At 48.5% G+C, this 103,460-nt stretch overlaps 5 protein-coding genes across 23 annotated transcripts; 3 read left to right on the top strand and 2 right to left on the bottom strand.

The window, feature by feature from the left end:
- Window positions 1-6,296: 6,296 nt before the first annotated feature.
- Window positions 6,297-46,693, bottom strand: MFSD11 (major facilitator superfamily domain containing 11). 7 transcript variants are annotated; one of them, XM_074888989.1, is made up of 16 exons: window positions 46,492-46,693; window positions 44,715-44,799; window positions 43,940-44,099; window positions 43,543-43,714; window positions 41,945-42,000; window positions 40,903-41,010; window positions 40,389-40,468; window positions 40,195-40,291; window positions 37,469-37,527; window positions 35,150-35,291; window positions 34,272-34,312; window positions 33,069-33,134; window positions 30,969-31,094; window positions 29,804-29,978; window positions 6,873-6,959; window positions 6,297-6,330 (listed from the first exon to the last, which is right to left on the bottom strand). In XM_074888989.1, the coding sequence occupies exons 4-16, from the start codon at window positions 43,636-43,638 to the stop codon at window positions 6,312-6,314; spliced, it is 1,152 nt and encodes a 383-aa protein (XP_074745090.1). In that variant the 5' UTR covers window positions 43,639-43,714; window positions 43,940-44,099; window positions 44,715-44,799; window positions 46,492-46,693; the 3' UTR covers window positions 6,297-6,311. The 7 variants fall into 7 exon arrangements, with proteins under 7 accessions (XP_074745090.1, XP_074745084.1, XP_074745085.1 ...); XM_074888983.1 differs by lacking the exons at window positions 6,297-6,330; window positions 6,873-6,959 and adding exons at window positions 22,534-27,484; window positions 28,771-28,906 and having other exon boundaries at window positions 46,492-46,683; XM_074888984.1 differs by lacking the exons at window positions 6,297-6,330; window positions 6,873-6,959 and adding exons at window positions 22,534-27,484; window positions 28,771-28,906 and having other exon boundaries at window positions 44,715-44,796; window positions 46,492-46,683.
- A 66-nt stretch (window positions 46,694-46,759) lies between these two features.
- On the top strand, window positions 46,760-50,276 carry SRSF2 (serine and arginine rich splicing factor 2). Of its 8 annotated transcripts, none has more exons than XR_012631525.1 (4): window positions 46,820-47,473; window positions 47,857-48,606; window positions 49,262-49,373; window positions 49,849-50,276. XR_012631525.1 is itself a non-coding variant. In XM_074888992.1 (3 exons), the coding sequence occupies exons 2-3, from the start codon at window positions 47,112-47,114 to the stop codon at window positions 48,158-48,160; spliced, it is 666 nt and encodes a 221-aa protein (XP_074745093.1). In that variant the 5' UTR covers window positions 46,760-46,893; window positions 47,080-47,111; the 3' UTR covers window positions 48,161-50,276. The 8 variants fall into 8 exon arrangements, 3 of the variants coding, with proteins under 3 accessions (XP_074745093.1, XP_074745095.1, XP_074745094.1); XR_012631522.1 differs by having other exon boundaries at window positions 46,821-47,473; window positions 47,857-48,167; window positions 48,503-48,606; window positions 49,262-50,276; XR_012631524.1 differs by having other exon boundaries at window positions 46,824-47,473; window positions 47,857-48,167.
- An 802-nt stretch (window positions 50,277-51,078) lies between these two features.
- METTL23 (methyltransferase 23, arginine) lies at window positions 51,079-53,209 on the bottom strand. The gene is made up of 5 exons (XM_074888991.1): window positions 52,698-53,209; window positions 52,489-52,593; window positions 52,153-52,390; window positions 51,725-51,809; window positions 51,079-51,423 (listed from the first exon to the last, which is right to left on the bottom strand). Exons 1-5 carry the CDS (start codon window positions 52,776-52,778, stop codon window positions 51,255-51,257), a joined length of 678 nt encoding a protein of 225 aa, XP_074745092.1. The 5' UTR covers window positions 52,779-53,209; the 3' UTR covers window positions 51,079-51,254.
- Window positions 53,210-53,317: 108 nt separating this feature from the next.
- On the top strand, window positions 53,318-71,288 carry JMJD6 (jumonji domain containing 6, arginine demethylase and lysine hydroxylase). Of its 4 annotated transcripts, none has more exons than XM_074888978.1 (7): window positions 53,318-53,590; window positions 54,342-54,730; window positions 57,562-57,848; window positions 59,174-59,309; window positions 59,428-59,566; window positions 60,217-60,344; window positions 62,426-65,917. In XM_074888978.1, the coding sequence occupies exons 1-7, from the start codon at window positions 53,420-53,422 to the stop codon at window positions 62,640-62,642; spliced, it is 1,467 nt and encodes a 488-aa protein (XP_074745079.1). In that variant the 5' UTR covers window positions 53,318-53,419; the 3' UTR covers window positions 62,643-65,917. The 4 variants fall into 4 exon arrangements, with proteins under 4 accessions (XP_074745079.1, XP_074745081.1, XP_074745082.1 ...); XM_074888980.1 differs by lacking the exon at window positions 62,426-65,917 and adding an exon at window positions 66,762-71,288 and having other exon boundaries at window positions 53,319-53,590; XM_074888981.1 differs by lacking the exon at window positions 62,426-65,917 and adding an exon at window positions 61,972-62,205 and having other exon boundaries at window positions 53,320-53,590.
- Window positions 71,289-72,262: 974 nt separating this feature from the next.
- On the top strand, window positions 72,263-102,135 carry MXRA7 (matrix remodeling associated 7). Of its 3 annotated transcripts, XM_074888890.1 has the most exons (6): window positions 72,265-72,778; window positions 80,091-80,186; window positions 82,526-82,586; window positions 86,649-86,748; window positions 89,291-89,371; window positions 96,329-98,024. In XM_074888890.1, the coding sequence occupies exons 1-5, from the start codon at window positions 72,362-72,364 to the stop codon at window positions 89,322-89,324; spliced, it is 708 nt and encodes a 235-aa protein (XP_074744991.1). In that variant the 5' UTR covers window positions 72,265-72,361; the 3' UTR covers window positions 89,325-89,371; window positions 96,329-98,024. The 3 variants fall into 3 exon arrangements, with proteins under 3 accessions (XP_074744989.1, XP_074744991.1, XP_074744990.1); XM_074888888.1 differs by lacking the exons at window positions 89,291-89,371; window positions 96,329-98,024 and adding an exon at window positions 101,123-102,135 and having other exon boundaries at window positions 72,263-72,778; XM_074888889.1 differs by lacking the exon at window positions 89,291-89,371 and having other exon boundaries at window positions 72,267-72,778.
- Window positions 102,136-103,460: the final 1,325 nt, after the last annotated feature.

The raw sequence follows: 103,460 nt of genomic DNA, 5'->3' as shown, positions 1-103,460 counted from the left end.
AAAAAATAATGATCACAGAGGAGAAGAATCACAGCAAACCACTGAGTTGTAATGTGCTACAACAAGCTACTTTCTCAAGTTCTCCCTGCACACAATTTTGCCCTTGAGATAAGACATATCATTTGATTGCAGGAGCTGCAATGCCCAAATGCTTTGGGCATAAGATCACTTAGTCACAGTAACTTCTCCGTCCCCCTCAAGCAACATTGCTGGGTACAAGGCACTCTTTATTGATATAAAATAACTTAGCTCCATCACTGGCTCAGCCTCAATTACTGCCTTCACGCCTCTGTCCATCTCTGTAGCAACAAGGCAGAAAGGCTTCGAGGCTGGCACTGATCTCCTGCGCCAGTATCACCAGCCGCCCCGCCAGCACGCAGCTGCCTGCCAGCACCGCGATGAGCTCTCGCTGTACCGGGGGGTCCCATAAAGGCAGCCCCACTCCTCCCCTTCAGTGCATCGAGGCTTTCTGCCTATTCCCAGAAGTGGCAAAAACAGCCCTGACTTCGCTCCTATGTCAGCATTTGGAGAGGGCACTGGGCGAAGAGCAGGGAGGGGATGGCAGTGTCCCAAAGTCACCTTTGCATCCCCACTTACAGAGAGTCCAGGAGCCACACGTGTCCCCAAGACTGCTGAAGGGGACCAAGAGAAACTGGGAGGGACCGTGGCTGATGGGACATCCCCCAGAGCAAGCAGCACGGGTGGCCTTGCTGCTGCGGAGCACTGAACCCATGGGGTGTAGAAGACTCACCCGCTGTCTTATGATTGCAGCCTCCAGAGGATGCAGCATTTTCCTGTAAAGCTTGAAATCCCCAAGTGCTGCTCAGCTGAAGGGCAGCTGTGAGAGGGCACCTGACATGACCCCGGAGGGTGTTTTACCCATCGCGAGGGTCCCAGGGGCTGTCCTCTGGTCCCTGGGGCTCTCTGCATGGCTGGGTCTTGGTGGGATGCAATGTAACCCCAGGCAGACACTGTTCTCTGCCCCCTCCTTCCCTAGGACAGCAGCTGGGAGCCCGGCAGTGACGTACAGCACCTCTGCACAGCTGAAAGGTCAGAGCCAGCAGCATCCCCTGGGGATGGATCGGGCAGGGGAAGAAGCTGGTTGCAGTCTTCAGCAGCTGGGCCAGGCCCTCGGCTGCAGCCCACGGTGCTGGTAGCACAGCGCAGGACACACAGTGCTGGTGCTCGGGTACCTGCTGGTGGGGCACGGCCAGGTCAGGTGTAAAACATGGGATTCTACAGCGCCTGTCAGCACAGGGCAGCGTCAGCACAGCCTTGCATGGGGAATTCAGGAAGCTCCTTCCTTTGCAAGCGTGTCAGCACTGTGAATCCTTCACTTCCATTAGCTGCTAATTCACTTACAGCAAAGGAAAATAATAGAGGTAAGGATCACTCCTCAGCTCCCAGTAGGATTATATGTTTTGAGAGCAGAAGGGAAGCTGTGAATTTCCCTTTCTCTTCTTGAAGAAAGAAATTAGTGCATTTTTCTTTCAATGTTAATTAAAACCAGCAATGACCCTGGCTTCACCAAGAAGAAAATGCAAATGGTAAAAGGAAAGACTGAACCAGCTTTATTGGTCAGAAAGGTTTCCTGACTGCCCTGCTGCAAAGGGAGATGCCCAGAGGAAACAAGAGCAGCAATTAAAAATTAAAGAGAGAAGGAGAGCTGTACAGCAGATCACCGAGATGTATTCGTATCGCTGCAGTGCATGAAGAGGGCTGCAGTTCCCCTGGGGGAACTCCTGACACCCTCGGGAGCTCAGCTGCCTGCCGCGGGCAGCTCTGCCCAGCTCAAGTCCAGGCAGGGAAGAGGAAACAAAGAAGGGACCAAGCCGGGGGTAAATGAGAGCAGCAGGGCAGGGTGGGAGATGCTGAACCACAGCTCCCAAGGGGAGGAGAGCATCCTCCCTTTGGGTGAGGTGATTTGAGGCTAAACCCCCCCGAGAGCCCCCACCAGGAAGACAACAAGGCAGCGTGTTCTCAGCTGGATCCAGGCACCCCCAAAAAAAAGTCATACCCGAGGGCTGGATCAGTCCCTTTTCTGGGCAGCGTTCTCCGAGCTGCCAGTTCAGGTTTGCCTCCTCCTCTGCCTGCTGTCACACTCAGCTGAGCAGCATTTTCCAGCCCGGTGCAGTCCCGGGAGGACACTCCGTTGCTCAGCCATTGAATTAGCATCGAAAGGACATCGCACAGGGGAGGCCGCAAGAAAAATAAGCTGGAGGAGCCTCCCAGGCTTATTAGCACATTATACTGAGCTCCTGCAGCAAGTGCTGCCTCCCCAGTCAGAGGGGTCCAGGGGCCATCGGTGCCCCCTCAGCCATCCCACAGGATGGATTTTATATCCCCCAGGGCTCCAGGGCTCAGCCAAATGAGCTCGCTGACCTGGTGGCATCAACACGTGCAATTTGGAGAAATGTTGGAGCTCAAGAAAGAAGGAGGATGCAAAATGGTGCCACCACGGGGCTGGGAAGAAGTGAAAGCTTATAACCCCCCACAACAGCCTCCCACATGTGCATGGACTTATGCAGCGGCCCAGGGTTCATATCAACAACCCAAAGTGAGCCTGGGGAGCCTGGGCAGGACACTTCCACCCCCTGCAACGCATCTGGGGAGCGCCAGAGCTGGGAGCTGCTGCAGTTAGCAACAGGCTGCTGGAAGGCTTGCACCAGCATTAGCCAAATTAAGAGGGACAAGGTATGCCGAGCTTCAGCTGTAATTAAAGCAAATAAAGTCTGAGGTTAGGAGAGCAAGAACTCTTCAGCCTTCTAATTACTGCAGGAGAGTCACAGGTGCTGAAGGGAGCTCGCAGCCCTCCCTGCTGGGGTTTGTACGGAGTTTGCTGCCTCTGCCCCACGTACACCGTGTCCCTGAGCCCAGCTGCCACAGTCCGAGCACCCAACGGGGAGCTGAAGGCGTGTGTGTCCCCCCCCCCCAATCCCTTGCAGCCCATCAGAGGGGAGAGAAGTGCCGTTGTCTCAGTCAAGGCAGCCCCAAAGCTCCCCTCAAACGCTGGCACACCCCAGGCAAAGCGCTTCTCCTGCTGACATACAAGCGCAGTTCTGCAGCCGGGCAGCGAGCGCATCTCTCCGCGATGGCAGCCATACCTCCTCATTTCACATCTCATAAACCCGTCCCGCTCCCTCACTTATTCCTTGACTAGCGGAGCCCCAGCTCTCCTCCAGAGCTGCCTCGGCTGCCACATCCCAGGCAGGCTGGGGGGACACAACGCTGGGATGCCCCACAGCAGCTCCCATCCCTCTCACCCTGGCTGTCCCCAGGGGGGGAGCCAGGGAGGGTATAGACCCCACAGCGTTATAACTGGGGAGGTGACACAGCCCCGCCGGCAGCCAGGGCTCCACAGGCTCCTGCGTTGCTTATTAATGCACGTTCATTATCCACGAAGAGAGCATTCACGCATGGCATCTCTGCAACACTGTCCCCAGCATCTCACTCCCCTTACCTCACATTTCTCACAGATAATGGGGAAAAGGGCCCAGCTGTTGCTGCTGTTGGTCTCTGGGGGCTGGCAGGAGGAGATGGGGAGACGACAGTCTGCCCATGCCAGAGCCGAGCAGGAATGCCAGTGCTTCGCTCCAGTAACAAGCTGAGCTTCATCTCACTGGGAGAGCTGCATTTTGGGGACACTTGGGGCACCTCTGTGCTGGGGACTGGGCATGGCAGGATCAGGCCCCAAACAGGGCCCTCCGCTGTCCTGTTTTGGACACAGCCAGGAGAAGAGCAGGAGAGCTCAGCACAGGCCAGGGCTCCCTGGGGTGTCCTCACTGCAGCGAGGATATCAGGAGCCTCCAGCTGGGTTTGGGGGTTCCCTACCTCCTGCTGGGCTTTCCGTCCAGTCACCCCGTCAGTAACCGGAGGGACAGAGCCCCTGCCATGTGCTGGATGCTATCCAGGCCCATCTCTCACAGGGTTCAGCTGAGCTACTGCACCCCAACAGCCCCAAAACACAGAGCAAGCACAGCCACGCTGGGCACCTACCGCAGCAGCAGGATTGCACCAAGCAAACCAAGCACACCAGCCCAGTGCTGATGGAGACAGATGCAGATACTGAGCACAGGTAGCTTTTGTTGTCAAGCCTCTGTCTTAACACAAAGCACCTGGTAGACCCTGGGAGCCACGAGCACCTTCCTCATCCTCCCAGCCCCGTCCAGCAAGGTCAGCTCCAGGCACAGGGCACAGTCCCAGGAGCTGGTGGTGCTGGGGATTATCCAAGCACGGAGCAACTGGGGCCTGAGGAGGGGCCACCAACCCACAGACCTCTCCAGCCAGCACTGGGGGGATGCTCAAGGTGATTTCTTTGAATGCCCGCCAGCCCTAGCTATGCTGCATAGCAACCTGCTGGGAGGCAGAAACTGAGAGAAGTTTCATTTTGCATCCCCATCTCTGCCAAAAGTCTTCAAAAATCACCCAGAAATCATATATTGTCCTGACTTATTCAAATTCATGAAGCAGCAATTGGAAAGCCCCCAGCTATGGGCTGAGATCATGCAATTAGACCATTAAAAAATAAACCTCTGAAACCCTCAGACATTTAAACCTGATAGGCCATATGAAGAAAAATGTTCACTTTTCATATACAATGAGTGGAAATCATTTTAGATTTTTATTATTATTATTTTAGAAAGGAAATAAGCATATTTCAATCCAGTCAAGAGTGAAATTGAGTTTAACAACAAAGCAATTTCTATTAGTGGAGACCCAGGGAAAAAAAAGTATGGATGAATAGAAAACTCACGGAGAAATGTGTCAGACAATGGTGGAATTAGGAATTAAAAGCGACTTTGCTTTACTGCTGATAATATAAGCACATAATGATCTACCTCTTCGCTAATGCGCTCCCTTCCCATATAAACACTGTAAAATCACAACAGCAGAAAAGATCGGGATTGAATTCTACTCCCCTTCCAGCAGGGAAGGGAAAGGGGTGCTGTGCTTTGCCAGCCCCCGTTAAGGGCTGGTCCACCTTCTCCTGGAGAGCGCCTGGAGCAGGATCCAGGCCTTCACATCCGCAGCAGGATGCTTTAGTCTGGGCTGAAAATGGGGTGGCTTTCACCCCCGCTGAATGCCTGGGGTTGCCCTTCACTGCGGGCAGAAACACAGGCAGCAGCCTGGCAGGGCTCGCGTTTCCCAGAGGCAGCTGCTGGTGGGGAAGGATATCCAATCCCCCAGGACATTTCCCGCTGTGCCTCTGCGCCTGCCACCCAAGGGGACCAGTGTCCGGGAGCTGGGGCTGAGCTTCCCACGAGGGACGTGGAGCCATTGCACCCCTCTCCTCCAGCTCCCAGCCCCAGCGATCTCCTTGGTGAATAATAACCTGTAATTAGCTGCTTCAATCGCTTTGCTTTGGTGTGTGGCTTGCTTTCAGGATGGCCTCCTGCCCCTTCACCTCAGCGGGGACAACAGAGAAGGGAGAAAGGTATTTCTGCCTCCTCCAGCCTCGATGCCCTGGAGTGGATCTGACGGTCACCGATGGAGGCTGTGAGGAGTGCGGGGGGTGCGAACCTGGGGGTGCTCAGCAGCAGCAGATGCACAGGGCAATGGGTGGGCAGCATCTCTGCTCGGGAGAGAGGCAAAGGAGAGCTCCCGAAGCCAGGCAGAGCTGCGTCACAGCCACAGCCAAAACCCACCCTCATGAACACCAGCTCCTGGCCAAATCCTGCCCTACCATGCAGGTTGTGCTTTCTCCTTCACTTCCCCCTATATTCTTTCCCATCCTACTCTTCTTCACCTTCTCTACTCACTGCTCATGCTTTTGGGGACAGGCAGCAGCCAGCTCTCAGGTGTCCCCCACCACCACTGAGCCGTGAGTGACCCCAAGGTGCCACATCCCAGAGCACACAGCATCACCATGGGTTCTCTCCAGGATGCCAAGGTGTCATTGCTCCTCATTTTGAGTCATCTTCATTGCCAAGGATCTAGGTCGTTGGGTTAAAAATTGGAAGTTTGAATAGTCTAAAGTACCAAATCTTAAAGCAATTACACTGTCCTAAATCTTTATTGGCTTTAAAGATTAACTTCTCGTCTCCAACGAGGCAGCTCCACTTGTTTCCCCTCAGCAGAATCCACAATTTGAATATGGAGACAAAGGAATATTGATCACACTGTATAGTACTAAATGGAATTTTTTGCACCATTTTCTTTCATTTTTCTTTCTATTGTTCTTCTCCTGTAGACGAACCGGTGAAGGTGAACTACTGCAGGAGCTGGAGATGGGGTCACCAGGCGCTTTGTCACGGAGGCTGAGAGGAATGCAAAACTCAATTTCAAGCAAGTTCTGTTCCCTTTGAAGTCAATTAAGCAGCTCCCGAGGACCTTGGTTGAAAGGAGACGGACAGAAGCAATCAGGGGGAGAAGCAGTTGAGTAAGAGAGCAGTAAAAGCACAGAATGGTTCCCTAAAATGCTGATGATCCATCAGCTAAGAGGGTCTGGGAAGGAAGACAGGATCTCAACACCTGATTTTATACCAGTCCTCCATCCCCAGCCCAGCAGAGCATGGCTTGGGTTACACTGCCAAAGCCACCCCGGCCCCTAGTACGGTGGGACAGCCGTGACACAGCCCATGGTGGGTTTTCCCTGGGGTCAGATCCAGCCATGGGTTAGGGATCAGGAGTGTCCGTTAGGGACGAGACCTCAGTCAGCCCCCAAGGGCACTTCTCTCCATCCTGGGGAGATTCCCCTTGCTTCAGGTTCAGGAGCCTCCTGGCACGATGGGCGTTCAGAAAGGGGCACCACGAGGAACACGTGGAGGCATTCGTGGGAGCCAGAGGGGCCCTGGCATGGATGGAAAGCTGACTGAGAACAGACAGTCCCTCAGGGCATCATGGTTTTGGTTTTTCCCCTTACATTTACTTACACACAAGGGAAGCGTGCACTGCTGGCAGAGCGTGTTCCCACATTTACCCACGTCAAAGCTGTCTCAGAGCCCATCTCTTCTGAATTTCTGAAACCAAGAGGAGAAAATCGGAATCAGCAAAACGAGGAGCAATTGGAGCTGTGCTTGGCATTCCTGAGGATTGATAAATCTCCTCCAACACCAGTAAATAACCAGACTTTTCTTCTTGCTCGGAGGAAGGAGCATCCCCCCTCCAAACACCTGCAATAAGACATTTGCAATTACTGCTTTGTCTCCTGGAAACTAGTAAATAATTCAAACAAACCCCTTTTTTTCCTTTTGTTTTTCATTTTAATTAATCCACATAGAATTTTGTCCTCCAAACACAATCACAGCAGCACAGGAACAGCAGGTAGAGAATCTCATTACCCAGCTTAGCAGCCAGATCCTAGAGCCATTATTAATAGAGACTTCACTGCGTGAGGAATTAATAAAACCCAACGGCGAGGGGGAAGGGAATCGCTCCTTCTGGAGTGCATCACCCTCTCCGTCTTGTCCCCAGGATGTCTGACAGTTGGAGGTGCTGGGGGGTTGCCGTGCTTTAAGGACAGGCAGCACCTTGCCTCCTGCAGCACCCCGTTGCTTGGCCCTGCGGCCAAGTGCCACCTTCCCCTGTCAGTGCACGTGGTCCGGGAGGAGCTGCTGGGTTCAAAGCAGAGCGAGGAGATCAGGAAAGCTGCCTCAGCGTGTCCAGGTCATCGCACAGACTCTTGCTCAGCCGCTGGCAGGAGGCAGAGTCTAAACGCTCATCTTCAGGGTGCTACGTTAATCCTTCCTTTCTCTCTCGCTACACCAGTTACACCAGTACCAGCCGCAGCTGCAGAGCACTGCCTCGGCACCAGGAATTGCTCTCGTCTGGCAGAGGCATTAGAGAGATGCAAACGCCCAGGCCCTCCCAGGTACCTGTGCTGGGAGGACAGAGCAGGACCATGTCGCCCAGCACCCCAGCTGTAGGGGCAGACCCCCGTGCCCAGCTGCTTTTGGGGGTTTGGACCCTGCCCCGACGCTCATGCCCTCAAGCCCCCTGTGCTCATGGCTCCTGCAGTGAGCACCCAGCCGTCCATCCATTCCTGGGTGCCAGGTCGCACTTTCTGGGTGCTGGGACCATTTTCTGGTCCCCCACAGGGAGGGTGTTTCTTTAAGTGCCTCCACACCTCCTCCTTGGAGCACCCACTGTACCGATGGATTTTTTCCTGACATGAGGCAATCCCGATGGGGCAGCACTGAATATAGGCTGGCACACGAGGGACACTGTTCTCCTGAGGGATAGTGCGTGCAGTCGTGGAACAACTGCCAGAGAGAAGAATGCCAGTATTACCTTGAGCTCCTTGCGTGGCCATGGCTGGCTGGCAGCACACGCTTGCTCTACACTTTCTTTCCTACCTGGCTGCTTTTCTCCTTGCTCCCCCAGACCCGAGAAGCACCATGTTGGGCGTGCAGGCTGCTGCACCGCGAGGCAGGGAGCTGCGATTCACTTAGGCTCATGGCTTCTCTGTCTTGATCAGCTGCACTTAGACAAACAGCAGTACATCAATAAGCAGCTCTAATTAGAGGTGTTAATAGTGCTGGGAGCTGGGGGAAAGCGCATTGAGGCAGGAGGGAGAACAGTTTGCAATCTAAGGAGAGTAACGGGAGGAGCTGGGAGACCTGGGATGCTCAGGATCTTCCCTTTCTGCTGCACACACAGCGGGTGGGACAATCAAGCTCCAGGAGCCCACGTGAAATTGCCGGGGAAATATCCCCCGTGCTGATTATCTTGAATAATTTATGCAGATGTTATCATGCATTTGTATTTTATGGAAGTGTTGCAAAGCCATGATCACGGTTATTCACAATCATTTGCTCCCTTCCAGAAGTCTCCATCAGTGGTGGGCGCAGGAAGGAAGCTGCTGTGCAGGTTGCACCTTGGGGACCTCGGCTCCCCGCAACACCAGGGACAGGGCACGGAGCAGCATCAGGGCAGCCACATTCCCAGGGCACCAGCACGGACTGGGTTTTACCCCTCCATCCCAGTATCCATCCCCCCAGTACCTCCAGGGGACAGGTGCCCCAGGGCAGAGGGGACACTGACGGTCACAGTCACAGCACAGCAGCACCACTCCCACCACAACGAGCTCCTGCACCCGCCGCCTCGTAGCCCTCTCCAGCCCTGGTCCTGCAAAGCAGAGAGGCTGTACAGCCCCAAGGAGCGACCCAGGAAAGGGTCAGTTCCCGCAGCACCATCCCCTCTGCCCAGGAAGCTGTCACACAGCGATGCTGAGCAGGACTAACTGACGGGAGCTGCTCCTGGGGGAGCGGGTCCCTCTGTCCCCCAATGGGTGGGATACAGGCTGGGGTGGAGGGGAACTGTGGGGCACCCACTACCTGATGCTGAGTTGTGCAATTCTGACAGCTCCAGAACTTCCACTGCTTTCCCAGCATCTGTCTCCCTGGAAACTGGAGCCAGTGCAGAGGTGGGAGGTGGGAAGGGGCATCGCTTTCCTTTAGGAAAGGCAGGTGGATGAGCTGCGCAGCAATTCCTTCCAGCAAGGGGGGTGGACGAAAGGCCATGGCTTCTCTGCCACCCGGCTTGAGGTGTGGCAGGCAGGACCCTTCCCACCCGGGGCTCCTCCAGGCTGTGGAGGGCCATGAGCCATCCCCACATCTCCCCCTTGTCCACATCTCCATCTGCTTTGGGGTCAGGAATACTCAGTGCCTTGACTCAAGGCCAGGTGGGGGGGTGATGGTCGCTGCAGGAGAGGCAAAGGACTTTGTGGGGAGCCGAGAGGGAGCAGGAGGAAGAAGGGGCAGGTGGTGGATGGGGTAGAGGAGAAAAGATGGGAGTAAGGGGAAAATTTGAGGAACCCAAGAAGAAGTCCGCAGACCATGCTGGAGGAGGATGTGGCCGCAGGGAAGCCTGCCAATACACAACAGAGCAGAAAGTCAATGATATTAAAGCAAAGACGCTGGATATTTTAATTCCCTTCAGCTTCTGCTCCTCAGAGGACAGCAACAATGTCTGAAATGCAAACAGAAATTAAACAAGAAGCATCTCAGTATGATTGCTCAACCCTCTAAAAGGTCTGGGGAGCAACAGATCAGAGAGGTGCAGAAAGAACCAGCACGTGCCCCCAGCCAGCCCCTGTGTCACAGATCCCCAGGAGGTGCCACCAGCACTGCCTCCCCACCGTCACACTCTGGGTTGTACTGGTTTTTCTTCCCCTCTGAGGACACCCCAGGATGCCTTTGCTCAAGCTGGGCTGCCTCTGCCTGCAGCAGCTCCCATCTATTTCAATTAAAGAACCTTCCCCAAGAAGGGGGCCAGAAACCTCAACTCCTGCAAGGCAGAGCAGAGGGATGCAGACAAACAGCCTCTGCCCCGCTTGGGGCTGCTGCTCAGAGCATCATTTATCATCTACCAACAACAGGGCCGTGCCCAGCCTCCCCCGCAGCAGGCAGGGGATGAGCAGCACCCCATCACCAGCCAGGGTTAATCACGTTTGGCCTCTGCTCACAGCATCTCGAAGCTCAGGGAAGGAACTCGTTGCATCTCCAAGGGCAAGCAGGAGCCTGGGGACTCACTCAGAGCTGAATTTCCTCCAGGAGCTCGCATCAAGCTCAGAACACTAGTGATTTATCAGGGGAAGTACTCCTTGGAGCAGCTGCGAGCAGTAAGGCTGTAGTACAGGCATCTGCTTCACCAGGGAGGGATCACGAACAACATGGGGTGGTTTATGGGACAAAAGTTGTTTAGCACAGGGTGTGCAAGCACAGGCCCCCTTGGGGGCTGGCTGGGGCAGGAGAGCTGCCACCAAGCCCAAAGTGTCCCTGGGTGAGGAGCCGTGGGTGGCAGTGCTCAGGGACAGGGACACCCCCACCGCCCCACAGCCCAGCCGGCAGCACGATGCAAAGCAGGCTACGTGCCCTGCTGCCGGCAAGTCGAGAAACAGAGGAAGCAGGGAGACCACGTCTCAGCTCCAAACCCACAAACGAGCCTTTTTTATCTTTTCTAGGGAAACGGCTTCTCCAGTTTTTGTCTGGAGCAGCCAATCAAATGCAAAGAGTTGCATCCGACTGCGAGGGGAAAAAGAAGAAATCCAGGTCTATTAAAAATGATGAAAGACACCTTGACAGTGTCCTTTTAATGTAATTAAAAACCTATTTAAAGGCATGCCAAATGTTTACTAATTAAATGAGCGCTTCATTCTGTAGCCATAATGAAAAAAGTAATTGTGATACTTTTAGCAAATCCCAGGTTTTTTAAGAAATAATTACTTTATAGCAAATCAGCTACTAAATGAAACCATTCTTTACCCACTGTTATTTTTGCTCTTTTGCTCATTTTGTGCAGCAAGTTGAATCCTGAAATTACCTGGGACAGATTTTTATTCTGAATAATGAATATTTCAAAGGAAATAGGAATAGAGAAAGATGAAAAGTAGGAACCGTTAGTGGGTCCCCAAACCTTAATATGTGGCTGATGGGAAAAGCGTGATGTGGTTGGAACAGATGGAAACGTGTCCACGTGGCTGCACACCTGGTGCACTGATGACATCCCCAGCAAACCATCCCACTACTGCTCCATCACTACCACTGAGGTAAGGGAGGGCCATCAACAGAGGTAAAGCCTCTGCAGCCTGGGCACAAGGGGTCATAGAATCGTAGAATAGTTTGGGTTGGAAGGGACCTTTTAAAGGTCATCTAGTCCAAGCCCCCTGCAATGAGCAAGGACATCGTCAACTAGAGCAGCCCTCTGAGCGAGATTGTCATGCTGTTCATGGATCAGCCATAGACTATGCTGATCACCTGAGGATGAGAGAGGTGGTGGCTTCCATCCTTGGAGACATCCAGAGGCAATTGGACAGAGTCCTGGGCAACCTGCTGTGTGTGGCCCTGCTTGAGCAGGGGATTGGACCAGATGACCTCCAGAGGTCACAGAATCATCAAGGTTGGAAAAGACCTTGAAGATCATCCAGTCCAACCATTAACCTCACACTGACCATTCTCAACTCCACCAGATCCCTCAGTGCTGGGTCAACCTGGACTCTTAAACCCCTCCAGGGATGGGGACTCCACCCCTGCCCTGGGCAGCCCATTCCAATGCCCAACAACCCCTTCTGTGAAGAAATGCTTCCTAATAGCCAGTCTAAACCTCTCCTGGCACATCTTGAGGCCATTCCCTCTTGTCCTATCGCTTGTTACTTCGTTAAAGAGACTCATCCCCATCTCTCTGCACCCTCCTTTCAGGGAGTTGTAGAGGGCGATGAGGTCTCCCTTCAGCCTCCCCTTCGCTAGACTAAACTTTTCCAAGCTTAGGCAGTCTGGGATTCTCTGATGACCATCCCAAGGAGCAGGAGGGCAGCAAGGATGGTCCTGTAGGAAAGGTGACGCTGCACGCCACAGCCCTGTCTGCAAATCTCAGCTCTGTGCTCAGATGCCATTGAGAAGTCATATAACACCTTTGTGCCCCACCTGCAAAATAAGGTCCTCAGCTTAGACCACCAGTTCCTCCGAGGCAGGATTATCCCCTTGGTGAGCATCTACAGCGAACTGACATGGAGCTGCATGCCCCACGGCTCCTGGACACTGCCAGGCTGCCAGCGCTCCCCTCTGAGCAGGTCTGAGCTCAAACATGGAGAGAGAGGGAAAGGAAACAAAGCACTCCCAACCATGTCACTAATAAATACCCATGACAAGAGTTTCTGTCTGTCTCCTCCTTCTGCAGACACCCTCAGAAGCAATCCTGGCCAAGAGAGGGCTCTTATTTCTGTACCAGAGCACACAGCACTAAATTGAACATGGCTCCATAAACCACCCGGCACTTGTTTTTCAGCCAAGGTGCATGCATGTGCTTCAGCCCGCCAGCTCTACCTGGCTCCTTCCGAGAGGAGACACAGACTTTGAACACAAGCCCACTAATCTAAGATGACACTAGGCTGAATCTAGAGAGCAGCAGGGAAGGCGCGGCGGTGACCAAGCATCTGTGCAGGCAGGCAGCGGATGGCTGGCTCCCAGTTGACGGGTTGCAGGGGCCTTTGATAGCAGATGGAGAGTCTGATTGCATTTGCTGATAATGGATTAGGAGGCTTATCTTTGATCTCGACTTTCTCCTGGTTAGCCGATTTCTTGAGGGGCTCTGCAGGGAGGTGTTACAACAGATTTATTAACAAGATGAACTGCAATGCCAGGAAAGGTACTTTGCAAAATGCACTTTCCCTCTCACATACGGACAAGCTTAAACCCGCCCCGTTTGAATGCACTCAGCATCTTTCCTCCTCAGGGGACTCGAGCAGTGGGCTGGCAGTTTCATCAATGCAAGGGGAAGCTGCTCCAGTCCTTACCCAGCCATCCAACAGCCTCCAAAATGTCCTTATTTGCCAACAGCAAATGTAAGCACCTTCGAAGTTAGGCACCCAGAGCAGAAGAAACTGCAGGTAGAGGAGGCTTGTCCCCAGTGTCCCCAGCACCATCACAGCCTTTCCCCAGGGCCAAACTCCTCTTGGCTGCTCTTGCAACAGGGTGCAGGAGCCCTGCTCTTCCCAGGGCCAGGGAACAGGCAATACCCCATAAGGTGAAGGACTGGTTTTAACATCCATGGGTTTTCAGGAGCTGGGTCTGACTGGCACACCAGCCTCTTGGCTCAGCTTCTGCAGAAAAGGCACATGCTCCCCATTTACCTTATGCAGCCTCCAAAAATAACCAAGCACTTCCAGCAGCATCACCTGCTCCCCACTGCCCCTCAAACAGCAGGGAAGTAGCAGACACACAGTCTCCTCCTGGGTGCAAGGCAGCTTATTTGCGCCACCTGAAGGCAGGTATCACATCTGGAAACCCTGCCTGCCCCGCAGTGTGCCCAGCCACAGCCCTGAAGCAAGGCTGTTCCTGCAGGGATTGCTCCCAGCCCGGAGAAGAGCTAGCCTTGTTACTGGCCAGCAAGTCTGAATAATTAATTTTCCTTGTTTTTCCTTGAACCTGACCCACCAAGGATGCCTCATGCTGCCCCAGAAGTGGGATGTTTTAGCAACAGTCCCATCCCACAGGTGAGGAAGCCAAGACCTGCTTCAAGGCACCTGTCTAAGGTCAGCAAAGGGGCCAAGATTAGAAATTCAGAGCTCAAAGCTCAGCTCACCAGACTGCCTCATCTGTACCACACAGGGACACAGCACGAGGTGACACCGCTGAACCTCTGAGAAAGATGTGACCACATCTACCTCCCAAGCAGTAGGGAGGAAGGAGCAAGGAAAGAGAGATAAGGTGATGGGGGAGGCAGACAAGAAGCAGAGAAAGTAAAGAAGAGAGGAAAGCAGGAAGGTAACCTGTACATTCATCACCCTGAGTCCACTGTGGAAGTTTTTGCTTGTTTTTTTTCTACAGGCACAAGTCTTTACTGCTGCTCTCTGCTGCTAGGGAACAGGGTTGCCCCAGTGGTACTGGTGGTACTGGTGTTGCACTCAAGCAGAGTGGTGCAGCCACACATGACCTGAGCTGCCAGCCAGGCTAGAGCCTGACCTTGGGCTGGACTGTTCACGGCATTCCAGGGAGTATTTGGCTTTGGGGACAAAAAGCAGGCCAAAACAAGCCCTAGTCTTTCTGCTAGATCTCAGAATCTCCCAGACCTCCTCCTGGAGCAGCAGCAGGAAGAGGGAGGTAGTGCTGGCTAAGCACTGCTCTGCTTCAGAGCCATGTCCTGAGCTGCCCGCTACCACCAGTGTGTCCCATTCTGGGCAGCACAGTTCACCCCTACTCCCTTCCAAACCAAACACGAGTGAAAATAAAGCAAACACAGCACCTGGATGGATTTTGGATTTTCTTTGCCAGCAATTCTCATCAGCTGCTGTTTCTCTGTGCTTTTGGAGCTTGCTGCTGATCCTTGGCTAGTGAGAGAGCAGTACTCTCCCATCTGCACAGTCCACGAACACCTCTGAGTGATGCAAAGCTAAAGCACGCATTAATTTTCCCCAACAAAACCACCCACTGATCCACAGCACCGCTCTGCACAACAGGACATGCCATTTCACATTAACATAATTACTTGTATTGCAACAGCATTCAGAAAGCCAGGGCCCAGGTTGTACGGACACCGCTCCAAAGAATCAGCAATTCAACTCAACAGTCATTTATTCAGCAGCAGCCGGCCCAGGAGAAGGGTTTCGCAGTTGACCCCGATGGCAGCGGTGAGGATTCGACCAGAACCTGAATTCCTATGAAAGGATGCAATAAGGGAGCACAGGCATACAGGAGCAGGAGTCTCCCTTAAACAGTAAGCAGCCTGCTGCACATTTAGTCTTACGCTTGACTACAAGTTAAATAAATTTGCTTTTTCTGAAACAATAGCCATGGTACACAGCATCACTGTGCCTGGGAGCCCGACAGCATCTCAGAACCAACATCCAGGGTGAGCTGTCGAGATTAACCAAACCCCAGGTCAGATCAGAGCAGTTGTGTTGCCGATTAGCAGCCTGCTTGCTCTCTAAGAATTAATCCCTTATCTTGTAACCTTATCTCCCTGGGGAGCAGTGTTGGGACTGTCTGGTCACCAAATGCCATTGAAGAAACCCGAGCACAAGTAACCCTCAGGGATACAGACCAACAAGCCTTGGTCTTTCTCCATCAGTGGATGGGATACTTGCAACAAAGGAGGCCCCAGGCAGAGGAGGGGTGTGGTGAGCGTGCAGCTCAGACTGCACAGGAGCTATTCCTGTGTCTGCCTTCAGATCCAAGGATGAAAAATGAATTCAGCAACCAAGCCACAATTCATCTCAGCCGCCTAAGGTCTGCCTCCGCAGCCGGGATCCAAGCACAGACACCACTTAGCCCGGCCAATTTCCTGTGTTGATGCTTCACCCAAGACCCTGGTGGGAGAAAGTCATTAATTACTGAGGCTGGGATTGTCTCTCCACTAGATAAGGGGGAAGCCAAGTGCAGGTCAGCAGCTGTACGTGCCCAACAGAACAATAAATTCTGCCACCAATTGCTGCTACAAACCAGCCCTCACAGGGGATCACAGGAGTGCTGCGTGCTCAGCTAACCCCGGCTGCAGGCTGCCCCAGCTCCAGGTCCGGCTTGGTGGGTGGAAAAATGATCCCTTGGGGAGGAGAGATACTGCCACGTTCAGAACTTTATTGCCAGCTGTAGCCAGCTAGAAAAGGCTTCCTCCGCTCCCCTCGGGCGCTCTGCACCTGCTTATTTCCACCCACTCGTCTGCAGGTGCTTTGTGAAGGAGGTCAGGAGCTCTGCGGAGGCTCCGCGCCCCACGGTCAGCCAGCAACCCCAGGGACAGGACCGATTCCTGCTGTGCAGCCGTGACACATCCACGCCCCGAGGCAGAGCAGGAAGGTGGGACCTCGCCTCCGGCATCCGAGGCACAGCACAGACCACGGAACATCGCTGAGCGAGGCTGGCTGCTTCTGCAGTCACGCTGGGAGGGTGAAGGTGCTATCGAGGTCACACACAACCCCGCCTCAGCCAGGCTTCTGATGAATCACTCAAATGCAAAAATATCACAAAGTGCCTCCCATTCCACACAATATCCTCAGAGGATAATACTCGGAGGCTCTTACTCACCTCCCTGAACCAACAGGATGAAGCTGCCACCCCACAAAGAGCAGGGGAAGTTTCCAGGATCCAGACCACCATCCTGTCCACCAGTCCCTTACCAGCTGGCCATGAATTTCCCACCAGTGCCACAACATCTCCCTATTCCTTCCTGTGTTCTTACACTCCCTCTCTCCAGACCTCCACAACTAGAAGGATTTTCTCCAAAATCCAGTCCTTCCCAGTGAGGAGGTGGTCAGCCCCTCACCCCTCCCTGTTCCTGCCTCAGTTTCCCACCTGAGCTGACCCCAAACCCAGGGCCTGCAGCCTCCACCACCATTCAAGCAGGGACAGCGGCAGGGACTTGCTGAATCTAGCTAGAGCAAGGAGTTACCTGGTGCTGATGAAACTGAACTTGCCAGTTTGCTCATCATAGCAGGCCCAGCTCCTCTCCCACCCCATCAGCGATTCCTGGTTTATGCCCTGTGACAGCAGGAGAATGGAGCTGCTCCCGTCCAGTGCCTCAAAGCAAACTTCACTCCTTTCCTTTTGCTCTGTACAAAATATGTCACAGAGACCTAAGTTATAAAACTAAAACCACATCTTCCACCTGTGCTGTACAGCACCGAACACCGTATTAATGGAGGACAATTATTGACACAGAGGTAAATGCAGAAACGCCATCAGAAGAGCTCATAACTGAGAGCAGCTGTCTCCCACACCCTGAACCACAGAGCATCATGTTCCGGCTGCTTCAGAAGGCTGCAGGAAACCCTTTGCAAACACATGGGACAACCTGCTGTCACTCAAGTCTCTTCCTTGTTTCTATTACTTAAAAATTGGCTTAAATCCCCCAGCACAAGGTCTAAGAGCCCTTCTGCTACTTCTGTGGTCATTAATTATGACAACTGGGTCTATCAGGTTTTACATGCTGGCAGTGATGCAGGTACAACGAATTAACATTATGCACACCCTATCACCTCTTGGTCCCTGCAACCTCCCATCCAAGACACAGCTCTGCAGAAAGAGTTGATACAGAGAAGGAAGGGGGAGAAAAAAGAAGAAAAAAAAAAAAAAGAAAATTATCTTGGCTCCCAGCCCAAACCTTTCTCTTTTTAAGATGCATTTCAAGAATCTGCTGGCTGGTAACCTCCTCGAGTTACAAGGGAGGCTGCTTGTCAAAAGCTGACCTGAGCTGGATTTAATTGAAAGCCAGTTGCCGGCGATGGGAGATGGGAAAGGGCACCTTGGGGAGGCTCACACAGAGCGTCCAGGGGGACGGGAGCAGTCGGGGTGGAGGGGAGCCATGCGAGCAGAGAGCACCCTCTGCAGCTACGCCAAGGAGAGCCAGACCCTGGGTTTGGAGAGCCAGGGTTGGGGAGCCCTGGGTGCTTGCCTCAGCCCCTGCCTGTGAGATCAGATCCAGCCTGCTTGCTTTGCAGTCAGCACACACCCAGCCTTCTGCAGGGCACGTCAGAGGGCAACGTACAGCTCACGTCCAGACCCGGCACGGAGAGCCCGTGTCAGGGCAGCAAGACCCCAAGGTCTGACTCACAGCACCTGGACGCAGAAGCCCATTTCAAGGTGTTTCTCCGCAGAGGTTTTCCCACAGCACTGTCAAACACAGAGCAGACACAGTGCATTTCTCCCCGCTCCCCCAAACCACCCAGCCTCCTCCGCTCAGGCCGAGCGCCCACCCTTTTCATCAGCAGTCAGGCCAGCAAAACCCGGGCAAGAGCCAGCCAGGGACCAGCCAGTGTCTTCCCCCCGGCGCCGCTGCAGCTCCTCCAACAGCTTCACAAACCAGCAAGTCCTTCGAGCACTCACAACCTGTTTATCATCCCATAAAGCTGTAACTCTTCTACCTCCCAACCCTCAGGGAGGAAGGCTTGTGGTAAGTTTTTGGACAGTATTTTACATCCGGGGCAGGGGGGGAAGAGCGGTTTACAGCTATAAGCAGCTCCCAGGATGGCAGTGCTGTCTGGGGATTTGCAAACTGGATTAGCTGGGAGCAACCAACTGCTAATCCCAGCTCCATCACTGAGGATGCCTGTCGCTTTAGGCATGCCACTTGACTTTCCGTTTCAAAATTCTCCTGTTTTGCAATATTTATCTCCTGAATGAAGTTTTTGGGGGGAGGAATTTATTAGCAGAGGAAAAACAAATCAAGTATTTCACAGCAGTACTTTGCAGTAGAAAATATTGAGCAGTCTCCACATCCAAGTATTATCAATATCCTAAGCCTTTAATTCCACCAGAGACAAAACAAGTTCATTTGAGAGTTTCAGTCAATGACCCAGGAACATTGTAATTCCTGCTAAATATAGCCTCTCATGAAAATATTGACCATCAAACTGCACTTTCAGCAGCTTAGAATTTACCAGGGTATTGCCACTCCTTTTCTCTGCAGCCTAAGCCCCTGCCACTGTAAGACTTCATCACCAGCTAAAAAGAAGTTTAATTTTTAAATGGTGCAACATGACCCTTCATTCCTCTCAAAATAAAGGGAAACACACACACACACAGAGTAAAACCGAACCACACCACAGCATGCTGAGCTGAAAAGCCAGTGGAGATGGATGCAGAGAGCTGCTCCTGGGCCCTGCACAAGCCTGGCCCACAGGACAATCTTCACAGACAATCAGATCTGAGCTTTGCTGACCCCTTGTTATCATTGCTTATCAACTTATTTCATAACTCCCAGTTGCCTAAATATGAAAAACAATCCCCTTGTTTTTCTTCTACGTATTTAAGCACTCATCTCTGCTTCTCGTTTGGCTTGTTACCAACCTCGCCTGGCCAGGTAGCTACAGCCTTTGGCTCCCTCACAGGCCGAAACCTTTTGCTTTGATCCTGCTGTGAATCCATACCCACGGTGGGGCTGAGCTGGTTTTGGAAAGCAGAATAAGACCTTTTTTTTTTTTCTTCTCTGTTAAAAATATGGACCAGGGTGTGTAAAACTGCCTAAGCAGAACCAGTTTATGCCCCTGGAAGCCTTTCCCCAGCCCAGTCATGAATGCCAAGCAATACTTCACTTGCCTGGTGAAAAATAATGCTCACGGTGGGTAAAAAAAGCAAGGTGTGATTGTCCATAGTCTCACGTTAGCCCCAGGATGCATCCATCAACCCAGAGCTCCATCCATAGGGGCTCCCCCGGGTTCCCCAAGCACACACAGTTACCAAGGCAGGTTGAGCTGCTCCACACAGAGGAGCAGCAGAAGCAAGAACTCTGCAAGCAAAGGCAAGAGTGTGTCATCACCAGCAAGGGCACAGTACCCAAACTGGGTCCAGCAATAGCGGCCAGGGTTAGCCACAGCCCCTGATTGCTAGGCAAGGCAGGCCCGAGGTTGAGTCACATCAGTAAGATCTGGTCAGGGTCAACAAGAGGCCAGGCATGGATGTGCACCTACTTCATAGCTTAAACAAGGACTAACGGCAGCAAACGGAGCTCACACACGGCTCCGGAGGGGAGCAGAGGGTCAGAGCAAGGTGGGCAAGGGGGCTGTGGAACTGGGGAAAGGGCCACGGGCAAACGTGCTGGGAGCTAGCCCACTGGGCAAGAGTCCCTGTGAACATCTCAGGGCTACGACAGCCTCTGGCCCTTCTCCACAGAGTCTGAGGGGCATTTTCTGTAACAAACAGCATGACACAACGTGCCTGGATCTCCCTCAGTACAATGCAGGAAGCATGTCTTGACCACGAAGCTTCCAATGTTGCAGCATTTCAAGTCATTCTCCGCTCCCAATCCCTGGGACTGGTGGTTTATTTGTTTGCTGCAGAACATCATAAATATTTTTACCAGCTAGAAAACTTTTAAATCCAATTGCTTTCTGCATGAAATGAAACCCAGTGTGCATAATGCCCTTTCCTCTCCCTACAGTCATTTTTTATGTGTATATCAAATCACAGCAGCGCTAGCATGAAAGCACAAAGCGTAGGCAAGCGCTGCTCCACGCTGATCCCGATGAACACCCGCAGGGGCGCCGAGCACTGTCCTCTGCCACTGACTGCGAAAGGGCAGCACTTCGTGTCTTACCGACACGTCTGAGAATTTGCAGAATTAAGCTCTTGCAAAGTATAATTATTATAATTATTCATAAATGTCATTGAGATCTGCCTGTGATTGCTGCTCGATTTCGCTCTGCAGCGAGGTAAGGATGGCATATGAATGTGAACGCTGGAACACCCGCTTTTCAGACTCATGCCATATTTTCACCAAAATCTCCAATTAACAGCACAAGTAATTGTAACTTCCAATTACAGCACAAGATTCACCCTTGGACTGGTGAATCTAGCGCTGCCCAGTGTCTACCCACTGCACGCCCTAACAGGCCACTGGGGAGCCATCAGCCTGCTGCCTCTGCAGCAGAGGAGGAATCCCAGCCCCGTGGGGAGGAAGAGCAGCTACTTTCATCATCACGCTGCAAGGCTGGGTCACCTACAGAGAAAACACCTGAATGGAAGCGCCAGCTGATGAATGTGGTGGTTTTACCCTGTGTCAAGCTGAGCATAAGATATGACAGTGGTCATTTATAGCCTACATAAATATTTTATAGGAATATGTATAATGGAAAGAAAAGTAGTTTAGAAATTTAGCCTGCAAATTTGAGATGAGCATTTGGAGAAGTTTCAGCAAGGGAAAAGGCTGAGCACTCCCCACTAACCTCCACCTGTGTTTTTCTCCATCAGCCATGCTGCTTGAACAGGACAGGGGCACTCTGGCAGCCTGTGATTCTGTCCGCTGCCCCCACCTTCAGCACCACACACTCAGTCCCACAGCAAAGCTGAGCATCCTCCGCTGCTTTACTGCTACAGAGGAAACACTTCCTTGCACAATCATTCAGCACTGGAGCTCTTAAATGCTCTGTATCACAGTTATACTTCTGCGAGCATGAAACAAATAATGATGTATGATGGTGAGGCTCTTTTAAAGAGGTTATTATCTGTGTAATTGGGGTTTTTTTAACAAAGATTAATAATCATAACAGACTCTGCAGGTCAGGCATTACCACAAGATGAGTGGCTCTGACAATAAGCAATCACCACTGCATTTAGTAAGGATGTTTAATTGAAGCTAATTTAACTAAGTGACCTTAACAAATAGCAATTTCCCTCTAATATGACAGAATGAATGATTCTTTTTCATTTAAAGCACAAACCTTCTATTTTTTCCCCCCTTCATGATCTAACTTTGAAGTGCAAACTCCTAAGTGTCCTTTTATCCAAAGATTCAAAGGGCTGTGCATAGCAAAAGCTAACCTGCCAGGTTCCTATTTGTTCACATAAAGGCTTTTACAGTCCGCTACTGAATACAGATTTTCTCCCAGAAATAAGAATAGCAAGGCCATCCAGAGATCACACTAGTGGAACAACAGTGGATTTTGATGAATCTGCAAATTACTGAATCTCAAGGGAAAAATGCAGCAGGCAAAACTCGTCTGCACTGGCCTCCTTGCATGAGGCACTTGTTACCTTCCCTCAGCATCCTCATCTCTGCAGTCATATTCTTTCACACACAGCTCAGCCAAATGAGAGCCAGCAAAGCTGTTCCCTGCTGCTCCCTCCACCTCCTTTAATTGCAATATGAAACCAGGACTGAATGCCTTTCAGCCACACAGTTTCTGACTGAACAATAGCCCTCCACATCTACATTGAATTTTAGATAAACAGCAAGCTATAATCCACAATTCTGATGAATTTTGTAGTCTGAGACACACAAGACTTAAGCTATGAGAAAAACATCCAAAGTCATGGGAAAGGATACTGAAAGAGGAACCCACAAAAAAAAAAAAAAAGGCATTAGACATCCTCCTTGGGACAAGGGGGTCAGTTTTCAGGAGATGAGCTCTCACACAGGTCAGGGCAAGCAAACAGGCCAGGACTGAAGCAGCCACCCTGATTTCCCAAAGACATTTCACTAGCTGATGCCACAACTAGAATGAAACAACTCAAAAAGGGCTGTTTAGCACTAAACCAAACATTTTCATTTTCCTAAGCAGGCCCTTACAGGTGCCACAAAGCACTTCCAAGGTCCATCAGTTAAGGCTGTGTGTCCCTTTTACAAAGCCCCTGGCATGACAAGAGCAATTCTGACAACTTAACAAGCATATTAACAGAAACACTGTGATTCACTTTTATTTGCATGGCTGTGACCATGAAAAGAAATATAGTAAAGAGTCAGGTACACTCACTTGAAATCAACATTTTCATTAGGATAATCACTGTGTGAGCCTGTTCTCCATTATCACCAATTCTAACCAAAGACATCTTTTATTAAGGTAAAATAGTTTCAATCATTTAAATTAGCACAGTGTCAAAATGTAAACAAGAGAAAGGATAGCTTGAAGGAAGACATGTCAACAGCTGAAATAACCAAGATAGCAGAGACAGTATGCAACAAATAGAAATTGAGTCAGTGCCAGCAGCAGCTAAATGCCCAAACTCAATTGAACAAAGCACCCCCTTCACGTGCCTGCTGAGAATTACCCTCAGTTCCAGATGTGCTCTCTATTGCACTTTAAGGATTTTTTTTTTTTTCTCCATTCATTAGTGCTTCTCTGTGGTACTTAAATCACCTCTGAAGTTAAAAGTATCAAAGCATCATTTGGAATTTATCCATGAAAACTACAACAAACAGTGCCAACCCTGCTTCTGAACTAGTGTGATCATATCAGAATGGCAAGTTTCCTGTTAAGCAACTAACTTCTCAACTTCATCATCTTTAAATTCTCCCATTTTTTAATATTTTCTGCCAGCATGTTAGAAGACCTACCAAGGAACAAGGAAAACATGGTATTAACTACTGCTGCCATTCAGTGGGGCTACAAGACTTCCAAGGAAAATAGCAGTGTGGATAAAGTCTTCAAAAATGCATTTCACTAGAAAAAATAATGGTCATGATTGTAAGTTAAGTCTTAACGAACATATTTGCACAATTCAAGTCAAAGTTGAGTATTGTCTACTGGCATGATGCTGAACATAGTGGTTCCTATTTATACTGACAGCAAACAATTAATCATTGCCCTAGAAGACAATCTTTGAGGTTCTCCTCATACACACCTACACTTCTGAGGCAACCTCTGTAACATTAATTACTGGCACTTAGGCTGGTGTCCAGGGAACCACATTCCCCAGCTGAAGTAAACTTGTAGAATTCAAAGAAAGTCAAGTGGAGCTTTGTGTCTGGTTAACTGACACAGTCCTGAATTTATGGTTTTCTACACTTATTTTTCCATAAAATAAGTGTATTTTCCAGCAAACTTCACCAGGAAGTTCAAGTTTAAAATGGTCACAAAAATTAAAGAACTATACCAGCAGAAGATTTCTTCTTTTTAATAGCTGTACCACAGGAGGGTTTTCTGCTAAGATAGGGACCTCAGTAAAGGTTATGGGGTTTGTTTTGGTTTGGATTTTTTTTGTAGTTTTTTTATATCCCTTATGAGTTTAGCTGTATCTGCAGAGATTTATAGAATTATAAAGAACATTTTATAAATGGTTCTCTTCCTTACCTCAACTTCCTAACATAGATTGTACCTAATGAAAATAACACAGAGAAGTAAAAGCACATCACTTAATTATGAACAAGGTCTACAGTTGTAGAAATTTTCTCTTTCCATACATTCATATATCAAAAACCAATTGGCAAGGCAAAAATATAGATATCCTTATGTGATATGCATTAAATACTAATTTGTAGCAGCTTCTTTGGCACTCAAACGACGAGATCATCAGTTTTCATTTCCTCTTTAGAATTTGTTTGAAAAACTTGGGGATATGTCAAGATATTAAACAAGATATAAGATATTAACAACCTAAAAGGATGAGAAAAAAAAACAAAGACTTCTCAATAAACCCAAGCAACTTAATGTGTAATTTCCCTTATAAAGATAAAATCCCCAATATAAAATAAACCCACGATATCACAAATACAGCAAAAGCCTTTTTTCAAATCCCACTTAATTTAACAGTAAGGTCCCAATTCAGATTAACATGAAATCGTTCAAAGGCCAAGGTGGTGAAATGAATGGGGTGCAGTCTCAGGGCTGGTAAATGCTGATAAAAGATTAAGAGATGGAATCATAAATGGATGTCAGCATTACTACTCTTGATATTGCTATACCAAAAATTTTGATCAAGCTAATGATTGTGTATAGCTGGGTGAATTTTTCACCTCCTGACAAGCCAAAGAAATATGAGTAAGTGAAAAGCAATCATGTTTCATCATCAGCTTGAATAACTGAGAACTGTCTCTTAAGATCAAATGTCAAAAGCAATACTTACATAGTTAATAGTAAAAAAAAATGGCTATCCATGACACAGTTTTGAGAATTTCATGATTTCTTGTAAAACTTGTCACAGAGCAATAATACTTCACTGTAACAACCCAATAAATAGTTCTGAACAGCCTTCTAAAGTTACCTGATATGGAGTCAGACCAAGCAGAACAGAAAAAAGAAATGCATGAGATTCAAAGGTACTGAAACTCTGCAAGTCCTAGTTCATTAGTATCCCTGACAGTTGGTCTCAAAATGCTTTTTTAAACTAAACTTAGCAATTTAGTTTCTAATAAAATATTTGATATAATTCTTATATGGCAGATGAACGACACAGAAGTTCATCATTAAAAGGGATCAATTTAAAAAGCAACCTCATGAGAGCCATAACCTAGCTACAATTAAATGGCATTGTTTTAAAAGCATTTACAAGTTACTCATCACCACAAGACCCGAGAATCCCTTTTTCCCCCCCTACATACTGTAAGACAAAATTCTTCCTGTGAACTTTCGAGTTTTTCTTCTCTTGTTGATACATAGGGGAAAAACAGGTCCCAGGAGGAGTTCAGAGACAAAAGTAACTCCCTATCTTAAAAAAAGCTCTTTATCCTTTTTGGTACTTGGGAGAAAATACAGATGTGTAGCAACAAGAGAATTCTAACCACTGACAGAATCCCATCGTCTACATCTTTTACAAGTGCTCAGTATATAAAAATAGTATGCTTCAAATTACAGGGTAACAGGAGTGGGTAAGAGAGGCATTAGAGTGTTGCTAGTCACGTTAATCACATATGTATTGATTGAACGTTGAATGCTTTTTCAGTTTGTCTGACAAATTGGAATGGCTTCGGTAACCCCTCGCTCAAGTGTGTGTTCTATCTCATTCTCTTTTACATCGTTCATTGAATCTCCTGGGAATACACAAAGGCTTTCTCTCCTGGCAGTCCTCACAGATTTCGTGGCTTGCCAAATGTTCAGGTGCCCTCTCATCCTCCCATTAACACCTTACTCATCTCACAGCAAAAACCTGCAGTGAATTTTAAAATCCTTTTCTATACATCTGTAAAATAATCCCTCTCTGCTGTTTTACTGTGCATGAAGAGAGCTGTGCTTCATGGGAGTTGTGCGTTACATGCCCTGGGAGAGCAAAAGTGACAACAAATGTCACAGGAGATACTCTACTCCCTCACCAAGCTTAACCTTGGGTGCACCTACATAGTTATGACATGCAGGAGCTACCGACACATAGCAAGTCGACTTTTTTTTTTACTTGTCTTTAAAGATAAGACATCCTGACTGTGCGTAAAAGGTTGGCAAATGGTACTTTTCTAAAAATAGCTACATGGAGTGTTTAAAAACACCTTCTCAGTGTTCCATACCTGTTTTCAGTTGCATCTTGTTTGCCTGCTAGACAGAAACATAACTGCAAGTACTACAGAGTCATGTAGACAGATAAAAATCAAGATGAGTTGCATTTGCTGCCTGTATTGCATCTATAACAGTTCTGGATTAAAACTTAGTTTACTATGCTAGTATCCTTGTTTTCACATTTGGCAGAAGAAGACTACAGTACAGTCTTCCCAAAATATACTGAAACAACTTACATCAAGTGTTCCAGGTATTTTTAGACTATGCAGTAGAATAAACACTGCAAGATTATTCTTACAGTTCACATTCCGAGTCTATTTGTACTTTAAAAAGTTATCTTAGACAATGCTCCCATCACAGATTATGATGAAAATTTCATTGAACTCAAAAGAACTATTTGGGAGTCTGGGAGGATCTTATGGTCCTTCATACATCATTACCCTGAGAAAGATTCAGCAGCTATCCCAACACAGTTCAATTCTGAGATGCTGAAACCAAGAGACTGATTTCAATTATCAATACTTCACAGATCTCAGGATCACATCCTTAAGATGGCCACGGATAACTTCTTCAAATTCTTGTAAAATCTTTCATGTCACACTACAACCTGATTCACCTCCTTCAAACAAACCCATGCATCTGATAAAATCTAAGCACATGAAATAGATTCATAAACACATGGTTATGAAAAATGAAACTGTGTGATACAGAATAAGGCAGCAACATTTCCCACAGAAATACCTCTACATATCTAATTGTTGAAAAAGTCAAAGACAAATTGATCTCTCAGTTTGTGCAGACACACTCTGTGATATAGTGTACCTTAAATTCTTGTATGATATTTTTGTAAGTGTTTACGGAATTAGAATATAAAAAAAATAATTTCAGGGGAAAAATGCAACTGTAATTCTGTAGTGCATGGTAGAGTCAAATTAGGCAATTACATTCTGAAAGGTATGTCTCAGAACAGAGTTGTTCAATACATAGACCCCTACATTTCCTTCCATTTCTAATACTGGATTGTTAAGAACATGCATACCATGCTCAGTTGATTAAAGCAAGAAAAAAGCCTTTCAAATTTGGCATTTTTTTTCTCTCCCATGTTTCACATTCATTTAGACTGACGGTGATTTAGTAGTAGCTTCCTCCATCTTAACCTCTGCAGCAGCTTGATCTTTTCGCCTTCTCGCATCACCTCACAATAAATGTGCTTGTGTTTTTCCTTATGTTGGACTAGGCATGGTATCTAGATCAAATGCTGCTGTAGTCCGAGCCACGGGCAACAAGAGCTGCTGCTGCTTCCCACTCCACTGTAAAGAAGGTAATTGTTCCAAAGAAGCCCACAACCACCATGATCAGGAGCTGCCACTGCAGAAGGAAGTAGTTGCTGTAGAAATATGCAACTGCAGCACAGATGGACTGAGAGAAAAAACACAATGTAAAAGGATTAATCAGTGGAGATATCCAGGCTAGTATTACTATACAAGGATTATCAATTTGACATACACACAGTTTAATATGCAACTCTAGTAGTATGCTTCTGCAGAAGATATATAATCTTAAAACTTCATTATACTTCAACATATGTCTTAATATGATGTACAACAGATGTAGTTTTTACTTGTTATTTAAACAGTGTTCACTGCAGAAAGTGAACACAAAACTCAGAGTGTTTGCAGCATTGCAAGTGCAGGTTTGGTGCCTGAAAACCAAGGCTTTAAGACAAAATCCAGAAAACTATCTCCAGTTTTACAGCATCACAAACTATTCTATATCAAAATAGCTAGAGGCTTTGACAAGCAGTGTTGCTTACTTGCAATCTGTCCTTTTTAAAGGTAAAGAAGAGTTCATATAAAGAATCTTTATATTCCGTGCCTATCTCAAATTCTTACATATCACTGAGTATGATACAAAAATGGAGCTGTGCACAAGGAAAAATAAGTATCTTTTTGAAGCAAGCAGCTGTCATCTTTTAAACTAGACATACCCTGACCTCTGCTCCCAGCACCAGCTTGCTGTTGGTGCGACCATGCATGAACAGTTTCAATGCTCTGCACCCCTGTTTTTCTACCCGTACCTCTGATCACAGATCGTGACCTGGAAAGTTCAGTACCAAACAAGATTAATGCCTGTGAGCTAAGTGATCTATCCAAAACACAGCAGCACAGCACACTGTATGAAGATTTTTCATCAAGTCTCCAGCTAGCATAGATGCATTTATTTTGGTATTCTGACAACTTAGGGACAGACAAACATTACTTAATTCTTTTGTCTGCATACCCACCTGATTAACTCCCAGTGATATGGTACAGCATCCACAAACTCTTCAACTACTATTTACAGAATTGTTTCCTTTTAACTCACACCCCTCTGCCAAAGACTTCGAGTAAGTAAATTCAGTAAATGATTATTTAAATAAAACCCAAGTCTGGTTAACCCTACTAGCCTTTTGACTTCAAACTACAATTCCCAACACTAACTTCCCTCAAAACTTGTAAGTAATAGCAGTTTGATTACATAATCACACCAAGCTATGCTACCAAGCTACTCCTACCTAAAAACTTTCTCTCCTGTGAAAGACAGAAAACCCAGGCTGAAATCCTTTGCAGAAACAACATGTTTTTCTCAGCTCATTAAAAATCCCAGTCCAGTATTTCAATAACATTCCAACAATCATACTTCCAAAAGGCTGTGGCATGTAATACCTGAACAAACTTAAAAATGGCAAAGGCAGGAGCACTGTCTTCTGAATACAGGAATCCTAAAATACTGAGGAGCTGGGTGTTAAAGCAGCTGTCCCCCAGGCCCAACAGAAAGCTGCAGAATATGGCCACCTCTTTGCTGAAGGAGAAAGTAAATCAAATTTGAAAGCCGTTCATTCAAAAAGCTTACATATCTTTAAACTATTTTTGGCAGGCTTATTTGGAAACCGAGCGGAAGAAAGTTATCAAACTTTAAATTTCACTGAAAAAGAACTGGGAACGCTTGGCTTGGCAAAAAAAATAGTTTAATCAGATTTTAATTTCTTGAATTATAAGACTTTTGTTATTGTTACCTGCAGTCAAACCTACACTGAATTAGAACTGTTAGAAGAACTCATTTTGGTGCCTGGAGCCACAAAACCCACACGGCAGTGATTAAAAGCTGAGACACGCATGGTGAGTTCATAAAAACTGCAGGAATATTAGAGAAATATCAATTCGTTTTGCAGAAAAATACCCCAGTTAAATAAAGACTAGTCACCAGCAAAGGCACAAATGCTTGTAATCACAAGTCAGCAGCTGTGCCTGCACAGACAACACTGTATTTTCACAAAGAAGCAAAAATACAGCCCAAAAGAAAGTTGCAATGATGAGGTAAGCAAGCTCCCTATATTCTTCCCCTACAGCTCTCTGCTGTAGTAAAACTGAGCCCAGCACTGTTCAAAAATCAACCGAATTCATGACATCTAGTACAATAGTTGCTGGTCTCACTCCTCTAATAGATCTCAGGAATGTCAGTTCTCAATGTCAAAATTGCTGCCAAATAGCCTCATGCTTTTTATTCTTATGCCATTTAAATTCCTAAATTGGGCACACACTGGTAGAATATCTACCTTTAATAAAAACAGAATTCCTAAAAGCCTTTTCTGTGGAGTTAGTCACTACATAGAAAAGCAGCTTCAAGGAATTTTGTTACAGGGACAAGTTCTTTATATACATCTTGAGTTACACCAGCCAAAGGAAAAAATTCACATACCTTGGAATCATATAAGCAACATCATCTGTTCCTTCCATAGGAGCAATAGGGGCATCATTTGGCATGTTGAAAAAAATTAAATAAAAGGCTATAAAATGGACAATAATGCCTAGCATCACAACAGGGTTCCTGCCAAAACGATTATTCTTGCTCAGTAAACCGAAGAGACCTCCACCTGTACGAGTGGAAAAGATTGGATAATTAAATCAGAACTGAAGATCTAAAAAACAGAACCAAACTTAAAATGCTAGAAAAAAAACGCTGAAAACTTAGATTATAAACTTCCCCATATTGGATAACAAAGATTGAGAGACATGAAAACAGCCTCAAGAGTTTGCCAGATCTGCCAGCCCAACTGGCAGATGACATAACCTTTGGGTTGCTAGAGATGTCTGGGAAATGCAGAAAGGAGATTTATCAGTGACTGCCAATGAAGACACAACCTTTTTGCAAGAATTTTCCCAGTAGCTGCTGCTTCCTCCAGTATTGCAACATACTAATGTGAAAATGCAAGGCCTTGTGCTTAGCTCTTAATTGCAAAAAACCACACATCTGTATGGATCCAAGTTGCTAGTGAATAGTGGAGGTTTTGTTGTGGGTTTTTTCTTTTTTTTTTTTTTTTTAAACACTGCAGTACTTGAGTTTAAGCCAAAAAAATTTACTTAATGAAATTAATTACCTGAATTCAAATTTATTCAAATACCAGATCTCATGTAACACAAGCTAACATTTTTAAGGAAAAAAAAACCTTCAGTGTAATACTTAAATAAATTTAAAATAGTTACGACACCACTTAAGAAATAAAAATGTAAACAGAATACTACTTAAAAACAGACTATCAAAATGCTAAAAATTCCTCAATAACATTGTAGCCTAGTGTTCCTCATTCTAAGTCTTATGTATTTCTTTGCACTAACCCAAAAAGAATGCAAAATTTCAGTAATCAGTAATTCACATCCTAGTCCACATTCACAGTACATGGTGTAATGTATAATTCACAGTGCAATAAGGAACCACACTGACAATTTTATTTCTAATATTTCATTCTTTGTTTACATAATCATTGCTGGAAGCTTGAAAGACACTATTCAGTTGAAGACAAAAAAGCATTTGTAGTAACTACATCTTAATCCTTTTTTGTCTATATGGTAGTAAATTTACTCACCTAAAATTTCTCCAACACCAGTAAAAATACCAGAGAGACCAATAAGACTTTTCTCTTCACTGCCAAACCTATTCACAGCACCAATACATGTTCCATATACTCCAGAAAAGAATGTTAATACCAAACCTTTGAAAGAAACCAAACAAAATTGACAGATGAACTATTATGAAAGTTATTAAAAAATTCTTTTTATGTCTAAAGGCTGTTTTTCCCTAAAGTATCTTTCAAATACATATATTTAAATGAAGTATGTGTAATAGAAGCCATTAGGGAATTTTAAACTATGTAATTACGATATTCTCCTATGCCAGTTTACAAAAACTGTATTAGAAAAAGCAGTCACATGCACTTAGGTTCAGTACTGCTTCTGTTGACTACAGAATTTCTATATATGGTTTATATTTCTGCTTTTCAATAACTCTGGAATTTCACACATCAGGTTTTTTCCCCTCAAGTTATGGCATTCCTGAAAAAGACTACCTGCACCTCCAAATCCCAAAAGAGCTAAGATTCCTAAAATGGACTGCTACTTTTCTATACATAATGAACGAAAACTGGGAAAGAACAACTGCTATTTGTTTAAAGGTCCTTCTTTCTACTGCCATTACTGTGAGGAAAGGTAACATAGCTGAGTAACTAGCATGACCATAAGCAACCATCAGTATAAAAATACCAGTTCCTTAATAGAAAGTATATTTAAAACCATGCAAAGTGTTATGCCTAAACAACAAAAAATAGTTCAAAAATAGAACTGTTTTTAATTTATGTCCTTTGCCTTTTGCTACTGCAAAAATATTGCACACCATATCCTGGCCTACATGTAGCAGGCTACCCAGCACGGTATATGAACTGCATAGCCTCAAAAAGGGGTGAACTTTGAGCAGTCTTAGTCACCCAACCGCCAACTTTAGAAATAAAAGCTTTGCTGTCCTTACGGGATTTTGTATTTTCCTACAAAAAGTGACGATATTCACCAAGAGCCACCAGATGGCAGCAGCTATTTTTTCAAACTGGATTATTTTCCTGCTACCCATAAAACCAAATTTCAGATTAATCAGGCAAAACCTGACTGACTCCCTTCCCTTGTTATCTCGTTTCACATTCCCAATGCACTAAACGTCTAGGAGGAATTCACATTACTTAATTGCAGTTAACACAACACAGGAGATGCTGTGAAGTAACTTGTAACTCACATTAGTAGCTCGTGCAACCTGACCTCATAGCTACTATTGCTATTTCTCTACCAGAAGCTGACTGCAAACTTCAGCAGATGTTATGGCACTGTTTATAGTCTGTTCGCATCTAAGTCTTTCTTTTCATCTACAAGAGCTAACAACAATTTTTCACGGTGACTCAGAGCTGAGATTCTGAAAATGCATCTATTCTTCCTCAAACTTAATTTGATCATGAACAGAACTACATCTGAAGTCAAGTAAGAAGCAAGAAACCCCCCCCAAAATCCATTAAAGGATCACAGTAACACATTTTATATTTTTTTTGGTGGAAGAATCACTTTAGTATATGGCAAAAATAAATGTATTTTTATTTTACAACTCATACCTTGGTCTAACAATGACAGACTGGGTTTAACTAAAGTTGCTAAAAAAAAAAAAAAAGAGAGCTTTTGCCACAGCAAATACTAGTGACAAGAAATAGTTGAAAATGGAAAAACTTTTTCCCAATAGAACTAAGACTAAAATGAAGACTTAGTAATCTCCCACACTTCAATGGAGTGGACACTGAAAGCATATTGTACAAAAATAATTTTAATGCAATGCAATTGCATTAAACAAACTGCAACCTATTGATAGTGTAATGCCAAATCACATAAAAGTCAGCTATGTAAATTCTGCCTGACCCAGAACTGTACTGAACCAAGCATTACTACATCCGTCAGTATTTGCAGATTTAGGCACAGCCCTCCTCCCACACAGAAACACTTCCCAGAACACAGAAATGTCATAAGTAACTCATTCAAAGTTAACTGGAATATTCAAGTTATATTTGCAGAGATATGGAATTGCAATCCTGCTCTGGGGTTCAAATGCCAGACAATGCCCTGACGCTGCTACACGATTACACCCTCCGCTTGCTTCATACCCGTGTAGGCGGTTGTAACACTGAGAAGCAGAATCTCTTTGGTGAAGCTCAGCTTTATAGATTTCTCTGTAAAGACATAATAATAGAAATTAATAACACTATTAAGCACTTCCTTTTGCTCTTTGCAAAAATAGGTTAAAATTATGCAAACTGTGACTATTATAGTAAACAGAGTCCTAAACAAACCAAGCCTGACTTGCCCTTTGAAAGAAATGCTGTTATCTGAAATCCTTTTTTGTAAGAAATGCAAGGGGGGAAATATTAAAGAGGAGATACACAGTTTTCTATTAGCAGACAATTTTCTGCTCATTGTATTTTTGTACTCTCAGTTCATGGCAATTGTCTTCTAAAAGGATAAATAAGTTCTTAGTAAAGATCCCAACTCTCAAAACAAACTTAACAGTCACAGGCAGACCACATCAAACTTCAACGGAAACTCCAGATGCTCCAGTTCAAAATTGTTGGTTTTAACTGGTATCATCTGATGACAAAATAAACCAACATGTAACTTCTTTATCTTGTTATGTCAGTGAATTTTATTATTTTTAAAAGAAAAAACAAACAGTTTTCATGCACTAGCTTTCACAGGTGGTGACCTGCTCTTTTTGAGCTCACCTATATAAGGAAGCTGTTGTAAAGTAACTTGGATCTAAAACTACATCAAGGAAGTATCCCTCCAAATTTCTCCTGGACTATACTAGTATGTAATTGAAGTGAAGTCTACTTCACTTTCTTTGCTTGCAGTCAAGCTCTGTTTGTATGGTATCATCACCTGACAGAAACACTTCTGTAGCACAGCCAGCCAGCTCACACCAATTCCACACTAACAGTAATTTGCCCACAATTTAGTTCAGTGGTTCCCAAGCTTTTCCAGTTGCAAGCCCCATTTTGGCTAGGCTCAAAAATCACAGATGCTCACATATGCAACTGAATTCCTAACAGGCTCAAAACTCATCAGTCCTGTGTCCCTGTGTGAACCGTCATCTCTGGCCTGAAAACCACTGCCATCTGGCAGTCATTTTTCCAAGCAGGACATCCCTGAAGGTCTATATTCGAAGTGAAATAACTGAAATGCATTCTCAAAACCTTACCTGTTCACAAATTTTTGATTTGTACATGATCACATTATCAGCAGAATCATGGAGAGCTGGAAAGGATATATCAGTATTTTTTGAAGCAACTTTTACGTGAAACAGTACTTACTGAAGGCAGCCACTGCTCTCGTCATTTTGTTTTGTGCAGACCTGGATAAATAAATGACTTAGTCAAAATGGAAAAAGAATAACCACACTGTATCACTATGTTGGAAGGCAGCCTAATTTTTCAGATTTTTTGTACATCTTCTAGCCCAGCACTATATACTGGAATATGCTAATACATTATTAAAAGTTTCTAAGAATCTAAACTACTAACCCGAAAACTTACTTGCTTTCTGTGCTGGTGAATGCCATTCAAAATTTAACCTGCTTATTAGAATCTTTCTTCTGAGCATTTTTAGGTTTGAACATTTTTTCACTGGCATACTTACTGATGTTTTTCTAACATTTTCATTGTTCTTTAAATAAAGTAAAAATATTTAAACTGATGCCTCGGGCAAAACAGTACTGAATCGATCTGTGTACCGACACATTTCTAATGTATTTATCAGGGGCACATATATGTAGAGAAGATATGAAAAACATGTTTCAGTATGTAAAATATAACCTATAAAAAGTGAGTCATTTCTGCTTATTCCAGCCTTTAAACTGGGCTGATGAGGGCAAGACAGACTATGAAAGGCAGATACACATTTAATAATAATCAGTGGAAAAAAAGAGGTAAAAGGTATCTTTTTAAAGGCACTTATCAATGGAAAAACTTAATGTGTAGTACTGCACTCAACCCTTGAAAATATGTCATATAAAGAACATTAATTCTCACTTGTTAAAGTACAGACCTTTTCTATTAAATCTGTAAATTCTACAGGTTGTTCATAACATTTGTGTTTCCAGTGTAGAGGGAAAAGTGAATGCATGATGTTCCACTGAAGAATAGGAGCACAAACAAGTATGTGACAACATGTTATTGCCATAAGCACTTACGAGCTGTCCCCCAGGATTTCATTAGCAGAATCTTCCTCCCCTGGAGTTTTTGTGTCCTCTTGTTTCCTAATCAGAAAGAACAGAACTGTGCCCACAAGACTGATAACAGTCAGAGCAATGAAGACAGTTCTGCGATCACTCTCTGTGGAAAAACAAAGAAAAGTCATAACTAGATGTGCAGAAGCAATTTCAAACCAATTCAAATACCTACAAAGAACTAATATATACCACATAACAGTGTTTAAAATGCATACCAATTTTCTAACTTACCTTTCACATGGAGCAAAAGGTACCCAGCTGCTGGCAAATTCCTGTCTGTTTTATGGTTCTAATAAAATACCGGCATATTAAACAGTGTCACTCACATTTTCTGCCATGCAAAGGCTATGACCAAGGAGGAGCCAATTAACAAAGGAAGTGCATAAATTATTAGCAGAAGAATGGACATCTTTCAAGACTTATTCAAAGCAGACATAGTTAAGTAGCCCAAAACCCTTCAGATTTCTAAAAAAAAAAAAACCAAACCCAAAACCCTCTTAACCAGCATCAGAAATATTAGCACTGTAATGTCATAAACTGGTAGGCTTGTAAACTACAAAGGCCTTAAAACCACTGAAATCTAACTGACAGAGCACACAATGTGCAGCTGGAGGAAGGTCATCACTACCCTAAGCACCAGCTCTGCTGCACTAACCAACTTGTTTGGCACGGGGAAGTCTGTAATACAGAAGTCGTCCCCATTCACAAATATGAAGCAGAAAAAAGCCAAGAAACAGCTAATAGTTGTGATTGAACTAGTATACGATTCTGAAGAGATTGCCTACATTTGTATTTACCTCCCCTTTAGCTTAAAGGTAAACATCAAATTGTTCTACATCAATTATAAACAACATGTGTAACTACAGATCAAAAGGAGAGTATGTGCTTCACCTTGAAATGTCTGTAAAATTTTTGGTTAGGTAGTAAAAGGAAAGAGGAATTGATTTTTAAACACTGTCAGATCTTCTGATACCAACATTTTTTTAATAAAAAGGAATCTCAAGACATTTAGACAGGAGGAAATGTAACAGCAGAACTCCCTCATAGTTAATTGCTCTATTCTGTGGTTAGAAAGAGCAATGAAATTCACAATGCACAGAATTTCAGGCCCACGAGATCCAAAACGTCTCCAATACTTTCAATAACATTTCAGCCTTTGTGTTAAAGATGAGGGAATGTGGGAGCTGACCTTTAAAAATTAACCTGTGTTGCGCTACCACGCCCATGTCTGTGGGGAACCTGAAGAGACATGAAGTGGACTATTCATCTCAACACGGCAGTATTTCTGAAGCCTGATAATTATCATTTAAAAATCAACATCTTATTCCTGATTGACTACAGCAGAAATATCCTCATCTTTTAAATGTTAAAAGAAGTGACCATTCTAGTAGATATTTTAACACTACAATAAAGTCTCACAGTCATTATAGAACAGGACAATTAACCCTATTTACAAAATGTTGGTTTTCCAGTGATACTCAGGTTTTATAATTAAAATCTTACATTTTGCTCTGTTTTCACCATTGCTCTTTTTGTAGCTGATACTCCCCCCCACCTTGCCTTGCTCAAGTAGAAATCTCTGCTTGAAAACCAGTAAGTATCAACCACTATCCAGTTTCTTCAGAGTATTAAATTTACTTTTCTCTCTCCTGCTCTTTACCAGTCTAGCACAACGTCAAACAAAAAACCCCATAGTATTAAATACCATCCCATTAGGAAGTCAGTCTTCATAAACTATGCCAAGAAAGGAGGACCAAGTTCTTCACACACTCAACTGTGCCAGCACAATGAAATGAACGGGGATGATTTTCCTTTAGTTCATAAGTTAATCAGTCTCCAATCCGTTTTGGAAGGACATTTTACACTAGGAACTTACTTTGGAACAGGACAGCATGTATATTAAACATACAGCCATTCCAGAATACCTTTCCCCACAAAAAAATGCGTATTTTGGCATTAGTGTGTCTGCACAGGGAAAATCCCAGAGTAGCTGTTATGGAAAAATAAATTCTGAAGACTTTCATAGACAGTATCCTAAAAGAAGGTACTCAAAGTGCATTGCATGCAGGAAAACAACATACATAATACAGGGGCCATAAGTACCATGGAACACTGAATCAAAATGTGCTCCATAAATAGAGTCTATCTAACAATAAATTGGAAAAAAATTTGTCTGCTATTGTATAAGTTTATTGCCAATTTTCAGTTCATTATTTCATTTGTTTATTCATGCTACCATATTTTAAAGGATAGCCTCCCATACAAACAAGCAATACCCACCTGATATGTGAGTTTTTCCTTGCCAAGCGAAGTATATATATAGGTTTCCAAAAAACAAGCTGTAAACAAAAAGGACAACAAAGGTGAACAGCACTTTTTTACAGCAAGATTAAGGTTGTAGCATTACAGCAATGCTAGTCTCTGCAGAAAATAGTACTGTGCAATTCTGAAAGAAATAAAGATGCTAGTCACTCTCCATGCAAACTGCTTACTCTATATAAAACTTCAAACACAGTAGAGGATTCTTCCCCATAATGTTGGTTATTCATTTTCAGCAATCAAGGCACAAGGTGGTAGCAAAAATGAGGACATCTGCATCTAAATTGCCTGTCTCTAATTTTGTAAGGGTATAGGTTAGAAAGCCAACATAATTGTGTCATATTATGGAGATAATTTTGTAATGCTTCCTGAGAAGAGTCACGTGTCTTGTCTGAAGCACTGTCCCAGCAATGCTAAATTGGTTGTTAACAGGTCAAGGGAAATTCTGTGTTCCTACCTCCAGTTTCCTGAAATACAGTAATTCTGAAAGAACAGCAATTCAAAACAGCCTTACAAGTTTCCTCACATAAAGCCATGCATTTTACTCGTTGTAGAACACATGATTAGTTGGGTTTGTGGAAATTGCTACTCTGATAACATACTGATATGTTAATTCTGGAACCTGAAACTTCAGGAACACAAGAAGTATGCCACTGGTTCACAACAATGTTCTACCAATCCAGTGTTCTGTCCCCACAACATCAGCAATGCCATCTAGTGCAGGCTTGCCAGCCCAAGCACTTCCTGCAATTCATTCCCCTCATCTCCCAATATCCAGAATTCACAGAATGGTTTGGGTTGGAAGGGACCTTAAAGATTATCTAACTAACACCCCTGCCACAGGCAAGGACACCTTCCACTAGATCAGGTGTATTAATTTAAAATAATAGAATTAATTTAGAATTGCTATATTATGAGTGGTAAAAAGTATCTCTCTTCAGGAACCATTGGTGGACCTGTTACCAAGGAATTTGATTCCTTTTTATCTTGCAGATACCAGCCAACTCTACAGCCTCCTGTGGCAGCAAGCTCCAGAAGTTTAATTGCCCACTGTGTAAAGAAACACTTTATCCATTTCAAACCAATTCTCTTCCAGTCTCACCAAGTGACTTGAGTTCTAGTACAGCAGCATTTGGTGAGCAACACTTCTACATTCAGCTCACCTGCTACCTTCGTGTTTTAGTAACCCATCAGTATAATCCTCCTCAGATGCTTTTTCTCCAAAGGAAAGAGTCCCAGCCTTTTTAATCTCTCTTCAAGTCAGCAGCTCTATCTTCTTGCACAGCTTTGTTATTTTTCCCTATACCTTATTACATTACACTCTCCCAAGAGACATAAACCATATCTGCACAAAATACTCAATGGCAGCAACTCAGCATCCACTGCCTCGTTGTCACTACCATTCTTCATGATGAGATTTTTGTTGACTTTTTTTGGTTGAAGCAGCACTCAAAGCTTAGTATCTGAGAACTATCAACAATAAGATCTCTCTTCTGACTGTCAAGTCCAACTTTAGTATCTTCAACTTGTCAGCGAGCAGCAAGGTCCAGCTGCCCCCTTGGGGAAGGAGGGCTAAGAGGGGATGACACAGCCAGCAGAGAAGGTGCCTCACCAGCTAGAGCCCAGCCCCACAGTACTGGAGCAAGGCAAGCAGGGCAGACCCAAAGACTGTAGGCAGGGTCAAACAAGAGTCCAGACTATCACACAAATTTATGAGTGTGGTGGTTTAGCCCCTGCCGGGGTCTGAGACCACGTGGCCGCTGCCCCTCCCCCACAAAGGGACTGAAATACAAAGCCCCAAGACTGAAATAAGGAAAGGTTTAATACAACAGTGCAATAGCAACACAACCAACAACAACAATAACAATAACAGTAATAGTGATAGCAATGAACAGAGCAAAATAGCTACCAAATACAGCAGTGGGAAGCACGATGTACAAAACCACGAGTGCACCGCGCTCCCGCGCCAGGAAAATGTGACCTGCCAGGATGTGACGTCCGCATGGTATCTGAATAACCCGGCTAGAGCTCCCCCCCACTGCTGGGGAAACTTAACCGAGGCAGGTCTGAGGTCAAGCTAGGAAGTCAGTCCACAGGCCAGAGTCAGGTCTGGTGATTGCAATATAGGTCCACAGCAAGAGGGCAGAACAAAGCCAAGATGGGAAGTCACTCTGCGGCCTGGGATCTAGACCACCAGAATCCATAGCAGGGCACATGCATAGCTGTGGCTAAGCTGGAGACCAGTGCTCCTCCAATGCAGCTCCAGAGGAACAGAAAGCCCAGGGCTGAGTTTAAATAGGGCTCCTGGGCCCACGGGCAGAGGGAAACGGTGTGGGAGAGGTCCCAGGTGAGGTTGTTCAGGTCCATTAGGGCTTATTAGTGCACTCAGGATCCTGACACAAATTAGCACAGCCCTCCACAATCAACAAGATTTCTGTTACATACGTCAACTGCTCCCCTAACAGAAATGTGTCTTTCTGGCATGTGGAGAGCAGAGGCCTGCAATATGTAACTTTCATTCATTGTTCTATAATGCAAAATAGCAATAGAAATGTTGCTTCCAGCCCTCCCTCCCACTTCACTAACTGCAAGGTACTAGTGGAGTACTTTTTGATGCAGTCTCTCCCACTTAACAAAAGGTGTAGAATGTGTACACAACCAAAAAAAGATTAACAAATAAAGCTTACCTGGACTGTAAGAGCGCCCAAAATACTCCACTGTTCCTTCCAATGGTGTTTTCATTAGAATTTACAGTCAAGCAATTTCCCTGTGCTGTCCAGAGTACTGAAATATACAGAATATATGGCTCAGGAAATAAAATATTTTAGAGGTATATTCAAATATAGCAAAGAATAGTAAGCAGAATAAGAACAATGCTTACCAGCAGCTGCAATGCCAATAAAAACAGAAGCAGTATAAAAAGCCCACGTAGCAGGTTGGATAAAAACTGCAATGTACAGGCTAAAATAGAACAGATCAGTTTATTGAATATAGACTTAAAGTGGACAATGCTCTTTAACAATCATGTACCTCACTTAGCTTCTTCTAAATCAGCTACTCTCTCCTAAGTGACAGTGGAAAATATCTTAGGTTGTACATGAAAAAAAGGTAATCTTTCTACTCCCCTAATCACGTAGAATTTTTTTTTATATAGTCATTAATCTGAAACCACAACCTGAACTCCACAGTCAGCAAAGTCTGGAAATGCTGTGGAAAAAATACACTCTGTTTCCAGTAGGCTGGAGTACTCTGCAGTTACACATCTACTAATACAGACAGTATCTCTGCAAGATGCCTTCCTCAGTACAATTTCATGTATAGCATGGTAGCCTTAGGTGTGAAAAAATGAAGGAGATTTCAAAGGAAGCAGACAAAAATTCAAAATTAATACTTACCTATAAAATATGCCACTAACAACCATGGAGAGTTGAGGTCCTACTATTGCAACTACTGAAGGTGATACAAGATTCAATGCAGAGAATACTCCATAAATAATGGACATGCTACATAAATAAACAACAAAGATGATTAAGTACTTAAAATGTAGGGTATAAGTGCAACTGATTTAAGAATGTTCAGTCGATTCAAAAATATCAAATTAAGTACATTCATAACTTAAGTAACTGCATAACTTTTATGGTCAAACATTTCCTTTCTTCCGTTACCTTCACCTGTTGCACTCCACATGGGAATACAGGGGTGCACAGTGTTTCTTGGATTGCTGAGTAGAGTCCCAAACTACTACAGGTAATCATGTCTTGTAATTTACAACACGCATTGGTCTAACTGTGCCTTAACAATAGTTACTGTAGTTTGTGCCCAGTACTTCTAGAGGAGAATGTTTTAGAACTCATTTGTCTATCAGTGAGGTTTTCATTTTCTGTCAAATACACCACAGAAGATTTATAGATATATTTTGTTAATTTGACATACAAAAGGTCCCTGCTCATGCTTGCCGAGTTTGGCTATGCCAGTGCAATAAACAGAACGTTTTTTTGTGGCTTTGCTTCTCATCTTTCTGACTGCTCCTTTCACATTTATGTCGCAGTATTTCCTGGAAGTTGATCCACACCACCTGTCCTACACAAACACACAGAGGTGTACAAGGGCAAACAACCAAGACCTTAGTTAGCAGTTTTATTTATTTTAAAACTTTCACATTCTTCATCTCCTAATAAATGCTAAGAATATGATGACTGTATTTTTTCTCCCTACAAAGAAAACATACAAAACAGATATGTAGTTCTACTAGAAATAATTCGAAGTAGAACTAGAGTGAATGTGAGAAGCCTATGTTTTGAACTGCTTTAAGTATGCTATTAAATTGTGAAGTCAGCAGAACACTACAATCTCTTGAGAGTATATCTCTACCAGATGGAATTATAACCAGCTCCACCCTGCAAAGAGCAAAGTAATAAGAAGATCTGTGTAAATTACCTCGTGTAGCCACTGCCATGAAAATCGGTGTTGTTTAAATTTGTGATAACAGTTTGCTGTGAGGAGGAAATCACACATTGTAATATGTTAGAATATATCTTGTAGTTTGAGAACACTTGCGTCAGTTTGAAGTCAATATCAGACACTAGAATTAGTCATTAATAGACTCTACAAAGTACTTAAAATAATTTAAAGTATTAATTACAACTCACAACACCTCCACAATGAAGGTGAAGGAGATACCTGGCAGGGAAACATCTACGTTTGAAGCAGTAATTAGTACTTCAGGATTGTATCATTATTTCATCAGAGACCTTAAAATATTTCACAAAACTTTTGTTTCACTAAGCACCTCTCTTAGGTAGGTACGTATGACTAACTTAATTCAAAAAATGGGAAAAAAAGGAGAGGTTTCAAAATACTCTTAACTTGACCTAACTATGAGGTGCTGGTAAGAGTTTCCATTCTTTTCGGCTTCCTGTTATTTCCCTGTTCCTTTTTTTTTTTCCCTTGAATCAGCTTTAGTGATCATGACACCATGTAATTAGTTGGTTGGCGGGCAGATCTGATTGAAAGTCACTTGTAATGACTTTAATGACAATAAATTACATGATCACTAGATCCAATTCAGTGAGGAGCTGTGGTTGCATTGCAGAAGTTCTAAGATCACCGGGCTGTACTTATGTACGCCTGCACAGTATCATGCTGCACTTTTTATCCTAAGCAGTTATTTCTGTAATGCAGTGAAGGACATTTACATGTCTGAACCCAGAAAGCACTCTTCTTGCATGCAAGAAAAGAGAAGCTGTAAGTCCTGTAGGCTCCAGAGGTATGTTGAAATCTAACTGCCCTTCAGGCATATAACTAATACTGAAAGCAATGTCAACAACTCAGTAAGTTAGAGGATCTGGGCTAAGTATGTCAGTAGCAGGATTGTAAAAATTTAAGTTAAAAATTAAAGAGTGCAATCTGCTGTTAACAGTAAATTTGGATTACGCTAAACTCAATTTTGCTTCGGCGCACAGAGATAGGTGTTACTAAAGCAGTTAATTACTTATTCAGATGAAAGGTGACTTGGCAGTTCTAGCAATTGTGGAAGTATGACTACTTGTCAGATGTTATCCTCATACTCCCCCTCAACGTTGAGTTTGTTAGAACAGAAAAATATGTTAGATTAGGAAAACCACTCTAGGAAAAACTACGGACATGGTTAATAATAACTTAGGCAAATATTTTGAAAGGGACTATATAGAATAATCAGAAATATGGAAGGTCCAATGTAATTCAATTGTTAAATATTAGGTGTCAAAACAGACACTATTTTAAAGATCAAACATTTTATAAGATTAATTTTCTACTTTCTAAGCAATCTGGCACAGTTACATACGTAGCTATGCTATCTTAAAGAAATAAACTGCTTAATTATCCACTTAACCAACTTAATCTAGTTAACACTAAACCAAAAGAGGCAAAATGTCAAGGTGTCTTGCACATTAAAAAATACAAAATAAAGCAACTCTTACATTAGAGCACACAAAAGACAAGAAAGGATGAATTAGGGTGACAGATATGTGGCATGTTTTGAAATTCACACCTACCGCAATATTTCCACATGTTTGGAAAGCAGTGAATATAAACATAAATGAGATTCCCAAAATAATTATGTTGAAAAGTTTTTTTGATTCAGGAGACATTTTGTGTTTTCTCGCCAAGTCCTCAGTCCTCAGTCCGGAAAAACTCTATTTCCTTTTAAAAGTTTCCTCTTAACCTCTGTCAAAAACAAGCAAAAAGAATAAAACAAAACAACAAAAAAAAGAGAAAGCTTCAAAAATTATGATTACTAGCTGCTAGGACATAACCATCAGCTAATCAAGAAATCTGGTAACTCTTTTAAATAATGTACAGCAAAATCAGTAACTTGAAAAAAAAAAAAAAAAACAAAACACAAACAAACAAAGGTCTAGTACAAAAGCTAAAGACCAAGATTCTCTCTACCTTCTCCCATGAAGTTAACAGAGCAGACTGCAGTATGCTACTTCTTCATGACATCACTTTCCCCCAAACGAAGCAGTTTTCCAACTATCGAGCTAGTTAATCAGCTCAGTTTCTTGCCATTGTTCTAAATCAGAATTCTGGTCCACAGCCCTTAAATCACCTGACGAAGGAAAGATGAGACATTCGTACACACGAGTCATTTCCATGCATGTTGGACAGGAAATAAGGAACATTTCACAATCTAGATCAGCTGATCCAGCCTAGAAAGCCCTTGTGCACTATGGGAAATGCAGTTTTATGAAAGTACACTTTTTCTACTTGAAAGGGTGGAAATTTAATCCTTAAAATAAAAAGATTTATACTAGTTCTTCATAATTATTATCTCTAGGCACTAAAGAATACCTGGCACGATTAAAAAAAAAAAAAAAAAAAAAAGTCTTAGAAAGCCATCTAAGAAAACTGCTTCATTAGCTGATTTCAAACACACAAATAGTCATTCCAAAGGAAAAATTATTGCCCCTTCCGAGAAACTACGCAGCTCAATACCACCAACACATGTGCTCTGTACAGTGCTCTGCGTTGTTTCAGTGACTCGGGTGAGGAGTCTTCATAATCTTTCACTCCTTTGTCTCCAGGAACAACATTCAGTTTTAGTCATTACATATCCTTAATATTTTACTTCACAGTATTTCTAAATAATAAATTTAAGATCAACTGATCTTTAGGTTTTGAAGATCTCTGTTAAAACATCAGCAAAATTGAAAGAGGATCATGCCTCATGTATTCTGAATGGCTGCTTTTTACTATCTTCTGTCCAAGTCAGGATTGGAGCATTCAGCTAAATCAACTCCACTTAACTACTGGCCAAAGAGAAAGAGAATATGATCCAGAACTGACTGCAGTAAATGACAAATCACCAAATTTTACCTCTGCTATCTACAGTCAAGGAATTAAAATCTGCATCCCAGCTATTGTTACACATTTAATACTTTTAATTCCTGAGTTGTATTTTCAAAAAAATGTAGTTTTTTCAAAACAGTATTTATTTTTTTACTTGTGGAAGAAAGTCAGTATGATTATTCAGAGGCTGCTTTACAAAGTCCTAATTAGAACATCAAGGTGTTTTAACACAAGCAAAGCTCGCTTCTTCCTTTTTTTATGTTATGAATTTAATGTAACAAATTTTTAAGATCCTCTAGGCACCGTGTCCCACTCATGCCTTCTTCCACCTGTGCCAGCACAAGCATTCATGTAACTGCACAGCAAGGCGGGCTGGTGTGCTGGACCAATTAATTCTCTTGGCAACAGCAGCAGCTTGTATTGAAGTGAGTGAAACTAGGGAGGAAGGGACACAGGAAACCCTCTGTCATTTCAGAGAAACCATCAGATAAACTTCAAATTTCTCCTTAGAGAAAGGGTTTCTGCAGATGAATGGGAAAATTTTTAATCAAAATTCTCAGGGGAAAAAAGAGCAAACAATATAACACAAAGCAATACCAAATGTGCAGTACTAGTTTATTTCACTTCTTCCAATCTTTTGTATCAGGAAAAGAACTGTTGCTTCTGGGTTTGTATTGATGTCATTGCTTATTTTTATACTTCAGTGCAAAAAATACTAAACACAATTGCAGTTAGAATAAAGATTTAAATTCTAATACAGAATTTACTTTCTCACATCAATATTGTCATTGGGTTAAATCAGTAGAGAATTGCCTCTTCTGTTTTGTTTTTTTTTAGCATAGTATTATGAAATAGATGGGTAGAAACACTCATCACTGTTATAAGATAAGAACTAGGTATTACTGTTTACGTTTGGAGCTTGGCCATTTTATTCAGCGCCTGAAGTGACAGAGCAACAACTTGGGGGGGGGGGGGGGGGGGGGGGGGCAGCTTTCTCTAGAATTCCCTAGACAAAACTTGGGGAATCTGCTTGTCATCCTTACACAAGGGCTGCGCTGATCTTCTCCCTTGTTCCAATTTTCCCGTGCACGCTACCAAAACATGAACTGGCACAGAGCACTGCGGGTGTAAGAGGATTTGTAACGTTTCCCACCTCGGCTCAGCTCCCTCACAAGCACCCGTGCGGCCGGTGGAGATCGCCCCGCAGCAGCGACCGGGCAGAGGCTCTGCCACCGCACCACAGCGCACATCCATCGCGGGGACTCCGGGGCTGCACGGACCGAGGCGGCTTCACCAGACACCGCTACCGGCGGGAGGGCAGGTAGAGCCCGGGGAGCGGCCGCGCCGGCCTGCCAGGCCCCCTCGCAGCGGCGACCGGAGCGCACACCCGGCTACGGCGGCAGCAGGACAGGCACCGAACTCCCACAGCAGTTGCCCCGGGAGAAACACCCTCACAGCAGCCCGAGCCGAGGGCCCCAAACCACCTTCCCTCACAACGCTTGCCCCTCCGCGTCCGCCATTTTAAATCGTCACCTCCCCGCCCGCGCGAGAGGCGATTCCCTTCGTTAAAGCTTTTTTTTTCACGCTGCGAGGGTTTCCGACCCCTCCTCCCCCTGGCAGGGACAGGCCTCGCCTTATTTCCGTTTTTTTACCGTTTTCGGCACACATTGTTCAAAATTTCCCCGCCTCCGCCGAGTCCTTCCGGGTCACGGCGGAGCCGCCTCAACGGTCATTTTCAACGGCGAGCGAGTTATTAATTTAGAGGACGGTTTTCCGTGCGCCCTCCAAGACCACCTCGGGGATCCGCGGCCAGGAAGGAGAAAAAAGAAAGACAAGGCCGCGCTCTAGGAGGCGGCCGCCGGGCGCGGGGCGGGCGGGGCAGCGCGCGCCGGGTGGCGCTTTCACTTCCGGGTGGCCGTCGGCCATTTTGTGGCGTTAAGTAGGCGCGCGCGGGCGGCGCCCCGCTCATTTCCTCGCGGCAGCGGGCCGGGGTGGTGTTGCTGGCGCTTCGCCTCCACTCCGGCCTTAGGCCGCCTTCCCCCCGGACCCCAGAGGTGGGTGCTTGCTCCTTCCTCTCCGCAGAGGACCTCGCGGCGTTCCCCTATGCCCTGTAGCTCCCCTCCTTTCTGGACTCTGCTGGGCCGCCCCTTAGGCGCCCCCCCTCCGGTGTGAGGCGCTTCCCCCTCAGGGCCGCGCCGCCTCCTGCCTCGCCCCCCTTCACTTGGGTTTCTTCTCCTCAGCCGCCGCCGCCCCTCGGGGGCTATTGCCCGCCATGAGCTACGGGCGCCCTCCGCCGGACGTGGAGGGCATGACTTCCCTCAAGGTGGACAACCTGACCTACCGTACGTCCCCGGACACGCTCCGGAGGGTCTTCGAGAAGTATGGCCGCGTAGGCGATGTCTACATCCCCCGGGACCGCTACACCAAGGAGAGCCGCGGCTTCGCCTTCGTCCGTTTCCACGACAAACGTGATGCCGAGGACGCGATGGACGCCATGGACGGGGCTGTGCTGGATGGCCGCGAGCTCCGCGTGCAGATGGCCCGTTACGGCCGCCCACCCGACTCGCACCACAGCCGCCGCGGCCCGCCGCCGCGCCGCTACGGGAGCAGTGGCTACGGCCGCCGCAGCCGCAGGTGAGCGCCTGGAACGGGGCAGGGGGGCCGCGGAGTTTCACTGATAAGGCGGACAGACGGGGCTTAGGCGTGCGCCTGGACAGTGGGGGCCGCTTGGTTTCGTTTCCTTTTCCGAGTGAGTGCCGTGGCGGGATTGAGAGCGGGGAGTGAGGCTTTAGTAGCAAAGGCACGTGGAGTTCACTTAGAGCGGAAGGGTTTCACCGTGTAGTAGATCTAGCCCCCGGCCACTCACTCTGAACAATGGCGCCCTCTTAACGTTCACTTTCTTGCCCACGTGGGTCCCGTTCCGCCCTCCCTGGCCCGAAGTAGTCGCTGAAATCTGTTGCGCTGCCCGTGTTCAACTTCTAACACTTCTTTTTTTTATTCTTCCTGGTATGTTTTAGCCCTAGAAGGCGCCGTCGCAGCCGATCTAGAAGCAGGAGCCGCTCTAGATCCCGCAGTCGGTCCCGCTACAGTAGATCCAAATCTCGGTCACGCACACGCTCTCGGTCTCGCTCCACCTCGAAGTCCAGATCTGCCAGGAGATCCAAGTCAAAGTCCTCGTCTGTCTCCAGATCCCGGTCCAGGTCAAGATCCCGGTCCAGATCTAGAAGCCCTCCCCCTGCCTCAAAGAGGGAATCCAACTCTAGATCCAGGTCTAAGAGCCCTCCCAAGTCTCCGGAAGAAGAAGGAGCTGTATCCTCCTAGGAACATGGTAATGTACCTCGGGATCAGCACATGTTGCATGTTACTTTATTATAGCACTTAGATGGGGTGTTGGGTAGTTCTTAGAGTATTAATAGCCTGAACCAAGTGAATCCTAATGGGGCACATTGTTAGTTTTTTTTTTCTTGAGCAGTGCTTTTTGGTTATCGGTTTAGGTAAATTAATACCGAAGGGCTTTCTACGCAGAAATTTTTTTACAGAGAAAATGTTTTGTTGAGAGATTAATGGCTTGGTTTTAATAAAATATTGTATGAGACGCAACCTATGATGAAAATGACTATTTCTTACTGTATTTATCCAACATCTGCATTTTCCCCTTTAAAGCTGCGGTCTCCTGTTTGCTAAAAGAATATTGGCCAGTATTGCAGATTTTAACTGATTTGGCTGATCCTCCAGGGACCAGTTTCTGTGGGCGTGTATTGGAGCAGGTTTGTCTTTAAATGTTAAAGATACACTATCCTTTTATAATGGAAGATCGGTTCAGTGGCCGTTATACTGACTGGAGGTAATAACTGTTCTAGAAAAGTGGCAAATTCCTTGCAACAAGAAAACCATGGAAACTAGTTTTTCCTCAAGTCGACATCTTGAAGAGGCATCTAAGGATACACCGGGTGGGGAAAGGATAGTGTGTCTTTAACCCTTCAAACTGTTTGGTCCTATTTTTAAAAGGAAAGGGCCTAAGCTAGCTCTGAAGTTAGATAATTGTAGCAAAATTAGTCACACTTTCTGTTTTCATTGCTAATTAGAGTTTAGTTAAGTCTTTATGAAGAAGTATTAGTTTTATAACTTTTATGTAACTTTTAATAATCTATTGTTGAACAGGCTGAATTGAAGTTAATGGTGGCTTGATCTACAGCCTGATGCTTATTATTCTTTGTAACTAAATATTTTGACAGAACCTTACATTTGGCCTCTGAAGTAAAGCAACACACGGGGGGAGGTGGAACACTGTAGAAATTCCTAAAACTTAATTAAATTAGGCAAAGCCAGTTGAAACACAACTAGAAATATACCTGAAGTCATCCACACAATCAAAAGAGACAAGGTAGAAACCTGGCTGAACTTTTCTTTCTTCAAACCTAGATGCATCAGATAAATGAGAATCTACATAAAGGACGCCTTTGGGGGGAAAAGATCGCTTGAGTCTTCAGCCCATTGGAGAGACCCCTGGCACGAGCAACCAGCTGTTGAAAAGGTTATTTTGTAACATTTTGTCTAACTTTTTACTTGTTTAAGTTGCGCCTCAAGTGGCAGATTTTACATTTTATGTGCCATTTTGTTGCTGTTATTCAAATTTCTTGTAATTTAGTGAAGTGAACGACTACCGATTTCATTATTGGCTTGGATATTTGAGGTAAAACTTCATTTTTGTTTATATAGTGCTGACTTTCATTTGAAATTAAAACTGATGGTAACTTGCTGCCTCCAGTTTCATACTGAGAAAACATGCAGCCAGTATATGCTGAGTAGCTAACTCTGTCAAAAAGTATTCTCAATTTTGTCTTCATTCCTTAAATAAACTTACTGTAAATGCTTTTTTTACTTTGAATTCAAATAGTATCTTCAAATTCAAATTGGTAGAAATCTTTTCAGGTGACAGTTGATATTTGAAAGGATTGTTTTATCAGACTCAATTCTAATCTCTTCTCTTATGTATTTTTGTGCACTAGGCGCAGTTGTGTAGCAGTTGAGTAATGCTGGTTAGCTGTTAAGGTGGCGTGTTGCAGTGCAGAGTGCTTGGCTGTTTCCTGTTTTCTCCTGATTGCTCCTGTGTAACGATGCCTTGTCGTGCAGAAACAAATGGCTGTCCAGTTAATTAAAATGCCTGACAACTGCACTTCCAGTCACCCGGGCCTTGCGTAAAAATAATGGAGCATACAGTGAGCACATCTAGCTGATGATATACACACCTTATTTTTTCCAGAATGATAAAACATACCAACCTACATATATGAACTTGCATATGAGAAATGTAATGTTAAGAAAAGAAATTCCTTTGTAAGTACTGATTGGTGTATCTTTTGCTTAAGACATTCTGTACTATACCCACTGTCTCTGTAGTTAATATTAAACATTTTTCTGTGTTAACTTTTCTCAACTTAATGTCTGAGTCAGCTTATTTTTAGCTTGAAAAGATTTCTGCAATTATACTGTCAATGTTTAACTTCTCTATAGTAACCGAATGCATTCTACTGCTTATAAATTTTATCCACTGGGGTTGCTTTTAAATTACTATGGGCAAACTTAACTAGTATTGTGACTAACCCAAACATTGTATAAACTATCTAAACGAGACTATAAACACAGGTCTGATAGACGTTGTTACCAAGATACACACTGAGCAGTACTAATTGCATTTGCTGTGTGCTTGCCCTGACAACAGGCTGCTGCTTGATGGTAGCTAATCTTACCGTGATTTTTCTTCTTGATTTGGATACCAGATGAGTTGTAACTTCAACCATCATGTGTCAAGGGTTATTGTAATGCCTTGTTAACTTTATGCATGTATGTTAAATGGGAATGGAAACATCTGAATACTTGGTCTGGCTTGATTGGGGATTAAAAGTACTTTTCTACAATCTGAGGAGTTTGTATCTTCCAGGACTGCATGGCTAGTGGCAGTCTACACAGGTTCATTTAAAAACAATGGGGCTGGCTTTTGTATCCATAAATCTTTGGGAAAGAGCTTCAGTCCTGGGAAACAGATCTTAAGGGGATATTTTTTTATCTTGAAAGAGTGCAGTTAACTTTTCATCATGGCTGAAGTTGTGAAATTAAATTAGATCTTGCAGATTTTGTCAGGTTAAGCTATTTTGTGTAGTGGCTTAGATAATGGAATTGAGTCTTTGAACTATTACATGGTCTTTGGGGAGGAGCACAAATTTCTCAAAAGCCATAGCTGAAAAATTGAACAGCTTTATTTTTACAATGCATGTTTTAAGAATTACTGCTAAGGGGATCTGCTTCCCAAAAAGTACACATGAGGGTTGCTGTAAACAGGACTGTTTTCTGCAGATCTGTGATACAGTGAACAGTTAAGTATCATCTTGTATTGGAACCAACAAGTGGAATAAACTTAAGTTCCATCTGATTGTGCTAGTGAGATGATCATCATTTCAATTGTATGTCTTCCTGGTAGAGAAGAGCTGGCCAGGTGCTCTTTGTCTGCACTGAACGAATGCAGGGGAATGTGGATAGTCTTCAGCTTCCACTTGCAGAGCAAAGCTTCAATAGACCAGTCGGCACTGAGGGGAGGAAATACCAGTGTGTGAACACATCATCCCAGTTTATAATTTTGGTAGTAATTACAGAAGACTGTCACCAGACATAAAACAGTTCACAAAACTGTGTTAAGTTTTCTAGTCAACAGTAAATTGGTGGTTCTTGGATTATTTTCTGTTTGGCTGCTACCAGCCTGATCCAGTATCTGTGAGGAGCTTCTCTGGAATCAGTGTGGTGGTGTCTCTAAGAAATTAACACTTTTAAGAGCTAAAACCAGGGAGACAGGAATTAAGATTTGCATCTTAAATATGCAAAAGAGTTTACCTTCGGACTTGGTAAGTAGTCCAGAATTGAGCATGTGGATTCTTTTCCAGCAAGAAGTAAACTGTAGTTAAAATATCTTCAAAGTCTGTGTAGTTTGGGGAGATTAAACCGTCTTGGTTAGTCTCTGGATTCTAGGTACAGTTAAATACACCTGGTCATATGAAATGGTAATTAAAAATCAGTGTAAGACTAGCTGCCTCTATATGAGAGACGGGAGAAGTGTGGCCTTAAGCAGTAGGTTAATTACTCCATTTTCTATTCATCTCCCTCCGATGGTATTTATGACAGCTTATTGCTAGAGTTACCCAAGAATAACAAGTTCAATACCACGCTATCACCTGATCTCTTGACTGTGTTCCCAGTACGACTTGGACAAGAAGTCCTTGCAGTTTGTCACAAATCAAAGACACGTGAGAGTTTTAACGTACCTTTTGGGTCAAAAAAGACATCTGATCCTAAAATAATGTCTACAGGAGCGAGAGCGAGCAGCTGCGGTGATACCCGCCCCCAGGTGAGCCCTATGACAGGGACGTGGGGCAGGCGGTTCGCCCGGCAGCTGCTCCGGCAGCGCTGCAGGCAGGGCGGCAGCTCCTCGCTGTCGGACAGGGTCACCTCGGCACCGCACTTGGCCGCCACCACGCCGGGGAGACTCACGCCCGCACCGATCTACAAGCACCGCGCGGTCAGGGGGGCGAGAGGGGGGACGCTGCCCCCGCAGCTCGAGCCAAGGCGGGGGTCGGGGAGGGGGGTGCTGGCAGCGGTACCTCCAACACTCGCTTGCCGCGCAGGCTCCTCCTATGAACCCAGAGGTACTGGGCCAGCACCACGGCGCAGGGCCACGCGTACAGCCCGTACTGCGAGTCCAGCACCTGGAACACACCGGGCGCGGCGCTGGGAAGGCGGGCGCGGCCCCGCCCCGCCGCTGAGGCGGCCCCACCGGCGGCCCGGTTACCCCCCCCCTCCCCGGGAGTACCTCGGGGATGCGCAGCGCCAGCGCCGCCGGCCCCTCGGTGAAGCGGTACCGCCGCACGCCGCCCCGCCGTGGCTCCCCCATGGCCGCGCCGCCGTCCAATCACGGGCGGCCACGTCGCGCACCGAGGCTGCGAGGACCAATCGGCGCCTTCTCTGGGCGTGACGTCACGGGGAGCGCCGCCGCCGCCGTGTCGCGGTTAAACCGGGCCGCGCCGCCGCCCCGGCGGAGCGAGGTGGGCGCCTCCGCCAGCCGGTGCTGTGAGGGGGCACTGCGCAGTCCCGCACGAACCGGGGGACGCGCGGCCGGCTCGCCGCTGTCAGAGGAGCGGCGGAGCGCGGGCCCGCCGGGGGAAGGGGGAGAGGCGGCGCAGTGCACCCGGGGCCGCCCTGCCGGCCAGCGGGCTCGGGGCAAGCGCGGCCAAGGGTGACCGCCGCCCGCGCTGCCTTCCTGTCCCCGCAACACCCTCCCTCCCAACATGGTGGCCCGGCCGCGCCGCTTCCCGGCTCGGCCAATCAGCGCCGGGGGGCGGGCGAGGCGTGGCGGAAGACAGCGGCGCAGAGAGCCAATGGGAGAGCGGCGGGGGCGGGGCCGCGGCGACAGCGGCGGCAAGGGGGTGAAATTTCTCGAAGGTGCGGCGGCCGCGCTGGGGCGAGCCGGGCCGGGACCAGGCCGGGCCGGGCGCAGGAGCGGGGCCTGAGGCACGGCGGGGGCAGCGGCGGCGGATGGTGACGGTCCCCAGCGCTGCCGCCGACGACACCGCCAGCATGAATCATAAGAGCAAGAAGCGGATCCGTGAGGCGAAGCGCAGCGCCCGGCCCGAGCTGAAGGACTCGCTGGACTGGACCCGTCACAACTACTGCGAGACCTTCCCCCTCAGCCCCGCCGCCTGCAAGGTGCGCCCTGGCCGTGCCGACCCCGCCTCGCCTGAGGGGAACGGGGTGGGGGGGCTGAGGGAAACAGGGCGGGTGGGAAATGGGGGCCTGAAGGGAACAGGGAGGCCCTGAGGGGAATGGAGGGGGCGGGCAGACACACGACTGAGGGGGTCCTGGGGAGTCTTGAGGGGCAGGGGGGGGGCTGGGGAAAGTCTGATGGGAACTGGGAAAGGGCCCTTTCTTGAGGCTGGGGCTGCTTTGAGAGCTGGTGGGGCTCCCTGGGGGTGCTGGGCCGGGTTGCTGAGGGAGAGGGTCAGGTCAAGTCTAACAGCACTCGCGTTTTTTCCTTCCTCCACGTGGTGTAGGGTGCGGGGAGGTCAGGGCCCCGTCGGGGTGGGATGGGCACCCTCAGTGCCGGAGCGCCCACGTAATTCCCAGACGCTTTCTCCGGGGGCGGTGAGAGGGGTGAAAATGCAGCAGGGAATGTGTCAGCCGAAAGGGCAGGGGTGGCCTCTCCGCCCGGGGAGTTGCCTCGGTGGGGAGGAGTGCCAAATGGCTTTAGCCTGCTGGTGTTACTGATGGGTGCAAGGAGTAGGGCAAGAGAAGTAGGACTGCTGCCTCGGGGAGCTTAAAATAACACGTAGGCAGCTTGATACCCTCGTGGTGTATGGAGCAAAGTATGAGTGTGAAGCTCCTCCACACCGACTTAGCACAGCTCTAGCATGCTAGTCTATTGTAATATCTGTTCTGTATTCCTCTCTTGGTTTCACAGGATAACGTGGAGAGGGCAGATGCGCTCCAGTTAACAGTGGAGGAATTTGTTGAGCGTTATGAAAAACCTTACAAGCCTGTAGTCTTGCTGAATGCCCAGGTGGGCTGGTCTGCCCAAGAGAAGTGGACTCTGGAACGGCTGAAACGCAAGTATCGGAACCAGAAGTTCAAATGCGGGGAGGACAATGACGGTTATTCTGTGAAGATGAAGATGAAATACTACATAGAGTACATGGAAACCACACGCGATGACAGCCCACTCTACATCTTTGACAGCAGTTATGGAGAGCATCCCAAGCGCAGGAAACTCCTGGAGGACTACAAAGTACCCAAATTCTTCACTGATGATCTTTTTCAGTATGCAGGGGAGAAACGAAGGCCACCTTACAGGTACAGTACAGTGTCAGCAAGATAAAAGTAGGTATTTTCCGTCTCATTAGTTACTCCTAAATAGGTATGATTGTCTTGTATAAAATAAAGTAATAGCTTTATGTCTACTTTTCTGAAATGAGCATACTCAGACAGAGGGAAGGGCAGATTTGTGTATCACAATTTCTGGTTCTGCCACCAGTATTGCTACAAGTTTGGTTTTTTGGGTTTTTTTATTAAGTCAGTTTACCTCACTTTTTAGATTTTAAAAAAATTACATAGTTAATGAAAGTTGTGAGGATTAATATCTTGCTATGTGTGCCTTCTGGCTTTCAGATTTTAAGTACCTCAAGACTAGCCCCTGGGTTTTGCACCAGTGGCTTATGTATAGTGTGGAATTTTGTTTAATTATGGGTTAGTCCTTTTAAGGTAAAGATCTGAAGCTAGATGAGTATGAAGGGTGTGTGGACACTGGTCCTTAGCTCCCCTTCAGATGATTTTGAGAGATAACAGTATTTCACATCAGTGTAGTCTTTTCAACTCTTTTTTTGCATCTGATTGGAAAAGGATTGAAATGACACTTCAATCCTGAAATCAAATACAACAACCTTGTATTTGGGCTGTTAAGTACAAAAGTTATTTTTATCTATGTTAATATAATGCTTCATAGCAGTATGAACATAAGCTGCCAAGTAATTAAAGTCTTTACAGTGACATTATAATTGTCAGAGAATACCTTGCCCTTTGAGTGACACGAGGCTGTGATGTGGGTTTTCTCAAGTAATGAATAATGGTGCTCTTCTCTGCAGTCTCTCACGTGTCTATAGTCCAGGTGCGCTTTTGCAGGAGTGAAGCAGAACTAATGTGTTTACAGTGTTGTAACAGACCCTTTTTATAATTCACTTCTAAGAACATACAATGCTGTGATCAAACTCAAAAGCACACCAGGAGTAGTCTGTAGTAGAAACAGAAGATGTTTACAGAACTGGCAGTCTTTTTTCCAAGTTATAGGTAAACTAGATAATCTGATTGTGACTCACTTATATTGCTCTTTCCCCTACACCCTCCCCACCTACAGGCACATGCTGAGCTCCTTGCTTGTGATCTTGCTATTCACAATTCTTGTACTTTATTCTGGAAAATGCAGGTTTGTTTGAGGTTGCTACCATTTTTTGAGATGAATGATGCAGGAGAGCACACTGATGCCCCCTGGAGTTAGGGGTTTCATCTAGGTACAGAAACGGATGAAGAGTACCCAGCAGTTTAAGAGCATAATTGAAAATCCATCCGGAAGTGGTGCTTTCTAATCAGGATGAGAACTGTACAGATTGACCTCTGGATTGAGAAGTGTGTGATAGCGTAGCGTATAGACCTTAACGTAAGAACTTCTGCCGTTTAGAGAGTCTTTATTGGAGTTGTTCCTCTTTGAAATAAAGGCGGTAATTTCTGGAAGACATTTACTGAAGTGGCTATTTTAGTTTGGGAGAGGTATGTTGGGGTTTGTGTTTTTTGCTTTTAAATTGAAGTTACAGGTTGTGGAGGTTTTAATGGTAAATTTGATGTCTTGTGGCAAACTGGGTTATGTTCATTGTAAATTAAATGCCTGGAGGGAGATGCTGGTAAATTAAAGGGTTTCTTAATCTTCTGCGTGTGTAGATTCAGGTTATAGTCAGAAAAATGATATTGAGCAGCGCGTCTGTCTGTGTACCAGGCAGATTTTTATGTGTTTAATTTCTTCTGACTTCTTTGGGAAAGCTTTGACTGTTCTGCTTGTGGTTTAATTAGCTTTCCAAGGCTAATATGAATCTAAAGAGTGAATTGACAATAGAAGTGATAAACACCTGCTTATTTACCTTTTTATGGCTCCTTTGTGAAGTAGGAAGAGCGTAGCTTGATAACCAAACTTACAGTCCTACAGTTGGTGCTAGAAAATGATACTTGACAACCAGCTTGATTTACACCTGCATTGGAAGGGGGAGATGGAGAGCTTGCTGACTTCTGATATTTTCTGAACCTTTGAACTCCTCTTGCTGGGTATCACCTGCCTGTCAGCCATGTGATGGAAGGATCTTGTTGGTGCTTTAGTTTATATCCTCTCTGCTGCCCATTAAATAATTATTGCCATATTTTTCCTCTTGATGCCTGATACTAAGTCACCTCACGCTGCTTTATCTGGTATGGTAGATCTTACTGTGCTGTTACAGGGGAAACGAGCAATTGAAGGTGCTGCTGCTGTTAAACGTGTATAGTAGATAAAGTTCTCCATTGGGAGGAATAAACCTTGCAAATGGGGAATGAGAATATACACACCAAATCCTGAATGGTCACTGGAGAATAAGCTCCGTCTAGTTAAATGTTAGAATGAAAAGCCTGTTGTAAGTGAACAGAAGGCGTAGAGGGAGGCCAGGGTTGCGTAACTTTGCTCTGTTCGTTACTTGTGTTGCCTTTTGTTTGTTCCTCGCTGTTCTGTGGTTCTGGATCCGTTTATGAGTAGCAAATTTTAGAAAAACATAGGACTAGGAGAATCCTCCTGCATAATAAGAATCCTAACGCAGGCTGTTGTGACTTATATAGTGATTTCAAGGTTTATGAATGTGATTATTTTATTGAAGAACTGTTTAAAACAAAATACAGCGATGAAATATAAAAAGCTATCTTTGCTTTCTTGTCCCAGAGTCATTCCTGTCCCAATTCGTGTTGATTTTTAGGTTAAACCCATGTGTCATATCTTTTTGCTGTAGTGTGAGCCTAACAATCTCAAGAAGGTAAAGGAAGGAAATGAAACTGAAACTTGAAGAAAGTAACTACTTGCTTGCTCTCTGACTAAAGGATTTTTGTATTCCCCCATGCAGATGGTTTGTGATGGGCCCACCTCGTTCTGGAACAGGAATCCACATCGATCCCTTGGGAACTAGTGCGTGGAATGCCTTAGTCCAGGGACACAAGCGTTGGTGCCTGTTCCCTACCAGCACTCCCCGAGAGCTGATCAAAGTGACGCGAGAAGAGGGAGGGAACCAGCAGGATGAGGCCATCACTTGGTTCAACGTCATCTATCCGAGGACGCAGCTCCCCACCTGGCCCCCTGAGTTCAAACCCCTGGAAATCTTGCAGAAACCAGGAGAGACAGTCTTTGTGCCAGGTATGTACAAATCTCTCCAGTAAGGAAATCTGGGAGAGAGAAAAGCATAGTTTTAACATTTGCGTGTAGTAGAGATGAAGAGAGTATTTCAGCTTTCTTATATGGCCCATCTCTTACTAAAGAAACCATTCTGAGCTGTTTCAAAAGGGATAGATATCGTGAGGTTCATTTTGAGACTATTCAGTTATTTTCTGAGTGTCCTGAAATATATATGACATGTAGGATATGATTGCATGTGGTACAGATGACAAAACACATGGGACCTGAGTTGCAGCATCACAGGAGTGTGATCCTGAACTAAATTGCAGTAATAGGAAGTTGTCAAGACATAAAATAATAGAGGTGTCTGAGTGCTAGTAACTCTTAGACAAAAATGTTTGAGTTTATATACACCGTAGCAAATTCATGACTGAATTTTGTAGCCTGGGTAGTCTGACTGCATATGAATTTTTCTTAGCTGTGGGAAAAGAACTGCTTAAAGGCACTGACACCTTCCACCCACGTCTCTGTGGTTATGCTTCATCTTGCATTTGAAATCAAAAGCTAAAGAACGATCTGATCAAGATACCATTCTCTTTGAGTGGCTGCACACTGTGTGCCCATTATTACTGGGAGGTGACGTGGCTAGTGGATAAAGCGGTGAGTTCAGTGCCAAATTCTAACCTCTAAATCTTGCATCATTTTTTTGCAGCATGGCCCATACCTTCTATCCACATTGCTTGTCTCTAACATCCAGCTGACTTCATGTTTGAAGAGTGCCTTGTGATTGTCTTGGCACTTATTAGTGACTCCTCAGTGTACCTTCTGTTAAGATTTTGTAGCTGTCGGGTTCCATTAAACTGTTTCCCTAGTCTTTTTTTGAGGTTATAAGTGGGTTGCAAGAACACCCTGTCTATTTTTATCCCGTGTGGGGAAACAATTTTGCGTCTATTTTTAAATGAAAGGTTAGTCTGTAGTCATAAGAACATTACTAAATCAGCATGGGAAGTGCTCTCCAGCTTAACAGAAAGGGTCTCTGTGCAGCCTGGGTTACAGTGGCTCTTGCTATTAAATAAGCCATCAGTAGCCAGTGTGTTGCTGTCAAGTCATCTTCAGTACTGTTCGTGAGCTGGATAATTTGGTCAGAGCATTGAGCAGCCTTCTGTAACAAGAATCTATAAGGCACTGGAATGAATGCTGACATAAGACTGAGGAAAGACGATGTGGTGGAAACTCACCTGGGTTTGGGAGATAAGGTCCACTTTCCACCTGTGCTGTGGGATAAGTGTGCATGGCTGTTCTTGAACTTACACTGCCAGAAACTGTCATTGGTGTTGTATTTATAGGTGGCTGGTGGCATGTAGTTCTCAATCTTGACACAACTATTGCCATCACTCAAAACTTCGCCAGCTGTACCAACTTCCCTGTGGTGTGGCACAAGACAGTAAGAGGGAGACCCAAATTGTCACGGAAATGGTACAGGTAAGAGATTTAGTAGTTTTCTTTTCATACTCTCTAAAACACAACCCAAAAATACCCTCTTTGTTTACATGCAGTGTTACTGTTCAAAGGCTAACGCTGAAATTTCAACTCTATTTAGGATCCTAAAGCAGGAGCACCCTGACTTGGCAGCCTTGGCTGATTCAGTTGACCTGCAGGAATCTACTGGTATTGCTTCCGATAGTTCCAGCGATTCTTCCAGTTCCTCAAGTTCCAGCTCCTCAGACTCCGATTCAGAGGTAATACTTTTTTCTGCAGTAGGTGATCAATATCCTGCAATTATACTGGTTTTTCCATACCTGATCATGAGTCTTCATCTTAATATTTGTGTCTTATGGAAGAAATTAATAGAAAACAGCTAAACAAATCTATGTGGTGGAGGAGCCTGTGGTCTTGGCAGGTTCAGTTTGCTGAAGCCTTTTTTTGTATTGCAAAATGGATTCGGTTTGTTTGATCTGTGTTTATATTATATATAAATCTGTCACTCATTTAGCTAAGCCATGCTTGTGTAAAATGGCTGCAAAATGAATGTTTTAAAAATGAGGAGGGGAAACAAGATCCAAATCTGAAACTGTCAGTTATGACAGGAGACTTCTCTAGGCAGCCAAGTGCTTCAGAAAGCACCAGGTCTGCTCTCAGAAAATTAGGTCCTTTTAAGATCAATTATCTTGCCCCAAGCCAGCTTAGTCAGTGATCAAATCGAAGAACATACCTGTTCCTGGTTTTTAAACACTTAATTTAAAATCTATTTCATGTGTCTAATCTAAAATATCATGTTCTTTGAATAGTGATTATTCAGGGTTGCTGAGGTAGCTTTTAGGGTGAATTCCACAGCATTACCAGTTTACCAGGTTTCTCTGAATTCTCATTTCATCTCTTCATGCTTCAGTGTGACTCTGGCTCTGAGACAGAGGGGATGATGCACCGGAGGAAAAAGAGGAGAACATGCAGCATGATGGGTAACGGTGATACAACTTCCCAGGACGACTGTGTGAGCAAAGAGCGCAGCTCCTCCAGGTGACCCGATGGCAACTGTTGTTTTTAAATGAGCAAAAGACAATACAAGGCAGAGCTGGCAGACTTCAGATAGGGTGATTCGTCAGGATGGAGGGATGAGAGCAAGGGATTCCTTACAGAACATAAAGCAGTTGGCCAGTGGTGATATCTTCCCTCCGTGAATTATTTTTGTTGCTCCAAACTGATAACTAAGATTCTTGATATTTGTTTTAAAATTAGGTTTTTTACTTTATTTAATAAACAGTTTTATTACTTTTCCTAGTTGTTTCTTTTAATAGAGAAAGCATTTTACTTTGCTTAATGGGAGAGGTGGTATATTTTAACTGTGCTCTTCAGAGAGCACAAATGAATAGTAAGCAGTTAAAGATGAGGAATGATCAGGCAAGACTCAGGTTTCGATGCCTTGTTGTCCAAACAGGAAACCTTCAAGTACTTGTACGGTTTCTCTTATTGTTGCCTGGATTACTTCAGTGTGGCCCACTGTTTTATCTGTTAAAGGCAAAATTCATCTTGGATACCAAATGCCTGTGTTTACCTATTAAAAAAAAAAAAAAGGCAAGTTTCTAGTCAGTCTGGAGGGAGAGAACATTAGTATTGCAGAACCAATAGGTATTGCTTAGGGTAAAGTTGCCGAGGAAGGAAGTTCTCTGGTCTTGCCAGATTAAAAACAGTGAAACACTGGGAATCTGAGAGTATTCCACAGGGAGGAACTTAGAAATTCTTTGCTAAATGAAGCATTTTTTTTCATGTAGCAGAGGCCAAAATTCTTAAGCAAACTCCTTGCAGTTTGGTTAACCGATGGTGCTGTATTAGCCACCTCCCTGCAGGAGGGTGCTGCCTAGTTCTGGAGGTGTTGGGTGCTCCAGGCTTGGCGTGGATGCAGGTGCTGTGTGGCTGGCTGAGGAAGGCGTGCAGTAGTAATTCAGTGGGGAAGCCCAGATTCCCAGGATCACGCCTAAAGGCCTGTTTGCTCCTGTACATGTTGCCATTTATCTTGCTGTGACATACTGCTCTCTTGTTTTCAGGAGTTGCTCATAACTGAGTACAATTGAATTACAAGTACAAGAGCATCATTAAACAGTTGGGAGAGAATTGTACTGACTGCTTCTTTTGCCCTGAGGGTTTTAACAATTTGTTTGTTATGACATTGTCAAATCCCATTTTGGAGCCAGTGTGACTTCAGGCAGGGAGGAGCAGCAGGAGATAATAAACCTTAATGCAGATCCTGTTTTTAAAAAAAGCCACAAACATCTGTAAAAGTGCAGAGCACACATGCAGATCTGTGCTTCTGAAAATCCTGTGCATTTTTCAGTTGTTTGCACTTCAACTTTTGAAATGAATATCTTAAATATTAAAAATGAGCACATTGCCTAGAACACTTGCTTTCCAGGTTTCACTGTTCTTCCTCCTATATGTTGATTGTTTTACTCTGAGGACAGGTGGGCTTTCTGCACCAGCTGTGTGATAGATTAGTGGATAGAAACAGTTCCAAACATAAAATCTTACTTAGCTTGTACAATTCTGTAGGAAGAGTAAGCATACAATTAACCTGCATGCTGCGATGTTGTGTCCTGACATGAGGGGAATTGCTGTAGTTGTTGACAGGCAGTTGTACTTTTTTTAACAGGATTAGGGAATCTTGTGGAGGCCGCAGCTACCCCTGAGCGATAACAACACCCACCTAGAGGCAGCTGCCGATCGAAGCTCCGTTAGCAGCCAGCCAGCTCTGTTCTACCCCCTTCTGCTTCTATTTCTCACAGTCCTTAAGTTTTTGTCACTCTTCCTTGATCCAGACATCTGTCTTCATTATGTGCTGTCAAAGGTTGGCTCCTTAATAACTTCTAGGGGAATGCCCCGACTCTACGTTATTGTGCAATGCTTTGTCCCCTCTGCGCCCCGAGTGAGTGCACTAATAACCCAGCTTTGGGTAAGGACATGCCAAGTATTTAATGGTTCATGTAACTGGCAAGGAAGACGACGGTCAGTTTTTGAAGAACTCTTTTTAAAACCAGCAGGTAAATCTAAAAACCTGCCTTGCTTTGACACTGTCATATGTTTACATGTTGTCCTGTACACTTGAGGAAAGGAACACCAGCCCTTTTGGCCTATCTGAACGTCCGGCGGATCTCGCACCAGAATTTCAGGAGGGGAAGGTGGTATGAATGCTCCAAACACCGAAGCGACTTCAGTGGAGGTGACCACCGACCTGAAGCATCTTTCATGGTCTATGGCATACATCTGAGGTGCAACACCTTAACCAGCAACGGTCCATTTACTTTTGCTCTGTGTCTGTTATGATGACTGGTAACAAAGATGCACTAGCACCTTGTGATAGGAAGCTTGATGGAGCAGGAGAATCCTGGAGTTTCTTGTACAGCAAAAAACATGGGGGAAAATGTCAGCATTTGCCAGTAATTACAATCCTTCAGGTGCAGGTGTGATGTGTAGCACTAGGCAACAACTGACGAGGTCTGACTCTTGTATGATAACAACAGTTGCTGGGCTTTAAATACCAAACAGTTACAGGGCCATAGGCTCGTTCAGGCCAGTGCAGGTCACATCCCTAACTGGCTTTTCTTTGAGGTTATGGGTTCAGACGTTTCCAGAACTTGTGGTGCCAATTTTAAAGGACTGGGAGGGGGATGTATTGTTGTTCTTTGCTTTTTAAAAATGCAGTGTGTTGCTTAAGTCTGTGTAGATGCATTTGTATTAACGCTGGGTAAAGCTCTCATCCCCAGGGGATCTGTTGGAGCTGCTGTTGTTTTTTTTTTAGTGGGGGCTTGTGCTGGTGGTGTCAGCGAAGAGGCCTGTGGCTGAAGGAGCGCTGCAAGGAGATGATCCTTCTTCTTGATCTGAACAGCACAGCCAGAAGCTGGCAGGGTTGGGGTGCTTCCTTGGGTGCTCTCCTGAGACCTAGGAGCAGTGGGCATTAGATCTCACTTCAGCCATTCTTCTTTGGGAGAGGAAATTTGAAAGCAGAAGAGGCATGCGTGTAATAAACATGCAATAATGCCCAGGCACTGGTAGCAGAATTAAAAAGCAGATTGGCAGCCTTAACTGTGACTTTCTTACATGTGTTGGGTATGATGGAACCCAGAACATTGCTTGACTAGGTTTTCTGATCTTGTTTTTTTAACCTTGTCTCTTCCTATGTAAACACTCTCTCCCTTCTGGGAGACCAGGCCATATCCTGTTGTACCAGGGAATCCTAAATACGTTTGTCAGGATCTCTGTTTCTGAATCTTCTGTGCCAGTCATTTGTGTAGGAGCAGCGTGGTGGTGGAAGAATGGAGAGAGAGAAAAGGTTTTTTGGTATGTTCTTTAGCTGTCCAGACTCCTGGATTTCCTGTGATAGCCAGGCATAAGTGAGCATGCTTGCTCTGTAGACTGCTGCAGGTTCTCCACAAAATTACTTCATTTTCAAAGAAACTTCTCAAACTCCTGGCATTTCTGGCCAAGGCTGCCTTTTTTCCTGCCCAGTTGAGCAGCCTGGGAGCCTGCACAATCTGTATGTCTCCTCAGACAGAGCAGGCTGCAGCTCCTGCCTTTTGGAAGAACTTGGGGGGGGCCTGGGGAGACGAAGGCTCAGAAGTCTCAGCTCTGTCACGGTACGGGGAGCCCTTGGAGAACTGTCCGCTGCCCTCTTTGGTGGTGTGACAGTGTGTCAGGAAGATGGCTTGTGCTGTAGCTTGGGATTGCATTTGGCGCTCATGGTTCAGTTTTGCAGTCTTAAAATCTTACCTGTGCGTGAAAGCCTGATCGCTGTGCCGGGAATACCACACCTCTGCCACCAGGAGCACAGTGGGAAGATCCAGAGTGCAGAGTGTTCTTCCATGCCTATGAACTCTTCCACGGGGTGAAATAAAACTGTTCCCAGTTGAAGCCTGTGTTCATTTGCCGTCCCTCACAGAGAAGCAGTGAGTTTGAAATGGACAGCAGGCATTGTGATACCAGCAACGCTCTTCTGACTTCTCCACAAGGCACTTTCTGATATGAAACAAAGGCGTTTAGGTGACCTGGGAATCAGGACTCCTGGGATCTCTGGTTCTTCCGCTTACAGGCTCTTGCCTCAGCCGAATTGGTGAGCTTCTGTCTTTGTTTTAGCAAATGAGGAAAATACCTACCTCACAGGGGTGTTGTGAGGCTGAAATGTCATTGCTGTGTAAGATGCTTTGAAGTCGTCCTCCCACAAAGCGTGTTCCAGACATCCTAAGCAACCTGAGACTTCCTAACCTGGTGTTAGCTTTTTGTAGCCGAAAACATTGGGGATGTTGTTCAGCACTCTTGGCCACGTGGTGTTCTGGGGTGGCCCTTCCAGAATTGCTGTGTGGTACATAAATTGTAGCAGAACAAGGCTTTTTGTTTTCACCAGAGTTTCACTGTTGGCATTTCATGGCCTGCTCTAAACAGGAGGTCCTGCTAGATCGGAATTTTTTTTAAAATAGGACTAGATTAGGTTATCTCTCATCAGGGAGTCGGCTTCACTGGCCTGACAGGAAGCGGGGGAGCTGGTGCTTCCCAGGCCCTCATTCCAGGCCGGGTGAATGAGGAATAAAGTTAAAAACTGTGCTCGCCTCGTGCCTAGCTCCCTGCTTGTGGGAGGCTGACTGGGGAGAGTGGGTTTTGTGCTCTCACTTCTCCAGCCTTGTGCTTCTTGGGGCATCTGTGTCTCTTGTTCCAACCCCTCTGCTTTTGTGTACTGTAGAGCCCTGGGATGCAGCAGGCTGCTGTGGTCCAGCACCCAGACGTGGTGGGCCCCTTGTTTCCGTGAGTCCTGAAGCAGCCACGCTGCTCTGCCTTGGCCCCCGCCGGCGTGTTTCAGCCCCATGGCGGGGCATTGAGGGCTGCCCCGTTCCCCAGGGCCGGGCTGAGTGAGCCACATGCCGGGTTTGGACTGCGGGCTTCCCGATTGTACTGTGCGTATCGGTGTTATTGTCCTGCCTGCTCTGGCGAAAGGTAAAGGGATTTGTGAGCTCTGGCCGTGCTTTTGAGTCTGGTAACCAATACAGGCTTGTCTGCTGTGACAGTTCAGGAGCAAACGAATTAAATACCCCGTCAGAACTGTAGTTGTGAACAACAGGCGCGCCGATCTCGGCACCTGTTCCCTGCACAAGTGCTGCGGGAGCGGGTGACACCGAGGAAGCACTGGCATACCTTCCTCCCCTTTCCAGCTTGGGTACGCTGGCTCCAGCTTGTCTTCTCAGTTACATTAAGCCTCTCCAAATGCTTAGAAGAAAGACAGCAACCTCTTTCATAATTAACCTAGACTCTTTTCCTCCCTGAATCCCCAGCCACTGTGGGGCAGGAAGCAAGACTGTTGACTGAATCAAATCTGAAATGGCTGTGTGGGCTCATTGTAATGGGAGGTTTTTGGCATCCCCCTTGCAAAGGGGGGAAGGAAAGAGCTTACTGATTCGTTTGACAGTCACGCTGTCGGCTCCAAGCCCTGCCCTGCCACTGCCGTTAGCTGCTTTTATCACCCCATCCAGCAGAGCTGGGATACTCTTAATTGTCTTGTTCGGATGATTGTGTTTTTGCTTTTTATTTTAAATAAAATCAATTATTTTGCATTATCCTGTCGGCTAGTCACTTTTTTCATATCCTGATCTGAAAAAAAAAAACCTACCAGTGTACACCTCCGCTTCCCAGAGCGCTGCAGTATGCTGAGAGGTGTTCAGGTCGTAGCTGTGGGGGTGCTTTGGGGACTTTCCTGAGCTCTTTCTCGCATGTGATTAGCACACCTGTGTGGTGGGGTGTGTTTTGGAAGCTGCTGGGGCTGTGGTGGCTTTGGGAGAAGGTTTGTGTCAGTAGCTTTATTTCCAGACTGCAGTGCGTGCTTTCCCCTCTTCCCTGTCCTCCCCAGGCTGTGTTACAGGAAGCCTTGGCTTGTGTTTCTCTTGCCACCTAATACTGGCGAGAGGGAGTTTCATCTTCCAGGTGTCACATGCTGCTTTCAGCTGAGCTTCTAGATAAGCTGCGCAGTGCGAGATTGTGGTGGAAGGGCAGGGCTCCAAGCAGAGCACCAACCAGCCTTCCCCCTGTGCCTGGGGTATGGGGGGGAGCTGCCTCTGAGGGTGCTCCCCAGTGTATGAAGCAGCCTTGGAATAAATTCGGCTGTGTAGTGGAACAAGGATTGAGAAAGTGGAAAAACTTGTATGTTTTGTTAGTGAGGTTTGTTGAAACCAGTAACTGCAGGTAAATAAGCTGAAACAGTGTGGGACAGCAGCCTGGAGGCTTCTGAAATATTTATATCAATATATTGTAGAATGAAACACCTTGAAGAGTAAATGGTTTTGTGGCAGCAGACAGCAAGTTCGTTGGTTTCTGCATAAATCTGTCCTTCCCTTCCCAAATGCTGATGTAAACACTCTTCTTGTTTACTGTCACCTATAAAACCAAATTTTTTTTTCTTTCCAGTTGCTCCTCAGAAGATCTCTCCCCGTGCCCTGTTCACGTCCTCTGCTAGACACTGTCTAGCTCGATGCGGCCAGGCCGTCGCAATTAGCAAATGAGCCCCTGCTCTCCATGTGGGCACTGCGGGTGTGTCGGTGCTTGGCATTTAACAAGACCCAATTCCAGAAAGTGGTATGAATTGTGGTGGCTGAAAGCTAAGTAGAGCCATTGTAGAAACGCTTTTATAATGTATCTCCTCTGCTTTTCATTCCCAAGAGAGGCAATTTTGCATGTTCCCAGCTTCAAGATAATTCCAGTGTTCTCCCTAATTTGCAGGTACTGCTGGTACATACTTCAGTGCCACTATGGCCTTGCAACCTGGACTTGATTAATTTTTGTTCCTCTGACTTATCTACCTGTCTTCCTTTTTGTGACAGTTACAACCTAATACCTTATTTCATCAAGGAGGACAGCAAACTGATTTTTTTTTTTAATTGCTACCAGGCAGCCAACAGGACAAGGTTACCTGAGTGGGTGTGCAGAGGTTGTATTGTCTGTGCTGCACCCTCGCTGATGCTCTTGCTCCTTTAATCCAGTTTGATGCAAAAACAACCAACCACTGCTATTTCTTTTGTGGCAGCTAGAAAGCACATCACAGGGAGAACAGGGCTGCATTCCTGGTTGAGTGTTAGGCACAGCACTAAGTACCTATGTGTTTCAAGATTGGTTCAGGTTTGAACTATTATGCTTGCAGCATCTCATCCTTTTTTCAAGGCATATAAAGGCTCCTCCATGGGACTGCACCTCCTCTGCTTCTGGAGGATTATAAATTGAGGCAGGTAGAGCTGATGGGGAAATGTGTTCAAAAGGAAATAATCATTCCATGTCCCCTCTGGCTTGAGAGCTGGTGGCTCCCACCTGTATATGATGCCTCTAACCGTGGTGTGTCCTCTTGCTCAAGAGAAGGACCTGAAATGGGGGGCTGCCACCACAGCCTGCCAGGAGGAGGAGGAGGATGGGGGCAGCTGGAGGAGCAGCAGCTGGTCTGGCCGGGTCCCAGCACTGCTGGCAGGGAGGGCGTATCGGGGCTGGAGGAGAATTTCAGAATTGCTTTTCTGATGCAGCGTTGCCTTGTTTAGACCCAAGGCTGTGTCTTTTCTCAGCTGTTCTGCGGTCAGGACTGGACTAGCTGCAAGTATCCTTGAGCTTTTGGTTCACCAGGGACTATCAGCTTGCTTTCAAGGGCAAGGCCAATTGTACAGCTGGGTCAAAACTTTGAAGACCATCAACAACACCTCAGAGCCTGCCCTAGCTTGGGGATTAGACTGGGAAATGAGTTTTAACATGATGGAAGAAGAGCTGTGCTGGGTGAGACCAGAGGCCTAGTGAGCAGCGGGGTTAGTCGTGGGGCTTAGGGAGAAAGCATAGAAACAAGCCCTCAGGAGAGAGCTCTTTGGGATCCCTCCTTTCAGTGGGGGCCAGGCACAGCCGTCCTCTCCCTTGGGTGGGTTCGGCCCTCTTGGTGAGCTGAACTCTTCTTGTGGTGTTTAGTTTTCTGCCACTCGTGAATCAAACCAGCTCTCTGAGTATTGCGGCAGCATCGGAGCCAGCGCATGGCCGGGTGTGAAAACGCAAATGAACAGGCAGCCAGAAGGGTCAGTGACCTCCATGCCTGTGTCAGCTGAGAACGGGGTGAGCACGGTGACATTTCCTGGGATAGCTTCTGATTTCTGCCAGCAGCGCAGAGATGTTGCTGTTCTTGGCAAGGAAAAAGTGGTACTGGTGACTGGGAGCGTGACTGGGGCTTGCAGAAATTACCCAAGTTTGGACCAGTTCAAAGACCAGTCTGTGCTCAAGCTTTAGGGGAGGGGAGCTGGGCTCTTGGAGGACCTGGGAACATGGAATCATCTGCCTGGAGTCGCTGAGGTCTGTGCGAACCCACAGCTGCTGCTTTCCCTGCTAGAAACCAGCCTGTATCTGCTCACCCCGCTTCAGGATCTTGTAGACCCGTGCTGGGGTTACAGCCACGGGGGAGAGGGGTCTTGAAGCTCCGCTTGCTCCGGCCACCTCGCTCGCCTCGGGGGGGTGAGGGACGCATCCGTGTGAGCAGAGGACGTCGAGCAGCTACTACCCACGCAGCTCACATGCTGTGGGAGGGAGCAGGAAGCTGCGACGGGGTCTGTTGGGTTTTGTACCTCCAGAAGGCTCTCCCGGCCCTTCCAGCCACTCCAGCTCAGTCCCTCCTGCAGGCAGATTTGCAGCGCAGCATTTTCCGGGGCGGGAGACGCTTCCTGTTGCAGTTGTCACCGCAGCTCTCCTGAATCCCCCTTTGTTGGTAAAGCTCTTCAGCTGTTGCCCAGCCCTTAGCTCCCCCCGCCGCGGCCCTGTAAAAGCAGCTTTTGTGCGGGGCCAGGGCTCTCGGGGAGCCGATCCTGGCCGGCGGTGCAGAGCTGCTCCGCTCCCTGGAGAGGGCAGCGTGCTCATGCGGGTTCCCCGCGCTGGGCAAGGCTGGCACCCCGGGCTGGGACGGGGATGCGGGACCCGAGGGGGATTGTCCTCCCCGAGCTCCCCTCCCCGAGCCCGCGGACTCTGTACAAACCAGCAGCTCGTCTCTCCCGGGGCTGGAGGGCAGGAGCAGGGCAGGGATCCCGCGTGAAGCCTTCCCCTCCTGTCCTGGAGTCGGAGGCTGTTGGGTCGCAGTCCCTTCTCCTTCGTTTTGGAGAGGCTCCGTGACAGCCACCCCTTGGAGTCCAGTGCAGGCGGCTGTCACACCGGCCCAGCGCCAGGGAAGCACAAGAGTCACCACCAGCCTCCGTGGGCCACCTGCTCTGCTGGAGACCGGGTTCCCCACCTACCTCGGCAGTTCAGAGAGGCAGCAGCACGTTTTTATGAGTTGATGGGAGAACCCTGCAGCTGCCCTCTGCCCCTCCCCGCGGGAGCCTTGCTGCATCAGGGCAAGTCTACTCCATCCACTCGCCTCTGGAGAGCCACGGAGGGGACAAGTGGATATCGCAGGGGACCTGCTCGGGGGATCGTCCCCATCAGATCACAGTCTGCAGGCAAGTCTGGCTCCCACCCCAGCTCTGGCGTGGGGAGCTGAGCCCTGCTGCCGATTCTGCCACCTCGTATGAAGTTGGCCGGTGAGAGCAGCTGTTCTTGCAGATGTGTCGGGCACGCTCCTGGCCATCTTCAAGACCAGGAGCGGTGTTTTTCAGAGGTGCCTCAGCCCTGCAGTTCTCACGACTCCTACGAGTGCAACAGGTTCCAGCGACCTGCAGGGCCAAAGGCAGAAGCTGCTCATGGTTGGCTCTGCCTGTAGCTCCTGTTTGCTTCCCCCACCCGTGATCCCGACCTCAGAAGCAGCTGTGAGCGCCAGCGCCTCGTACTTTAAGGCGGTGATAAATCCTGCTTGAGAGGATACCCGCTGAAGCGCTCGGTCTCTGCACTGGGTTAATGCAGGCTGCGTGCCGCTGTGTTCCTGCGTGGGCAAACACCCTCTAACAGGCTTCACCGAGAGCCCTGGAAAGTGCACGGTGCCAGGGAGAAAGAGCAGGAGGTGTCCTGGATGTCGGCAGCAGGCGAGGGCGCTGCGACAGCCACAAACAGGCATGTAAGGCCAAAGCACCCCAAGTCACCCTACTAGCAGACCACGGTGGCCAGTCTCTGGCTGTCTCGCCCAAAATTCCTCCTTGTCCCCAAATCTGACAGTCTGTCTGAGCACAGGAGCAAAGACCCAGTCCTGTGAGTTCCCCCACCCTGGTTCTGTCTCCAGCTGTGAGCAATTTCCAGGGCTCGGGGGAAGTCTTAGAGGGCAACTGATGCACTGGATTTGGGACGATGCCTCCGTGGCTCCTGCAGGTGGTCAGCTCAGCTCCAAGATTACTTAAAAACCTGAAAAACTACAAACCTGATTAATTGCTGATTCCCAAACTGCCTCCCCAAACGCCAGCGATGTGTCCCATACCCGGGGCTGTGCCAGGCTCTATTCAATGCTTGCCCTGGCCTGTCAGACAAGACTCTGCCATAAACCCTTTGGCTGAGCCTCTTTTTTCCTCCTGCCCCCAGAAGCTGACTGAGAGAGAATTTCAGTCTCGCTGTACTCCAGACCTGTTTATACCCCTTTGTAGCTACCTGGTGGAGCAGCCCTGGCTGTCACATCCCTCGTGCTTTTCCACTACGTTCACCTAGCGAGTCAAACTTTTGGAAGGCGGTAGCTTCACCAAACTGAAGGGTGGATTTGGGCAGGAAGGGAGAAGGGACCAAATGTACATCAGAAAAGTCTGGATGTTCTGGCTGAGCTCGGGGGCAGCTCTGATGATCGGGGCCCAGGAAAGCAAAGCTATGCAGGAGGAGGGAAGAGAAGTACCATGGTTGGTTGTTACTAAGAATACAACTATCCGTACTGCTAATGATTGCCTGCCTGATAGGATTACCAATAAAGACAAACCGCAGTGAGGATCATGGCTTCGCTTCCTTCCTCCCACCCTGGGGATTTAATCCTGTCTTTGTCCATGTTTTGTTTTCAGCCAGTCACTAAAAACTCTGCTCCCAGAGATATCTTCAAAGCCTTTTCCCTGGAGGGAACTTTGGGGGCAGATTCCCATGTCTGCTCCCCTCGCGTGCCGCTGGGAGAAAGCTCCGTGCTGGTTTTACCCTGGCAGGAATAGCTTAGGCCTTCTAATTTCAGCCTGCTTTGTAAAAGGTTGGCTAATCCTCCCAGCAGTCTCAAGAGGCAGGAAATCCTTGGTGGCAGAGTCTGGAAGGACCTGACAACCCCTTGGCCAGCCTCCTTGCCAGCTTGTGATGGCTTTTAGGCACATCCCATTTTTTAAGCCTCTTGTTTTTCCAACACCCCGGCAGCAAGGTGCTGGGGGGAGGCTCTCACAGCCCAGCTGCTCTCAGCACCCGCTTGCCTGGTGGGCGCGGCAGCAGTTTATGGCACAGACCGGTGCTGCCCGCAGCTCCTGGGGAAGGTGGAGCGATGCCCTGAAGCTTGGCGTGGATGCGCTGGCAGATGCTCCTCACCCAGGGGAGTCGGGACAGCCCTTCCCTTGCCCTGCCAGCTCCTCCGCTAGCCAGCCACGGGCCAACAAGGTGTAAACGCTCGTTAAGTGGTACACGGAGGCCAGCTGACACCCCAACCTGCACAGAGCTGCAATCCTGCTGAGCTCAGCGAGCTGGGGGTGCCTGTCTGCCCCCGGCGAGCATCCCAGGGGACCGGCGAGGAGACAGAGACCGTCCAAGTCAAAGAGTTACGAATGATGCGTGCGCGGAGCGGTTTGGGAAGGGCTTTTGGGGTACAGGGAGGTGTCTAAGGAAGGACCCTCCCGTCCCGAGCCGGGCTGCTTGCAGCGCAAACCTTCCTCGCCCGCTCCCCCCTTGCCCAAATGCCACCCGGGGGTGCGGGGGGGTGCGGGGGGGATGGCTCCGGCCGCCGGCTCCGTGTGGGAGGGGGGTGCTGAGGCCGGGGAGGGGGGGGCCGGGGCTGTGGGCAGGGCCCAGGCAGATGACGCCGGGTAAAGCCAGCTGAGAGCCTGCCCAGCCCCGCCGCAGGCCGAGCGGGCTGGCCGCGCACCCTCCGCGGCCGCGCAGTCGGGTCGGGCGGGCTCCGGCAGCAGGGCAGGATGGACGTGGCCTTGGACTTGTACCTGGCTGTGCCGCTGCTCTTCACCGTCCTGGCCCTCGTCCTCGCCTCCGTCTTCGTGAGGCTGCGGAGGGGCGAGGGGGAGCGGGCGGCGGAGCGGCCCCGGGAGCCGGCAGCGGCCGAGCCGGCCCGGGAGGGCGGCCCCGGGGCCGAGGCGGCGGCGCCGGAGGGAGCGGGACCGGCCGCGGGCGAGGAGCCGGAGGACGAGGGGGGCCGGGTGCCGGTGGAGGAGGTCGGGGCGGGCGAGGAGGGGAAGGAGGCGGCTGCCGAGCAGCGGGAGGCGGTGGCGGAGCCGGGCCCGGCGGCCGAGCCCAGCCCCGCGGCGGCCGAGAGCATCCCCCGGCAGCCGCCCGCCGAGCGCCGGGAGCCCGAGCAGCGGGAGGATGCGGAGAGCAAGGTAAGGCCGGCTCCCTGCGGAGCCTCTCCCCGTACCCCGGCACCGCCGGGGTCCCCGCAGCCGCTGTCGTGTCGTGTCGTGTCCTGCTGCCTCCGTCCCCGCGGGTGGCGGAGCGGGAGCGCAGCGCCCGGGCTTTGCCTCTCGAACAAGAGCGGTCCCGACAAAAGCCGGGCTTATGCCCTCGGGTGGGGACAAGCCCGTTGTCCCCGAGGGCGGGGGGTGTTTCGGGCTCCTTTCCACCACCGCCCCCTTCAAAATAATCAAGATGGTGCAGATAGAAAGGAAGAGAAGCGTATGGCGATGTGAGCCTCTCCTGGCTGCACATCCAGCCCCTGTGAGCCTTCTCCTTCCCCCCAGAGCTAATCCAGGTGCTGGGGGGCGGGGGGCAGTGGGGGTGTTTATTCTTCCCGTCTGGATCCTTTTTCTGGGGATTGCAGCAAACTGTCCCATTGCCAGCGCGGGGTTGCCTTACACTGTCCCCAGCAGCCTGTCCTTGCCTGCTCCGGGGGCGTTTCCCCCTCCCTCCCAACCCAGCAGGACGCTGGCCCCGAGGTCTGACCACCGGCTGAACTGGGGGGGCTGGTGGGGGCAGCGATGCCTATAAACGCCCGGTAAATCCCCCTCCAGCACCAGATCTTTTTTAGAAATAAAAGGGTGACCCAGCATCCATGGAAAGAGCTTGCTCTGCTCTCTTCTGGCTGGGATGGGACTCGGTGACAAGTCCCTGCGTTGGTGGCTTTCTCCCAGGGCGGCTCCTTGTCCCAATGGGGGGAAGTGAGTAATGGGGTGGCTCAGAAATCCAGGAGCGATGCGTCGTCTGTGTGCAGGCAGCGTGTTTCAGCTGGGGAGCGCAGGCCTGGGGCCCAGGCGCCTGCTGGCTATTATTAGCAGCATTTGTAATCCTCAGCGACTGTATCCAGGCTGCCGGGCAGTGCGCAGACAGCCCTCGCCTTGGAAAGCATCACCACTGACTCACTGGACGGCCTTGGGCAAGTCCCAGGGGGTCGGTTGCGCACTCCCCTCTGTACCATGGTGCTCTGCAATGCCCAGGGGTGAGCCTGGAGCCCCTCCTGGGGCTGGGATGCGGGTCTGCCTCCCTGTGCTCCTCCTCACCTCCCCTTGTTGTTTCTGAGCCTCGGAGCTCTCCCCTTCCCAGCACCCCTTGGCCATGGGTACGGCTCTCGAGCAGCCCCCTCCCTCACCCCAGTGTCCTGGGAGCCACATCTGTCCCTCTGCCATGTGGTTTATTGGTGCCCTTGAGCAGCAGGATCTCTATCAAGCTGGAGAGCCCCTGGGCTGCCGTTAGCCAGCTGGGTCCTGGCTGGGCTAGCTCAGTACCAAAGCTGGCCACCCAGCTGGAGCTTCTGGGGGGCCTGGGGCGCACCCAGCGCTCTCTGATGAAGTGCAGCTCCCTGTCGGGACAGATGGCTGTATGCAGGGCTGCCAGAGCTCACGGGTTCATCTGCTGTCTCACTAGCTTGAGTCTTCTCAGGAATGTTTCTCCTCCCCTCTGGCTGCTCTTCAGTCCGGTTTCTTTGAACAGGCGCTGCTGCCATGCTTGTCACCTTCAGAGATGGGCTCAGCACCTTAATTCCCACTCAGGCAGAGGTGTGGTAACAGGGTTTTGCATGCCTGGAAAGAAGCCCTAACTCAAGGCACAGGGAGTCTTGTGTCCTCCAGAAGCCTGGCTGGGCCCTGTGGGACCGGGGTCTCTGCGGCACCACCCTTACAGCAGAGCAAAGGGGACACCAGGGCTGAGCAGGGTCCTGGTCAGTTTTTCCTCCTGGGAAACCGTCACCACGCTGTAGGAGCAAGGCAGGACAAGTTGCCCTGGACCTGAGCAGCATCTCTTCGGGAAGGACAGGGAGCAGGCGGTGGCTGTGATCTGGGGGGTGGTGGAGAGCAGCGGGAAGGGGGAGGGATGCTTCTCGCTGCTGAGTAAGTGTTTGGGAGCGCTGGCCTGCGCGTGATCTCGTGGCTGCCAGGACTGCTGGGTGCAGGCTGCCTGGCTGGGGCTGGGTGGCACGGCGGAGGGAGGACGTGTGTTTCCAGCAGGCACCGCACACGTGTGAGCGGGGAGCAGCGCCTGGGCTGCTGATCCTGAGGGCAGAGGGGGAGAGACCATCCGCAGCTCTGCAGAGTCTCCCCTGGGTTCCCTGCTTTTGCTCCCTACGTATATCCTCCAAGTTGCTTCCTCCTCATCCAGCACTGCTTAGGCCAAAGCCCAGCAGACATTACAGGCAGGGATGGGACTGGCCTTGGGCAGAGCAGCAAGTGCTTTGCAGGCGGCTGCTGGGGGGGACGTGCCCTCTCAAACCCCTCTTGGCTCGGCGGGCTGCGCTCCCCTGACGTGACTCAGCAGACGAGGCTCCCCGATGCTGTCCGCTCGGCTGCGGGCTCCCGGTAGCCTCCTGCAGGCTCAGGGCTTCTCGGTACATCAGCAAGCAGAGGGCTGTGCTCGGCACTTGGAGAGCTTTCTTTCTTTCCTTTTTTTTTTTTTTCCCCCCTCTCTCTCCCTCCTGTTTGCTCAGCACGTACTGTGCCAGGCTGGTTCGGATTCACTGCAGCCATTAACCGCTTGACCAAAATGCTGATGGATGAACCCGTTTGGGGACAGCAGCCTTGGTGTGTTTAATGGCTGGCTGGAGCCGTGCATCCCGCTGCCTCCTTCCTTCCCTTCTCCCAGCCTCTGCAAACCAGTATCTGCTGGGGCAGCTGCGTGGCTCAGCCACCCTGCTGCTCCCACCTCCTGGGAGGGCAGCCTGCAGTGTGAAGCCAGCTGGTAAAATCAGGGTGGGTCGAGGCTTCCCTGCCCCTCTCTGGGAGGAACGGACCGTCACAGCATTGTCCCCACAGCTATAAAATGAAGCAGTGGCAGAGCAGGGAGAGGACCCCAGGAGTCCCTGTCTCCATTAACTGCTGGTAGTGGTTCCCCTTGTCTCTGCTGGCTCCCATCACTGAAAAAAAGTTAATTAGTGTGTCGCTGTCTGTTCTCATCCCCATCCCCAGCTTGTTAACGCATGAGGCAGCGCTGTCAAAGCGATCCCCTAATGAAAAGCTGTTGGGTGGGAACCTCAGCGTGCTGGAGCTGCTGAGTCTGGTTCTTGGGAGAAACGGTCAGAAAAATTCAATTCTGTAATGAGTATTTCTGTCCTGGGAATGGCAGGTGGCAGACAGGGGTTTTCCATGGTGGTCCCAAGCCACCACCGGGATGCCATCCTGGCCGGGATGCTCGGGAGATGGGGAGGGTGAGCGGGCAGTGCCAGGCTGTCTGCCAAGGGTTAACCACAGCTGGTGGCTTCAAACAGAGCAGGGTCAAGTGTGTGACAGTGGAGAGAGAGGGGACAGCTTTGGAGGTGACCCCGCAAGGGGAGTCATGCAAACCCTGCCTGACCGTGGCAGCGTGGGGTGCTGTCACTGGGATAGCAAAGGCACAAGGGGATGTCACCTGCCTCCTCCACAAAGCTCCCAGTGCCTTTCCCCTGCGCCCCCACCCCGCTCTGTGCCTTCCTGGGGGCTCCCAGTGCCTCTGGACGCACCAGGCAGCAGAGGCACAAACCACCCAGCTCCCAGCAGGGACCCTCTTTAAATTTAAGAAGTCAGCATCTCCCCCTCTAATACCTTCTGCTTTCCTTGCCCATGCTGGAGAGGAGAGGGCGCTAAGTAGTCTGGCTTTAATTGGCAGCTGTGCAGGCTGGGGCAGGAGCTGTCCCGTGAGGAGGGATGTGGCAATGTGCTACTCCTCATTGCAGCCTTGGCAGTGGCACAGGCCCCTGCCAGTGGGATGTGGGGCTCTCTGGTCGGACCCATAACTGGTCGGATGTGCCCCAGCTCTCACCCAGTGCAGTTTGTGCCGATAACAAATGCATCATCTCTTGCAGTGGCTGCAAACTGGGAAGCGAGGCAGGACATGTGTCACCCCCCCCAGGGAGCCTGTGCACGTGTTGTGCCCTCCCCTGCATCCCAGCCGAGGGGTTGGAGCACAGGGCTGGTGCTGGGACGTGCTGTGGGGCACGGTGTGGGGCACGGTGTGGGGCACGGTGTGGGGCACGGTGTGGGGCACGGTGTGGGGCACAGTTGCATCAGGGCTTTACGCTGTGTCCCCTACATGGGTCTGGGAGGTCGGGCTGCTGCCCAGTTGCTTCGGGGCTGGGTACAACCCCTGGAGCCTGCCCGGAGCCAGTACGCTGTTGGAGCAGAGGCCACCAGGACTCTTTGCCTCCTGAAGTGGCCACCCATGTGAACAGCCACCGGGTAGGCCTTCGAGGCGAGGGCAGGCCTTGCCTGCCCCTGCTCCCTGCCCAAAGATGCCACTTGGCTCATCTGTGGCAGCAAGAGCTGTCCCAGTGTTGGTGCCTGTGGTGTTCGCTTGCCAGAGGCTGGAGCAAAAAGGGGAGAAGAGCAGCAGCTGGGTGCGATGCTGGGGGTGCTGCACCCGGGTGTGATGGGGCCTGCAGGGGTGGGTGCTGCTGAGCTGGGACTCCTCACCCCGCCGTGAGATGCGCCGGGTGTTTTCCTCATCAGATCTGGCGCTGCCTGACCCCTCGCCAAGGGCTGGATGGCCCCGGAGCTTCGGCAGAGCTCTGGCTGCTCTGTGGCTCGTCCTTGCCTGAAGCGGTGACAGGGACTAGCGGGAGCGGATGCTCCCCACGCTTTGGTGGGGGGGTCAGACCCACAAAGTGCTGCCTCCGCGTGAGGCACATCCCCGACGGGCACCCTGGGGCTGGTAGGACCATCACCTGGGGCAGGAAACTGCTCTCATTCTGTAGCAGCTGCTTCTCTGGCTGGTGGGAGGATGGAGAGCTGAAAGGGAACTGTCGACGTAGCAGCTGCTTTCCTTTGCGAAACTTTGCCCAAAATTATTATTTATTCTTTTTTTTTTTAAAGGCTTCTTCCTTCCCCTTTTCCTCCTGGCTTTTCTCTTTCTGGCTGGCTGTCTCCTGTCTGCTTTCTTTCCCTCTTGCAATGTCTTGCATCAGGCTTGGAGCAGAAAGTGCAGCCATAAATGGCAACGCGCAGGGCCCAGGAGTTTAATCCAAGACAATTTTCTCCCCCTGCTTTACAGCTTGGGATATTTCCTTTCCCTGGAGCTGGAGTGAGGCGCTCATTTGTTCCCCTCTTACCCATAGACGCCAGGGTTGTCCCTATGACAGGGAGAGGGACACACCAGCTCCACAGCCTCCTCGTGTCCCGTCTGAGAAGTGAAGCCCATTGCTCAGAGGGGTTTGCGCCAGGGATGGAGGAAGCAGGGAGGAAATGGCCAGAAATGAGCTGAAAACCAGATGATGCTGTGATGGGGAGCCCAGCCTCCAACTCCCGTAGGGCTGGGAGAGGGCTCGTGCGGTGGCAAAGCCACAAAGGGGGGATTTTGGGGACACGATGCCAAGCTCCTGTGTCTGAGCCATCTTCCCCTGGGAGACTCGGGGCTGTCTGTGGTCAGTGCTGCCTGTGCCCAAAATGTCCCTAGAGGTCTCGTCCTTGCTCCTGCTTTGGTCCAAAGCCTCCGCTGCCAGAGTCAGCTTCAGGCGTGGGCGCCTCGCTCCTTGCCCATGGAAACTAAAGGGCAAAAGCACGTTTGATGATCCAACAAATGCTTCAGCTCTAAAGCCAAGAGCTGCCAAAAGCCAAGACAGATGTATTGCTGCATTGTTATTTAAGGTAAATGACTTGCTGGATTTTAACCCTGCGGTGGCAGGTGCTGGGCTTTCCAGAGCCCCTGGCAAGCTGTGCAGATTCAGACGTAAGCAGGCGCGGGACGTGCCATGGAGTGGGCTGGGTCCGTCCCCCCCGCAAGCAGGAGCAGGCAGGGAGCGTTTCCAGCCCTGCGTGGCCTTGGGACCAGGCAGCTGCCACCGAGCGCGTCCCCTCGCCGATGCCGGTGGCAATGCGACCTTTGTTTGCCGCAGCAGCTGGCCTGGGCAGCCCGTGTCAAGTCTCCTCCAGATGCTCCCAGATAATGACGTGCGTGGTCTCCCTGCAGTGCTTCTTGTTGCCTTTTTTTTTTCCTGTGGGGAGGCTTTTTTGGTCAGCATGCAACTGTGGAGAGCTGCTGGCTTGCGGGCTGGTGGCCGGAACACTTGGGTCCCTGCTTCTCCAGCAGCTCCTGCTGCCATCTGGCCCTGGTCCATACTTCCCTCGCTCCCCACTGCTCCAGAGTCTCCTTGCATTGCCCCTGGGCTGTGCTGCTTATAGAAGAGCAGTGCCACAGTGTCCTCGTTAGTTGTCAAACCTCCCAGCGTTGCCCTAACACCTTCCCCCTCCATTTTTTGGCTGCAGGATACTGCCCTCCTCTCGCAGAGCATCCCATGGCCGGGGCACGGCAGCCCCTGGCTCAGCTGCTCTTGCCCCACGGCCGCGAGGGAGCCAGCACAGCAGCACCCACCAGCCCTGGCAGGGCTGAGGAGCCCTGAAATTTGGGGACAGGCTTCCTGGAGGTGTTGGGATGCTCCAGGCAGGGAGGGCTCTTCCCTCCACCCCTGCTGGCAGGGACTGCAGGCACAGCCAGGCTCGGGGTGGGGGTTTTGTTCCTGCTGACAGATTTTCAAGCCAGCCCAGAGGCTGCTCCCAGCCCGGTGCTGGTATTTCACTGCAAGGCCAACGGACGCGATGTCCCTGCTCCCTGCCCACGCGTATCCTCCTCCGCATAGTGGGGAAAGGCTCAGCTGAGAACTGTTTGAGCAGGGAGAGGGCAGGGGAAGGGAGGCTTTGCACGGGGGTCGGGGCCATTCTGTGTTCAAAGTGGATGTGGGGCTAAGAAGACAGCGAAGCCCCAGCTCTGAGATTGCAGCGGGGGGATGGGAGGGTTTCAAGGGGGTATTACCTTGCCATGGAGAAGACAGCTGGCAGAGCAGGCCCTGCAAGTGTTAATGAGCTGAGAATATTGTGCTGTTCCTCTCCTCTCCCCTCCTGCTAGCCCCAATCTGCTGCATCAGCATCCCGGGCAGCTGCTTCCAGCCCGGCCAGGACCCCCTGGGCAGCCAAGCCCGGTGCTGACCGAGCTGCTCCCCCTCGCCGATGGCTCCTTGCAAGGATCCCGGTCCCGCGGGCGGGGGCTGCCACAGAGGACAGCTCACGAGCTCCAAACCCTGGCTCCAGAGCTGGGCCCTGAAGGTCTCTGGTGTTCCTCGCTCCAGCAGCCGTGCCGTGGCTTGGCGCACGGATCGGAGGCAGCATGGGCTCGGGCACCAGGGCACGGTGGGCTGGTGGTCACAGCTGGAGATTCATCCCCGTGTGCTGATGCTGCCAGGGCTGGTTGGTTGAGCACAGGGAGGGCTCGGGGGCGTTTGTGCTCAAAGCTTTTGCTTCTTTCCAGATACTGCCTTTGGGTGCCTCACCTGGGTCCGGCCTCGGGCACGCGGGACAAGCGGAGGATGGATACGGCCACGCAGCACTTTCCAGCAAGGCAGAGGTGTGTGGGAGGGAGAACCAGCCTGGGGAGAGGGGCACAGCCAGCGGGGTGCTGGTGTCCCTGCATGGTCCCAGGGTAGCGGTGACCACGGTGGGGGTGGGCAGAGTTTGCCTGCTGCGCTCCCCCAAGGGGGTTTGGGTGGGCTTTCAATGGTTTGGTCCATTTAAAGCAAAGAGAAACAGTGCTCCAGGTGCAAATGTGCTTCTTGGATGTGCAGGGAGCGATGTCTGGCTCCTGGCAGGGGCGTCAGCGAGTGGGGTCATGCCAGGGCAGCCGGGGGTGCTCTGGCAGTGGGGCAGTGACGGGTGCGAGGGAGCGAGCAGCCCTGGCGAGGCGGACGGATGGGGATGGTGAGGCTGGGGCCGTTGCATGGGGGAAGGGACGTGTTGGCATCTGCCTCTAAGCCATCCAAGCAGAAAAATATTGTGCTGCAGAGAGCTACTGCCTGCCACAAGCAGGGGGTTCCCAGCACAGCCACGGCGTGTTGCTGTCGCCTGCCAGCCCCGGCTGCTCCCTCTCTGCTCCCATCAAATGTTTCTTCCTCTGCCTTGGAGCAGAGATATTTTCCTTCCTTGGAGGTTTGGCACCCAAATTTCCTTCCACTGTTAAATGCTCAGAAATGAGGCATTTCCCTAACACCTGGGCAGGGAACAGGCTAAAATATCCCTTCTTGTGCTGGCTCCTGGAGTGTTGGGTCTCCCTGGGGCATCCCAGCTCGCAGGGAGAGGCAGATGTGATGGGGAACTGCTGCCCTGGGCCCCTGGCCGAGTCCCCAGGGTGAAGGCTGAGCTTTCCCTCCCTGCACCCTCTCCAAGGCCATTCCTTTGGGTGCTTCCCCACTCCCAGCTGTCCCCAGGGGAAGCCCAGGTGTCCGGCGGGAAGTGCCCATGTTGGGAAGCCTGGCCCAAAATAGCTGGGGGGGGGGGCGGGTCTTGACAGCATGTCCTTCTGGGGAGCCTGAGAGCAGTGTGGCCAGAAGAAGCCAAATGGCTGTGAATAATGCACATTCCTCACCGATGACAAACTAACCTAGTTCAGGGTCGGGGCTGCATACCACACTCCAGCAGTTTGTCTAAAGCCCTGCACTGCAAAGCCAGTGCTCGGCTCTGCACAGGTTCCTTCTTGGATCATCTTTGTTTCCCTTGGGTCTCCTTCACCCTGACTTTTTCTGTGTCCCCCTCGATAGCGTGGTGGTTCACCAGGCTCCCTCCATGCTCCCTCCCTGCTCTCCCATGTACTTTGTCCCTTGCACACCAGCCCTGTTACTTCAGGTGAGATGCACGGGGCCGGGGAGGATGCAGGAGGATGCTCCAGGGCTGGGCTCACAGGGGTTTGCAGCCGGGATGCTGGGTGCTGAGCTCTGCGGGGGGAAGGCACGTATGCAGTGGCATTGCCATTGCCATGTCTCCCTGTCTTATATCCAGAGCTGGAGCACTCCTCTCCCTCCCTGCTTGCAGTTTGCATGACTTTCTGCAAGGGGAAGGAATCTGAGCTTGATACAGCTTGTTGTAGCTTGTAGGAGGCAACCCCCAAAACTTCCAAAATTGTTTTGTATTTAAAAAAAAATAAAAGTGCTGTTGCTGCTCCTGTCTGTGCTCCAGAGATGAGCTGTGCCATCACAGCGTGTGTGGGCAGGCCTGTCCTGGAGGAGCGAGGGGCTGGGGGTCCATGGGTGGGACCCAGCAGTGGTTTTGGGGGCTGCTGCCAGGCGAGACTGGGAGGGATCCCAGTACGAACCCCCCAGTGCTGGCTTTGACCACTGGTCCCAGCTGGTGAGTGCTCCTGTGCTTTGGAGCAGCTGCTGGGCCCGTGGCTGCAAGGTGGCTTTTTGTGGGGACCCACCTTTTCCTAGCGCTGGGACAGTCTGCCCAAGCCAGGCCTGGGCGCATACAGGAGAAGTCCCTGCGACTTGTGGCTCAGTCTCCTGCACATCCCTGGGCAGGGTGGGGAGTGCAGGGGGTGCTGGCGGAGGGGTGCCAGCCCAGGAGGGTGCTCAGGCACAAGGCTGTGCCTGGGGACACTGAGATCGCAGGTTCTTCTTAAAAACCTTAATATCCCCTCAATTATGGGGAGGCACTTGCAGTTCGCAGCCTTTGGGTGGGACTGCAGTAAGCAAGGCCAAATCCCCCCACGCTGACTAGTGAGAGGAAAGCAGACTAACGACCCTTGCTCATGAGCGAGTATCCTTTTGGCCTCTTCTGTGAAGGAGGCAGGGAAGGGGTACCCAGCCCTCGCCACAGGAGCTCCGGTCTCTGCTGCCCTGCCCTGCAGGCTCTGCCACCCCAGTCATTCGGCACAGCACCTTCTCCTCACAGCTTCTCTGTTTTTAACTCCTCTAGGAGGAAGATCCGGACTCAGAAAACGAGAAGCTGGTGGTGAGAGAGCCAGAGGATGAGGATGGTGAGTGCCAAGCAAGCCAGCAGCCTGCGGGGAGGGGTCTGAGGCGCTGAAGCCCTGAGTGCTTGGGGGTGGTCTCCTTCCTCCAGGAAATGTAGAGGAAATTCCTACTGCCCCTGTTTGCTTCCCCAGATGCCCTTGGGCTGTTTGCCACAGGGTAGCTTTGTGATGTAGCTGCTCCAAAAGCTCCTTGCTCACATCCAGGACAATCTCCAAGGGCTTTAGTTAGAGCCATGTTTAACTGATTAACCAATTAGTTGATTGGAAAATGATTAATTGACTAATTGGGGTGACAACTGCTGTGGTGGTAAGAAAATGAAACAGATGGTACCAAGGAAGAGTGTGTGTGTGTGAGTGAGTGAGTGTGAAGGGGACTCTGCACTCCTGAGCAGCCCTGGAGATGCTGGGATGTCCCCAGGAGCCCCTGCCCAGGGTGGCTGGGGGCAGCAGGAGAGCTTGGGGTGTTCCCCCTTCCCTGCCCCACTTTCTGCTTGCCCTTTTTAAGGCGCTGTGTGGCAATCCGCCGGCTCGGGAGGATTACGCCTAATGCCACAGAGAATCAAATTTTAATCCTGGTGCTGTGCCCGCAAGGTGGGGGAAGTGCCTTTGGAGACGGGGTTCCCAAAAGACACTTATTCCACCCTGTTAGGCTTCCTCGCAGCACTGGTGGTCAGAGATGTTACCCTGCGGGAGACCTGGTTTGAGGAATGGTGGATGTATCCTGCCAAATGGATGCTCAGTTACGCTGCTCTGCCAGGGTCTCTCTCCTTCAGTTCAGCTCGGTTTCAGGGCTGCTCTGGCACCACTGTGCATCACCCCGAAGTGGTTGTGGCTTGGGATCAGAAGGCAATGACAGTCCCTGGCTGTGAGTCATGGCTAGCCCAGCATTCTACCTAAGCATCTCCTGCAGACAGCCACCGACTCCGCTCCTGCATTATTTACTCCATTTCTGAAATATTTTATAACGGGACTGGGTAGAGTGATGGCTCAGCCTGGTGATGAGGAGGCAGGTGGAGCGCAGCTGGGAATAACGGCAGTGCCCTGGCTTTGCTGGGGAGCAACCTCGCTCCTTCCTTCACCGTCTCTCCTGCGCATCGCTTTGTCCTGGCCCAACTCAAGCTGCTGAGCTGCTGCCTGGCAAGCCTGCCAGAAGAGATTCCTCTTGGGCCTGTGGGGATCGTGCAGGCAGTCTGTCACCAGCCCGGGATGCTGCTGCAGTGGCCAAAACCACCAGAGCAGCCATCTCCCCGCTTCGGGCAGCGAGGGGCGCAGGGAGCTGGCAGGGAGCACACGCGGAGCGCGCCAGAGCGAGCCTGTTAGGGGGAGAGGTGTGCTCTTGGGGCTGCTTTCACCCTGCCAGCCCAGGGTCACGGCGCTGGCAACGCAAGGACACGGAGATGAAAGACAAATGTTTTCTTTGATACAAACTCGTGGAGGCTCTGAGTAAGTAGGTCACCTCATATTTCTGTAGTGTTTTTGCTGTTCATGTGAAAACCCAGCCTCCCCTTTTCTGTGTGTTTCCTGAAGTTTGTTTTCGGTCTGCAAAGAAAGTTCCTCAGCTCAGAAAACAGCCGGTGGTTTCCAAAAGCCACACGCTGGCTCCTTTTTAAACCACAACATGTGGGCAGGGAGATGGTTAGCTTCCTCGCCTCCCTCTTCCCTTATTCTTTTCTGGCAGGGTGGCAATTAAACTGCCCTTTTTGGGAGAGGCAAAATCCCAAATCTCAATTTACTTGGCAGAAAACCACATGAGGGAAATGATATTAATTGTCCTTGAAATCAGGCGAGCTATACAAAAGTAATGAAACAGCTCCTGCTCTGCATCAGGGTAAGAAACAGGATGTTACACCCTCTTTATTTTTTTTCTTTCTCTTGATATCTCCCAAAGCAGCAGCCAGCTGAATTTTCTTTCCATGCACTTCTATGGCCACCTGAAGGGCTGATAAACTGTTACTGCTTGTTTCCAGCTGGCCAGACTTGTTTGCCCGTTCAGAGGGTTTTCCTACTGAGAGAAGTGGGATGTAGCCAAGCTGAATGTTTGGGGCTGTGGGACCGGAGCATCGGGTGCTTGTGTTTGGACATTTGTGAAGATGCTAGGGAAAGGGTTTGCCTCGTGGTTTCCCCGAGAACCCCGATGGTGTTTTGGGGTTAGGGAAACACTCTGTATCAGTAACTGCGCAGTAATCCACCAGGACTTTCCAGGGAAGCTCCCCAGGATCAGGGACGTGGAGATGTAGAGATGGGAAGAAACGTAAATATCTGCAGGGAGGAGGTTTCTGCCAAATTCCCAGCCCACCGCCACCGCTCCAGGCACGCTCCCTACGCTAGCGGCAGTGACCTCGCGGTGGTCAGCACGCTCGGTCCTGTACCTGCCTGCGCAGCCTTGCACAGCTTGTTTTTGAGATTTCAGGTTTCTCCATCTACAAAATAAGGCTCTGTCTTGTCTTTTGCTTGGGGGTCCCTGAGGTCTGCGAGAGCTCTGGCAGCGGCTGAGTGTGTGCATGAGCTTGGGCTTGGAGAAATCGCTAAATCAAGCAGCTGACCTTGAACACAGGGAGAAAATCCTTAAGGGCAGTATTGACTGGAAAATAGAGGGAAGCTGCTGATGCTGAATCCTTCCGGGTGTGAGGAAGGGAAGAGAGGAGCTGTGGTGTGTTTTTAATTTGGGCAGGCGGAGGAGGAGAGATTTTCATGAATGTGGTGCCTGCAATAGCAGCAGCGAGGATTGGAAGGAGCTTCCTAGGTGGCTGGGGACAGCAGATGGGTCCATGGGTTATATACAAGTTGGGGATTTCTGTCCTGCCACAGAAGTTGGGGGAGTTTCACCACTTTTGGGGTCTTGCTGGTGCCAGGAGGTATCATCCTGCATATTTCATTTGTGGATAATATGCAAATGTTCAGGGACTTGCTGATGACATAATAACATCTTCCTTTTGTGGACCCCTAAGAAGTATCCCCAGGGCTCTGAGGGTCAGTGGAAGCAGCAGATGTTTCTGGGTGGATGTGGAAACAGCAATGCTGGATGGCTTGACGTGAAGCAGCAGAGTCCTGCAGTCCTTGGGAGATAAAGGCTCGCAGATAAACAGCCCACAGACTAACCAATAAAGGCAACTACCCAAAGCAGCCACTCTTCCTGGGCTGCCCTTTGGATTGACCTCCACTCCTGTTGTTTTCTCCCATCTGTAGGAAGATAAAGCAAGGGAGAGGTTTTTAAAAGCAAATAGTGCTCGAACAAAATCCGATTGAAAAAGGATCGGCTTTGGCTCAGAGTCCGTGAGCTTCGGTGCTCTAATTAGCACAGGGCTGAGGCCGCTGAGCGGGTAGGAGAGCACAGGCCTGGAGAAGGAGACCTCACTTTCCTGTTCAGGTCTGTTGGCTGGTGACAGAGGGACTTGGACCCAGCTGTGCTGGTGCTCCTGGGGCCGCCTTGGCTCAGCTCCAGGATTTGCAGTGTGGCACCTCCTTTTTTCACAGGCTTTGTCGAGGGCTGCAGGAGAGCTGCTGGGCTGTGTGGCCTGGGACAGCTCTGCTTGTGGCACTGTCCCTGAACCCCAAGCATGGGAAAGGGCCCCTGGACGAGGAGAGCGAGGGAGGAGGAATGCAGGTCTGGAGAGGAGAAATGGAAAATGCTGTGAGCTAATCAGGGCAGGATTAGCATGTCTTGATAAGCCAAGATGGGGCTGCAAGGCTTTGAATCCAGGGAGAGCAATAGCATATGGTTCCTGTGCTGTAGGATTTACTTGTATCTGCTGCCAAGCAGGGCTGCTCGCTCGCAGCATTCCCCGCTGTTTCCAGAGCTAGCTGCAGCTGCCCTCTGGCCAGCAAAACCTTGGCTCTCCACTGCAACCCACACAGCTTCCCTGACACTGCCCAGGCCTTCTGGAGACGAGCTGACTGAGGAAGAGTGTTTTGGGGTGGCCACAGTGTTTGGGGTTTGTGTGCAGAAGCAGGGGTCAGCAAGCATCTCAAGGGAACAAGCCCACTGCTGTTGACTGTTGTTCTTGGGAGGTCTCTGCCTCATGTGACCTCTTGCTCTTCTTTGTCTCTCCCTCTCCCACTCTCCAGCTGCAGATGAGACGTTCTCTTTTAAATATAGTCCTGGAAAGCTGAGGGGGAACCAGTACAAGTCAATGATGACCAAAGAAGAACTCGAGGAAGAACAAAGGTAAGTTGAGTTTCCTTTTTCTTCTTGCCCAAGGCTATCTGGTTGGCATCCTCTTGAAGCAAGCTGGGTGTGTGCAGACCTATCTGTCCCCATACTGCCTTGGTAGCCTCAGGTTCAACATCTCATTGCCCCGTGGTCCAGATCCCTCCCGCCTGGGAAGACATGAGAATAAATAAAGTCATGCTGATTTGGGAGATGGAGACCCTGTGGCTGTATGTACCTTTGGAGCTGTTCAAGCTCCTTCTCTGGATGCTTAGACCAAGTTTTCCAGCTGATGCAAGCTGGTGTATTTCCCCTGATCCCATTAGCACCATGTTGATCTACATCTGTTGAAGACCTGATCTCTAGCTACTTCCCCTCCCTTTACCCTGTGGGTGGCCTCCAAACTGAGGACATGGGCATAGCCTAGAAATCATGGAGCAAAGCGAGCGAGTGTGGAGCTTTAGAGTTCCCTGTGATGGGGCTGAGACTGGAAACATCCATACCCAGGGCTGGCTCCTCCGCTGCCATGTAGTGGGCCTGGTAGAGATGGAGAGTTGTCCATCTTGCACTTTTTGCTAAATTTTCCTCCTGAGCCTGAGCCCTGCATGAAGAAAGCAAGAGCCTGTCCTGTTACTGAAAATGAGCTTTCTAGCTCAAGATTTCCCAGCCTATGCAAGGGAAATAAACCCCAACCTTGCACCTCGAGCTGCAAAATCCTATCCAAAGCCAGTCTGTGCTGTCAGTGTGAAGTCCCTGTCCACATGCGGAGGGAGTTCTTCAGCCTACGGGCACACAGAGCCCATGCTAAACCAGAGATGTCAAACCCCATAGCCAAGGGCTTTGCCCTACAAGCAGGCTCCGTGGCAGGCTGCTTCCTCAGATGTGTGCAGCTCATACCCCTTCCCTCTTGGGTGAGCTGCAGGGAACTGATTTCTCAGTGGTGGCTCAACAAGCCTGGGAGATGTTCTCTCCATTGCTGTCCCAAGGGCTGTGGGACCCAATTCTCCACCTAGGGGTGTGCACCTCCTAGAATGATTTGGGGGAATTTGTCACCCCTTGCCTGTGATGCTGTGGTCTAAGTACCACCACAGCTGGCATGGTGTAAAGGCCTGACACAGGCCAAGTGGAAACTTGAGCGCAGCAGAGAAGGCAAAGATGGAAGGATCGCACCTTGCCCCTGGGTCAGGCGTGCTCCCTCCCTCGAGGCCCTTGGCCAATGTCTTTATGTTGCCAGTGACTGGGCTGGCTGAGGTTTGTCTCCATGACGTGAGCAGGGCACTGTGGCAGGCAGCGTAAGTCCAAAGACCTGCCCAAGGGCTGGCACTGACACACTCACTCTGGTCCTGGGAAAGACTCAGGTGGTGCATGGGGCTCTTGTACCTTCACTAGCCAAGCCTGCAGCCATTCTTTCCACATCAAACCCAACCTTCCCAACAAGAGATGTCTTCCCTTTCTCTCCTGGCTTCTGGGCTCCCAGTTGTCCTCAGATCTTGGGCTCTACCTGCCTTATGGCACTGCCAGAAGCTAAGATCTGCAAGGGCTCTGTGCTCTGGGGTCAGCAACAGAAATAAACTCCAGTTTCCTCTAGCATGAGATTGTTTCTGCATTGGTGGCATCAGGAAAAATGTCGTTTGCTTTCTTCCTTTTGTTATATCTTTATTGTGCCTGAAGCCCTCAACCTGAAAATGTTAAGCAGGTCTGTTAGTGTCACTGTTTTTTTCATTTGGGGAGGGTGGTGGTGGAAAGAACTGAGTGAATGTGAGAGAAACCCGTGGGGCTTAATGGGAATTGCTATTCAGGATCCTGCTAAGCACCAATGCAAAAATCTACCTGCAGCAGGCAAATGCAAACCCTTTTCACCAGCAGCTCCATCCAAACGAGCTGAGCAATAGCTGCTCAGGTTTTCAGGGCCAGGAGTCCTACAGGGCCTTGGGCTGGTTCCTCTGTGGCAACAAATGCTCCTGCTGTCACCTGGGGACACTGAGGGGTCATTGCCTACAGACAGCAGTGGCATGGAGGTTTTGTACTCAGGACTGTAGACGAGGCTCCAGGGGGTGATGGACCTTCCCAGGGCACGTGGGACCTCCCAGGCATTGCTGCTCACGTCCGTCTGGAGCAGTCCCAGGGCAGGACAGTGCTCCTAGAACTGATGGACAGTGCCTGGGCAGCAGCTCTCTTGGAGGCTCTCAGCAGCCTTCCACACTGAGAGCCATCGGCAGATGTGTTTTTCCTACTGCTCCTTTATTTTCTTCTCTTCCATATTTGTGTTGTTCATTTCCTTAAGGCAGCTTTGTGAAAATTTTTGTCTTGCTTTGTTGCTGGCTTACTTTCCCCCACCCCAAATCTTCACTGCGGCATCAGCAGCTTTTCATTTCGGGCCTCGCAGGTGGTGTGAGGGGGCAGGGCTGCTGCCAGGTAAGCTCCTGGGCGAGCTGGGCGCAGCGCTCAGCCCAGTCCTGCATCCTTCTCCCTCGGCAGTCCCATTCCTCTCCCTGACTCCATGCACCCCAACCATGCTGCTGATCTGCTGTGACCCAGGTTTGCCACCTTTATGTTGCAGGATTGAGCTGACCTCTGATCTCACATCTCTGTAGCAAGTACCTTAGGTCCTCGGCCACAAACATTCTTGCAAATCTTTTTGGTAAGGACGCACTGTTTCTTAGAAGTAGTGGTACCACTGATAACATCTGCTAATGTGGGTTTTTTTACTTTTGGGTCTCATTTTCTGGGAGAGGGTTTGTTTCTTGAGTTGCAGTTGACTGCCTGTCCCACCTCCCTCCCCACTTCCCTTCCCCTTCCCTCCTCATAACAGATTAATGAGTCCACTCCCCTCTACCTCCATCTCGATTTCCATGAGTGCTCCAGGGGGGATGAGGGCTCTCACGTTTGGATGCTCACCTCTTCTGTCCTAGATGCCTGAAGCTGGACATCCCACAACCACTTCTGTTTACCAATTTGGAAAATTAGGCCTGCTGAGTGAGTGGGTAGTTAGTCCTAAGGTGTGTTGCCAAAGCTGAGACAGGCTTAGTCTTTGCTTTTAGCCCTGTCACTCCTACAGTTTTCCCATGGACCAACAGGTTCCCATGTGAAGCAGCTTGTAAGCAACATCCCAAAAATGCAAGTGGGTCCCCCAGACCCCCCTGAGGCTACTTGTTGTGTTGATCACTAGTCCGAGTCTTAATTTAGGAACCCCTCATTTTGGATGTGCCATTGAAAGAATTACTTGCCTTTTCCAGGAAGAGCTATAGGACTGCAGACGGGAGAGGACAGGCATGCAGTAGATTGGGTTATTTAACCAAAAACCCACTTCTGCTCTAACCTGCATCACTCCAGAAGTTGTGGTTGTCTTGCCTAGTATTCACTTGAGTTTTGTGGCTTCAAACTGGTGCTAAATCTAGACTAAAAGGGGAAGGAATGTGACCTTTACTGAGTGATGCAACTTCCTGCTTCTTGTTACTTCAGTCCTAAGAAAATAGAGGGACTGTTCAGTGAGGGAGGAGGACAGTAAATCTAGTTGGCAAATACATCTGTGCGGGTGATGTCTGTGTGTGATCACACCTGATGGGTCACCAGTACTTCTAGAACAGAAACACGTAGCATTCTCTCCCCTGGGGGAGAAAAATAGGAAGGGGATGAGAGCAGGGGAAGGATGCAGCCCTTAATCAAGCCAACACAGTGTATTTCCCAAATCCTTCTCTTCTGCACCCGAGGCTTTTGGCCGTCTATTGCCAGTTGTAGCTGCCATGGTGCAAAGCACTAGTTCAGGCTGAGAAATATTACTCGTAGCCGTGCAGCTTGCCCCCTGGGCTGTTGTGTAGGCATGAGACACAGCCCACAAGGGCTGACTGGTAGGTGTTGCTATCTTGGCTGGACACCTCGTGCAGACAAGGGAGGAAGAGGAAGGGCTCCCCAGTGTGCCTTCAGGGCCTGGCTCGCATGGATGGATTGAATTGGTCTCTGCCAGCTGCTCTTCAAACTGCCCTTGAGGTTGAAAGAGGTTAGTGGGGTTTTTTTTCCAGTTAGAAAGGAGTATGATCAGGACTCTAAGCATTGACAGCTGCAACAAGGCTCCACTCGTAATAAAAGAGAAAACAATCAAGACAAACGACTCCCTTGGGTCTTTGCTTTCAGTTCTCTCTTTCCATGAGGCAGAGCAGGTCCCAGCCAAGTCTTGGTTGGCCTCGGTGATGCTGAGGGGATTGAGCTGTCTGTGCTCTGTCCTTTCCACTCTTTGCTAGGTGTGTTGGCTGGAGAAGGGAGAGCAGATGCCATCTGACAGGCCATGGAAACGTCTCTCCTCTCTGTCCTCTCTCTTGTTTCTGGGTTTTAGGAAGAGGTGGGGGTGGAGAGCCAGAAGCTGCCCAAGGGGGCCCTCTGCTAAGGCACCCTTGCAGGCTCCTTGAGCAGGGTCCAAGTGAATGGCACCAAACTGCTCAGACACGCTCTGCTGTCTGCAGGTGCACTCAGGGATGGAGCAGGTGACACCCCAGACCACAGTCCAGTCTCTGTAAGACTGAGGAGAAGGTAGGGATGGCTGCCCAGTTTCCCTGGCTAGTGGGCTCAGTTCCCATAGCCAGGTGACCCATTCTAGGAGCAAATTCTTCTCCTGCCTCTCAATCCTCTCATCTCCTGACCAGCCATGGATGGGTTGAGGAGACACTGCTTGAATCCAGACTAGATTTAAGCCTAGGGCTCAACTGCAAGTTGAAATTCATGCAAGGAGAATTTGATGGCTGTAAATCTCATGCTCAGTCCTTTTCTTGGTGGTAATTTAGCAATGGAAACCTGTCTCCTCCCCGGTTGAGTTCAGAGTACCTCTTGGTTACAAGGCACTGAATAACACTGGGCTTGGACCCCGAAGTTTCAGCAAGGCAGGATGCCCTGGATGTGCACCCTGGCTCTAGGGAATGGCAGAGAGGAGAGACCTTTGCCTGCTCTGCCAGACACCCCGGATCAAAGTGGGGATGCAGCTGTGGCTTGAGGGAGAACTGTGCCAAATTTTGGTTTTGAACGAGACAATGCTTGTGATGACAACTCTGGAGCACATAAGGGCAGGAAGCAGCTGCAGGGGCTTAATGACTGTGTTGACAGACCTTGACCTATTTCGAACATCTCCACTACTGCCCCTCCAAAAATAAGTGGGTGGACTGGGCTGGGGGAGGTTGCATTTCAGGAGAGCTCTCCATTGACATCTGTCCCTGTTCACCCCCTGCATTGCCATCACACAGCCCTGCCTTGCTTGCTTGCTCCCACTCTGTATAGCATGGGATCTGGGCCTCTTTCTCCGCCCTTCTCTTTTGCCAACCTTCACCCCCAACCCAGTGGCTTTGCTGTCCTGTCCTGTCCGGCATGGTGCTTCTTTTGGATGAGGGAAGCTGGTAAGTTTGGGCTTTCTTTGGGGTTTTATTATTTGTTTGCTTTTCATCTTCTGCAGCACGATAGTCGTCCTGGGCTGAGGGAGGAGGAGTAGCAGCAGGAGGAGTTTGCAGCAGGACTGCAAAGCCTGGGGCCACGGGACTGTTCAGGGCAGGCGGGTCACTGGCACCAACCATGGGCAAGGCTGCTTTCAGCCACAAAACACCCAGCATATGAGGCACGTTTCCTTCCTACCTGCCCCTTGTAGGAAAGGAGCACTGGGTGTCTGGGGGTCCCTGCTGAGCTCCTCCTGCTCTGATATTCCCTCTGTAGGTGCCAGACTCTGCTTGTATGAGGAGGGAGTCTCGTGGTGGCTCAGTGCTGATCCCTGCCTCCACCATATCCCCGGGGAAAATGTCCTTTGACCTATGAGATGTCAGTGGACTTAAGCTCCGGCCCTATTTATAGAGCATCTGGTTGAGTCATGAGTCCCCAGCAGCTTTAAAAACTGAGCAACTCAGGATGCCTCCCTCAGAAGCCCAGAGAAGGGGAGGCCAGGAAGCCCCTTCCCCGTCTCCTCCTCTCCTGTCCCAGAGAGGAAACTTTTGCAAGCTCCCCCGTAGCCTTTGCAGGGTGTGAGTCTCTGACCCTGCCCTGACGTGAGATTTCAGATCAGACAGAAACTCTGCTTGAGCTCCTGGGTTTTTTCTTTTGGCTCAGGTCCTGAATTGTCCTAGCTTGTGGCTGCTTCTCCGTGTCTCCCTCACCCAACGCTCACAACTTGTCTTCATCTGCTTTTGCTTAATCCTGCGTGGCACGGGCAGCTTGCCATTCTCTATCTCCTAACACTCTGGGAGCCTGGCTCTGCCTCTCCTGTGGCTCCCCTGCGGCCGGGGGAGACCGAGGGCTGCGGGGAATTGGGGCATCACACCAGGCTGGGTGCAAATTGGTAGACAGCAAGCTGGAACAACAAACACTGAGTGATGGAGGAAAGCACAGGCTGGCCCATCCAGCTTTCCCCACTGCTGTGGCGTTGGCTGGGGGGGTCAGGAGCATTGCAAGGGGATGGGGAGATGACTGCAGGAGGCGATTGTGGCCTCTCAGCTTGAGCCACCTTCCTGGCTGGGCTCTGACCTTTTTGGTTGTTGCTGCTGTGGCTAGGAAACATGGGAGGCTTCCGCCTTGAAACAGCAGTGGGCAAGGTCCGCTCAGGGGTGACACAGTCCCCGACCCCACCGACTCCTCACCGGCCCCTGTCCTAAAGGCAGTGGGACTTGTGCTCCCTGGTCGCGCAGGCTTCGGCAGCCTCCACTGCTTTCCTGGTGTTCCTGAGGAGCAGTAGGTATTTCCTGAGGTCGAGTGCACCTTTCAACTTTTCTGTCCCACTGGAGGAATTTCAGATTTGTGTTGATAGAAGTTCCCTTTGGTACCTCTCACTCTGCTGCCCTTCTCTTTTCTAAGCACTGATTGTCTCTCTCTGTTCTGTGTTTAAGTCCTCTCTCTGTGTTTTACCTATTGGCTGAAGCAACTGGCCCACACTTTTGAGACCACTGAGAAAGCTAAGATTTAGTATGTCATTCTTCATATTCTTCCTGCGATACCCCAATCCTGGACAAGACTACGTTATGGTCACTACCAAAAATGAGATGATAGCTGTCCCCACGGTAAAGAAATGGGAAGCAGTGGTGATGGGACCATCCCCAGCAGTGAGATGGGAGGGAACTGCCTGGGGAGTGCTTGACCACTCATTGCCAGATCTGCCCAGGGCCCTCCTTCACTGCTTTTGATCCTCAAGGGGATCCTAGCCTGTCTGGAGTGAGGAGAGTCTGGAGCCAGATTGCTATCTGCCCTTCTTGCCAGGATTTCAGACCAGAGGACTGTTGGTCCCAACAAGGCAAGCACCTTCTCCCTCTTCCAGGAAAAGGAGCTGGGAATGCTCCGCATTTCTGAAAATCAGCTTTCTGAATGAAAGTATTCCTGAAAAAGGCACAAGCAATTATCAGAGGTGGTTACAGCAAGATGCTCTGAGATTTCCTTAGAGTGGGTCAGGACTCCTTTGGATGGGCTACAGGATTTCCTGACCTGCTGCAGATTTTGCACACATGAGGGATAAACGCTCATGGGACTGCCACCAGCCCACCCCGTTTGTCAGTGCTGGGATCCTGTCTGCTCTCAAAGGCAAGAAGCCTTGTGCCAATGCCATGGCTGAGTTGGAGTGAGGGGAATGCTTCTGAGGCCACCAGAAGGACACCCAGTTTCCATGCTTCAGGAGAAGAATAGTCTTTTGAGTACCTGAGCCTCCCTCATAATCCAGGACTTGCTCTTGTCTGAGCTCCTTGTTCTCCAGGTGTTCCTTGCACAGAACCATGTCCAGCTGACAAATCATACCATTCACTGACTTGGCCCGCAACTTGGGCGAGAGCAGAGATATTTGGATAACCTATATCTGAAGAAAGGACACAGGCTTCCAGCAAAAGAAGACCCTAACCTGTTTTGATTGATGTGCTGCTGGGGGACAGCGTGCTGATCAGGTTGATTTCGTCATCCAAGGTGAATGGAGAGGAGGGAGGAGCCAAGGATAAGCAGTGGCTCAAAGCTGTCAGCCTCCACCCCCATCTAATTAAGTCTTTCCGGCTCCATGGCAGCAATGCCAGAGCTTCTCAGCCTTTATATGGTTATATGGTCCTGAAGTCCCCAGAGTTAGACTGCCTCATGCTCTTTAGTCTAATCCCCCTCACAGCTTGCTCCAGGTATCCCCGTTGTGCAGATGGGGAATTTATGGCTCTGACAGACATCCTCCATTAAGTTCATGCTTAATTTAAGATCTTTGCACCCCAGCTATTGGCCTCGCCCTGTCCTGGAGGTGAGTAACCCTGTGAGGGGCTGCAGGCTGCACCTGAGCCTCATCCACCCTCCCTGACATACTCCATCCCTTGTTGCTCCAACTGTGGCATGCTGGAGGGGGCCTCTCCTTCTGGGCCCCCGTGGCAACGAGCTTATGCCCTCACGCGTGAAATCTGATTATGCTTGCGTGACTTGAGCAGGATGATCCGATTCTCAGCACTGTGAATCCCACAGAGCGATTATCCACTCCGGAGAATTTCTTTTCTTTGTCCTAATGGGTTGGCCACTGAGCCTCCACAGCATTGCTTGAGTAACCCGGGTCCCACGTGATGCTTCACGCTGCATCTCCCATCCGGGATCTGGGTCACCAGCTGCACTTGTGAAGCCGCTGGAGAAGGCGACCTTTGGCAGAAGAGTGGGGAAGAGATGAGGCTGTAACTTGCCTTCATGCTGTGGCTGGCAGGAGCAGGGGACTTTCAAATGGGGTTCAGGTGTTACGGACAGTGAACCCTGGTGAATTCAGGAGGAATTAGGCTGAGGTGCATCTGCGTGTGTTTGTAAGTGCCCATATAACATGTGTTATGACTTCCCTCTAGCTTAGTGCAGGTCTCTGTGCCTCGGCAGCTGCCCAGCCCTCTGCCAGGTGTTTCCCACGGTGGATGGTGAGCCATGGGAGGTGCTGGGGCAGTAAGGGCAGAGTGTCTGAAGGGGTCAAGCTGAGAACAAGGGACCACACAGTTCAGCCCTGGCTCTGCTAACAACATGCTGCAAGACCTCAGGGAATGCCTGGATGTCCCTACCCATAAAACACCTAATCATCTCACCCTCTTTCCTCAGGACACTGGGAGAGCTTCCCATCAAAAGGAAGCCCTGTGACCTGCAGAAAGTCTTGGGTTTTTTTTCTCCTTCCCTTGAACAGACACATCTGTAGGAAGATTGAGAAAGGTCAACCTGTTCAGGCACACTGCCCTGTGAAACTGGTACTTGTTCCCAGCTCACCTGGCTGCAGGTGGGAAGAGGGATCCGGGTTGGACCAGGGTGCCAGCAGCCCAGGGAGGCTCTGCACAGGACAGTGAGGCAGTAACCCCTGGAGCTAACAAAGGCCTCCAATTAGCTGGGCTTCTCCTGGGGTTGTAACTTAGATTGGTGCCAGACGAGAGATTTACACTTCTGATTGCTGATTTCGACTATCCTGCTGCAGGTGATGAAGCAATGTGCCTCCTTCTTAGAAGTGTGAGGTTTGCAAACAGCAGCTTGTTCTGCCCTGAGGTGGGAAGTTGCCTTGCCTTCCCCACAACACGCACACTGAGTTTTCCCCCTGCTCGTTTATGTGAATAATAATGAACCACCTGAGGGGTGAAATGACTGAAATGATTTCTCTCCCTGTTTCTCTTTGCAGAACTGAAGACTATATGAAGTTGTCCCTAGCCTCCTCCTAAAGGCATCCCTTGGCATCTTTAAAGGCTTGAGAGAAATACCAAAACCAACCAAACACACCCATAAGAGAAATCCATAAACCCTCAAAACTTGGGATCCCCTTTTGGTCTGAAGTTGAGTTCTTCAAAAACTCCTGTGGTGTGAAGTTTGAGGAGATCCTGTTGTGTGGCTCCATGGACTGGGGCTCGGCCCAAGCAGTGACTTGAGTTGTGTTTGGGGGGCTGGGATGAACCTTCCTCCCTCTCCCTCAAACAGAACCCAAATTGGACACTAAATATGCAGCAAGTCTACTAGTTGTGTTCATTACCATGTATTAGGCCTGCCATGAAATCTGTGTTGTTCCTTTACTGGGGTGGGTGAACCATAGCTCTTCTCCCAGACCAGCCTGGACTATCAAGTTGTTTCTTCTTGGGGCCAAACTCCTCTTTCCTGCTGGGGGCTGGGAACTGCCTGTGATTTCAAATGTTGTACAACGCTGCTTTATTCTGAGGGGTGGAGGGACAAAGTGGGGTCCAAGTGAGGAATGGCAGATGGTAGCTGGACTGACTCAAATCTTGCTTCTGTAGTTATTTTAGCAGAGAGCTGATTCTGTAGGTAGACAGAAGACTCAAGAGGTGACAAAGATTGATAGTTTAGCTGTTCTGCTTGTGGTGGAGGTTTAGGAGACCACACTTCAGCTGCTGTTGATATCTGAATTCTCACTTCCCCCTAATCCAGTTCCCAAGAGGAGAGACCCAAGGAGGTAGCTATGGCATCAGAGATTCCCTCTGGCTCAGGATGAGATTAATGGGGGTCCTGGAAGAGACACCCTCCCCATTCCTCTGCCTGCTTGCTGTTCCAGTGCCCTCTTCTCTTGGTAGCCCTGTGGCTTGTCCACTGGAGCCAGAGTTGGGTGTGTGTACCTGCTTGAGACATAGCAGGTTTCAAATCAAACCCAGCTGGTTTGTGAGAGTGAGAAGAGGGTCCGAGTCCTCTAGCGATGTTGTAGAAGCACCAGGCTGGGTGGCGATGTGTCCTTCAAAGTTTTGCTTTCACTGCCGACAACTGCCTCTTGGCTAACGCTGCAAACATATCAGAAACACAACAGGCTGCTTTTTTCCCCCCTCCTTTTAATTCCTATGCAGACAATACTTGAAACCTTGTACACAGTTGTCCTTTCCAGCGCCTGGGGTCGGCAAACTCTTAATAAAAGGGCTCATTTAAGGAACAGCAGGAGGCTTCAGCTTTAGAAGAGGCTGGGCTGCCCCTTCCCAGCCGACAACTGCAAGTGTGTTCAGTGGTTTGCATATGAATTTAGGCACATCTGGACCCTCTGCTTCAACACCCGCTGGTACAGCCGCTGTCTCCCCTCGGTGCTGGCTGGCTGACTGTGTCCCAAGCACCCAACTATGCAAAGAATGCCTTATATACATTGTGTTTAAGTTACATGGCAATATGTACATCGAGCAAAGTCTATAGTTGAGTCCAGATTTTTGCTAGTGGCAGCGAGTCAAACTATTTCTTCAACTCAAATGGCTGTCTGGGTATTTTTTACTTTTGTCTGTTTTGTTTGTTTGTTTTGTATCTGATGGTGGCTCTTAATCAAAGGACTGTAATTCTAGTGGCTTGAATCTGTAAAAATTGCCTTTGTTTGGTCCAATAAACCTTTGAATAGTTTATTTGGTTTGTGCTTGTCCTCCCTGCCTCCAGCAGCTTGTAACTTCTTTCTCAAGAGATTTGTGTTGAAAATCTGGATTTTAGGTTAGAGGTACATTCTGCCCTCCTATGCCTTTTACTCCATAAATGATTCCACTGGCTTCCTTAACGATAGTCAGACCAGTGGCAAAAGTCAGGGATTTTCCCTTATTTCTGCTGAAGCAACACAGTGTCGCAGCAGGATCCTGGTCTTGTTTGGCTGCAGAGCAATTAGCAACATTCCCAAGGCAGAGCTCTGCCCAGGATTTCAGCTGCTGTGAACACGGGTGCCTAGCAGTCCCTGAAACCAAGATCTCCTTTAACATACCTATGGCTCACTGCCTCAAACCTCCAGTTAACTGTAAAAGTCTTGGACTGCAATGTCTAAAAAGAGCCTAAGGGAGTTAAGTATGCAAATTCAATTGCCTATCAAGAAGAATTAGGCTGCTTTGAAAACCCTTAATTAATCTATTTTGTCAGCAATAAGTAAAATCCTGTTTGACCTGCTGAATCCAAATAGTTTTGAGGACAGCACTTATGGGTTGAGAGAATGATTTTACTTGTGAATGGGGTAGGTTTGATCTGAAATCATCAAAAACAACTCAACTTGGAGCACTACAAAGTTGTTTTGCAAGGTCGCCTTTGATAGGAGAAGCTCCTTTTTGAAATCAGTTTCGTATTTTTGATGCCTTACTCTTCCTTCCCAGACTCTTTTCTCTCTTTATCTTTGTTTTGCTCTCCCTTTGTTGTAGATCATGTAGTGCAAAGAAGTAACTGCAGTAACAGCTCTTTTTTATTTCTGTTTTTCAAATGCACAGTCATATTTAAAGTTGAGGGGAGAGCTAAAATGCATTGATGTTGCACTAAAAAAAATAGAGTGAATATTGTCTGTGATCTTGATTTTGGAGGTTTGGAGACAAGGAAACAGGCCTTTGGGGAGGTTTCAGCAGTGTTAATGTCTGTGAAATAACGAGCGAGGGATGCAGACCTGTGTGGAGCACTCCCAGCTGGCATGCATTTCTGACACGTGAGGCAAAGCTGTGTATTGAATTTCTCCACACCAGACTGGAAATATGCCCTCTGGTGCTCAGTGGTGATCTAAAATAAAATATTGATCACTAACGACTGTGCTTTCCTTCCTCTCCTCTGGAAAGGGCAGTTGGATGCTATTCATCTGAGCACAAAAAAATTACAGAAGAGACAGACAGATCCAGGCGCTTGACAGCCTGTGGCCAGAGCTTTCATAACCAAAAGATCCCACATCATTATTGGGTTCTGTTTGGCCTTGGGACAATTGCATTTTAATTGCAATAGAAAAGAATTGGCAAATGAGCTTTCTTTTGCCAGGATCTGCTTTTTTCCTGCCCTGCCTGTTGCAGTGGTGCTGGGAGGACAGCCTGCTGCTCCTGCTTCTGCTGGGGCTTAGTCCAGGAGACAGGAAAATGCAGAGCCTGACTCAGGAGGAGCTCAGCATGCAAAGGCTCCTCTGCTCATTCCTGTCTGTCTCCTTCCATTGATCTTGTCCTTGGTGAGGTTGCTTCTGGCATCCTCTCTTCTTTCAAGCAAAGATTGTGTCCTGGTTTTGCATGTCAAGAGGTATTTCTACCCCTCTTGTTACTGGGACAGCTAATAGCTTGTCCACACAGGACTTGCAGGAAGACTACCCTACCTTAACTAATGGCGTGCATTTAAATGGATTAATTACAGTGTAATTAATCCAGTGTATTAAAACCCTGTGCAGAAAGCTGGCTGTAATGGGGACAGAGGACTCTTGACAGGGTGACTATGTGGAAGCAAAGGCCAGAGTCTGTCTTTCTAGCGCACGGGAGGTCTAAGGATGCTAAACAACCAGGAGGAGCTGGGATTGCGGCAGCTCTGTGCTCTGAGCTGCTGAGCGGTCGCTGAATTCTGGCTCCACGGTCACATAGGGGCAAAATGAGCCTTGAAGTAATGGAAACTGCATCTCCACAACCTCATTAGTTCTTTTAATCTCACACAGGAGTCAGGCATGGGGTGTGCTAGGCAATACTGCAATCTGATCCCAGTCAGGTAGGAGTCTGGCAATGAGAATGCACCAGCCCACAGCCAGCCCTGACTGGAGCCAACGTGCACATTCGTTTTGCCCTAAAAGAGGATTTTGTAGACAGTTGCAGCAGTTCATGAGCTACTTGTGAACAAATGACACTCCTGTGCTGCCCACCCTTCTCTAGCCCTGAGTGATGATCAGTAGATGTATGATGAATATAAGCCCTCCTATAAAGGTTCCTCAAATAAAGCCTTGTGACAGATACAAATCTTTGTGCTGCAGGACATACAACAATGGTTAACTGCTTCAGGTCAGGGAAAAATCAGGATATCATCTGTTATGTGCAGAAAGGTGTTGATCACCTACTATGGGACTTTCTAGGGATGGAAATCTGAGCTAGGTGGTCCACTGGTCAGTCTCTGCCCACACAGGGATCACCTTGCTGCTGGACTGGCTACACGAGTCCATCTCACCATCTGACATCGTTGGCAAACAAACCCTCAAATCAAAGCAGATTTCTGTCTGTGATCTTATCTTCCAGTAGCTGATTAAAGTGACGTCCACACTGGAAGGTAGCCTGGTCTCTAGTTTTAAGGTAGGGTGTGCATTTAAAATTTAATCGCTATTCCTGAATTACTCTGTATCTACATACTGTCATTACAGAATGAAAGGACACTGGGCTGATGAAGCTTAATCCGGTTTCATTATGGACTCTGCTAAACTGGGACATGTTGGTCTTACGAAATTCCGCATGTCGAGTTATCTTGAAACTCTGAGCATAGATAGGCCCTAAGGAACTCCAAAGCTAGTGTTAAAGCAGTCTGTTTTATCTCCATATTTAAAGAACTGCAGAGACGTGCAGGATGATTGGATGGATGGGAAGGTGGAGGAAGGAGAACCAGAGGCTATCTCTTTCTTATCTCACATAGGCAGATTTCCTAGTAAGTCTTGTAAAATGACCTGCATTTGGCTTCATGTTTCGTTTGACCATGGTGTTCTTGCTCAAAGTGTCTTCTGGGGACTGGCTATTCCTACTTCTCCTTTTCTTCTTGACAGGGTTCAGAGAGAGCAGCTGGCTGCCATCTTCAGGCTCATGAAGGAAAAAAGTGACACATTTGGAGAGATGTCCGAAGGAGACATGAAGGAGCAGCTTAGACTGTATGATATATAACCTTGCAGCCAGTGGAGACTCTGCCCAAAAGTCATCTTGGCCCTTATTATGCAGGACACTGGAGGCTGTAGTGCTATAAACATGTTTCAGTAGTTATTTTGCAGTTCCAGTTTGTTTTGCAAACACATATAGGCCTGTGATATGCATTTCAAAAGACTGGTAATTTCTCACCCTTTTTACTGTTTTTCCTTGAAGAGCTATCACGTTTTTTTCACCTTGTACAGAGATTTTTACCTCTTTCTGGCTGGGTCGTATGTCTCAGTCATACAAAGCAGTTAAACTCGCAACATTTTTCTGGCCATGCTTTATAAAAATGAGCTTTCAAGCCTAGTCTTTAACAGTTTGATATCTGAAGAAAGCCAAAGATGATAGATGTAAAATGGATGAAAATAATAAAATCATAGAATAACTCAGGTTGGAAGGGACATAAGGAGTTCTGTAGGCCAACCTCCTGCTCAAAGCAGTATCAGCTATGAGACCAAGCCAGGTTACTCAGGGCTTTATCCTGTTGGGTCTTGAAAACCTCCAAAGATGGAGACTGTACAACCTCTCTTGGCAGAGAAGCTTCCAATCCTACAGCTGGAAAACGAATAGCCAAAGGCAAGGCATTAGTGCTCCAATTAGAGGTGAGTTGCTGTTCTCATCTCCTTGGAAGGAACACTTCATCCTCCTTCACGCTGGCTTTTTGAAACAAATCCAAGTCGGTTCCCGCTGACCTCGTTGAGCTCATCTTCACGCCTGAGAAAACAGCAGCTAACTTTAACCTGGACACACAAACATCTCTTCGACTCTTGACATGGGTAAAAGTAGTACAGAAAGGTGGCTGGCTTTTTTACAGGGATGACTGTGTCCAACTCAGTTCCTGTTCTCCTAATATAAAAATTATGTGGGAAACTATATACTTAGGAAATCTCTGTGAATTTATCAAGTATTTTGAACAGTCTTGACCAACCCTTAGTGGTTTGGATAATCAATGAGCATTCCTAATTTTAACTGAATGTCTTCTGGTGTACTTAATCTCTCCTATGAAATCCTGTTAAATGCTTTCTTATCAGGGAGGATTTTCGCAGTTTCAATAACTGGTGACAAAGGGAGGCAACATTTTCTGACCCAGTTTTAGGGAATGATCTCTTAAAAGATTAGGTTTTCTTTATTTTGTACAATCCTTTTGAGTCTGGGAAAACAAATATCTCATTATCTGGTCACTGTTTTCCACTACAGTATATTCTATAACACCCTACTATTTCTATTTGACTTTTAAGAGTCATTTTATCTTCTAATTGTTTTCGCTTGGGTGAAGGCATGTTTATTATGAGATCAAGCTGGTTTTACTACCAGTCATGACTTAATCTAAATTCAATGTCTGAAAATTACCTCTTCTTATTCAACATGAAGGAATTAAGTGGGAAAAGGAGTCTCATGATGTGAAACATCATGCTAGCTTGCTGTGTCCCTAGGTCACAATTTCCTTTGTCAAGCTGTGAAAAGAGAGAAATGTAGAAAATTTGTATATGGGACTTCTCTGTAGTTCAAAACTGAAAGCAGGATCTTTTCCAAAGCTCTTCTTGAAAGCAAGCAAAGGAGAGTTAAGGTTTAGTTGATTTTTAGTCTTTGTCTTGTACACTTTACAGTTTATTTCCAAAATATTTTTATATTTCTTCTTTTACATTTGGGCCTTCCTTCTCTGAATAGGAACATTTGTGGGAAAAAAAATATTCCTCAAACTCCTCAGCTTTACAGTATGCCAGCAAAGATAAAGCTGAGTAAGGCAGAGCATCTGGCATTAAACCTGTCCTGCCCATGTCAACTCTGAGCAGTGTCACCAAAATGTTAAGATGCTGTTGATGACAGAACAGTCGTAAAGATCTGTCATTTACTAGGCCCAAATTTAAGAAAGAAATGAAGCGAAGTAAAAAAGCCTCTGCCCGAGACATGAGACAAAGGGATGTCTAGATGTAAAACCCGTGGGTTTTAAATGGTATGTTTTCTCTGTGTGCAGCTGCCAGGCTGTAATAAAGAGGAGCCCACTGGACACGTCTCTGTGCGCCTGTGCTCGGCGGTGGGGAGGTGGCATTCGGAGACCGCCTTCAAAGCCACGGGCTGCCGCCGGGACCTGCAGCGATGGAGTACATCCCAACTTGGCCGGCCAGCTTCTAATTTCCTTTTCCTTCTGGGCTCATCAATATTTATACAGGAAATTTCACCAGTTGCTATGGCAGGATC

The sequence above is a fragment of the Strix uralensis genome, chromosome 19 (assembly GCF_047716275.1).
Source record: "Strix uralensis isolate ZFMK-TIS-50842 chromosome 19, bStrUra1, whole genome shotgun sequence".
NCBI lineage: Eukaryota > Metazoa > Chordata > Aves > Strigiformes > Strigidae > Strix > Strix uralensis.
The sequence above is the reverse complement of the archived record's forward strand: the minus strand, read 5'-3'. Positions and strand labels throughout refer to the sequence as shown.

Excerpts from the sequence above, each read along its gene's own strand:
- MFSD11 (XM_074888987.1), bottom strand. The coding sequence starts at position 43,638 with ATGTCTCCTGAATCAAAAAAACTTTTCAACATAATTATTTTGGGAATC. Across the intron at positions 41,011-41,944 it reads CATGGCAGTGGCTACACGAG|CATGTCCATTATTTATGGAG; the intron begins GTAATTTACACA and ends TTATTTATGTAG. Across the intron at positions 31,095-33,068 it reads TGTTACAACCGCCTACACGG|GTTTGGTATTAACATTCTTT; the intron begins GTATGAAGCAAG and ends TTTCTTTCAAAG.
- SRSF2 (XM_074888992.1), top strand. The coding sequence starts at position 47,112 with ATGAGCTACGGGCGCCCTCCGCCGGACGTGGAGGGCATGACTTCCCTC. Across the intron at positions 47,474-47,856 it reads TACGGCCGCCGCAGCCGCAG|CCCTAGAAGGCGCCGTCGCA; the intron begins GTGAGCGCCTGG and ends GGTATGTTTTAG.
- METTL23 (XM_074888991.1), bottom strand. The coding sequence starts at position 52,778 with ATGGGGGAGCCACGGCGGGGCGGCGTGCGGCGGTACCGCTTCACCGAG. Across the intron at positions 52,594-52,697 it reads TGGCGCTGCGCATCCCCGAG|GTGCTGGACTCGCAGTACGG; the intron begins GTACTCCCGGGG and ends GGTGTGTTCCAG. Across the intron at positions 51,810-52,152 it reads TGTCTTTTTTGACCCAAAAG|ACTTTGAAGATATTTTAACT; the intron begins GTACGTTAAAAC and ends CAAACTACACAG.
- JMJD6 (XM_074888978.1), top strand. The coding sequence starts at position 53,420 with ATGGTGACGGTCCCCAGCGCTGCCGCCGACGACACCGCCAGCATGAAT. Across the intron at positions 53,591-54,341 it reads TCAGCCCCGCCGCCTGCAAG|GATAACGTGGAGAGGGCAGA; the intron begins GTGCGCCCTGGC and ends TTGGTTTCACAG. Across the intron at positions 59,567-60,216 it reads CCTCAGACTCCGATTCAGAG|TGTGACTCTGGCTCTGAGAC; the intron begins GTAATACTTTTT and ends TTCATGCTTCAG.
- MXRA7 (XM_074888888.1), top strand. The coding sequence starts at position 72,362 with ATGGACGTGGCCTTGGACTTGTACCTGGCTGTGCCGCTGCTCTTCACC. Across the intron at positions 80,187-82,525 it reads CACTTTCCAGCAAGGCAGAG|GAGGAAGATCCGGACTCAGA; the intron begins GTGTGTGGGAGG and ends TAACTCCTCTAG. Across the intron at positions 86,749-101,122 it reads GAACTCGAGGAAGAACAAAG|GGTTCAGAGAGAGCAGCTGG; the intron begins GTAAGTTGAGTT and ends TCTTCTTGACAG.